This window comes from Calypte anna, chromosome 13 (genome assembly GCF_003957555.1).
Source record: "Calypte anna isolate BGI_N300 chromosome 13, bCalAnn1_v1.p, whole genome shotgun sequence".
NCBI lineage: Eukaryota > Metazoa > Chordata > Aves > Apodiformes > Trochilidae > Calypte > Calypte anna.
In genome coordinates this window covers 16,327,111-16,439,623 of record NC_044259.1, presented here as the reverse complement: position 1 = coordinate 16,439,623, position 112,513 = coordinate 16,327,111, and the positions used below count along the sequence as shown (strand labels likewise).

General features: G+C 49.6%; 3 protein-coding genes and 1 long non-coding RNA gene across 7 annotated transcripts; 1 reads left to right on the top strand and 3 right to left on the bottom strand.

Moving 5' to 3' along the window:
* Positions 1–4,541: 4,541 nt before the first annotated feature.
* Positions 4,542–26,425, bottom strand: SLC22A5 (solute carrier family 22 member 5). 2 transcript variants are annotated; one of them, XM_030458771.1, is made up of 10 exons: positions 25,781–26,425; positions 19,183–19,286; positions 17,828–17,982; positions 17,121–17,292; positions 16,138–16,264; positions 12,733–12,833; positions 9,822–10,036; positions 8,210–8,392; positions 7,639–7,774; positions 4,542–7,061 (listed from the first exon to the last, which is right to left on the bottom strand). In XM_030458771.1, exons 1-10 carry the CDS (start codon positions 26,171–26,173, stop codon positions 6,974–6,976), a joined length of 1,674 nt encoding a protein of 557 aa, XP_030314631.1. In that variant the 5' UTR covers positions 26,174–26,425; the 3' UTR covers positions 4,542–6,973. The 2 variants fall into 2 exon arrangements, with proteins under 2 accessions (XP_030314631.1, XP_030314632.1); XM_030458772.1 differs by lacking the exons at positions 4,542–7,061; positions 7,639–7,774 and having other exon boundaries at positions 8,216–8,392; positions 9,812–10,036; positions 25,781–26,305.
* LOC115599040 lies at positions 26,317–28,578 on the top strand. Its single transcript, XR_003988101.1, has 3 exons — positions 26,317–26,800; positions 27,122–27,210; positions 28,426–28,578. It is a non-coding gene; the product is annotated as an uncharacterized LOC115599040 (long non-coding RNA).
* A 493-nt stretch (positions 28,579–29,071) lies between these two features.
* SLC22A4 (solute carrier family 22 member 4) lies at positions 29,072–47,354 on the bottom strand. 3 transcript variants are annotated; one of them, XM_030458773.1, is made up of 10 exons: positions 46,884–47,354; positions 41,132–41,235; positions 39,567–39,721; positions 38,133–38,304; positions 35,775–35,901; positions 33,935–34,035; positions 32,743–32,957; positions 31,987–32,169; positions 30,862–30,997; positions 29,072–29,838 (listed from the first exon to the last, which is right to left on the bottom strand). In XM_030458773.1, the coding sequence occupies exons 1-10, from the start codon at positions 47,274–47,276 to the stop codon at positions 29,763–29,765; spliced, it is 1,662 nt and encodes a 553-aa protein (XP_030314633.1). In that variant the 5' UTR covers positions 47,277–47,354; the 3' UTR covers positions 29,072–29,762. The 3 variants fall into 3 exon arrangements, with proteins under 3 accessions (XP_030314633.1, XP_030314634.1, XP_030314635.1); XM_030458774.1 differs by having other exon boundaries at positions 38,133–38,256; positions 46,884–47,353; XM_030458775.1 differs by lacking the exon at positions 31,987–32,169.
* Positions 47,355–53,024: 5,670 nt separating this feature from the next.
* On the bottom strand, positions 53,025–84,558 carry PDLIM4 (PDZ and LIM domain 4). The gene is given in 8 exon segments (XM_030459398.1): positions 53,025–53,376; positions 55,165–55,288; positions 57,824–57,981; positions 60,720–60,880; positions 66,619–66,703; positions 74,080–74,113; positions 74,116–74,230; positions 84,362–84,558. Coding segments are annotated over 8 exon segments (975 nt in total). The 5' UTR covers positions 84,455–84,558; the 3' UTR covers positions 53,025–53,171.
* Positions 84,559–112,513: the final 27,955 nt, after the last annotated feature.

The window sequence follows — 112,513 nt, the reverse complement described above, 5'->3', positions numbered from 1 at the left end:
GGGTTATTCCACCCAAATTTTCCCCTGCCCTGCCCTGAGCAGCCAGGAAGGGAAAACGGGGCAGCACCCCCTTTTCCCCCCCATTCCCTCTCCGTACCTATAGATCCAGCTGTGCTGTCTCCCAACGGGCTCTGACCCCCACCGCAGCCCCTTCCCCGGCACTCCGACCCCCCCACAGCCCCGGACCCCCCAGGGATGTCCCCCCTACCCTGGGCTCCCCCCTTCATTTGAACCCGCGGGGGGTGCGGTGCTCACCTCCCGCTGCCGCCCGGCCGGGATGCTCCAAAGGGATGCTCCAAAGGGATGCTCCGGGGGGATGCTCTGAGGGGATGCTCTGAGGGGATGCTCCGAGGGAGGGGGGATGCTCCGGGGGATGCTCCGTGGGAAAGGTGATGCTCCAAGGGGATGTTCCGGAGGGATGCGGGATGCTCTATGGGGAGGCTCCGAGGGATGCGGGATGCTCCAAGGGGATGCTCCGGGGGTACGCAGGGTGCCGACTCCGCGGGTGTCGCCCCCATCCCAGCCGCGGCCCCGCTCCGCGGTGACTCCGTAGTGACTCCGCGGTGACTCCGCGCTGCAGCTTTCGCTTTCCCTTTCCCCGCGGAGAAGGGGGCGGCCCCGGCTGCCGGGCGCCCTCCGGGGAAGGGGCTGAGGAAGGAGGGGAGCAGGGAGGGGACCTGACCCCGAGGACCCACAGATGGGTGGGGGGTGAAAGCAACTCCTCGCTCACCTGTTCCACCTGGGTGTAATTCTAAACCAGCTGCACCGAGGGACCTCGGTTCCTTGCCCCAGACCCCGGAGATGGGACAGAACAGACCCCTGCCCTCCCCCTGAGGGTGCTGAGCCCCTGGGTGCCCAGAGGAGCTGTGGCTGCCCCATCCCTCTCCCATCCCAGGCTGGAGGGGGCTTGGAGCACCCTGGGAGGTGTCTCTGCCCATGGCAGGGTGGGTGCTTTGTGGTCTTCCAGGTCCCCTCCAACCCAAACCATTCTGGGATTCCCTGATTCCCCATTTAGGACCTGAAGCAGAGGCACCTGGGATGTGGGGATCAGCTTCCAGCAGTCTCCTCCCCACCCTCCCCTCTCTGCAATCAGGAGCTCCATGAACCCTGGGGGCTTGGGACCAGCTGGCAGAGCCATCAGAGTTCTGATTATAAAGGGCAATTCAAGAGGAAATCAAAAAGGAACCAAAAGGTTCATTCCAGGGTCAAGGAATTCTCCAGCTGTCCCCAACGAAGTCACCTTGGGAAAACTCCCTGGCAGGGAAAACTCCTCCTGGCAGGAGGGAAGCAGCTGAGGAAGAGCTTCCCACACCCCATGGCCCAAGGGAGAAGAGCTGGGGGTGTCCTGAGCAAGGAGCACAACAACCAAACCTCCCCAGCTCTTCTCCTCCAGCCCTCCACAGCTCCAGGAGGGAACATCCCGGAGGGAATGACCCCCCCAGAGCTGCTTTTTTCAGGAATTTAAGCACTTACCTGCTGGCCTCCTGCATTTCTTGCTCTTGTTACTGACCTGACCTGGAGGCAAAGCTCAGGCAGCAGCAGCAGGGATGCTGCCAGCTTGTTGGGAGGCAAAGAGGAGGAGGTAAAGTCTAGGAGATCCCTGAAGGGGCTGCAGGAAAACTGGGAAGGGACTTGGGACAAAGGCCTGGAGTGGGGGGAATGGATTTAACCTGGAAGAGGGGAGATTTAGGTTGGGCATTAAGAAGAAATCCTTCACTGTGAGGATTCTGAGCCCCTGGGTGCCCAGAGGAGCTGTGGCTGCTCCATCCCAAGCCTGGGAAGTGTCCCTGCCCATGGCCCAGCTTGGAGCACAATATTCTCTAAGGTTTCTTCCATCCCAAACCATCCTGGGATTCTGGAAGTGTTCCAAGATGTGTGGGGCAGGTGAGGCAGAGCAGCTCCAGCTGTGGGACCCCCAGAACCTGCCCAGGCTCAGCTCAGCTCAGTCTGGTTTGGCTTGGGTTTTTTTCTTTCCTTTCTCAGCAGCCTCATTGCCACCCAGGGATTTGCAGAAAGCTCCTCACAGGCTTCACAAAGAATCCAAACCTCAGAACCATCGCCAGCACCAGGGACTTCACATTCTTAAAGGCTTCTTTTGTTTTGTTTCATTATAGGGTTTTTTTTTTTCCTGTAAGGGAGGGGAACACAAACTTTCCATTCTTAGAAGGCTTTTTAATTTATTTTATTTTTTAATTTAATTTTTTAAAAATTTTTTGTTTTAATTTTTTTGTTGTTTTAAATATTTGTTTTTGCAAGGGAAGGGAAAGCCAAGGGGAGGGCTGAGCCTGATTGCACAAGGGCTGTTGGAAGCCTTGGGGCTGCTGAGCACCCCTGGGGCTGTTGCTGTTGGGATGTACCCAGTAACCTCCTGTAGAAAAGGATCCAGCATCCCAAGAGTCTGAAGAGACACCAGGCTGGTTGTTGAACAGAATAAAGGGTTGGAATAAAGGGTTCTTCTCCCTTTCTGCTGCTCTTGTCTCCACTAAAGGACTAAAATTAGCAATTCAGGGTTTTGGGTGTTTTTTTTTGGTTTTAAGTCAGCCAAGTATTTAGTTCTGCACTGTCTGAAGTCAATTCCTGCTGCCCCATTATCTCAGCTTCAAACTTCCTCACTGCTTTGCTGCATTTATTTCAGAGGAAGTGAGGAGAACACACAGAACACAAGTGGCTCAGGTTCTCAAGAGTTTGGCTGAAGTTAAAGAAGCTTTTTTTCCACCAGACCTCAAGCAGACCTTCAGGTCCAGGGCAGGATGGGCCAGATGTGAAGTACTGAGTAAGAAAACCCAGGCAGGGGTAGGCAGAGCCCCAAATTTCTCAACCCACCCAGACCATCATAGAATGATAGAATCACAGAATGGGCTGGGTTGGAAGGGACCTCAGAGATCATCAAGTCCAACCCTTGATCCACTCCCCCCGTGGTTCCCAGCCCATGGCACTCAGTGCCACATCCAGGCTCTTTGGAAAGATCTCCAGACACGGAGAATCCACTACTTCCCTGGGCAGCCCATTCCAATGCCTGATCACCCTCTCCAGAAAGAAATTCTTTCTCATCTCCAACCTAAACCTCCCCTGGCACAACTTGAGACCCTGCCCTCTTGTCTTGCTGAGAGTTGCCTGGGAAAAGAGCCCAACCCCCCCCTGGCTCCAACCTCCTTTCAGGGAGTTGCAGAGAGTGATGAGGTCTCCCCTGAGCCTCCTCTTCTCCAGCCTCAACACCCCCAGCTCCCTCAGCCCTTCCTCACAGCAATTCTGCTGGATCCCTTCCCAGCCTCCTTGCTCTTCTCTGGACCTGCTCCAGCACCTCAAGCTCCTTCCTGAGCTGAGGGGCCCAGAACTGGACACAGGACTCAAGCTGTGGCCTCCCCAGGGCTGAGCACAGGGGCAGAATCCCTTCCCTGGACCTGCTGGCCACGCTGTTCCTGAGCCAGCCCAGGATGCCATTGGCCTTCTTGGCCACCTGGGCACACTGCTGGCTCCTCTTCAGCTTCCTGGCAATCCAGACTCCCAGGTCCCTTTCTGCCACTCTGTGCCCAGCCTGGAGCTCCCCATGGGGTTGTTGTGGCCAAAGTGCAGGACCCGGCACTTGGAATGTTGAACCTCATCCCATTGGGATCATCCCAACTCTCCAGCCTGTCCAGGTCCCTCTGCAGAGCCCTCCTGCCTTCCAGATGATCCACACTGCCCCCAGCTTGGTGTCATCTGTGAAGCTGACCCTGACGTCTGACTCAGCTGACCTTGTCCCCTGCCACTTCTGCTTCTTTAGGGGCCCAAAACTCAATGGGGAACCCCACAAAACCCCAGAGAGGGTTTGCATGGCTGCTGCTTGTGGTCTGGGTGAAGGCTCCCCCACATCCCAGCTACAGACATTTCAGGAGAACCTTAGAGAAAGTGGGAAAAAAAAGAAAAGAGAGAAAAGAACACTTTGTTTCAAAGATAATTCCAGAGAGATGATTTTATTCTGAGCTTTACAAATACCAAGCATTTTTTCTATAAAAAACCCCCACAACCTAGGGTAAGATTTAGTTCCAGTTAGGAATATTTACATTCTTAGAAGGAATCTCTTTTTCTTTCTATATACAAGGCTGTGGACATCACCAGCTGAAAGTACCCCCAGAGGCATCTGTAATTAAGGCACTGTGGTGCCTGAGCCTTCAGAAACCCATTTCCAAGTGCCAGGATTAAGGTTCTGCTCCTACAAATACTGACCCAGGTATTCCAATGAATCCTAAATTCCACAAGAAGAGTGACCCAGGACTGGTGTCATCATTTCTCCAAAGAAAAGTGCCCTGAACCAACAGTATTCCCACCACAGGCAGTGAAAATATCCCAGAGCTCCTGGCAGGACAGAACTATGAAGGGGTTGTGCAATTAAAAAAGGATTAAGGGTTAAAAAACCCCCAATCCTTGGCTTGATTTTACTGCTGCCCAATTCCCTGGCAGTGCCATCACCACCTCCCTGGTTTTGATTCATCCAAAAAGTGACTTGGGAACAGGGGAGGGGTGTTCAGACTGCTCAACAAAAAATAAAGAGTCAGGAGGTCTTCCCCAGGCTTCCCACTTCTGAAAGATGGAAAAAAAAAAGATTTATTTTGGAAACCCCTTTTAGCTGGATTGTGCCTACCCACTACAGCAAGCTTCTGCTGTTAGAAAGCTGAAAAGAAGGTAAAATAAAAAAAAAAACAAAGCAAAATAACCCAGTAAGCTGCATTAAATACATTCTACATTTGTGACTGGTGTTTTTTGGTTTTCCCAAGATAAGCCTGAACAAAAAATGTATGGTTCTGACCCAGAGAGATGGCCTTTGGGTTCTCTACTTTGCCTGGATTAAAAATAATAATAATATAATAATAAAACAGCCACAAAACAACCCACCAAACTTTAGTAAACATATTTCAACATTCCAGAAGAAAAGCCTCACTGGTGTGGCACAGAGCTGGGTGAAAGAGTGGGGAAGGAAGGACAGGTGAATCAGACATGAACCACTCTGTATTTTAGGGCTCACCTGCATCTCACAGGGCTGGAGATTTCCTGCAAGAGTTTACAGGCAGAGAGTGTTTACACTTGCAAACTGATGCCAAGGAAGCTGCAGATTCCTCTGGTTATCAGATCATTCCCCTCCAACACCCAGAAAAGAAAAATGCTTCCAGACACCAGGTTTCCAAAGAACAAGAGCAGGTTTGAGGGCATCACCTCAGCTTTGCAACAACTCTTTCAAGTCAGCTGGGAAGCCTGACAGATCAGATCATGTTTTTTGGGTGAGGAGGACTGGTTCTTACATGCTCATGGCAAGGCTATTTATGATGGGATAGTATTTATGATGGGATGTGCAGCCAGCCTTGCAAAATCCAGGTTCTCAATTTCTACCCCAGCTTCAAACCACAATCTGACCCCAAGCTGTTCAGCAGGAGTGACCCTGAACCTCCCCAAACCCTGGGGGATTATTTCTTTTCCAAGAAAAACTGATGGGACAACCAAAGTGCTTTCCTTGGTACCATTCTCTGAGCTGGTAACACTGGGCAACATCCAGCTGCAGCCAGGAATTAAACCCCAAAAGGAGGTGGGGAAAGACAGAAGGTTCACAAGAGTGTGGAATCAATGCCATGGATGTATTTCAAGAGAGCAGAAAACCATCAAACTTCCACCAGCAGCTGCTGCAGCAGAGGGAACCCCAACCTTGGCTACAAAGGTTCAGGTTCTGTTTATTAAATTCCCACAAGACAGAACAAAACACAAACAAGTGCTACAAGAGAGGGATCTTTCAGCACTGCCACCTGTGGAAGCACAAGCAGAAGGGCACACAGGAGAGTGTACAGAAATATACTGGATATATTTAAACAAACACAGGTAATGCCAGGGGTGCTTTTGCAACCCACGTGGTAATTTCTTGGCAAGTGATTTGGGGCTTTTGTTTTGTTTTGTTTGTTTTTAAATAACCAAAATTTGAAAACAAATCTGCTGACATGAGCTGAGTGAAATACCAGAGCTCAGAGCCAGCACACAGTTGGCACTTGAGAAATGGAGACCCAGTGGTTAGAAATAGAATCTGAATTTCATTCTCACTCTGTCCCACCACAAGGTCAAAGGAGTGGCAAAGATTATCACCCAAATTTACCTCTAAATACATGAGCTGTGTGCATGTGCCTGGAAAGCACAGAGACAGGAGAGTTGTTTCCATCATCCAAATTGCACAGAAAACATTAAAAACAGTTTAGAAAATTTCCAGGAGGGAAGAACCCCAACCCAACACCACTCTCCCTGCACAGGGATGAAACCTTTTTTGCATCCTTGAAAATAAAATTCAGCCTGGAAGGAGATGTAAACACTTCACCACCCCAGTACAGTAAAAACCAGCACTGGAATTGAGTTTTGTGAGCAAAACTTCAGTGCTCTGAATATTTTGTGCGAGGCAAACCTCCCAAATCTCTCAAGAATTTATGCTCAGAATCTTTCTTTGCACCTTCCTGAATCTGGCAACAAATTCAGCATCTGCAAAATCATTTTGAGGAAGAGCACAGAGAAGCATCATCTCATAACCTTCAGTGTAATAAATAAAGTTTCCTGTCCAGGGGGCAGAAGTCAAGGGATCAAAACCAATTAGCAGCTTTTTCTTTGCAATTTGTACTTCTTGATCTCTGGAGAAGGCTCTCTGAGGAACCCAGGTATCTTGCCAGCCCTCAAATTAATTTTCAAGTATCTTTCAGCTGACCTATCCACCTAAAGTGACAAAGGATTGATCAGATAACTCTGTTCCATGGTACTACTGCACTGAAACACCTCTGGCTGAGCAATCTCACTGAAGGCTTTACAGTATTTCTGGTCATATAAAAAGAGAAGGTAGGGAACACAGTGCTTAAATTAATAAATAAGGTTAAAATTGCAGGAAACAAAGTTACCACTAGCCCTTTCTAGAATGACTCTTAGGTGAAAGGTCCATTCATTTTTTCAGTCCACCAGGAAGCAGAGAGGAATCCCATCAAAAAGCTGTGCTTTTAAAGATCTCTGGGTTTTCTTCCTCCTCCTTGGACTCCCTTGGGCTACCAGATGCAGGCCTGTACTCAAATCTAGGGCAGGAGGGGGGAAAAAAGAAATGAGAAGAAAGGAACTCAAAAAACAGGTAAGAGAACAGGGGGATAAATACCTTTTTGCTACCCTGAGCCCCATTTTGGCATCACAGGCCCCTGATTTTAATATCCTGTTGGACAAGTCCCTGTCTTTCAGCAGGTCTATGCTCATCTGCCACCTTCAATCAGAGCTGGGGCAAAAGGCCAAAAATGCTCTCCATGCCTTTTTAGGTCAGCTGAACTAAACTGGAAGGGTTCAGCCCTTCAGCCATCTCTAGAAGATGGAAGACACTGCTTTAGAAAGCAGCTACAGAGAGCAACACCACTTCTAGTACAGTCCAGATGAGCAATCTGTTTGTGTTCAGAACAAGGCAACACATCTGGAGCCTGGTGTTGTACCCATGAATTTACACACTGGGGAAGAGGGACCTGGTTCCAGCCAAGCCTTTCCCTCTTCAGCAGAGCATGAGCTGCCCAGCCAAAGCCAACCTCCCCCTCTGGCAACACCCAGACAAGTCCTCTCCTCCCCTCAGACCAGAGAGCAGCTGGTGTGTTAGGATCAGAAGGTGGCACTTACCCTTTCACCAACAGCATTTGCTCAATTGTGTCTGGCAGAGGCATCCCATAGCTTTCTGGCAGAAATAAAGTCAGAATTCCTGAGAGCACAGTCAGGCTTCCCATCAGGATGTAAGGCAGGAACCTATCATAGGCACCTGGCAGAATACCCAGACACAAAAAGCCAGCATCAGCTCCAAGGCTCTGATCATGTTTGTACCCAGGTACAGGGCTTCAGCCCTGCAAGACTTACACTTGCAGTAAAAAGCAAGAAACTCAGCACTCTGGGATTGTTATTTTAGTTTAAATGTGTTGTTTTTTTTTTAAAGTGGTTTTAGGAGCTCAGGAATCTGGGAGATAACAGCTCTAAGAGCTGTCCCTGTTGAGCCAGCAGCACCGCTCTTCACCAGAAACACAAGTTCTCTAGGTTATGAGTGGAGCTGCTCAGAGCTGCTGAGATCCCCTTCTTACCTGCAGCTTCACCTGGAAACAAAAAACCCTCAGAAAAACCCAGCAGAGGGGGGCACAGTGCTCTGGGGCAGGAGCATTGCTTCTTCCTGCCCCCCACAACATTCCCCCAGGAGTTCACTCACCTAGGTAAACGAAGTAAGGAGAGAGGATGCTGCCCAGCCTGGAGGCCATGGAGCTTGCTCCCACTCCCATGTTCCTCACCACAGTTGGGTAGAGCTCAGCTGTGTAAACGTAAACCATGGAAAAGGCAGAGGTGATCCCAAATTTCCCTAACATCACCAGGAAGATGGACAGGGCACGGAGATCTGAAAGCAAAAGGCAGGAGGGTTCCAGACCAGCTCTGACTCCCTCATTCCCACTCTTAACTCCCATTTCATTCCAGTATCTGATGTCCAGTTTATTTACTGGTTTATTTTTTAAATTACTAGGGCTCAACATTTTCATTTCCTTGAAAATTCTGCCAAGTGAAAAAAACAAAACAAAACAAAACAAGGAGAAGAGAGGAAGAACTGGGGAGGCCCTGTCAGATTTCAGGGGCCAGCTCTCTGCTCTTGCAGACAATGTTTGCTTCATTAAAAAGTCACTTATGGTCAAGTTAAACATTTGAAAGAAGTTGTTTTGGGTTCCCTGCCTCGGCTTCTCATTAACATTCCTAGCTACAAGTCAGTAATTTAATTAGAGGAAGCTGGGCTGACCTTGACTGGGACAGTGAGCCTGGAAAATGGAAAGAGATCTTATCAGCCTCCCCTTGATTCCAAGGACTGGAGAAGGAGAGTGCAACAGGGAGTACCTGGATCAAAAAGGCACTTCTGGGCAGGCTCTTTTCTTTCTTCTTTACAATGCAAACAAGTGCTAAGCAACAAGACCCCCCCGGTCATACCCAACATGACCAGGAAGGGTTCATAACCCTCTCACTCCAACTGGCCTGAAGATCTCCACAGCCTGATTTGCAATAAATGTCATTTTCTCCTTCTTTCAAGCTGCCAAACATTACTTTGACAATCAACACTCATTCAGCCCAAGCCTTTGCTCAGCAAGAATTCTTCCACAATGTCTTCATTTAATACAGCTGTTTAAAGAAGCCATAAAGAGGCAGTCAACAGTTCCTGCAGCCTCTTGGTAACCTCTGCTTGCCAAGTTCTGGCTGGTCCAGTCCTGGTTTTATACTTGGACCTTCCCAGGGATGTGCTCATAAGGAAAAGCTGGAATACAGAGCTGATCCCAACAGCTCAGAAAGCCAATGAGCCACCTTTAAAACTGCTCTGATCTGACATCTTGTCTGAGCTCCTCTACTACCAGGGATCAGAACACAGAGGGTGGCTGCCAAAAAGATGGAAACTCCCTTTTTCCCAGGAGTCCCATGGAGAAGCCAAGGGGTGATGGGTACAAGCTACTTCTGGGGAGATCCCAACTGGACTCCAGAAGAACATTTTTCACTATGAGAACAATGAGATTTTGGGCTAATCTCCCAAGGGAAGTGGTGGATTAAGGACAGGGTTAAAACCCAGCTTGGCAGGGTGCTGGGCCACCCTATTTTTACCTAGGAAGTTTGGAGCAGGTGATCCTTGGGGGCCCTTCCACCCCAGAATTCTACGATTCCAGGATTCTCGAGGAAGAGGGGCAAAGACAAGGTCTGAGGGGTATTTAATCCCCTCAGGCCACTTTCCCTCCACCCCTAGGGTACAGCACTTCATCTATCATGTGAGTATTTGAGATCAACTGACGATTGCATACGTAAAGGCACCAGCTGAATGAAGAGCAGGACACAGCCTCCCAAGAACAACGCAGCAGCCATCGAGTACCGGCGGGGGAGGTTGCGGAGCAGCAGCCAGGAGATGGTGTAGGCTGGGACTTCAATCACTGCTGAGAGGAAGCAGTTCATGTAGACATCCCCGTGCAAGTTAGGAGTGTCAAGAGAAAGCCCAAAATACCCCACGGAGATGATCATCCTGAAAAGAAGCAGGAGAACAGCATCAGAGAAATTGCTTTGCTCCCTCGAGGTCGCCACGAACCTCTCTCACGGCCCTGTTGGGCACAGAAAGGTTTTGGGGACACTTTCCTGATATTGAGATTTATTTTTTTCAGGGGGGATGTTGACAGTTGGACATGGTGATCTTAAGAGGCCTTTTCCAACTGTGGCAATTCTGTGGAATGATCACATTGGGCAAATTCAGCAGCTGCCAGGTTTGTTCCCCTCTGAAGCAACTCACGCGCCAGCTTCAGAACAATGAAACTGTGCTGCTGCCTTTGATCTTTGGAGCTGCTCTTGAATTCAATGACAGAAAACATTTTTAGAAGAATTAAAATATCCTGTTGAACATAAAAACACAATGAGGTAACTCCAGAGATGTTGCCAGCCTCACTGGGGCACTCGTGGTGAGCCCACCAGTGGTGCTGCAGCTACTCTGCTACTCCTGAGGCTTTGCAGGTTCCAGCCTGCTCTCCCCCAGACCCTGGAGGGAACCTTGGGGTATTTGTCACTTCAGGACATCTCATTTGTCACTGCTGGTCATGCTGATGGAGAGGAGCTGACTAATTCTCACCTCCACCCTTCCATTTCATGTCAGCCCTGGGAGATAAGTGCTAATCACCCCCCGTGCAGGCACCCAGCAGCCTCAGCTTGAAAGTCTGATTACTGCATTTCAGGGCTGCCCAGGCCTAGAGAAGCTTTTCCTTCTGTTTGCCAAGGAGTTCTGAGTGGAGAATGTTGTTTTTTGGTCAGTACCCTCCATGCTTTGTGTCTGCAGTCAGAGAGGAGGAGCACAGCATCCACATTTGGACAGCCCCAGACAATGGGAGCTTTTTCTCTGCCGTGCCCCAGGCTGGCTGGGCAGCATCCAAGTCCCATGGTGGCTGGGAATTTTGCCACCTTCCCAGTGCCCCTGCCAAGGACAGCTGGCTGCCACGTCATCAGGGGCAAGTGGCCTTGGAGACAAAACCTGGCATGCCTTGGGAAATGCTGAGAAAGAGGAGGTTGTGCTTCACCAGCAGCACCAAGGAGACCCCAGTGCTACAACGGTGAGGCCAAGGGCACTCAGCACCTCACCTCCTTCAGCATCCACCTGCCAGAGCAAAACCACTGGCCAAGGACCAGCTCCTCCTCCTCCTCGACCTGGGAAGAAGCTTTTGTGGTCCAATGGTTTCAAATAAATTGCTCAGTGTAGCTGGGAAAGTTTGAAGTCAGCCAGCTGAGGCTGCCCAGCCCTGCCAGCTGAAGTTCTTCTTCTCCAGAGTAGTGATGTGTGCTTTCCACAGTGCTGGGCAACACCTCCAACCCTGGGAGTTATTTTTATATGCAAACAAACTGAGCTTGCTGGAGTTCTCTTTCCTTAGCAGTTTGCCTTAGCTTATCACCTTGGCCAATAAAAAAAAAAAATTCCTAGGAAAACTACAGGGGTATTTACACTGCAAAACTTCCTCCTGCCTAAGGCAAACACCAAGGGATTAGAGTTCTGCTGCTTACTCAAAATTAACAAAACAATGATTTTTTTTTTTGTTTCCTAACAGAGAAGATACCATCAGGATTCTGTGGGTTGGAAAACCCTGCTGTGAGTTACCACAGGATGCTTCACATTTTGGGAAATGAATTAAAAGGAGGTTGGGCAACTGGCACCCAAGGTAAAACTAGTGGAAAAGTTGCCCAAAGCAACAGAAAATTCTTCTGCAAGAAGAGGGAAGATGGGGTAAGTCAGTTGCACATGTCTGACCCTTCCTGCCCATCATAAAATTCCATTTTTCACAGGATAAAAAGCCCCTCAGCACATGGAAGGGATCACATATGGCCACATCTCTCCCTTCAAACAGGTTTTGCATCTGACTTCTACAGCCCCAGAGGCCAAACCAGCTCCTGAAGGACTCCATGCAGATGGTGCTTGTAGCAAGGCAAGGGAATCTGGCTTAAATATTAACCAAGCCATCCTTTGACCCAAAAAGAGCCACATCAGCTTGTAGGCACTGGCAGGTCAGGGGACTGAGCTCCCAGGCTTTGGCTCACTAAAGCAGGGGAATGTTGCTCAGTCAGGCAGCAAACAGAGTTAGTGAACTCTAAAGCTCCTGAGGGACCTTCTTGGGTAGGATGCTGTAGGCAGAGGCATGAATTAAACCTCATTTTTATAGCCCCTGGGTGTAAATTACCCATCTATTTTCCCTCTTTTGAGCAATTACAGCTTCAATGAGGTTCCCAGTCAAAGGAAATGACAACTTGAATCCAAAGGAGCACAAAGTGCAGCTGCAGCCAGGGTAAAAGCAGAGGAGGAGCAGGAAGGTTTAGGGAAATCTCAGATCAGAACTTCAGAGGCAGTTTGATCAAATTAAAAGCCAACCCAAAAGAGCTGAGGAGATCCCTCCCACCCCTCAGCCAGCCCTTGTGTTCAGACCCTGGGCAACACTTCTCCAAGTGGGAGACAACTCATCCCTCTTAAAAACCTCCCAGGCAGATGGAGATTCCCCAGGGGCCAACCCCAGGCAGGTATCACTGCCAGCAACACCAACCCAGAGGTGCTCCTGGACTCTTCCTGAAAGAAAGAACCTCCAGAACCAGAACTCCGATGCTTCAGCCAGCAGGTTGTTGGCTTTCCAGCTGGTTTTTAGAGCATTCAGTGAGCACTTTTTAACTGTTCTGCTGGGTTTGTGCTTCCAGACTTACCAAAGCAGCACTGACATAATTGTGATAGTCAGGATATTCCTGGTTCTCACTAGATCCAGAATGGTGTAGCTCTGTTGCTTCTGGGAATCCAAGTCTTGCAGCTGGAAACAAACACACAGAGCCAGGAGAACATTAACTCAGCAGAATCTGCAGAATTTTCATGAAAATTAACTTCCCCCCAACCTATTTTGGTTTTTTTTTTCTTTTTGCAGAGATCAAACAGGTGCCTCACTTTTAACCAAACCCATGTAAGCTCTGAGAGACAAACAGGCTGTGAAACCAGCTGCTCCTCCCTCATTTCAAGTCACTTCAAATATAGGCTGGAATCAGAAATCATTTTCTCTGCCCAGAGATTCACAAAGCAACTGATTCTTGAGCACTTTCTGCTTGAATGATAAAACCACAGCATCATTTCTGTCTCACTGCTGGCAGAGTTTTGATCTTACTGTGAGCAGAGCACCTTGGGGATGATGCACATCAGCTGCACCCAGAGAAAAAGAGAGCAGCCAGGATCATAAAACATTTGAAAAATGTGGGTTTATTTAGCCTGAGGGCAACTTGAAACACCAAGAATGGCCTTCAAACGCCAGCAAAAATAAAGTTACAAGCTGTCCTCTATGTCCACTGAAGACAGGGCAAGAAATAAGAAGATTAGAAGTGCAACAGAACTGGTTTAGTAAATGTGTCCTCATCCTGACCCTGAGAGTAATGTATTGAAACAGAGAGAAACTGGCTTGTCAGCTGAAGAGTCCCCTAAATCATTATTTAGGGGTTTTGAGATCAGCAAAAAGACTCCACACTTCTCCTTTCCCCGTGAAACTTTCCAGCTCCTTGAAATAAAACCACTTCCAAGTAAACAGTGCAGAGATACTCATCCACAAAGCATGTGAACAAGTTTCATGCTCAATGAGACTGTAAAAAAAAAAAAGGAATTTAAACTTTTTTTTCCTGACTCATCAATTTAATGCTATTTTAACAGTCTCACAGTAAGACCTTTTGCAAGATTTTCATCCTGCAGTCTTGCACAGAGTTTTGTTTTGGGGATTTTTAAGGCCATTTTACATCCAGCAGAACCTCAGAGCCTATCAACAGTTAGAAACCTAAGCCATAAGGAAACAAGTATCCACCTTAGCAGCTCAAAATTACCAAAATTAACAGTGTAGTATTTATAACTCTCACACTTTGGAGCTGTGACCTGCCCAGACACCTCACAACATCTCAGCAAAGACTTCTCCAGCTGCAAGAATGCCTCTTGCCTGACAGGCACCTATTATGTGCAAGCACAATAAACTGTACACAAAGATCACTTCCTTCCTTGGTTTTTTTTTAGGTCAGCATGACCTGAGGAGGTCAAATTAAATTTTAAGATGTTTGAAGAGTGACTGCCTTCTTTTGGCATTGCCTCCTCACTCCTCCACCCTGCATGCAAGGGATGATCAGGTAAAAGTCAAGAATGATTGTCGTGCAACCCCTCACTGCTTAAAACTTCTTCTGCCTGGTCTAACAGACCATCTTCTACTCTGTTTTAGTTGAAATTACAATAATTTTTTCCCTGGAACATCAGAGTGGTCTCCTAGAAGCAGCTGGATGTAATGCAGGACACAACACATCAGTAAAGAGGTAAAACCAACCATTAGTTGAACTCAATTCCTCATCAATCTCTCTTCCATGTTCAGTTAGTGATGTTCCTTTTGGCAAAAAGCCTTTTAAAGTCTTGCCCCTCAACTCCAAATCCACAATATCTTCTCAGTGTCCTCTAACCTGTAGCTGAGCTGATGGGAACAAGAGTTTTAAGCAACCTCTGCAAGCCAGGGAAAAGTCTTTCTGAGGGTTATCTTCTTCTGCAGAGCTGGAGGGTAAAGTAATGGTTGGGTGCTGGTGCAGAGCAAACTTCAGTGGATTATTTGCCTTCATAAACCTGATTTTCTTTACACCTGATGACTTGCACTCTGCCTGAACCATGCCTCCAGCCACACAGCTCTGCAGCTCAGCCCTTTCTCATAAATCACATGCTCTTCTCTGGTTCTGCCACTACTTGTTGCCAAGAAACTAGCAAACAGGAAACAAAAATAAAAAAAAAATTAAAAAAAAAGGGGAGAAAAACCAAACAAACCACAAAACAAAACCAGGGACAGTAATGCTCAGACATTTACAGCTGATGAGAAAAAAGGATCCTGTCTTTTAGGATAGATAGACAACATAATCCTGAGCAGGACAGGCTGGAACAAGAAGCTAAGAGGAAGGCAGGGAGGGTAATAAAAACCTGATTTGTAATTAAACCACTCATCCAAACATTACTATCCCACTTCAGTGGGATAATGCAGCCAAGCAGGCCCTGTTTGTGCTCTGTGACTGGTCACCTGCTGGATCCTAAAGTGCTTTGGAAATCTGCTGTGTGGGTCCCAGGAATCCTCCAACCCTCTGCTTGCTCCTCCATCCACAACTCACCTTCCAGCTGCTGCTCCAGGGCTAAGGACCAGCTGGATTTCTGAGGAAATAAACATGCATCCTAAGCACTCCAGAGGGGCTGGAGCTCTTCAGAAAGGAGACACAAGAACAACATCAACAGACTGCTGGCCAAGAAAAGTTTTGGCACCCCTTTTTTTGGCTAACAGTGTGACTTTTATCTTAAAATGTAAAAAAAGACAGGAGTTTTTGATTTAAATTTAACCTAAATGGTGTCCATTCGTGGAGCTTCCCTTCCTTCCAGTGGCAGGATGTTGATCTGTGTTTTGGGAAGCTGATGTGCAGTGATTTATCTGCAAATAAGCACCACCCTGAGAGCTTCCCCTGGTCCAACATGCTGCAATGGCAATAAGCTCAGGATTTCTTTCTAAGAAGAGGAGATGGAGGATTCCAGGGACCTTAAGCAGATGTTGGAGCCCATTTTCTGGAAGAAATGGATGGGGAGGAAAATCCACTGCTCAGCTACTCTACCCTAAAGGAGCTCATGTTTTGCTCTCCTTAACACAGAAGTTGGAGCTGAATCTGGAATTGAACTAGAATGACACTTTTTCCCCTGCCAGGATTATTCCTGTGTTATGACTTGGATGTGCAGAAGCAAAAAGTCTGCTCAGCACAAGTACTGAGGTCACAACACAAGAGGTACCTCAAATTCATGACTTTTGCCTCAAAACTCCAGCTCAAAAGAAACAGGCAGCTGGGAACTGGGTCAAAAAGAGGTTTGCATGCTGGCATTCCCACCAGAATGGAACAGCAATGGCTCTGCAAATGCTGATGAAACAAAGAAAGCTTATTCTGCTTTTCAGGAAAAAAAAAAATGGCCCTTTACCCACTTGGGACACACAGAGTACACTTCAGGCAGAACTCACTTCATGTGTCTGGAGATTTTTATGTGGTCATGAACAGATCCAGCAAAAAACTGGGGTGCAGAACAGATCTTACCTCACTGGGATCAAGGATGACATCTGGGACTGGAACCCCATTGGTTTTTGCAGCTTTTCGGATGATTTCTTCTGCCTCCTGAAACCTTCCCTGGGAGATCAGCCAACGGGGAGACTCTGGAATGACCCTGCAAAAAAAGGTTTCAGAGTAAGAGCTCTGCATTTCCATGGAAAGCACTGCTGCAGGCTCCAACACACATTGTTCCAGGCAGGAAGAGCTCCAAACTTGCCAGCTCTTGCAGACCCGAGAGCAATGACACCAGAAATCAGTTTTTCAAGAGCAGACTGGAACAAGAAGGGACTAAAAATGCTGCTGTTGGTTTTAGAAATGCTGGAGAAACAAGCAATGACTCAGCAGCAACCAAAACCTTGGGAGTCTGGGAAAGTGGTTTCATGAAAAAACTCAGGAATGTGAAGACAGAAGCAGCCCCCTGTGTGTGCATGAAGGGGCAAAGCCTTAGGGAATGACACATGGAAAATGAGGGATTGGATAAAGTGTCACAAAAAGGCAAGTCAGAAGGTGGGTGTCACCCCAGTCACCCAGCTTTAGCAGGAATTGGGTGGAAGCAGAGACAAACGATTGTGTAAGTGAAGAAACACCACCCCCATGTGGACTATTCCAGCTTTACACGTCCCCTGAAAAGAGCATTTCATGAAGTAAGGAAAAAACCAGCAAAGACACAAAGTGCAAGTCCTGTTTTGCAGCTTGTCAGCTCTGTGTCAGGCCTAGCCTTAAAAACTCCTGCATTTCAGGTGCTGCAGAAGGATGAGTTTGGTGCAGCACTTAATTTTATAGAAGCCCACAGAAAATGAATGACAGATCCCCCAGAAACTGAGGGCTCCCAGCTCAACAGGTGGGAAAAGAAAGACACAGCACCCATCCTTCACCTCCCCATCCCTGAATTCAATCAGCACAAGCCTGAACCTTAAAAATCTGCAGCCAGGACTTTCTACAGACCCAAAATCTTTGAAATTCTTACTCACCACCAGAGTGGGATGAAGAGTAACCCAGGCAGAGTGAGTGCCAGCAGCAGCATCCTCCAGTCTCTGATGAAATAAGCAAAGAGGGGCAGCAACATGTAGCCCAAGGCATAGAATATGCAAACCCCCAGGGTGCAGAACAGCACACGGACTGATTTGCCCAAAATTTCTGTCCCTGTTCAAAAAAAAAAAAAAAACAGAGGGGAGATTAGCATTTGCACTTCAGAGGAACCCCAAAACACCTCTAAGGACTGGTGCTAAAAGGCACTGGGTCTGCACTGCCCCTGGAGATACAGAGCTGCTCATGCAGGACCCTGCATCAACCTTCAAGGGAAGAGAACCAGGCCCTGCTGTATCTCTGGAGCTCAAAGTAGCTAAAATTCCATAAATCTATGCTCCTAGAATCCCATATTTTACTCGAGGAGCTAAAACCACCTGACCTACCACCAAAACATTCTCAATGCTTGATCTCTCTGAGGTCCTCTCATGGCTAGAGATCAGCTTCTGCCAGGAATAATTCAGGGGCTGTGGAAATTCAGTTCCTGCCCTCTGCAATTCAGACTGCAGCTCCATCAACTGGAAACTTCCAGGGAGAGCAGGAGTTTTCCACGTGTGTGTGTGGGGAGGAGACACACTCAGGCAGTACTGGAAAGGGGCAGGGAAAGCCCAAGGCTCAGGAACTCCTCCTGTGCCCAGCAGGACTTGCATACCCAGAACAAATGCTGCCACGTAGTTGGAGATCTGTCCCATGCCAACCAGCACAAAAAAGGCTGAAAACATCTCCCAGTTGGTAGAGAAGATCTGGATGAAGCTGAAGCCAGTCTGCATTGCCAGGGTTGCAAACAGCACCTTCTTCCTGCCAAACCTTCCAGGGATAGATTTAAAGAAAAAACAAAAACAAAACCAACAAAACCCAGATTATTACACTGCAGAATAAATGAAATCTTCAAAGTCAGAAAAATAAGATTACTCACATGCATACTAAGGGAGACACAAAACCTCTGCAAAGAACCAGAGGTTTAGAAAACATGACCCAGGCACAACTATTCTAAATATATTGAAGAAAAGCCCCTGGCCAAGAGAAGATAATATTCCAAAGGCTTCTAGCTCAGCTGCCTTTAAGTTTGTGCTTTAAGTATTTTATGGATAGGATGAGAAGGGAGACAAATCATCAGGAACAAACGATTTAGAATCCCAGAGGACTTGGTGATCCTTTTTCTCTAAGGAACACACAGCTCCTGACTCAGATCAGTATGTTAAAGAAGGTAAAAGAAGGGAAGCTGCTGAGGTGCAATCTTCACTCCACTTGGGAAAAAAACCAATCAAACAAACTATTAAAGGGATATTAGCAATCCTAGTGATGAAAGCATTAAAAAAAAAAAAAAAAGAAATTAAGTTAAACCTGGCCTGGGCAAAGCCCATAGCCTGTCAGCATCACATTATTCATGGTGCCTTCTGTTTTTTCATGTTTGTGCTGATAAATAAGAGAGGCAGCATGCTCTGGGACTAGAAATCCAGAAATAAAAATTAGAAAAAAAAATTAATTCCCCTAACAATCAAAGCCTTGTTTCTCTGAAGTACAGCTGAGGAAACTCCAAGCTTTGCAGCTCCCACAAACACAGGGTGTTGGACTTCAAAGTTGTGTTTGATGATGAGGAAGAGAAGCTGGGGGGGGGGGGGGGGTTAAAAAGGGAGTTTTAAGTTTGACCTGAAAAAAAGGCAACCAAGCCCCAGGGAACTCTCTGAACACAGGCCAAAGTAATCAGAAGAGAATGGCCTTGATCTGATTTTTCCAGATTAAACTTATCTACTACACCTGTTTGCTGGCATAAAACCAGTTTGCTCCACAAGGGGTTTTGCTGCAAAAACAAACAATGGAGATTAACATTCACTAACAATCTTTGGACCATTCTGTCCTACTTTAGGACCCCCTAAAGGGATCCCCTCTGTATTTTCAGATTAGAGAGCTCCAGGAGAAAGCCACTGAGAGGCAACTTCCCCTCCATGAGTTGCTCCCACAGCAGCATGAAGCCAGGAGCCAGCAGCTCTGGGGTTTATACTTTACTTGTCTGAGAGCTGTCCTGATGCAAAGGATCCAATCAGGACACCCACAAAGAAGAGGGAGGTGCTCAGGGGTCCTTTCCAGTCGTTGTCACACACAAGATTCCACTGTGGGGAGAGAAAACAGCAAAAGTTTTTTATTAATAAACAGGATTTCTTTCCAACCATCTTGGCTGAGCCCGGATGCAAACCAAGGGCAGGGAAGAGAATTTATTTCTTTTTTCTCTCCAAAAGAGAAATGAATAATTAGCCCAGAGCATGGATGCAGCTCTGTGCCCCCCAAGGGACACCAGTGGCTTTCCTGACACACCTGATGCCTCTGGTCCTTCCCCTCACACCCAGGACTGACAGCAAGAAATAATTTCATCCTCCCTTCCAGAAGTTCTGCTGGGTTTGGAAGGAGGAAGAAGAGACCCAGGCTTGATTTCCCTACCTACAGTGCAGCTTGTCACTGAAAATTGACATTTCTCATTCAAGATGAATTGAAATACACAAATAAGAGGTTTTTTTCTATTATCTCCCCCTTGGTTACATTTCTGAGAGACTGCAGAAGCTGACTGGGAACCAAACTAACCTCAGTTCTAATCTTTGGAATACAGACTGAAACAGATCCCAAGCAATCCAAGAGCTCCAAAATGAAAACCAAAAGGGAAGAAGAAAACAAGATATTTCTGAAATGAAGGCTGCAATAGTTTCCCATCTCCTCCCATATTTTTTGAAATACCACTGGTGTTATTTTTGTAGCTACCCCAACAACTCTTACTGAAGAAGTCTTCATTTTATTTTGGTTATCTGGGGGGAAAAAAGTACATAAATATTAGAAGAAAGGACAAAACCCAGCAGGGACACCTGGTTCCTCCCCTCCCTGCTATGCTGCAGTTGGAGGACTTCCCAAAGCTTTCCCCATCCTGACACCTTCCCAGGAGCAGGAATTCCTGCAGCCCATGGGAGAGGGATCTGGGGGCAACCACAGCTCCTGGGATGGGGCATTCAAACAGCTCCCCCAGGGCCCAAGCTGAGCTTTTAGGGATGGAAAGTTTTAGGTTTTCACCTCTATTAAAAAAGGTGGAATGAAAAGCTCCAACCTGACCCTTAGGAAGTAATCCCCCTTGCTCCCTAATTACAAGTAATTAAGTGTAGTGTGGGTTGGAGGCTTTTAACTAAAAAACTCCACCACCTACCTTGTCCATGGCCTGGCAGTGTTTCCCTTTGTCCCAATCCCATCTCTTTAGGGCTAAACTTTTGGCTCCAGGGATCTCCCCACCCTCTTTGCTAACACTGCACCCCCAGGGCTGGAGGCAATCACCTTCCCTTCCTCTCCCAAATCCCTGGAGCAGAACCCTGGCCACTTGTCCCATGGAAAAGCAGCTCAGCTTGGAATTCCAACTGGAAGTTTTCCTAGTGATGGGTGATGCTCTTTGGTGTTGGTGGAACCTGTCCTGCCAACCCCTTGGGCTGCCTTAGGAATCCATCTCATTTTATTTTAAGGTCATGGGAACAAACAAATCACAGCTTTTCCTGATTTTTTAAGTCATTTCTTAACTTCTCCTTTGATAAATCTGGTTTTGTGTCTGAAGAACCTCTCCTTTTATCATACTTTACACTTCTCACTGTTATCCTTGCCCTTATTCCCAACCAGCTCCAGGCTCAGGGACCAGTTCTGGTCCAACAAACCCCAGCAGGACCATCCCCCAGGCACCATTCCAGAACTTCATTTCAGAATTATGGCTTTCAATCCAGTCCCAGATGTTTACCCCTCATGGGACTTCCCAAGATCATTTAGATCCGTGACTGTCAGTACTATTTATCATTAAATCTGAATTTATTCAACCAAAGCTGTGCTTCATTACAGATTAAAGAAAAGTGGAGCAATTCTGTGATGACCACAGACCCAGGAATCTTTAATAAAACACAGCTGGCACTTCCAAATATGCAGCAAATGATGGTTAGAAGGTTTATACAGTCCAAAGGTTTTGGTGCTGAGGACTTTTACAAGGAAAATAAATCCCCCTGGCAGGACAAATCCTGCATTACTGAAGACTTGTCCTTCCTTCCCAAGAGAGTGATCTTTGGATCAGCTATTGGAGCCAGAAATCTTCAATAACAGGACTGGAGCCTACCCTGGTGATGTGCAGCCCCCCCATGACAAAGCAGTCATTATTTTCCCAACCTCTGGTTGGGATTGAGTTCCTCTCAGCACCTTTCCCCCTGTCCTTTGGCACCAGGCTGTGCAACCCTTGGCTCTGCAGCCCCTGCCCTGCTCACCAATGTTTTCTTCAGACAGAGATGCTGCTTGGAAAAGTTGATGGTATGAGAATGTTTAGCACTAGTTTGCCAAAAGCTTTTTATTTTTTTTGCCCTGGCAAGTGGAAACACAGCAGCCCTTCAAGTGTGGCAATGCTCACCAGGTTGTTTTTCTGTCTGCTAGCCCAGCCACGCTGCAGATCTTGGACCAGGCACCAAACCAAACTTCACAATAAAATTTCCAAGGGAAAAACTACCTTGGTTGTGCAATCCCAGCTATTTACAGCCTCCACAGACGCAGGAGAATCAGAAGAGAGGGATCTTTAAGGTTGGTTACTTCTTGTCCCAGTAAATAAATGCTGAAGTCTTGGATTTTTTTAATGACTCTCTAACGAGGTCCATCTCCTACACTGCTGGTCAGTGACAGTGGCATCAGTCCCCCAGAACCCTTCTGCCACTCTGTGTGTTGCCCAGGAAGAAGTCACCCAAGGATGACTGTCAGGAGAGTAGCATCCCCAGGAGCAGTTACTGATTGACTCCTGCTGCCCGCGGGGCTCTTTGGACGCGCTTCCCGATGACCCAGTGCTCCAAAACCATGTGTTATTTTCCCTTCTTAGTATCCTCTGAGTTAACCTGCCAGCTCTAATGGCCTTTGCCCTGCTGAAGGAGATAAGGTTCACCTCAGCAAGGTGTCAGGGCACCAAAAAGGAGACAAACATTCCAGCTCTGCTTCAAAGAGCAGCTGCGGGCATTGCGAGCTCCTCGGCGCTGGTACCCGAGGCTCAAAGCCCAGCCCAGAGCATCCTTGTTCCAATTTATCCCAAATTTAGCAGAGGCCATCCCTCTGTTGGAGTTCAAACACCTCCCTCAGAGAGCCTGCAAGATACTTTGGGCTCCAGCTCCTTCCCAAACAATTCAGCACCTTGGGGTGATGGCTTTGTCAGCAGCAGTGATGACTTTGGAACAAGGAATGGCCCAATCTGCAGAGATTTCCCTTTCAAACCCAACACAACAAAAAGGAATTTCTGAGGCTGATCCAACAGACTCTCCTCTCTCCTACCACTTGCTTCTCTCTGCAAGTAGAGGCAGGTTCTTCAAAAACAAATAATAAAACCTTATGACCATGGGTTAGTTAAGACCTATGTCAATATTTTCTGTTAACTTCAGAGCTCTGAGCCTTGTTAAATATCCTTTCCTCCAAGAATAAACTTCCAAAGATTTTGAAGATGTTTCCTTAAAGGTTGTTATCTAAACATAAAGAGAAGTCATCCACAAAATATACATGTTGCTCAAAACAGACATTCTGCTCAATTTCTCCCTTTCTAGTTATTTTCAAGTTTTACAGAGGTAAAACTGGCACAGAAACCCAATGGAAGTGACAAATAGTTTATAAAATAAAAGCTAACTCTGTGCTACCCATCACATTTTAGAGGTGGCTGGGGAAGGAAACAGGGCACAAACATCAGTAGCTGAGAAAAATGAGCTGTGTTTTACACCTGAAGAGAACCCAAATAGTGACTGTGAGACCTCTAAAAGAGAACTGGAATTATTATGCTCTCAAGACTACAATTCTGGGATAAAACTCACCCTGTTTTCTCCTGCAGGGTCAGAAACCTCTCTGCTTTGTCCAGTTCTGCTTTATGTGCTTCTTTAATCACTCCTTGAAAACGTCAGCATTTTAGAAGTAAATCTTTCAGACATTAATTCTTAATTATTAAAAGAAAACCAGATTTTTTTTCCCCTTATTCTGACAAGGATGTGGAGGATGAGTAGCAAAACTCAGTGTCTATTTATGTTTCAGTATCTAAGAATTACTCCCTTCTAGACTAAAATGTTTTGACTGCACTACTTTATTTCCAGATATTCAGTGTATCCCCACAAGAGATATAAAGCCAGAAGAAGTCAGGTTTTCCCCTTAACCACCCCTGGCTTGATTCCTTTTACTACTACCACAGATGAACTTTTTTATTACTGTTACATTCTTTATTTTTATGGGACTGAGGGAGGAATAAAAATGACACAGAGGCCTTCTGGAGCCAAAGCTTTTCTTAGCCCCTGAGCGACAGCATTTTAAAAAATAAAGAAGCCTAAAAGGGATTTTATTGTGGGGGATCTGGTTAAATACCACAGCCAGGCTAATAACACCCTTCTGCTGGTGGTGTCTGTGAAAAAAGGGAACTGAATGTTTGCAGTCTCCCCTGAAAAGCAGAACCATAAACGAGGACTCTGTAGAGACAGGAGAGATTCGGCAAAAACCTTTCTTAAAAGAAAAAATAAATCCCCCTCTGCCCCCTGCCAGAGCCAGCTAGGGAAATGTGGGACAAAGGTCCTCATGATTATTCAACAAGTTGGGAGATATGCAACCAAAGAGAAGATTAGTGAATCATAAAAGCAGCAGCACCAAGCCAAGAAATTCAACAAGTTTACCACTGAAAACCTGCAAGTATGTGAAAGGCCACAGCTCTTGCAAAACGCCCTCAGGAGCCTTCAAATTAAAGAAGGGAGGAAAAAAAAAAAAAATAATAATAATAATACTGCCTCAGTGCATGATGTCTGGGCAGACAAACCTTACCTCCCACAGCCAGCAAACCTCTGCCAAACCAGAGGCACAAAGAGTCAGAGCAAAACTGCAGCAGCTCCTGTTCCTTCCAGATGCTCTGGGAGCTGAAGGGATTTTTAATTTGCACTGAGAAAAAGCTCAGCAAAGAAGGGCCAGAGACAAAAAGCATCTCAGGCAGCAAGGCACTGGGAGCAAACCCCCTGTGCTCACCTGGATGCCAGGAGAAGATGCTGATGGTCTCCCCCTGCCCTAAGAGCACCCCAGGGGCTGGAAAGTGAGAGCAGCAGCTCCCCCAAAGAAGTTCTGTAGAAAGGGTTGAGGCGATGCCTTCTGCCTCCCTTCCTCCCTCTCCTCCTCCTCTGGGCTTAGTTTGTGGTCATTAAGTACCCACACCCATCACACCCCACTCTGCAAAGCAAGGAATAACAGCAAACCATTCTTCCAGGTCTGTCCAACTCCTCCAGAGGATCAGAGATGCTGGGGCTGTACAAACACTTTCTGAAGAGAACTATTTTTCACCTTTCAAAATTCAGTTATTCCCCAAAATCTGTTTCCTAGCATCTTAAATGAGCCAACACCTGTACCAAAAGGCACAACCAGCACAGCTACACCTCCACTTGGTTGTCCTGACCACAGACCTGACTCCAGAGGTGTGTGTGAGCAGACAAGACCCTGCCCTGGCCCTGCAGGGCACTGGGGCATGACCAGAACAGACACACAGCAAAGTCCAGGGATCCTGCATCAAACCAGGGCTTCTCAGCTCCTGAAGCTTGCACAACTCAACAACAGAACCCTAGACTGGTTTGGGTTGGAAGGGACCTTCAGCACCATCTCTGCATGCTCAGGGACACTTTGTACTGGACCAGTTGTTCCAAGCCCCATTCAACCTGGCCTTGAACACTGCCAGGGATGGGGCAGCCACAGCAAAGATGTTCTTCCAAACACCTCATCCCAGATTCCTCTCTCAGGGTGAGTTCAACTCCATTTTTAATTTTTTTTTTAAAGGAAAAAACCCAACTCTTTTGATGCCCTGAGTTGACTGAGACATCACTGGAGCCCTGAGTGAGCTGAGCCCCTTGTCCCAAGCCACCTGCAGACACCCAATGAAGCCCCCTGAGCACATCCCACAGAACCCCAGGATCAGGGCTTGGGCGGGACCCCCATGCCCTGCAGCCAGGACCCTGCTTGGGCAGGAGGATTGGAGGAGATCATCTTCAGAGCTCCCTTCCCACCCCAAACTTTCTGTGACTCTGCAACCTCCAGAGACCATCGAGTCCAGCCCCAAACTGGTTCAGGCCACACTTCAGAACCATGGAATGGTTTGGGTTGGAAGGGACCTCAAGGATCACCCAGTTCCAACCTGGGCCATGGGCAGGGACCCCTCTCCCCCCAGCCCTGGGTGTTCGAACCAACCTGGCCTGGGACAGGGATCATCATGGAATGGTTTGGGTTGGAAGTGACCTTCGGGATCACCCAATTCCAACCTGGGCCATGGTCAGGGACACCTCCCCCAGCCCAGGCTGCTCCAAGCCTCATCCAACCTGGGCTGGGAGAGGGATGGAGCAGCCACAGCTCCTCTGGGAAGCCTGGATCGAGGTCTCAGCATCCTCAAATTAAAGAATTCCTTCCCAATGCCCAAACCTTTCCAATTTGAAACCTTTTCCCCTCATCCCCTCCATGCAAAACCCCTAGCCCAGGGCAAGTGGAAGCCAACAGAAGCTCTCACAAACACCTGGGGCAGCTCGGGGACACCCTCCCCGCTTCAACCCAACCCAACCCAACCGAACCCCCCCTTTACCTCGGTGACGATGGTGGAGCTGTAGACATCCCGGCTGTACTCCCAGCCATCCAGACACGGCTCCTGCTCCAGCGAGCCCAGCTCCACGTCCCAACCCGGCCGCAACCCCAAGGCCGACAAATTGGCGAGGTGGGCCAAGCGGTACCGGCGGCAGCGGCTCGGTACCGGCCGGCCGGCCCGCAGCTCCAGCGGGATGCTGGCGTTCCGCCACTCGCCGCTCAGGTTGGCTCCGCGGGGCACTGCGCAGCGGTGCTCGGGGGTCCCGGCCAGGAAGACGATGGAGAGGCCATTGAAGCCATTGGGGACGATGCTGGCGCTGAGGAGGAAGAAAACCAAGCGCTGGAAGCGTCCCCACTCGCCCAGGAAGGCGGTCACCTCCTCGTAGTCCCGCATGACGCGGACCCAACCTGCGGGGCCCTCTGCAGCCGCCAGGAAACGGCCCGGACCCGACCCGCCGAACGCAGAGCCATGGGCCGGGCCTCGCCGGCGGGGGAGCGGCCGGGGGTGGGGTTTGTAAAGCCCGAGGCCCCTCAGGTGGAGCCCGAACGCTGCTCCTGCTCCCGCTCCCGCTCCCTCAGGAGTTCGGCGGTGCCGGCAAAGGCCCGGCCCGGCCCGGCCGCCTCAGCCCGCTCCCGGCAGCCCCTTCGCCCGGGCGGGACGGCGAGACGCCGGTTCGAATCCCCCGCCCGGGGTTCGCAACCCAACCGGGGTTCGGAACCCAACTGGCGTTCAGAACCCATCCGGTTCCGGCGCTCACATCCCCGCCTGGGTCAGGAGGGAAGAGCCCCGAGCTGGGGTTATGTCCGCCGGCACCTGGAAGCTGGACCGGACCGGGCCCGGTTTGTGTCCCCTGGGACCTGGAAGCCACGTCTGAGCCGGACCGGACCGGGCCCAGTTTGTGTCCCCCGGCACCTTGGACCCGCAGTTGGGCCGGACCGGGTCGGGCTGGGCCGGGTCCGTCCCCCCCGGTACTTGGAAGCTGCGGCTGGGCCGAACCGGAGCTGGACTGGACCGGGCCGGGTTCGTGTCCCCGGCTGAGAGTCCCCGAGAGAAGCCCTCAGAACCCTAATTTTCTCCCCAAAATGTGCGGGCTGAACCCTTTTGGGCCGAACCACCTCGTTATCCCCCGAACCTCAGGGCTCAGGGGCTCGGGCGCTCTCCCCCTCTGAGCTCTCTCCCATCGTTTTGCTCCAAAAACCTGAGGTTTTCTACCAATCCCAAGGGTTAAACTCATCCAGAATCGGCTCCAGGTGACACAAAAAGGTTTTGGAGGTGTTACCTGAGGACACCCGTGCTACCTTTGACCAGTGATCAATGGAATTATTCTTATTTTTTCTTCAGGCCAAAAGATTCCCGGTCCTGGCAGGAAGATTGTGGCTCCCCTGGAGCTTGGTTAAAGAGTTGAGTGATGATCCCTGCTCTCCATAAAGGTAAAAAAATCACATTTCTGAGCCTTTTCTTCACTTAATTAAAGCCAAATCCCTTCTTTCAGGATATTTAAAAGAGCTTTCATCCCATCCTGGAACTGCAGTGAAACCTCCAAGGTTGAAACTGAAGCAGCCAAAACAGAAATTAAACCTCAAAATCAACCTTGAACCTGGCCAGGGTCTTTTCTGGGGCTTTTTCAGACTAAACTGAACCCTCCAAAAATCAGAAAAAACTGTGGAGCTGTCAATCTGCTTTTGGGGAATCTAATCTGAATAATCTTTTTGTTGTGGAGGAGCTTACTTTAATGTTTTAATGTTAAACTTTATCCAGGCTGCATACATTTTAAATTACTTCTTTTATACAAAGGGTTAAAGTTAGGGGGACTTTATTCTTAAATGACAACAACAGCCAATGGGTTATACAACACCAATGCCCATTTTATTACAAGACAGAAGTTAACAAGTGACAATTAATACAGTTTTCTGAAAAACCTGCTGAGGATCAAAGGTTGCACAGAGTAAATGTGACAACAGGTGACACATGGGGCAGCCCCCTGTGTACCTTCCAGAAAAGCATTCCACTCTTGTGAAATATATATATATATTTTAAATCTGCCATTAAATGTGCTAAAATGTGACACTAGTGAACAATCAACAGTATGAGCAAGAAAATGAGACTGATTAAACCCCAGTATTAAAAAAAAAAAACACACCCCATAAACACAACCCTTTCTCTTATTTAAAAAAAGAAAACTGGGTTTCAAGGTACCACAAAGTTTGGGAGTACAAAAATAGTTACCTTTTAGAAATACCCAAGCCTAAAATCACATAAAATAAGTATCAACTTAATATAAAAATCTTAATAAAAATACTGCCACCTCTATTAAACCAAGTCCTCAAACCTGCCCTACACCTATATAAAGGTTTTGTTGTGAAATTTCATTGTGTCTAAATTATTTTCTAGGTTATAATATGTAAAAATAAAAAGATTAAATACTGCTTTTATCAGAGAAATTCCAGCTTGAGAAAGGATGAGAATGTCAGGAGTCACAGGGTCACCTTTGCCTCGTGCCACATCACGTTTATGGCTAAAGCAAAACTGCAGGAAAATGAGTCTGGAAGAGGATTTATGCATCCCAAAGAGCAGCTTGAAATAATTGCACGAGTTCCTTGCATTTCAGTGTTGTAAAGCTTTATATTTGTGCTTCACCTTCCCAGGAGAGCCTCAATCCTGTGCCAAATGCCAGCAGAAACCAACGTGCTGTGAACTCTGAGGTCAGAGATGAGCCAGTGTGCTTCTTACAGAAGATGAATCGTGGCTAATTCTTATTTGGAGAGGTAAAAATAAAAATAAAAATCAGTCCACCAGCTCTGACAGACTTTATGTGGCCAAGAATAAAGAAACCCCAAAGGTATTTTACTGTGTAGTGTTCATAAAGCATTAGTAGCACAACTCTGAACATTTGAGGTTTTATCCTATGATGAACTTGTTAAAAAAACCCCACATCTGCAGGATCTGAAAAACAAAACACTGTTGGCTTATTTTGAAAAAAAAAAATGGTCCCAAATTAGTCCATTTGTGTTTTTTTTAGGAGCTGCAGGTGTACATCTCCAGAACATCAAATCCCTTTTCCATTTCTAAATGGTGCAAAGGGTTTTCAGGGGCTTTTGGAACTGCAGTGAGCTCCCTCTGAAGGTAGGAAACAAAGTGGGATTTATTCAGAGGAGAAATCAAATACTTTGGGAAAATAAAACAACACCAAAAGATTAAAAAAAAAAAACAACCCAAAAAACCTCTTTATGCCAACATATCCTGAAACAAACCTGAAAGCTAAAACTTCATGGTATGTTTGGGGAGGATCCCTGAAAGCAGCCACAGCCCAACAAGGTCAGAAAGCTGCAGCCCTTCCAGTGGTAAAGGCTCAACCCAAGACACAGGATGTTCACACAGCCCAAAGAGTTCAGCAGGCTCGGAATACATGGAAAAAAAATGAGTTTTTCCAGGACCAGGTGGATCAGGAGGGGAGCTCAGGTCCTGGGGAAAGCAAACATCAGATGTTCTGATGCCTTAAAAAAAACCAAACCCAAACCCCTGTCCTTGCAGCCAAGTCTGTGTCTGCTTTGCTACATTCTGACCCCTCAAAGTTCTCCTGGGCTTTGGCCAGGATGTCAAAGAAAGCTGAGATCTCCTAGGGGTGAGATTTTTCCCCTCCATCCCCTTCCAACCCCCCAGCATGACATTTGCCACCTTTTTGCTGACTGAGAATTATTCCTAAGGCTGATTTCTAGCTCAGTCCTCAATCCCATGGTGTTTATTTAGCACAGGCAGGTTTTCTCACCAGGGACTCCACCTGCTGACAAACCCCAGGTAGCAGGACACCAAAAAAAAGAGGAATTTGTAGGACTAAGAGTCCTCCAGGAGCAGACAGCATCTATGTTTTGGGGTAGAGTAGCACAGGGGGGATGGTAACAGCATCATCTGTTGGGTTTTGGGGGTTTTCCTCAGGCATTTGGAGAAAATCTTGTTCTTCTTGCAGCTTCTCTGAGAGCCTTCTTCACAAAGGGGTGACCAGAATTTTAGGGCTCTCCTTTGGGTTCCTCATGCCAGTGGTTTCTTGCCCATTTCTGAAACTGCAAGCCAGGAAAACACTTGAGAAAGGGGAAAGCAGACACTGCCCCCCCTCCTCATCAGCACGGCTGGAATTACCTACTCCTAAAACATCAGAAAAAAATCCAATCCTCCCAAACAACACCTGGAACCTGAATATCATTCAGGGGCTGTAATTCAGCTCCTTCAGCCAACAGGCAAGCAGGGAATCTGGTTTGGCTCTAGGATTCCTAGCTGCAGAGCTGAAAATGCCCTTCCCAGGGAACCCAGCCTGTGGATTCTCCTTATTCTGGAAGAATAACAACAGCTCCTTACACCAGCCAGGGATCACATCCAGGTAATTCCCAGCTTTTTCAAGCTGTTCTTGCTTTTAAGGGCAAACTCTGTAGCAGCACCAATTCCTGGCAGGCTGAATGCAGCTGAACTTGGGATAATTCAGTTTGCCCTCTGTGCTAGCAACTTGCCCACCCTTCAGCAGGGATTTCAGGGGAACCTAAATAGCAGTGGTGGTGGAGCAAGAGGATTGGCACTGCTTCCAGCTCAGCAAAAAAAGAAAACAGGGGAAAAAAAACTGTCCCAGCATGTTTTTAGCTTCCCAAATTCAAGAGGCTGGGATGTTGAAATCCTGTGGTTCATTTGTGGTGGCTTTTAAGAAGCTTAAGCTGAAAAAGGGTTTTTGTAATGCCAGCCTCCTAAAGGAGGAGTTTAAATGCAGTGGGATGGATGCTGAAGAACGCTGGAAAGTGTTGGGAGAGAGGAAGCAAGAGCCTCAAGGTGACGTGAAGGTCAGCCTTGGTTTGGGGGTGCTCTCAGGTGCCAAGAGTCTGGAGAAATGGTGGCATCAATGGCTGGCAAATTAACACCAAAACCCAACCTGAAGGACACTGGTGTTTTGCAGTGGGACCTCTATTGAAAAGGGAGTGTGCAGGAAGAGGTCCAACACTCTGCTGTCACCTCCTTGGGGTGATCCTGCCCTTCCCAGGTCCCTTCCAACCCTGAATATGCCAGGATTCTCTGAAGCCTGGGATGAGCCAGAGCAGCCTTACCATTTCACCTTCAGCATCTGCTCAAAGCTCTCGGGCAGGGTGTTGCCAAAGCTCTCTGGGAGGAAGAGGGTGAGGATCCCAATCAGCAGGGTCAGGCTTCCCATCAGGATGTAGGGCAGGAATCTGTCATAAGCCCCTGGAAAACACAGGAATAAACCCAATACTTAAATGCCCAATCCACTCACCTCTCAGATCTACACCTCAGGCCTGCCTGGAACACAGAATTTATTTGGAATAATGAGTCCAAAAGCTTCAGAAATACCAAGGGTGTCACAGCAAAAGTCTTCCAGTAAAGGAATAATACAGATTAGTATATAAAATACATATATAAATATAAATATATATAATATATAAATAATACAGATTAGTTGGAAGTATTTAAAGCAGAGAAAGAACCACACTGGACTCAGCAGCTTTACTTTTTACTCTGGCTGGAGCAGTGTGCTTTGTAATCTCTGGAATGAAGGAGGATGATGAATTTCTGGATTCCAATATGGAATTAAGTTGGATTCAAGATCCTGGGGATTGCACTGAGAGCCAGAGCCTGGGATTTGATCCCATGAGCTCTGAGGTCCCAGTTTAGCTGTAGAATAACCAGCAGCTGAAGGGTTTCTCCTAAAACCTCCTCAAGTTTGGGAAACTCTTTTTTCTGGGGGACAGATCTGTGTGTTTTCCACAGATCCAGGGGATCTGTTGTTTTCCATGCAGATTCCAGGGGCTGTTGGGATTCCTGCTCCAGCTCAGGATGGATGTGAAGATGCCATCAGTGCAATGAGTTTCCTACCAGCACTGACTTGGAAGATTGCTTCTTGTCACCCATTGCCAAGATGTGGCCAATTTTCATCCCCACCACTCTAATTAGAAATAACATCATTGTCTTGGAGCAGCCTGGACCCACTCTGTAGCTGTCCAAATAGGAAAAAAATAAAAAAATACCCAATTTTTCTGTGAAACCCAAGGAGCTCTTTGTTTTTCTAGTGGGCAACCAGGAACTCAGAGCCAAGGAGAGAGAAGAGACTTAAAAAAAAAGGAAAAAAGCCAAAAAATAAAGCTGAGCTTGCACTGTAAAAGCTCCAAGAACACCTCTGGACAGTCAGGTAGTGGAAGGAAAGCAAAATATCTCACCCAGATAAACAAAGTAAGGAGCAATGATGCTGCCCAGCCTGGAGGCTGTGGAGGTGGCACCCACTGCCATGTTCCTCACCAGCGTGGGGTACAGCTCCACGTTGTAGACATAAAGCATGGAAAAAGCAGCTGTGATGCCAAATTTGCCAAGCATCACCAGCCCAACAGACAGGACGTTAAGGTCTGGAGGAGAAAGAGAATAAAATCCAGGTGAATAAAGAGCATTGCTTGTAGTTCTTCTGCAGCCCAAAGATCCCAACGATGACTTTTTCCTCATGGTTGTGGTTTGGTTTTGGGGTTTTTTTTTCTAATTATACAATGTATTAGCCCCACCCTTAGGTGACTTGGCTTCAAAATTCCCACTGAGCATTTTATTGAGCAGTTTATTTTATTCTTTTCACATTGTGGTGAAACAGCACTCCTGAAACAGAACAAAATTCTGGATTACAGCACAAGAAGCTTAAATCTACCCATTTTTGGCCACAACCTGCAGAGATTTAGAGTGCAACCTAAAAGCCCTGTGGGCTCTTTGCCCAACCAGATATATCCCAGTAGCCTTTTGGCTCTTGTTCTACAAGCTGGACTATTTAAAGCTCAGTAATTTGACACAATAAATGAGAGCCGAGCACGAGTCCGCGTGTAGACCCCATGTAGGAAAAAAAAATAAAAAAACCCCATAAACCCCAAGTCCCAACGTGACCTCACCAGATCCCTTCTGTGATGGCACCATCCAATATTTTCCTGCACATCCCATACCTGCAGGCACCAGCTGGATGAAGAGGACAACACCTCCTCCCAAGAACAGGATCCCAGATAAAGAGTAGCGGCGAGGGAAGGAGCGGAGGAGGAGCCAGGCAATGACATAGGCTGGGACTTCAATGACAGCCGAGAGGAAACAGTTGATGTAGGCATCTCCATGCCAGTTGGGAGTGCTGAGGGACAGCCCAAAATAACCCACGGAGGTGAAGAACCTGAGGGAAGCAAGAGAAGCCCCAGTGATTCCCGGAACACCGCGCTCTCAGCGCCTCCTCCAGTGTTGTTACCAAAAAAATTGGGACCAGTGCAACGTGTGGCCAGGGGCACCCTGGCTTAAAAAAACCAAAACAAAACACAAAAAACCAAAAAAAAACCAACAGAACCAAAACCACCAGATCTCCGTGGCAACCCCACCTTTCTAATTCTGCCATCCCTTCCAGTGACCAGATCCACAGCGGCTTGAAGAGAGCTCAGATTGCTCTGTCCTTCCTAACACCCAGCAAAAGGCTTTGTGGAAGTTGTTCTTTGACTGCAATGGGGCAGAAGAACTCCTGAAAGCTTCCCATGCCAACTAGGTTCCTACTCGGAGCCAACTCCAGTGCCAGGATCTCCACAACCCCTTAATTAATCTTCAGGAGAGAGCTGGATGCTCAGAGGTTTGAAATCTCAAAGAGTGCCTCATCCTGGCAGGGTGCCAGCCAGTTCTTTTCTGCCAGGAGGAACATGTACAGAAAAAGGGTCCTGCCTTTATCTATCTGGCATTATTTATTTGGTCCTCATTCCTTGTGGCTGCCCAGGAAGGGACCAGGAGCTCACTGGGATGGGCACAGCTCAGAAACAGAACCAAGGGGCTGGCCAGGAGTCTGCTCCTTGTGTTACTGAGCTGCCTTTGCTTCAAGAAGGACCTTTCAGAGAGAGGTTACAGAGATGGGAGCTTCTCATGTTAAAAAAAGAAAAAAAAAGCAACAAAATTCAAAATACACAGGTTGTAACATACACTTTCCTAACTACTTTACACCTGAGCATCTTCTGCAGTGAGGGTGCAAGGACACTGGGAGCCACAGGGTGACCAAGGAGCAGGTGTAAGGTGGGCTCCAAGGCTGAAAGCTTCTTATCTAAACCTGTGGCACCTGCCCTCAAAGCAGAAACTGTTCTATTTGCCTGGGTACTTTAGGAATACACATTTCCTTACCACAAAAGTAATGACATAATAGTAATAGTTGCAATGTTTCGGGTTCGAAATAGGTCCAGAAGGATAGCCTTCTGCTGCTGCTGAGCCTTCCCATCCTGCATCTGAAGGAAAAAGGAAAACAAAACCAAAAAAATTCCCACACACCTAAGAGCAAAACAACCTCTGCACCCCCAGGAGGAGTTTGGGGCAGTTCTGATGTTAATGACTCTTATTGGGGAGAAGCAGCCAGCCCAAGGGCCACTGCTGCACCAGGGAAAGTGGTCCTGAGGGAGAGCTTGGCTCTGCACCCAGCTGTACTTGGAGTTTCCAGGTTGGTTTTTCTTTTTTTTAATTAAAAAAAAAAAAAGAAAAAAAGAAAAAAAAAAAAGGAGCACTGAGACCACTGCCCCACGGAGTCTCATTAAAAGGCAGCATCAGCTGCCAGGATGCATCCAACATCTCCTCAAGGATCAAACACAGGAATTCCAGGAGTAACCTCATTGCCCAAGGCATTTTTCTGTGCCCTCTCTGCTCAACCTTCACAAAGGGAAGGGAAAGAAGTGCAGAAAATCAGCCAGGTTTGCTGCCTGGCCAGCTGGGGAGTGGGATGGATCCCAGGGTTACTGGGTTGGTGGCCAGGATGCAGCTGGGGAGCACCCAGCACCCTCAGATCAGAGGCTCCAGTTTGAGGCTTGAATCTTCTGGGTGAAACTTCTGGGAGCCTGCAGAGAGAAAAACCACCAGCACTCCTGGTTTCCCATCTTTCAACCCAAAACCAAGCCCAAAGAGCAAACCCCCCTGGGCCTCCTCCCTCCAGGGCGATTTCCTTGCCTAGGAAGAGAGGTGTTTTCCCAGGAGTTTCTCTCTAGCATCCCTTGGAAAATACACATTATCCTCCAGCTTGGTGGATGGATGGCACAGGAGATTCCCAGGAAGCAGAAGGCTCCTGAGCTGCTGCTCCTTGGGCTCAAAGTTTTTCAGGAGCCACAGAAAGCAAACTCAAGGTCTGGAGCCTAAAAGAGCCACGTCCAGTATGGAAACCACCTGAGGTTGGGAAGTCAGGGAATTGCTTTTCCCTGCTTCCTGCAGGATGGAAGAGTTGGATTTCCAGGATGCCCAAGGCAGGCTTGGGAAAGAGATCTTCAGCCAAAAGCCAGTCCAGAGCTGGGTCCTGCAGAGGGCTTGGGGATCCATCAGGAGGCTCCAAAAGCAGCTGCTAGCCAAGAGCTGAGAAATCACTGCTGGAGGCTTTGGGTGCTCTCTCTGCACCAGAAAAATGTTGCTGGCTCTTCAGCAGGGCAGAACCACTAGAGGGGAGGAGAAGCCCAAAAACCAGCTGTCCCCCTGGCTGCCCTTTCTCCTTTGACCCCATAAATAGCAAACACCAGAGAAAAAAAAATAAAAATAAAACAATCCTGAAGAAGAGGAGCTTGATGTTCTTCATGGCCATCATGGGTTTCAGGTGCCCTAGGAGCATCTCGGGGCTCCACGTAGCCCTGGCACATGTGGGGGACAACTGGGGGTCCCTGCACAGCCCCCCAAGATTAAGGGTTTCAGATTAAGGGTTCCAGATTAATCAGAAAATGGGCATCTCCAGGCCATGGGGACAAACACATCCTCCTTGGGTCTTCTCAAGAAATCTGAAGCAATCTGGGTCACCCTGGCTCTGCAAACCACAACCTCTTTGACTGTTTCAAAAATCCCCAAACAATTAAAAATAACCCCATTTTTCTTCCCCTTGAACACAGCACTCCTGCCAAGAGGCAGCACCAGCCCCTGCTGCTGCTGGAAACCAGTTCCCTGCTGGGCCAAAAGGGGAAATTCCCAGCAGGATAAAAGGAGTGGGAGGCATGGAACGTACCTCTGTGGTGTCAAACAGCACAGCTGGGGCTGCAACACCATTGATCTTGGCAGCTTTTCGGATAATAATTTCTGCCTCCTTGTATCTTCCCTGGGAGATCAGCCACCGAGGGGACTCAGGAATGATCCTGCAAGAAGTGTCAGGAGAAGTGACTCGAAGGTTGTCATCAAAGTTGAGAGAGAAAGAGAGAGAAAGAGAGAGAAAGGGAGAGAAAGGGAGAGAAAGGGAGAGAAAGGGAGAGAAAGGGAGAGAAAGGGAGAGAAAGGGAGAGAAAGGGAGAGAAAGGGAGAGAAAGGGAGAGAAAGGGAGAGAAAGGGAGAGAAAGGGAGAGAAAGGGAGAGAAAGGGAGAGAAAGGGAGAGAAAGGGAGAGAAAGGGAGAGAAAGGGAGAGAAAGGGAGAGAAAGGGAGAGAAAGGGAAAAAGGGAGAGAAAGGGAAAAAGGGAAAAAGGGAAAAAGGGAAAAAGGGAAAAAGGGAAAAAGGGAAAAAGGGAAAAAGGGAAAAAGGGAAAAAGGGAAAAAGGGAAAAAGGGAAAAAGGGAAAGGGAAAAAGGGAAAAAGGGAAAAAGGAAAAAAAGGAAAAAGGAAAAAAGGAAAAAAGGAAAAAGGAAAAAGGAAAAGGAAAAAAGGAAAAAAGGAAAAGAAAAAGAAGAAAAGGAAAAGTTATAAAAATAATACTTGTGCTTTTAATGAGTTGGTCTTGCTGCAGAAGTCAGGACAGAAGCATCTGGGCAATGCAATTCAGGGATTTGTCCCCTTGGGATCAGTGGGAGAACTGGGATCTATGGGATGTGGTTATTTTTATGCTGGAGCAGCTGCTTGGGCTCTTGTCCTGGGTGGGTTTTGTAAAGAACAATTGATGCCCACCAGAAAAAACCCCCAGATGTCACCAGACAGGGAGTGAAGAGGGAGCAGCAGTGCTGGCATGGAGCAAAAATATCCTCAGGAATCTGCACCCACCTTGGAAATGCCTTAAATGTGCAGGGGCTGAGTTTAAAGGCTCTGGGTGGTCGGAATCTTACCTACAAACCTCAGGTTTACCCCAGTTCTGGGGCAGGACAGGGGGCTGGGGAGTTACTGGCATTTTCTAAGCCATTCCAAGCAGGTGTTGAGTGAATTCCCCCCAAACACAGGAGAGATAAATCTCCCCTTCCCATAACTAAATCCTCTGACCTTAAGAGATGCTGCTTCCCTCCCTCTGGGGATTTTTTCCTCTCCTTGGAAGAAAGCCTCTCCTGTTCTGAGGAATTCCCTGCAGGACTGACCCAAAGCCACAGCAATGGGTTGGAGCATCAGGTGATTTACCCCAAATTAGCCAACCCCTAATGTCAAGTCCTGCCTGAGGAGCTCTCTCTGGACAAAGCTGCAGGGCTGATGCTGGGAACCTTCCGTAGGATTTGGGAGAGGAATGAGCAGGAGAGCAAGGATGGCTTGGAGCATTGGGATGTCCAAGACACATCCCTGGTGGAGCAGTGCACCCAAAATCCAGCTCATCCCTTGGGGCAGAGGGAAGTGCTGCTGTGCTGAAGGAGTGGGGAAGGTTTCAAGTGAAATAAATGAAGTGACCCTTAAGCAGAACCCTCTGGAAAATCAGGGGATAGCAGAGCTGGAGCTCAAAACCATTTTAAAGGTTTGGCTTGGGTTTATTTGAAGATTATGGTTCAAGAGCAAAGCAAACCCAAACCAGAACCAAGACTGGGAGCTTCAGGAGGTCTTTGAGACCCTAGAAGAGTGGGTCTGGTCACTTAATTCCTGAGTTAATCCCCTCTTTGTAGATATAAGAGTTTCAAGATCACAGAAGAAATGAGTCCTCCAGGTGATGGAAGGAAGGACCCTGCCCAACCTGACCTTGAATGTTTCCAGGCATGGGGCATCTACCACCTCTAAACCATTAAAAAAATCATAGAATCATAGAATTTTTAGGGTTGGAAGGGACCTTTAAGATCATCCAGTTGCAGCTAGCAGGCACACCTCCTACCAGATCAGGTGGCTTAAAGAACAAATGGCTCAAAGAAAAAAAGGCTTAAAGGAAAAAAGGCTTAAAGAAGAAAAAGGGAGTAAAGTTAGAACAAACCACCCAGGGCACTACAGGGGTGAACCTAGAGGTGGTTAACAGTGTCCAGAGACAACCACACCATTCCCAAGCTGCTCTGGAAGCAGGGGGGGTGAGGTGGCTCCAGGCACAGGGGCTCTGCCCACACCTGAAAAACCCCAAAACCTGCCCAGACAAAAAAACCCCTCAGCTCCCACCTCAAAGCAAACCCTCCTCACATGGCAAACTGGAAAAAAAAGCAAAAAAAACCCAAACCCAACCAAACTAAAGGAGGACTTTAGCTGGGGGGGGGGGGGGGACGACTCACCACCAGAGTGGGATGCAGAACAACCCCGGGACCGTCAGCGCCAGCAGCAGCATCCGCCAGTCTCTGATGAAGTAAGCAAACAGGGGCAGCAACATGTAGCCAATTGCAAAAAATATGCAAATTCCTAACGTAGAGAACAGAATACGAACTGATTTGCCCAGAATTTCTGTGCCTGTTCAAAACAAGGGAGGTTGGATTAGCATCTGGACTCCCGCCGGCCGATCGCGACTGAAAACTTTGCTGCATTTGTACAAATATATAAAAAAAAAGAAAAGAAAAATTAGCTAAGCAATGGTAGAAAAGAGCTGTTTCTCCTAAAGGGCCACCACACCAAAGGGATGATGGTCATCACAGTGGTATTCATCTCAGAGGGAGATTCCTCCAGATGTTTGCTGTGGAGCTGCCACAGAAGCATCGCTGAGCCCGGCACCATTTGGGCTCTTCCAGTGCCCCAGCCCCATGGCAGAGCTGGACACAAAACCATTTAAAATCATTTTCAGTGCTAAACGTAACTGTAAGAGCAACATTTCCACTCTTCCTCTGTCATTACCAGCATTTGCTGCCAGATCTAGCAGAGGATTTGGAGACCCATGGTCCACAGAAGGAGTTTGGTTGGAAAAACCCTTTCAGCTCACCAAACCCAAGCATGAACCCAGCACTGCCAAGTGCTGCAAGTTCTCCTCTAGAAGAAAACCAGCTGCCAAGTGTCCTTTTAATGGAATCTTCTTTTCCACATCTGCCAGGAGTTAAAATGAGCAGGGGACAAAACCTGAAGGCTCCTAGGTCGGAGTGGCAGCAACTTCTCACCCCCCCAGGTTGTGGGTTCCTCACCTTTGGAAGTGTTCAAGGCCAGGTGGGATGGGGCTTGGAGCAACCTGGTCTAGTTTCCCAGGGGGTTTTCCAGCCAGGCCAGTGTCACACCTCCCAGCTTTCCTGCCACCAGCATCCCTCAGTTAGTGGGGCACAGCTTGAATTTAGCCCAGCTTGGGTCACCCCCTGCAAAGCTGAACCAGGGGCACTGCTGCCTTCAAAGCTGACATCAGTGTAGACCTCCAGATCTTAAAAAACAGCACTTGAAATTCCCAGCTCCCTCCAAAAAAATAAATAAAAAAAAATAATCCTGCACCAGTCATCCCAGTAATTCACCCCTGGAATTCTACTCCCTGAAAAGCAGCGGGAGCCTCTGCAGGGCAGGGACTGCAGCTTCTGGCTCTTTCTTGCTGCACTCCCTGGAGAAGGCAAACCAAACCTCAGCTTCTAAAACAAGGGATTTCCTGGCTAACCTCAGCACTGAGACCAGTGCAAAAAACACCCCAAAAACCTCCTGGATTAAAGCAGGAATTGCATCCACGAGGATTTATGATGCAGGTGATGGGGGGGAAATAGCAGCACACGAAGCAAATATTTCATCTCATGCAGGTGTGTTCATCATACCCAGGATGAAGGCCACCACGTAGTTGGAGATCTGTCCCATGCCCACGATGAGGAAGAGCACAGTGAACATCTCCCAGCTGGTGGAGAAGATCTGCAGGAAGCTGAAGCCTGTCTGCACGGCCATCGTCAGGAAAAGGATGTTCTTCCTGCCAAACCTTGAGCAAAAGAGGGAGATCCTGACTGTAACAGCAAGGATTGCTGAGTGAGGGAGCACAAAAATCCAGGCTGGGGTGGTGCAGCTCAGCACAGCAAGGAATTTGGGTGAATGTTTTCCTCAAGTGCTCAAGGAAAAAAAAAAAAAAAATAAATTTCCGATTTGATTGGAAAGCAGAAACTTCAGAGAGGGACTAAGGAGGCAACAGTCTGTGGGAGCCCCGTGGAGGTGGGAAGGAAAGTTAGGAAGTGATGGCTTTTAATCTACACCCTGCAACACCAGAGGGAAGAGAGCTGGGGTAGAGGCTCAGAACCCCTTTCCTGACAACCCCTTTCCCAAATAATGCAGATTTTCCCAGGAGGATTTACTGATTATCCCCTCTCCCTTTCAAACACCAACACCCACTGACTTCTGAACCAGGAGTCAGGGGATTAAACTCCAACCTTCTGGAATTTAAAGCTGGAGCTCGGAAACCCTCCACTGAGCACCCAGGAGGAGCTGAAACCCTTGGGAATTCCCCCCCACCAGCCAGCAATTGAAAGGATATTTCAGCCCCTGCCAGCATGCTATGAAGAAATAAAGCCCAAGGGATGATAAAGAGGGAATTAAGGACTCAGAAAAGGGACATAGTCTGTGTTTGACACTTGTAAGGCCAGGGTTTCAATTCTGCAGAGGTAAGAGTGAGGTTGCTGCTATTTTCCATCTCCTGGGTTAGCTGGGATGCTCTGACTGCTCCCCACTCACAGGGCACCTTTTGTTCTCCCTCTGGGACAAGCTGGCTCCATTTCCAGCATTCCCCTGCTCTGCAGGACAAACTTCTCCCCTGCAAGCTCCAGCAGTGGATTTGCCCTTCATGTGGGAGCAAAGAATGAGAGCTTTGGAAATCCCAGGAGAAAGAAAGAAATGTCCATCTCCATCATCCCTCCAAAGCATCCAAATCCATCATCCCTCCAAAGCATCCAAATCCATCATCCCTCCAAAGCATCCACATCCAAATCCATCTCCATCCAAAGCATCCACATCCAAATCCATCTCCATCCAAATCCATCTCCATCATTCATACAAAGCATCCACATCCATCTCAATCCAAAGCATCCACATCCAAATCCATCCAAAGCATTCACATCCAGATCCATCTCCATCCAAAGCATCCACATCCAAACCCATCTCCATAATCCCTCCAAAGCATCCACACCCAAATCCATCCAAAGCATCCAGACCCATCTCCAGAACACCACCTGGAGACATCAGCTCACAGCCTCCTGAAGCACCCAAAAAGCAGCAACCCTACACCTGGGATTTCTGAAGGAACCAGGGACCTCATTTTCATCCAAACCCCCACCTGACTCCCTACACACCTCTACAGAACACCCCCCTAGCTGGGGCACCCATCCTGCCCACCTCCCCTTACCTGTCTGAGAGCTGCCCCGAGATGAAGGACCCGATCAGGACCCCCACATAGAAGAGGGAGGTGGTCAGTGGGGCTTTCCAGTCATCCTCACACACCAGGTTCCACTACAAGAGAAAAATCCATGCTCAGCATCACCCAGCACCCAGCCCTGGGGGTTCTTGTCTGGAGACACACACAAGAATTCCCCTAAAATCTCCTTCCCCCCCCCCCCAGCACTGCCATGGGCACCAACCCCACAGCTGGGAAGCTCTGGTAAAACATAAATTAGAAAAAAAGAACCCAAGGGAAAGCAGTTTGCACAGCCTGGGGGTGCCCTGGGCCCCCCAAAACCCCAGAGGAACAAAGCAGGGGGGAAATAACCCCAAACCCAGCTCAGGGCAGGTCCCACTTGGCCTCCCCTCTACAACTTCTGCATTGCTCTCCCTTTTGGGGTGGCCCAAACATCCCTGGGAAGATGACCAGAGGAAAAACCCCTTTTTCCCCCCAAGTGGAAGCTTTTCCTGCTGCCTTTCCATGTCCTCAGCCTTCAGGGCTGAGTCACTGCCCATCACTCAGCCACCCCAGGCTTGGCTGGGGCTGCTCAGGACAGGAGCCAGAGTGGAAACTTCCACCTCCAGCTGCTCAGAACCCCAGAAAAAGGTTAAAAAAAAAAAAAAAAAAAAAAAAGAAAGATTATAAAAGCAGCATCATGGCTCTGAGTCCAGCAGGGTTAGAGCTGAAGGTGCCTGTGCCATGGGTTGCTCCCATCCCTCAGGCTCCAGGCACCCCTCCCAGCACCACTGATGGATCAGCTCCAAGCTTGTCTGGCCCAGCTTAGCTAATTCCACCCAAAAGTAAGCTCATTAGCTGAGGGATCAAAGCACGGGGTAATTTTCCTAATGATCAGTGCTCTGAGAGCAAAAAGAGCAAACCTGAGCCACCCTGATGCCACTGACTGCTCAGAATAAAAGCCTCTTGGCCAGCGAGGGGGACCTGGGGAACCTCTGCCCACCTTGCCAAGCTCCTAGGAGACTGAAAAAAGGATTGAAACCCCCAGCCCACACCTCCTCCTGACCACAGACACTCTTTGACCCCAAGATTTGAGGGCTGAAAGGTGCTTCTGACATGGGAACCTGATCCCCAGCACAGGGCAGCCCAGGCCAGGAGGAGTTTCTGTAGAAGAGAATTTCTCATCCCTGCTTGGAAGGGAGAAGTGGGGAGGGGTGGGGAAGGGGGGGTTCTCTGTGTTTAACTGTGCTGTGTTGGGAAAAATCCACACAGGGATCTCTTGGATTGATCAGAGAAAAGAGAAACCAGAGAATCACAGAAGAAAAACCAAGGAAGGGACCCCAGGGATCATCTGCTCCAAGCTTCCTGGGTAAAAGTAACTTTAAAGGAGGTGGCCCTGTCCAGTGTCAGGGAATTGTCCAATGTCAGGGAATCCACCACTTCCCTCAGGAGATTATTCCAATGGCTCATTGTTCTCATGGGGAAAAATGTTCTGGAGTCCAAGTGGGATGTCCCCAGGAGGAGCTTGTGCCCATCACCCCTTGGCTTCTCCATGAGACTCCTGGGAAGAAGGGAGAATCCATCTGTTTGGTAGCCACCCTCTGTGTCCTGATCCCTGGTGGCTTGAGGGCAACTTTGCTTTCTCCTCTCAAGGCTGAACTCAGCTCTCTCAGCCTTTTATGTCACAATTTCCAGAAAAAAAAAAACCCCAAAAAAACCCTCTACAAATACTCCTAAAGTTGCTCAAACCCCAGTGGTTTCACCCAAAGCAAAACTCAGCCTCAAGACCCAGGGCAATAAAAACTCTCCCTGTCCCCTCTCCTGGGAATCTGGGGACAGAATTAGCAGAGTTATCATTAACTCCCTGGGTGCTGAGCACCTTGCTCCAGGGCTGCCAACACCACTCCTGCTCCCAAGGTTAAGGGTCAGGATTTCAAATGCCTTCCCTGTGCCAAAGGCTGCAGAATAAACCCAGCTAAATAATAACTCAGCTGCCTCCTCTCTCTGCTTTTTCCCCCCGTGCCCTTCTGCACAGACAGAAAAAAAAAATAAAAAATAAATCCCTATCCAGGGGCTGGGCTTGAAAACTGTGGGATTTGGTAAAGAGTTTGAGGGGTTGCTGCCATTGGGGACTCCTGAATTTGACCAGAAAACACCCAAACACAAGGAAATCCACCCAACTCCTGGGAAAAAACAAAAAAAAAAAAACCAAAAAACCCCACTCTGCCTCTTTGAGTTCCAATCCCAGATGCAGAAGTGGGACCTGGGTGATGCTCTATAGGGTCCTGCTCTATAGGGACCCCCCCCAAGGCACTCATCCTGACCTTAGTGATGCCCCAGGGCTGAGCATCTCTCAACCAAGGCAAAATTTCACTCCAGCTTGAACTGAGAGGGTTTTGAGGTATCTCTAATAAATATTTATAGGGTTTTCCTGATGCCTCACAAGAATGGGGAAAAAAAAAAAAGAATTTAACTCATTTGGCCTCTTCCCCATCCATCACTGAGCACAGAATGGGTGTGGAGCTCCAGCTCCAAACTTCTGGACTGGAGAAATTATTCATTAACCAGAAAAGAAGTAATTCTGAGCAAAGAGAAGAGCAAAGTTCATGTCAGGCTTCCAAGCAATTGTTTTGAGCACCAGGAAGAACCCCTGGTAACACCAGATGACCCCAGGAAAATCCCTTTATTACTCTCAAATCCCCCCAGTTTTCAGCCAGGAGCTTCCAGCAGGAAAACCATGGATGGGTGAGGTGTGTGGGGAAGTGAACCTGGTGGAGAAAATGCCCTGAGCTGTGTTCTCCATCAGAAATCCCCAATTAACCAGAGAAGGAAACACTGAAGGTGCCAAAAAAAAAAAAATTAATTTAATTTAACAATTAAAAATAAACTCCATCCTCTGTGCTGCAGCCCAGCAAGGAGAAGGTGCAAGAGTGAGGAGCAGGCTGGGTGAGGCTGCTGGAAAAAACCCATCCAGGGGAAGAGAAAAATCCCTCAGATGCCTCCAAACCACAAGTTCCTGCCCCAAAGGGGAACTCACTGGATGCTCCCAAAGAGCCAAAGTGATGCTCAGGCTCCAACCTCTAATTAATGGCAGAGCTGAGCAGCATGAGCAGAAGTAGGTTAATTTCCTGAAAAAAAAAACCCAAAAACCCCCCAAAACCACCACACAAACAAATAAACCAACCACAAAAAAAACCCCAACAAACCAAACCAAAAACCCCACAAACAACACACAACCCCCCCTCAAAAACCCCAATTAAATCCATTTAAATTTAATTCATTTAAATGAATTCCAAGCTCAGGTGGAAGAGCACAGGCTGAGCTTTGGGGGCAGAACCTGCTGGATTGGTTCAAGTCTCCTCCTGGCAGGCAGTGAAGAAAAAACAAAAAACCAGTGGAAAAGTGGGATTTTACCCTGGGAGATGGGGAGAGCAGCTGGGCCAGGGGGTTCTTGCCCCCCAGGAAGCTGCCAGGGGATCCTGCACCCACCTGGGTGCCACCAACCAGACCAGGATTTGCTGCAACTCCAGGGATTTTATTTCAAACCCTGTGCTATCGAGTTTCCCTCCTCAGCTGACTTTTTTTGGGTTTTTTTTTTTGGTTTTTTTTCTCCTGGTGGCATGTCCTGCCTTGCCTTCCCTAAGCCAGAAAAACATTGGGTGGAAAAGAATCAGCCCCAAGGTTACCAAGCTGCCTCTTTTGGGGTTCCAGCAGTGCCTGCTTTCCTTGGGCAAAAAAAAAAAAAAAAATTAAAAATAAACAAACTCTAGATATATATATTTTTTTTTTTTAGTGACAATTTCAAACCAAACCAAACCAAATCTCCTTCTTTTCCATCTGGCTTACAGATGGGGGGAGGGAACCTGGCACTTGGTTCTCGTTTGTTTCAAACCCCTCTGCTCTCTCCCCTTTTGGGGGACAAGCAGCCAGGGCAGCTTGGTTGCTCCTTTTTTGGGGGAAGGAAAAGCCTTTTTTCTCTTTTTTCTCATTCTTTCTCCTTTTGCTCCCCCAGGGCAGCTGCTGACTCCACAGCAATGCTGGATGATCAGGACCATCCCTGGCTGTGTCCCCAGGCAGCATCTGGGGGTGGTGGCTGCTGAGTCACAGGGACTGAAGACAAGAAGGGCCAGGCAGACACCCACTCCTTGTCACACTGTCCCCCCTGGCCACGAACCATCATGGGTGGGTGGGTGGCCCACAGCCCCCCCAGGACACCCACTGCTCAGCAAAACACCAGTGGTGCCCACCAAACCCTCAGCATCCCGACCTCAACCATTTATCCCTTCACCCACCAACCCCTTTTCCCTTTCCCCCCTCCAACACAACCCAGCAGAGCAGCAGAACCTGGTGTTGTTCTTCTTCCTCCTCTTCCTCCACCCCAGCTCCACGCTTCCCATGGGATGGGCAGCACATCCCAGCTGCAGGAAAGCCCAAGGAGAGCTTACATCACCCGTCCCCATGGCCTCCAGGCACCCTGGACAGATGATGCCATGGCACAGCCTCAAAAAACAAGCCAAGAGCTTGGTCCTGGCTCTCAGGGACCCCCCCCAAAGCCCCCTCCCACACACAGCATCCTGGCACCCCACAGACATGGGCAGCTCCCACCCCACCTGCACCCACCTCACCCTGATGGCCACCAAAGGATGCTCATGGCCACCAAAGATACCCAGGGCTACCAAAGGACACCCAGGGCCACCAAAAAAAGAGAGTGGGGTGACTGGCAGCACTGGTGGGGGGCACTGGGGACAATGAGGCCCCAGCACTGCTCTCCTCCCAGACCAGAAAGTGTCCCTGTCCCCATGCCCAGCAGGTCTGGGGGGGGAAGTTCACCTCCAGGCTCAGCCTGCTGGCAAAAAGCAGAGACCCAGGCTTCTATTTTCAGCTCCTGTCTCCCCTCCCCTGCTGAGAAGCCCTCTCCAAGCAAAACAAGCCGAAGATTCAATGGAAAACCCAAAAGGCTCCTGGCCAGGGGCTCTTTGCCCCCTGCACCCATCCCTCTCCTCAGGACCCTTTCCCAGAGGTGCTGGATCTGCTGCTTCCCACTCCCTGTTACCAGGGCAGGACCCCCACCCCTTCCAAAAGCAGAAGGACCCCTCCTCCAAAAGCAGAGGAACCTTCTCCCAAGGCAGAGAGACCCCACGAAGCGTAAAGGGGTCCCAAAAACTAAAGGGCTCCCCTCCAAAGGCAGAGGGACCACCACCCCCCCCGCCTCCTCCCAAGCCGAGAGGACCCCTTCCCAAAGCAGAGTCCCCTTCCCCACAAGGCTACAGGACCCACCCTAAGGATCCTCTCTTCCAAGGCAGGAGGACCCCTCCTCCCTCCAAGGGACAGGAAACGGGAACCCCCCTGAAGGCAAAAGGATCTCTCCTGCCCAGGCAGAGGGAAAAACCCTAAGGCAGAGGGACCCCATTAATACAGAGGGACCCCATTAATACAGAGGGACCCCCCAAGCCCCCAGCACAGCCCGTGGGGACTCAGGCTCTCGGGGCGGGGGGTGTCACAGCCCTCTGTGTGTGTGTGGATGGAGGGGGGGTTATGGGGGGTGTGCGGGGTGTTGCGGGCAGACCCCACTCCCCCCTTTACCTCCTTCCCAATGCCCAAACCTTTCCAGTTTGAAACCTTTTCCTCTCAGCCTCTCCATGCAAAACCCTTAGCCCAGGGCAAGTGGAAGCCAACAGAGGCTCTCACAAACACCTGGGGCAGCTCGGGGACACCCTCCCCGCTTCAACCCAACCCAACCCAACCCAACCGAACCCCCCTTTACCTCGGTGATGATGGTGGAGCTGTAGACATCCCGGCTGTACTCCCAGCCATCCAGACACGGCTCCTGCTCCAGCGAGCCCAGCTCCACGTCCCAACCCGGCCGCAACCCCAAGGCCGACAAATTGGCGAGGTGGGCCAAGCGATACCGGCGGCAGCGGCTCGGTACCGGCCGGCCGGCCCGCAGCTCCAGCGGGATGCTGGCGTTCCGCCACTCGCCGCTCAGGTTGGCTCCGCGGGGCACTGCGCAGCGGTGCTCGGGGGTCCCGGCCAGGAAGACGGCGGACATCCCGTTGAAGCCATTGGGAATGATGCTGGCGCTGAGGAGGAAGAAAACCAAACGCTGGAACCGTCCCCACTCGCCCAGGAAAGCCGTGACCGCATCGTAATCCCGCATGGCCCCCAGCGCACCGCAGCGCAACACGCCGCGGATTCTGCGCGCACCGCGCAAGGGCTCCACCTCCCACCCCCCAAAGCCAAGCCGGTCCGGCCCCCCACGGGGCGGTGCAACCCGGGGGATGAGAGGGGGGGGGAGATGTTGCGGGATCCCCCGGTGTGCACCGCGTCCTCCCCCTCCCCCCCGCAGGTTTTCTTCCCTTTTTTTAATTATTTTTGTGTTTATTTTCCGCATTCTTTCCCAGCTCGATTTCCCGGGCATCAGCTGCTGCCAGCTCCTGGCAACAAGGAGGAAGGGGCTCCCCAGCCCTCCCATCCCCCCCCGTGCCCTCCCCAGAGCTTGGATCCTGTCCCTTAGAGCCCCCCCCCCCCCCAAATCTCCTGCAAGATGCGCGGATGAGAGAGCTGAGAGTCGCGATAGATCGCGACAGATCAGAAACTGAACACCCCCTCCCCACATGGGCTTTGGGGGGTGGGAGGGAGTGTTGGGATCCCGGGAAAAGATGGAAGTTGGGGTGGGGTCTGAGCCCTCTGAGAGCCTGGGAGGGGGGAAAATCCCAAAGATTTGGCCCCCCCAGGAGCTCAGAGCCCCCGGAATGGGGACACAGCCCCAGCCCAGCCTTTTGTTCCCTCCCCAGGAGTCTGGAACCATAAAACCCCAGAACCAACCATCATTTTGGGAAAGGACCTTCAGGATCATCCAGCCCAGCACCAGCATCTCCCCAGGTGCCCCCCCCACACCCCACACCCCCCCAAGGTCAGCCAAGGAGCTGCTGGCAGCTCTGCCCTGGCAGAGGAGCTTTTTTTAATTCCCTTTTCCTCCCCGCTGGCTTTTTCCTGCTCTTCACCCCACTCCTGGCATCGCGGGCAGCTGCTGAAGCTTTTTTTGGAAAGCTGAGCCCTGCTGTCACCTTCTGAAATAACCCCAGGAGTGGTGACAACGCACCCAGGGGGCACGGAGCTCCCTGGATAAGGGGGGGGGGGGCGTAAAGGATGGGGCGAATTCGGCCGTGGGGAAGCATCCCCCCGGGTAGAGATGGTTTTGGGGATAACTTGGGGTGCAACCTGGGGAGCAGGAGGGTTTATCCAGGCCTGGCAGAGCTGGCTGCTCCTGGGGATAAGGGATGGAGGTGGCACCTCCGAGCCAGGTCTCGGCCACCCCCCCCCAGCCAAAGGTGTCCCCAGCGATAAGAGGGGAGCAGGAACCGGGTGATTTGGGGTGATTTGGACATATCGGGGGCTGACAGGCAGGAGCCGGCCCTGCCCTGGGGCTGGGCAAGAAGCAGAGGCAAAAATCCCATCGGGAAAGGGGCCCTGGGAAGCGCTTTGCCTGCAGCAGGGATGCCAAGCCAACCTTAATTAGCCGGCCGGCAGTAATTGTTCTCAGAAGAATAAACCATTAGCAGTGGTCAGGCTGGGAATTCCATTCAGCACCTGGAAAATCAGGCTCAGCCACACCGGGAATGCTCAGGTGGAGCCTCCTTCCCCGGGGGTAAACTTTCTGCATTCGAAGTGAAAAAAACCCACAACACCCCAGGGGTTTGCTCTGAGATTGAGAATGTCCCCAAATCAGCGGCGGGGACACTTGTGCCATCACTGCCCAGCTCCTGGCAGGGCTGGGGGGGATTATCCTGGGGTGGGATGAGTTTCCAGGCGGATCCCTGTGAATGAGATGGAGCCTGGGGCACACGGCTGAGAATGGGATGGAAACCCCCCGGGTGCCTCTGCCCCAGCAGCTTTCCCAGCCCCAGGGATCTTGCTGGAGCAGGGATGGGATGGTTGCTGGCACCCCAGCACCCATGGGGTGGGCTCGCACCCATCACCGTGGCTCCAAACCACCTCTCCCAACCCAGCCTTAGCCGGAGATTCCTTGGGAGCATCGCCCTCGGTTTGGGAAGCACCCCGGCAGGCCGGGAATGCTCCAGGTTCTCCTCCCATCCCGAGGATCCGCTGGATATTTCCATTTCCAGCACTAGATGGGGCAGGAGACAGGCGAAGGACCCGGCGGGGCTGAGCTGCTCGGACCTCAGCCTCAGTCCCCATGTCCCCAGCCACCCCCCAAGTGTCCCCAAGCACCCCAGAACCCCCCAGAGAGACCCCTGCACCCCCTTTTCCATTGTCAACCCTACGGACCCCCCACCCTACATCGGGAACTCCTTTGCAAACCCTGCACAACCCCCCAAAATGTTCAGAATCCCCCCAGGACACTGAGGGGGTAGCTGAGACCCCCGAGGATGGGACAGATACCTCCTGGGGTGGGACATGGGTGTCTGGGGACAGGAGCAGGGACCTGGGGGCCTCCCGAGGTCCCCTTCAGGCAGTTTTTCCTGTGATGATGCTCAGGGTCCCTTGGGAGAGCCCTGGTGTGTTCTCCCCCCTAAAGCAATCAATCAATCAATCAATCAATCAATCAATCAGCTTGGACATGGGCACTGATCACTGCCCCCCAGGTTCCCGTTGAGGTTTGGGAGCAAAGAACTGAAGTGTTGCTTAAAAAAACCCAAAAAAACAAAAACAAAAAAAAAAAAAAAGGAGAAAAAAAAAGAATAAAAAAAAAAAAAAAAAAAAACAAAAAAGGAAAAAAAAAAAAAAAAAGAAAAAAAAAGAGAAAAAAAAGGAAAGAAAAAAAAAAAGCACCCTAATAATTATTTTCACTGCTAAACCAGCAGCACCCTTGCTCAGCCCTTGCCTGAAGGAACCACTTTAGGAACAATCCCAGTAGAACTCCCAACTATTCCAAACCATCCCAGTGCCTCAGTGTCAGAAGCTGCTCCTGGGCTGGGTTTGTCTCCTGCCAGCCTGGGCTTTCCCAGGGAGCCCGAAGCCAAAGAACTTACAGACAAGTGAACTCCCTTACAGTTCTGTGCCTTTTATTAGATGCCTGGGGAAGATTTGAGTTTTTTTCCCTGCAGTAAATTCAAATGGTCTCTTTCATGGATGAGAACAGGAGAGGGAACCCTTCCAAAGAGCCTCTCTCCCTCCCCCTGGCACAAGGATTTTTATGTTGGCCAAATGTGGTCTTTTTCGTTTTGTTTTGTTTTGTTTTCAGATCCCTGGGGCAGCCATCCAATTAAAAAAAAAAAAATTAAAAAAAGCTAAACAGCTCCAAACAAAAGCAGCAGCAGAAGAGGGGGTGGAAATAATTCCCCTGCTGAATGGGAAACTTTAATGATGCTCCATGGAAAAAGTGAAACAATGAGAACTTGACTCATTCTGGCTGGGCTCCCACCTCGGGTTGTTCAGAAACTCTGCCCCGAGTCCTCTCTGATCTTCCCAAAGCAAGGAGGAGGCTCCTGGGCTTGGGATCTCCCAGCAGCAGAGGGGCTGGGTGGGGTCTCAGTATCCAGAAACTCATCCAACCTGTGAAGGGTGAATGGGAAAACCCTTAATTGGAGTCATCAGCAGAGTAATTAATGGAAGAGGGGCAGTGCTGGAGCCCTGCAGACCCCAACTGCAGGGAAAGCTTGGATGCCACCCGGGGTTCCTGGTTTGGTTTGTCTCTGGAATGGATTTCAGGCACATCCAAACAACCATTTCCAGCTGGGGAGACTTCCCACATCCAGCCTTTGGGATTAAGGAGGCACTTCAGGAGCTGACTGAGCTGGGTAAGGTGCTGAAGGACTCGATCTGGGAAGGTCCTTTCCAACCATGATGATTCCATGATTTCTGACTTCCCCCTCCAAGCCCCAAGCAGCCAGAGCCATGGGCTCCATCCCATCCCATCCCATCCCATCCCATCCCATCCCATCCCATCCCATCCCATCCCATCCCACTTGTCCTTCAGCACTGCCAGGGATGGGGCAGCCACAGTTCCTTGGGTTCAGCACCTCCCCTTCTGTCTCCCCTAAACCTCTCCCAGTTTGAAACCAACACCTCTTGTTCTTGGGAAAATTCCAGGGGGACCTCAGAGCAGGGAAGCTCTGAAGCATCACAGGAGGAGCAGGGGCAGAGAAGACACTGGGGGGCCCAGAAGAGCCTCAGGAATCAGAAAATCCAAGGAAAAGCCACAGCCCAAACCTCCCATGGGGCTCCCAGAGCCAGGCAGGGGACTCAGCCCAGGCCAAGCCAAGTCTGGGGAGGCACCAAACCAACCCCCGAGTTTTATTTTGCATTCCATAGAAAATGCTCCCCACCTTTTGCAGAATTAAATCCTGTTCCCTGGGGGAATCACTCAGCTCCAGGCAGCTCCTCCAAAGCCAGGAATCAGCCTGGCCCAGGTGGAGGGATGGTGAGGTGGCTCCAGACTTAGGCTCCAAAGGAGCTGATTGCTCCTAAGAAAGGGTTTCCCAAGACAACCAATGGAAGAACCAACCTGGGGGACTTTTAAAATTTTAATTAAATTTTAAAATTGGTTTTAAAATTAAAGCCTTCTCCTTCTTTGGAGTTGTCCCAAGCATCTCCCTTCAGGTGGCTCAGCCTCCCCAGCAAGGCCATTTCTTGCAGATCCAAGAAAAACCAGGGCTGAGTCCTGGGACAGGAATTGCCACGTGGTTCTTGGACTTGAAAAATTCAAAAGCCTCCTGGGATGCAGCACCTGGAGGAAGAAATCCCACGGATGATGCTCCTGCCCCTCCTCCATCACCCCATGGTTCTGGGCAGGTTACAGGGATTTTTTGGCCATCACCTCATCTTTTGGTTTCCTTTTCCAGGGCAGGATCCAGCACAGATATTTCATTTTCTCCCCTCTCTCAAGTGAGGAGGAGGAAGAGCAGAAAGAACCTCCTGGTACCCAACACGTGGCTCCCACCACTTGGGGGAAACTCAACTTTCTTTCCCCCAAACACCAAGGTGAAGAAACCCAACAGATTTTTCCAGCATCCCCAAAACCTCAACGTTTTTTTTCCCCCCACCAAATGATGGAGTTTGGATAAATCCAACCCTGCTGCTGCTCCAGAGTGCCTGGAGGGATTTTAATTCGACCTCCCCAGGGGCTGAGAAAGGCCAAGAAATATTCCACCCCAAGCTGGGGAAGAGGCAGGAGGATGGGAGGATGAGCCAGGGAGGGGATGCTGCTATTTCAGTGTCCTTTAAAGGTGCTGCTGGGCAAAAAGGTGGCAAAAAATTGGGATAAATGCTGGGAGGGGGCTGAGCTGGGGACCCCCACCCCCATCACTGTGTCCCCAGGGTGGCTTTGTCCCCAGTGAGTTTTTTGTTAAAGTGCTTTCTTCTCTTGGAGCTTTTCAAACATCACCTTTGGTTTGTTTTTTTTTTTTTAACTAGGAGAAAAATAATCATAATATTAAAATAAAAAAAAAAAAAAAAGGGGGAATACTGGTTTTATATGAACCAAAGAAGAGAATTAATATTTACACAGGTTAGAGCTCAGCCTGACAACCCAAAAAGAATAAAGCAGTGTCAAAAAGAAAGGTGAAAAAAAAAAAAAAAAGGTTTGGAAGCAGTGGGAACACCTGGGGAAGCTTTTTTTTGGGTTTTTTTTCCCGTTTTGACCCCAAGTGCCAAATGTTTTCTGTAGGGAAAACCCATTTTCACCTGGGGGCTTGGAAGGTTGGGAAGTGGAGAAAAAAGAAGTTTGGAAGTGGTGGGAACACCTGGGGAAGCTTCCAAACCTTTTTTTTTTTTTTTTTTTTTTTTTTTTTAATTTTTTTTTAATTTTTTTTCCTTTTTTTTTCTTTCTTCTTTTTTTTTTTCTTTATTTTTTCTTTTTTCTTTCTTCTTTTTTTTTTCCTTTTTTTTTTTTTTTTTTTTTTTTCCTTTTTTTTCCCATTTTGACCCCAACTCCCAACATTTTCTCTAGTTAAAAACCCATTTTCACTTGGGGGCTTGGAAGGGGGGAGGAGGTTGAGTGGATTCCAACCCCAGCACTGGAGGAGGAGGAGGAGGGATGGGAAGAGGAGGAAGAGGAGGAGGATCCCGAGGGCTTCTCCAGCGCCAGCTTTTAAACCAGTTCCACTTTGGCGTTTGGATAGACAGCCACCACGTCGTATCCCTCGGGGGGTTTCACCCTCTCCTTGGCGTGTGTCTCGCAGTAGAGCTGCTCCTCGATGAAGAAATAACCCCTCTGCTTGAGGTTCAGCCCGCAGTCAGCGCACATGAAGCACTCGGGGTGGTAAAGTTTGTCCCGGGCTTTGACGATGGTGCCCCTGGAGGAGAGAGGGAGGAAAAGCTGGGAGGAAGGGGGGAAATAGAGAGTGTGGGATATGGAGGGGAAAAATAAAAAAAAGTTGGGGAGGGAAAGGGTTGATAGGGGAGGGAAAAGGTTGGGAAGGAGAAGGATGGGAAGGGAAGGAAAAGGTTGGGGAGGGAAGGAAAAGGATGGGAAGTAGAGAAAAAAGTTGAGAAGTGGAGAAAAAGGGTTGGGGAGGGAAGGAAAAGGATGGGGAGGGAAGGAAAAGGTTGGGAAGGGAAGGAGAAGGTTGGGGAGGGAAGGAAAAGGATGGGGAGGGAAGGAAAAGGATGGGGAGGGAAGGAAAAGGATGGGGAGGGAAGGAAAAGGATGGGGAGGGAAGGAAAAGGTTGGGGAGTGGAGGAAAAGGGTTGGGAAGTGGAGGAAAAGGGTTGGGAAGTGGAGGAAAAGTGTTGAGAAGGGAAGGAAAAGGTTGGGAAAGGAAAGAAAAGGTTGGAGAGGGAAGGAAAAGGTTGGGAAGGGAAGGAAAAGGGTTGGGAAGTGGAGGAAAAGGGTTGGGAAGTGGAGGAAAAGGGTTGGGAATGAAGGAAAGGTTGGGAAGTGGAGGAAAAGGTTGAGAAGGGAAGGAAAAGGTTGGGGAGGGAAGGAAAAGGTTGGGGAGGGAAGGAAAAGGTTGGGGAGGGAAGGAAAAGGTTGGGAGGTGAAGGAAAAGGTTGAGAAGTGAAAGGAAAGGTTGAGAAGGGAAGGAAAAGGATGGGGAGGGAAGGAAAAGGTTGGGGAGGGAAGGAAAAGGTTGGGGAGGGAAGGAAAAGGTTGGGGAGGGAAGGAAAAGGTTGGGGAGGGAAGGAAAAGGTGTTCTCAGCCTGGGGCTTGGTGTGAGACCCTTGGAGCATCCCTTGAGAACCTGGCTGGGGGTGTTGGGAGAGAAATGAGGAGAAAGGAGGAATTGGAAGGAAAAAAAGAAAACCCAACACCCAAACTGCCCCGAATCAGAGGCAAGAGCCAGCTGTGGAGAGGAACTCATAAAAAAAAAAAAAAAAAAAAACAAAGGCCAAAAAACCAAACACACAAAAAATAAAACAAAAAAAACCCAAATAAAAAGAACCCCACAGACCTCTTCAACTTGACCCTGGAGGCAGCAAATCAGTGCCCAAAGAGTCCCCAGGCAGCTCCTGTGACAACCCAGGCAGAACCCACCCATGAGATTCCCTCAAAAGGGCCAATCCCAGGCACACCTCTCAGTTCCAGGTTTACAGATGGATGGATTAGGAAAGCCCAGAAAGGGGCTGCAGGTGTTCTGATTTAAATTCTGAGTCCCAGACCAGTGTGGGGTGGAGGGGAACCTAGAGAACATCAAGTTCTACCCACCCTGCCATGGGTTGGGACACCTCCCCCAGCCCAGGCTGCTCCAAGCCCCATCCAACCTGGGCTGGAACAGGGATGGAGCAGCCACAGCTCCTCTGGGAATCCTGGCACCCTCAAAATAAAGATTTTCTTCCTAATGCCCAACCTAAATCTCCTCTCTTTCATTTTTTAGCCATTCCCCCTTGTCCTACCCCTCAATCCCTTTGTCCCAATTCCTTCCCCAGCTTTCCTGGATCCCCTTTAGTGCTCTGAGGCCTCCCTGGAGCCATTTCCAAGCTGAATACCCCCAACTCCCTCACCCTGGCTCTTCCAGCCTTCCCACCATCTCCACGTCCTTCCTGGGACTTCCCCTGTCAATCCCAAGCCCTGCTGCCTGTCAGGAGCCCTTCCCCAGCCCATCCCCGTGGTGTCAGGGTGCCCAAGCAGCCCTGGGACTCACACGATGCCGTTCCCACAGCGGGTGCACTCGGGGAGCAGCTGCAGCCCAGGGATGGCACTGCCCAACTTGGAGCCTCCAGCTTTGATGTGCCGGGGGTTGCTCAGCCTCTCCAGTTGTTTCTCACCTGCCAAAAAGGTTTGGAGAGACCCAAATTGACAACTTGGCCTCTCAGGGCTCAGGTTCCATCCCTCTGAAGCTCCCCAGCAAGGGAGAGTTGGGGGGTGGAGAGTTGGTTGCTCCAAAGTTGTTCTGCTAATGGAGCTGGGAATTGTGTGGCTGGACCTGGGGTTTGGATGCCAGGGAAAAGTTCTTTGCCATGAGGGGAGTGGAAAAATGGCACAAGTTGCCCAGGGAGGTGGTTGAGGGTCCCTGCTCAGTGCAGGGGGTTGGACTGGGTGACTTCTGGAGGCCCCTTCCAACCCAAATCATTCTGATTCCATCATTCTGGAGAACCTGGGGAGTCCCCTGTGTCTCAGTGCCCTGGTGTTGGCTCTTTTGGGTTGAAGTTGAACATGGAAGAGGCTTGGGGGTTTTATAATGAACCCTTTTATTTCTTGAAATAGACTTCAAGCTCATTAACTCCAGAAAACCTCTTAGAGATGGTGATTAATGGCCCAAGGAGGTGGTTGGACATCCCTGGAGATGTTCAAGGTGAGGCTTGGGGAGGCTCTGAGCACCCTGACCTGGGTGAGGGTCCCTGCTGACTGCAGGGGGTTGGATTGGGGGATTTTTAGGGGTCCTTCCCAACCCAAATCACTCCCTGATTCTGTGCTTTAACTCCACAGCCTGAACCATTCCTGTCCCTGGCTGGAGCTGCAGAGCTCATCCTTCCCACTCCAAGGGCACTGATGGGAGATGGTTCCCAGGGAGGGATTAGATTGGATAACAGGAATTTCTTCCCCCAGGCTGCCCAGGACAGTGGGAAATCCCTGGAGAGGTTTCACAGCTGTGTAGATGAGGGACATGGGGTGGTTGGTGGTGGCCTTGGCAGGGTTGGGTTAATAGTTGGACCTGATGATCTTAGAAGTCTTTTCCAGCCCAAATAATTCCCTGGGGCTGTGGTTTTAGGACTGCTGAGATTCCTCCAGGCTCCAGCATGAAGTGTTGCTCCTCAAGGGTGCAGGATGGGGCTGGCAAGGCTGAAAAAAACCCCATTTCTCCCAGCAGAAACCCTTTCCATATAAACCCAGCCCTTGTCTGGGACACTCAGCTCCTCAGGAGAGGAGATCTTGACTGTAAAAGGACAAGACCCAGCAGGTCCGGGCTAAAAATGTGTTATTTTAGGCTCTGAGCAGCAAGGAGCAGGGGTGGGAGGTGTAAGAGCTGGCAGGAACATTCCTGGGGATCTCATCCCTGCTGAGACCTCCCAGAGGTTCCTGCCAGGAGAGTTCCTTGCACTTCATTTCTCATCCCTGGAGAAATAAACACCCCGGGGGCTGGAAGGACCCAGGCATGAGCAAGAGGGATATAAAAGCCCCTGGCAACACTTTTCTCCCTCCTCTGTCCTCAGCAGAATTCATTTGGATTCCTTTGGATGGAATTGCCTCTTATTTCCCTTTTCCCAACCAGGAGACCCAGGGGTGCAGCTGATGGGGAAGCTGCTTCTTGCTCCCTGGGAAGGACTTGTAGGAACATCTGGAATTTGTCATTTCCAGGGGTTTCTCCTCCCAGCTCCAATATTTACATCCCCTCCCCACTCCCTTTTCCAAGGCTGATCCCACCCCTGCTTTGCAAACACTGCTCAGACAATTCCAGCTGGAGGGAGAAGCTACTTGGGATGCTGCTGCTTGGGAAGCAAGGAGCCATCTCCCCTTCCAGCCTAAAAAGAGGATTTTCCACCTTTTTCTAGGCAGAGGAACTGATGTCACTGGTGTTTCCCATAAAAGCTGAACTCCTGGATTCCCACCCTGGGAAGGGAGCAGAAGGAAAAGCCTTGCCCTGAAGTGAAACCTGAAAGCTGGGACAGGAAAAGCCCCAGTGGGCTGAAGGTGGATGAAAAGCAGCTGAGATGGGGAGTTTGGGGATCCCATTACTGCAGGCTTGGAGTTGGCTCCTGCCCATCCTAATGACCCAAGGCAGGAAGCTGAGAAGTGAGCCAGGAGCTCCTCAGCTTCATCCCTGCCACATCCTTCTGCAAATGCCATTCCCTCCACCAGACCTGAGCTTTTTATCCTCCCCCCCCCCCCTCCTCATTATTAAACCTCTGCATTTCATCATCCACATCAGGACAGCAGCTGGAGCCCTTGGAAAATCCAACTTTCCCACAATGGCTCAAATCAGCCACAACTTTTGTTAAAATCCATTCCCCCCCCTCCCCAGATGCTTGGGCTGGAGCATCCCAAACCCTGATTTGAAAGCTGCCACCTGGGGGGGAGAGGGAGGTCCCAGCATTGAACTGGGAAAATGCCAAGGAGCTGAGGAGCAAACCCATCACATCAGGGGCTCAGAACCTCCAGAACCTTTTGGACCTTCAGCAAGGGAAGGAGGAGGTGCTGAAGCCTACAGCAGCACCTTGGGGGGTTTGGGAAGGGGAAGGAGGAGGTGCTGAAGCCTACAGCAGCACCTTGGGGGGTTTGGGAGGGGGGGTTTAAACCCTGGAGGGGTGTGGAGGAGCAGCCCTGGTGATGGGGAGGTGTCCCCTGGGTGTCCCCATCCTTACCATTCTCCCCAGCCTCCAACATGCCCTGCAGGTACCGGAAGGATCCGGACTGTTTGGGTTCTGAAATGGGTTTTTCATAATCCTGAAGCATCTTGTAGACATCTGACTCCACATCAATCCCATTCCTGTTCCTGGGGAGAGACTTGAAGGGGTCGAGGCTGTTTTGGGAAAAAGAAAAGCAAGAAATTCTGGAGTCCAACAGAACCTGCTGGCCCAGGGAGGGGAGGTTCTGAAACCCACAGGTCCAACCCAACACCTCTCTGTTCCCATGGCTTTGCCTGCCTGGAAGGACATCTCTCCCAGGAACAGCCCTTCCACTTGGGAAGTCAAGCTTGGTCCTTGTTGGGATGAAGCAACCCAGCTGGAGCTGGCCCAGCCACCAGGGAAGAGCCCAGCTGCTCCCAGGCACTGGGAGTTGTTCTGCCACACATGGGATTTATTGGAGAAAATCCTAAATAAATGGGCAAAACAATGTGAATCATTAATTACACTGGGCCAGGGGATCCACCCAGCCCTGCAGAGGCATCTGGAGGGGGAAGAGTGGGTGGGGGTACCAGGTCACCCCCTCCCCACCCACAGAAATCAAGGTTGCTGGAAGGGAAAACATTAAAAAACAATAAAAATAATGGATTTGTCAGACAGAACCAGTCTCTTAAAATGTGAAACCCCCTTAACAGGGCTACTGGGCCCTGGGGACAGGCCAGGGGAACCACTCCTGCACCCTCCACCCAACCCTGGGGCTGCTCCTTGGGCAGCTGAGCAGGACACAACAAAAGAAGTGATTTCCCCCATTATTCCAGCTCATTCCACACCTGAGTCTGGAATCCAAAATATTCTGGGTGCCTCTTTTTAAGTCTCCTGCTGAGGAGAGACAACTCCAGGGGCTCAGCAGAGCTCCAGGGGAAGGTCCCCAAGGTCACTTTAAACCCAACACTGAGAGCCCTGAGCCCCAGCAGACACATTCTGAGCCACTGCCTGACTCCTTTTCTCCACCAGCATCATATTCCTGCCTGCTTAAAAAGAAAGAAAATCCATTTTCCACGCAAAAGCCAAAGCTCTGTTTTCTGGGAATGACCCCCCAGCTTCTCCCATGGCTTCAGCCTCTGGAGAGGAGGGAGAGGGGGTGCTGAGGATCCATCCCTGAGACCCCCAGCTCCACAAATCCAGACATTTCCAGGTTTTGACCAGCCCAGACCCATCAAGCTGAAATTCCAGGAGAACATTCTGACCCAGTTCTGCTCCAACACCCAAGTCAAGCTCCCAGCTCTTGGCTCACCCATGGGCAACATCAGATTTTGCTCTTGAGTTTGTGAGGTTCTCTTTCAGCTGCATCAACATCACTGGGGTTCTCCTCCTTCCCAACACATGAACATCCCTGTGGTTCTCCTCTTTCCAAGAGGATTACCATCCCTGGGGTTCTCTTCTTTCCAACTGGATGAACATCCCTGGGGTTCTCCTCCTATACAACTGCATCAAAATCCCTGTGGGTCTCCTCCTCCCCAACACATGAACATCCCTGTGGTTCTCCTCTTTCCAAGGGGATGACCATCCCTGTGGTTGTCCTCTTTCCAAGAGGATTACCATCCCTGTGGTTCCCCTTTTTCCAGCCCATCCCTGGGGCAGCACAGGGAGCAGCCTGGCTCACAGCACCACTGAAACAGGGACTGGTGGAGGCACAGAGTTGCCCAGCTAATGCTCTTTTTTCTCTCTTTGTGCTCCACACCAGGCTTGATTTTTCTTGCAGAATATTTTGCCAGCCTGGAGGAACATAAATCAGCAGCAGGCAAGGCATGGGAAAGCCTCACAGCCCACAACCTGGCCCCTCTCAAAGCCTGCCTGATCCATCCAAACTCTTCTTGGCTCCACAAAAGCCTTTTCTTTCCTACAGCATTATTTATTTCCCAGCCTCCCAGACAGCTGCAGATTGAGCACATTTGACTTTTATAAACATCCCAAGTTTACTGGGGTTCAGTTTCTCTGCTGGAGATCCCTCCAGTGCTTGCTCTGGGGGTAGCGGGGGTGCAAGCCCAGCTCCAAGAAGGGCAAAACCCCTTCCCTTCCACCCTGCCTTGGATTTTTTTACATTCCTACATATTTGAAAATGCCTCTTTTTTAAAACTAGGGTCCTCATGTCTGTGCCATTCCCTGGCATCAATCCCAGCCTGGGCACTGGCTCTGCTGCCACTCATCTGCCTCCCCTCCTCACCAACTGGAAAGATCTTCTCTGGACCTGGAAAACCAGGACCTCCACCCCCTTCAGGATGAAGGGTTGAACATTGCATCTCCAGCAGCTGAACTTCAGCATCACAAGCTTAAATTCAGCCTTGTGCTGGTTGCATCCATACACATAACCTTTGGTTTTTTTTCTTTTTCCAGAACTCAGCATCTCCAAACCACCTCGGGTTTTGTTGCTGGTTTGTTTGTTGGGTGTTTTTTTTTTTCTTCTCCCGTTTACATTTAACTGGCACGGCAGGAGGAGAATGTCTGGAGCCCTGGGGCTCACCCAGCATCCCTGGACCTCCAGGAACCCACCCAGAATTTATCTCTGGAGCTCCAAGAACCCACCCAGCATCTCTGGAGCTCCAGGAGTTCTGGGACCATCCCAGCACCCCTGGACCTCCAAGAACCCATCCAGAATTTATTTCTGGAGCTCCAAGAACCCACCCAGCATCTCTGGATCTCCAGGAGTTCTGGGACCATCCCAGCATCTCTGGATCTCCAGGACTTCTGGAACCATCCCAGCATCTCTGGATCTCCAGGAGTTCTGGGACCATCCCAGCATCTCTGGATTTCCAGGAGTTCTGGGACGACCCCAGCATCTCCGGAGCTCCAGGAGGATCCCAATCTCAACTCACAGCCCTGAAACTGAGTTTTCAAGACCCCCCTCTGGTCCTACCTGGTGGGGGGAGCAATGTGGAGCCCACTGAGCTGGGCTGGCAGCGCCGACTCGGAACCGCTGGTCCCGTGGAGCCGGGGGGGGTGAGGGTGCTGCATGCTCAGCATCTGCTGCTTGTCCAGGGGGGGCATTGATCTCCGGGCCTGGGCAGGTCCATTGTCCTGGAGGAGAAGGAAAAACAGGAGGAGAAAAACCCCCCATGAGATGCTGGGATCCCGAGGAGGACATGGTGGGAGAGTTGGGATGCGCGGTTTGCAGAGACCACAGTTTATAGAGGGGGAAAAATAAAGGGGGGAAATTAAATTAAAGGGGGAAAATAGGGAAAATGGAGACAGGCAGTAGGAAAAAGGGACACTGAGGCTCAACCTGCAGTTAAATCCTGCTGGGTCTAGGCTGGCCCACCCAAGGAACCTTCCTGCTTCTCCTCTTGGCAGCTGCCAACTTCGCTGCTCTTGCTCTCTCCCATAAAAGCCTCTTTGCTCTTTCTGCCACAGAAGGGCTGGGAATCTGCTGCTCATTTTGTGTCCCAGCCCTCCAGGAGCATCTCTGCCTCCCCTGACATCAGCCCAACCCCTCCTCATCCCCATTCTGAGCAGAACAGGATAAACCCCCAGCTCTGCAGCCCCCCAGCCACGCTGGGCAAGCTCTGTAGCCAAGGGGCCAAGCCAAGGATTTTCATTTACATTCATCCACCAAGATCTGTCTTTTTTTTTTTTTTTTTTTTTGGAGGTTTTCTCTCCAAATAAGTCATGAACAGTGTGAGAAACAACCCCCTTGGTCAAGGCTTTAGCTTGGCCTCCCTATTTTTCTTGCTTTTTAAGACCCTGAGGAGAACCACGGAAATCTTGGTGTGGCCTCAAGTCAGGACTTCATTAAAACAACTTTTCCAGATTATTTTCCCTCTATAAAACATTACCTACGTGTTTTGTTGTTGGTTTTTTTTTTTCCCTAAGGCTTTGTCAAACCCCTGGAGCACACCCATAAATCCAGCAGTACCTCCAGGTCACCGCAGTCAGGCTGGAGACTGATGGGACAAACAGATGCTTGGGGCTGTTTAATCTGATTTAATCTGTTTAATAGGGTGTCACCTGCTTCAGGACAGACCCTCAGCAGCTCCTCAAGCAGCCCAAAACCTCAGGCAAGAACTAAGGAGAAAATTATGTGCCATGAACAACTGGCCAAGTGCAGATTGCAGGGCTCCATCCCCACCCCCCAGGTTTGCTTGGGACTGAAATAATCCAATAAATAATAATTGGAACCAAATGGTGAGCACTGGGGCATGGCAGAAAACCCTCCTGCTCCTTGTGGAAAGGAAAGAAAAAGAGGAATAAAAGAACAGATCCTGCTAGGAAAAGATTCCCCAAGTCCAACCCTCCAGCTCTTCCCGAGGCAAAAGCCCCATTGATAAAACAAGGTCCTCACCAGGAGCTGCCTTGGAGATGTTGGCTGGGTTGGGTTGGGTTTTCTTTTTTTTTTTCCTTTTTTTTTTCCTGCCACCAGCTGAAAATCTGCAGATTTGGGCAAAGTCCCAGCACTTCCCCCATCTCAGCTGCCACCCCTGAGCCCTCTCAGCTCTGCTCCTTCCACACACACGTGGGGAAAAAGCTGCTGCCAACATAAAGGACTTTAAATTCCCTATTAAAAAAAGAAATCCCCCCCCCAGAAGTGGAATTTTGCTGCCAGGAATAGTGTCTTTTGAACTGCTCCCTCATTTATGTTCTTTAAATATTAAAAAAACACAACCAGGTTTCCAGTCCCTACATTTTACATGATTATTATTTCAAGGGAAATAAAGAAAACTTTTCCAACCCTGATACAGTGAGGCCCAGCAACATTTTGGGCTAAAAAAGCCCACGTGAGCCACAGCCATGCTTTTTAAAAAAAAAAAGCCCTAATTCTGCTTAATTTTCTGACTCCAGCTGAAGGAATTTTCTCCATGCAACAAGCAAAGGGATGGAGCTCAAATGCTTTTCACAGGACACGTGGTTTCCAGTTTCAGGAAACATCTCAGGGAGCAGGAACAGAAAATTTGGAGAGAAACAGAAGCTCCTGTGGGGCTCTGCCAAAGCTCCCACTGATGGAGATGAGGGATTTGCAAGGGGGTGATGCTCACCAGCCCCCAGCAAACACCTTCACCCCCCCAGGAGAAGCCAGAGCTCTCCTGGGACTTCAGGAGGGACTCAAACGTCAAAGCCACCACTTCCAGGTCCCTGTAAGGTCCTCCAAAAATCCAGAGCCCTGGAAAAAACTTCCCAAGAAACCCTGACTGAAATGTGTTTCCCATTCTGCCTGCTCCAGCCTGGGGGATGTGTTAATAACATCAGCAGGTCAGGGGGTGGTTACAGAGGACAGAGGAGGGCTTTGTACACATAAAATGGGTTTATTGCTATTTTGCAGACCTCCTGACTTCTCCCAACACCCTGGGGGCAAAGCTCTGCAGATGGGGGATGGGGGAAGGAACCCCAAAAACCCTGAGTTAGGGATGAGCATCTCCAGCTCCCACAGCCCTACAACCACCTCACTCACACCTGAGCAGAGGGAATGTTTTAAAATCCCAGAAGAAATCACATCCTGTGCTTAACTTTCAGCCATCCAGGACAACCCTGATGACCACGAATAGAAATACCAGGGAAACATCAAAAGTTTGGGTTGGAAGGGACCTTCAGGAACATCTCATCCCAACCTGGGCCATGGGCAGGGACACCTTCCCCAGCCGAGGCTGCTCCAAGCCCCATCCAAGCTGGGCTGGAACAGGGATGGAGCAGCCACAGCTCCTCTGGGAATCCTGTTGCCCTCAAATTAAAGAATTTCCTCCTAATATCCCACCTAAACCTCCTCTCTTGCAGTTTGAAGCCATCACCCCTCATCCCATCACTTCACACCCTTGTGAAAAGTCCCCCTTGCCAGCTGAGCACCCAGCCCCAGCCAAGCTCCATGACATTCCAAACCCTAGGATGGATTTTTCTTTCTGTTTCAGTGTCCAGAGTCCCTTTTCCACCTCTGGAGCCCCCAGCTCTGGCACAGGGGAGCATTTCCCAGCTCAGGAACCCAACTGGTGCTTCTGCTGCGTGCATCCCCATGCTGGAAAACATCCTCTACAGCGGGGTGTGGGATGGAAAAACCCCACAGAAATCATCACAACAAATATCCCAGCAGGTCACACCAATGCCCTGCAAAGAGGAATTCATCCAGCAAGGAAAAATGAACCAGGGGGAGTTATTTTTCCCCAGTGGAGAAGAAACCAGCCAGGGACTGGGGAGCTGCCAGACAAACACTGGGTATTTCTGAGCACACAGGCAGGCAGGTTCCTTTCCTGTGGTAACAGAGGCCCCACTGAAACTGATGTTATCAAGTCAAACAACACAGTGTGCATCTGCTTTCACTCTGCAGCCAACAGCATCTCCTGTTTTCTCCTCCATCCACTCCCACTGGTAATACTTCAGCTCCTATTCCATAGGAACAAACCATTCCGAGTCAAGAAAACATCACTTTGAAGTTTCCACTCCCATTTATTTTTTTCCCCCTTGACCCTAAGATGGTTTTTTCCTCTTTCATACACCAGGATTACAGAAGGTCACCTAACAAAGGTGCTGATTTACCCCACAAAGGTGCTGATTTACCCAAGAGCTCCGTAAAGGATTTCACATCCAAGCTCACAGCAGCACCGAGAAAATTCCTGCTCTTTCAAACGACTCAGTATTACAGCACAGGAAAAAAAACCCCACAACAAAAAACCAAACCAAACAAACAAAAAACCAAACAGAACTCGGGTATAATCTTCTCAGCCAGTAAATCAGCTCAGCAGAACTTGGGTGGTGAGCAAATCCCTGATATCTGGGTGTGAAATGCAGCCCGAGCATCCTCGGCGCGAGGCTGATGACAGCGGCCGTCAGGACCTGGCATGTTCCATGTTCCTGCTCTGCAATCAGCCCTAAACCAACAGGCTGGGAGCTCCCCTGGGGCAGGAACGTGGGGCCCCTGCCAGGGAATTAGCTCAGCCTTTGTTTTCCCAAAAGAAAGAGGCAGATGTTGGCCTGGTCCCCCTGCCCCATGCCCGTGCAGGAGGGAGAACCTGGGAAGAGCTCCCAGGAGCAGCCTTGGTTCATCCCAGCCAGGGAATAAAGGAGCTTGGTCACCTTGGGAAAGGAAATTCCACCCCTCCAGCAAGGAGGTTTTGACCCCCAGCTGACAGAATTCAGTGTGGTCTGTGGCACTGGTGGTTTTGCAAGGACATCTCTGGAGGGTTCTTGCACAACACCATCCCCTGAGAACTGGAAAGGAACCCTGGGAGCCAATTGATCTCATGAGGAGTCCTGCACCCTTTAATTAAAAGATGTAATGATCATCTACTGAGGCCAGAAAATAAATATGACAACACATCAGGCATTTTTTAAGCTGCTAGAAATCAGTGCTAAGGGACAAGCTGCCCTTCTCCCCTCCTCCCTGCTCTGCTGGGGGACACCACTGCTGTCCCCAGGTGCCCAGAGTGGGGACACCAGAACCTCAGATCCCCCCCTGAAGCCAAATATGATTTTTTTTCTTTATTTTTTTTTAATAGGAGTAATTCTGATCAGTAGAGTAGCCTGACACTACTCTGAGGCTCTAAGATCAGGGCAGATACAAGAGGAGGGGAGCTCAGAGGATGGATTTTGAGCCAAGCTTTTACTTGACCATGAGTCTGATTCCCCAACTTCTCTCCAGGGAAGGAATGAACCCAGCCCAGGTCCTGGCAGTGTTCCTGGAGGACTCCAGCCACAAGCAGGACCTCTGCTGATGGTCCAAGCCAGAGGACATCTGTGATAAGGCAGAGGATGGGGACAACCAGTTTGGTTCAGGGAAGGAGCAGACTCAACCAGCACAAGGATGCTCCTCTGGTAGCTCCTTCACCTCCTCTCTGAGGAACCCAAAATCCCATTAAGCAAGAGGAGATGGGGATCCAGCCATGAAGAAAGGCAGAAATCCTCTGTTTACCTGCTCAGACACCTCTCAGCCCCCTGCCACAAACACATCTGCTCGACCCACCCAAAACTCAGTCCCAGTGTAGGTCTGAATCCAGGGAAATCCATCCCTACCCCCCCCTCATCCTACTCTCTGTAACTGCCTAATTTTTAAGCAGATTCATACCTAACAGATATTAACAGTCAGATTCAAATCCAATCTGCATTAAGCCTCCAGAAATGTTGTATCTGGCAGGGAGGCTGCTGCACATTTGGTCCTTATTTCATGTTATTCACAGGGGTTTGGGGCACATCAAAGTCTATTAAGGCAAAATACCTGTCAGACCAGATTGCTGTGATTGATGGAGGAACAGACCCAGCCAGGACTCCAAGCTCACACATCCCCCTGCTCCAGAAGGGAAGGAAAGCTGAGAAGCCCCACAAGGACCCTGTCCCCATCATTTGGGGAGGTCCCTGCTGCCAGGGCACCCTCCCCACTTCCCAAAGGGAAAGCAGAGCAACACCCTTCACAGAAGGAGGGAAACCCACTAAAAATAATCACCCAGCACCCCATGAAGTCAGGATGAGGAGGGTGATGGGATCTGGAAGCAGCTGAGATGAGGACCTGTTGGCCAAGGGAGGTGGGAGCAGATCCCAGGGCTTCACCATGAAGAACACTGCCCAAGCCTTACTGCAGGTGTCTTCTGGCTTGCTGGATGGGTTCTGATCCTGGGGGATTCCCCCTGAAAAACTCAACCCCACAGGGGTCTGGATCAGCTCAGGGTTCTGCTTCCCCACAGCAAGAGCTGAGCAGGAAGGTTTAACAAAAGTGATGCCTTCAAACACAGGGACTCCTCCACCTCTGGGAGAAGGGCAGGAAGAGCAGAGGGCTTCCCAGGAGGCAGAGATGGATCTGCTCAGCTCCCAGAACCAGCTGGAGGTCCAGGTTGCTGCTCTCCTACCTGGGGCTCTGGCTCAACGTTGATCCGATACGCCTGAGCTTTCCCATCTTCCAGGAGAGGTGGTGACCAGCTCCTCCCTTCAGCTCTGCAAGGGGAAAAAAAAAAGTCATAAACTCCACTTAAATGGCTTTAAAAATAATAAAATTGCTTTAAAAAAAATTGCTTGGAAAAAAAACCCACAACAAAAAAGCCCCAACCAAATCTGAAACCAAACAAATGGAAAACCAAAGTAAACCCAAACCAACAAAACCCTCAGACATCTTGAAAACAAATAAACCCCCACAAGTACTTTTATATATATATATAGATATATTTCTATAGGCCTGCCAGGGAATGAAGATACACACAAATAAAATGACCCTCAGGACCAACCCTGTGGTCAATAAAGAAGATGCCAGTCCCAAGGTATTAAAACCCTGCAGCCCAAACCCTCTCCTGAAGGACAACTTTGTGTGGGGTTCAGGACTGAAACTGACTTCAGATGAAGAAAGCAGCAGCCAGGCTGGTGGGGGGGTTTGGTTTGGTTTGGTTTACACATTCCTGGCTTTGCCCCTGTTATTCTGAATCCTGGATTTATTGTGATGAATCCTTGGGTGGACTCTGCCCCTGCCACACTCAGCTGGAGTTTCATTATCTGCAGAGGTTGGAAAAAGAAGGGTTTAAGCCCCACCACAGAGGAAAGCAACAAATCTTGGTTGGGACACACAAGGAGCCTCCTTCTTTTCCCCAGGACCTGCAAGGGTCACCCCAAGCCACCCTGCAGGCTACCAACACTCAGGGCTTTGTGTTTAGGCAACAGGAAAAAAACCCAAAAAAACCCCAAATAAACCTCCTCACACTTCTCTAACCTGATGGGTGAGAAATCAGATGTTCCAAGTCATTGAATTTCCAGCTGAAGGATGGGAAAAGTGTTTTCAGCTGGGGGGGAGGGGATTAAAGGAGGGAAATCATTACCCTGCTCTGATTCAGCACCTGCTGGGACAACCCTAAGGAAAACCAATTGACCCCCTTCCTCCCGGGGCTGGGTGGGAACTGAGCCCAACAACAAGATGTGACTACAAATAAAAACTTGCAGACACCTTTTATCCCAGGGTTTATTCCCTAAGAGAAGGCTCAGCCTCACACTCAGCATTCCCTGCACATGATGCTCACGTCTCTTCCCAAAGCTGTTTTTTCACCTGGCAGCAATCTGGGAGTCTCCCTTCTCTCCCCCCATCTGCAGAGCTGCTTTTCAACTTGGAGGGATCATCCCTGGGCCTTATTCAATCCTTTATTTCTCCATCCCCTTCCCCAACCCCCAGTTCAGCACTTGGCACCAGAGCATCCCCAGGACACGGCTGGGGAGGTGACAGCAACACCAGCCTCCCAGAATGACCCCATTGCTGGATTTTCCCCCATAATTTGCACACCATATTTTTGGGGGGGGTTGACTCCAGGATCTGCCCATCTTCTGCACCCAACTCACCCCCCACCATGGAGCACCACAACTGATCTGGTCCCCACGGCCTTTTAGGAGCTAAAGAGAATCCAGAAGCAGCTCCAGGGGATGCTTCCCCTCCTCCTCCTGGACCCTCACCATAAAAAACAAAAAGTGAGGGGGGGTCCATCCCCTGCTGGGGCTTCCACCTCTGGACAAGCTGGGCAAAGCTTTGCTGGAGCTGGGAGGGAACACAGAACCCACAGACCCCACAGAACCCCTGGATCCACAGGGAGAAGCAGCTGCAGGATTTCTCCTCCCTTCATTCCTCTCAGCTGAAACCATGGCTCTGCATCCAGGCTCTGGAATGCTGCCTGGTTTTCCTTTCTACGAGTCCTCCAGGAGCTCCAGAGGGGAAGCTGTGATTCACTTTTTTTTTTTTTTTTGCAGTTCTGTACTTTTCCTGGAAACTTGAGAACATCCCAACCCTGGCATCCATCCCCTCCTCCCCAGCTGCCTCCACGCCTCGTGGCAAACACATCCAGAGCAAAGCAGGGGAGGAACCAGGTAAAACAACAGCTCTGGGAGGTTCTGGGGAATTCTGGGGGGGCTACAAGTCCAGCAGGCTGATTACTGAGTCTTTCTCCCATAGAAATTTCCAGGGAAAAATCTGTCTCTGGGCAGAGAGGGGGGATAAAGAGAAAAATCTTATTCTCCAAGCAGAAATTTATTGTGCAGGGATCCCTGGGGGTTCTCTGCACCCTGGGTGTCCCCCAGGGAACCTGGGGTTGTTGTGTCCCCTCCCCAGGCTGTGGTTAAAGCCTGGTCCTGCCCTTGGCTCTGGTCACTCTGCCTCAAGCAGAGAGGAATAAAATCCTGATGGGAGCTGTGAGTGCTGGAAAAGGGTTGTCCTGGCAATTTGGGTTGTCCCCCCCAGGGACATGTCCCTTCCTTCTTCTCAGCCCCTCATCCCTGCTCTGCCAGGGATGCCCAGAGCAAAGCATCCCCCCAGGGGGTTGTCTGAAACCAGTTCCTACCTCTGGGAACACCTCCCTGGAGAAGCCCTCCAGGCAACATGAATCCCAAATGGAAGGAAAAGAACCTGCTGCCAGGATTTCATGGAGACAGAAGGACCCTGAACCTCTGAGGATGTTCTACTAGGACACCACAGCCAGGAAACAAACCCAAAAATCCACCCTGAGGCTCCTCCTTGGCCAGGAAGATGCCTCCAGTCCAGCCCCAGGTACAACCAGCCCCAGTGTTATTTGTCAAAGCAAAGGCTGTAACTGGTTTGGACTGGGAAGAACAGCATCAGAATTAATTATTATTTAAAACCAAGTCTCCCAGCACATGGGAATTCCTCCCTGCACATCAAAGGAACACTTCACTCCAGGGTGGAGGAGCCAGCAAGCACACATCTTGCCCAATAAGGAATTTCTTCATTCGTGTAACTTAGAGACAACTCCACAGTGAGAGAAAAAAAAAACCAAACAAAAACCCAAGTTTAACCATGTGATCCCCCCCATCCACACATTTACATTATTTAAATCTCTGAAAACCTTGGCTGCCACTCAAACACATCATCTGGTGAGGAAAATCCCAAAGATCTCCACCTCCCTTTTCCCTGAGCAGTAATTGGGCTGCTTCCCACCTGGGATCTTCTCCACCCTCCCTTCCAGGTGCCACCAAAGGAAAAAGCCCCTGGGCCACCTCAGCTTGAGATCCAAGAGCTGGGAAGCAGATGCTGGCCCAGGCTCCCTGGTTTGGGGCCATGGCCCAGCTGATTTCTCATCCTGAATGAAGAGCAGGAACTGCTTGGGGACCTTGGGAGGACAGAGCTGAGAATTTCTGAACAAGAAAAAATAGATTTTAATGCTGTCTGAGAATAAAAGCAGCCACTCAGACACCTCCAGGGAGTCTGGCTGCAGGGGAACCCTGGCCCCAAGGCACTGGGAGCTCCAGCATCCCACATCCAGCAGCTTTCCCAACATGGGCTTGGGGCCAGCTTCTCCAGGAAGGATGCAGCCCAAGCCTCCCCAGTTGGCAGATGACAAAAGGTTCAGGGGACCCTTTTTGGGCTCCCCTTTTCTCTCTGGCACTGATGGGCAGGTCTGGGGGGTGCTGGTGTCCCCAGGAGCAGCACTGGGGGGGTCTCCTCTCCAGGTCCTGAGCTCCTTTGGGAACCCAACCCTCTTCTCAAGAGGTGTTTTCAGCAAAACCCAGCTCCCAGGGCTCCTGTTAGTTGAGGTATGACCCAATCTGAAGACCATCAGGAGGGCTGCAGGACAGCCACGAGGAGATGGGGACATTTAAACAAGTGTTGAGAAGAAATAAGAAGACAAGAGAGACAGAGGTAAGCAAGAAGAGGGCAAGCTGAGCTGCTGAGCTGGTTATCTCTGGACCAGAGAGTCATCACGTGGACTTGCCTGGATGCTGACAGCCTCCCAGGACAAGAAAGGACAAGAAAAAAAGACAAGCACTTGTTCACATGAACATTCAGCAGCTTTGAGCTCCCTGTGCCAGCCCTTCCCCTGCTCGCTGATAATCTGGTGCTGAGTTCCTCACCAGGGAGGGAAACTTGGAGAGAAACCAAATGCTCCTCTTTAATTTCCCAGGAGCTGTCAGACTCCTGTGCCAGACACACTGGGAGTGATGTGGACCCTCAGCACCCCAATTCTCCTGGGGTCCTGGTGCCACTGACACCCCCAGCTCTGCTCCTTTCCAAGTGCTGGGGTTTTACACGCTCCTGGAAATCTATTCCAGCCACAAGAAGTCACTCTCCTGGCTCTGCTTTCCCCACCAGAGTGGTCAAGTGTCTTCAAGAGAAGGAAATTTAATCCAGAGGCTGATCAGCATCTCCTCCCATCACATCCATGGGCTCCCTGCATCCCCAACCCCTCCAGAACCAGTTGGGCCACGTTGGTCTCCAGGCATCCCACAGTAATTCCCTTTTCTTGCCTTTCCCCCTTCCCCTCCCCAAAAAACATTCCAACTTTGCTGCTGAACTTTCTAATGAAAGGGCAAAAAACAAACCCAATATTGTTCTGTATTCAGCCCCATATAATGTCAGGGGGTGATGGAGAAAAGGGCAAGGGATGGAGGAAACCCAGAGGGTTGGAAGCTCTTTGGTGCTGGGCTGGCTCCCCAGCTCCCTGACCTCTCCCAGGACACAGAGCTGGCTGGAAGGACCAGGGACCACCCCTTGGCATCACATCCCATGGAAAGGCAGCATTACCACCTCCACTACACCCAACAAGCTCATTAGTTCAGATATAATTCTGAAAAAACACTGATTAAACCTCCTTGTCTTGACTTTGCAACAAAATCCCCCAACTCCTGCCCTGGGCTCTGGTTCCCTCCCCACCCCCAGGTCACCCCAAGCCTGGGAAGCAGGTCCTGGAGCAGGGATCTGCTCCCACCAAGGAAGGAAAGGCTTCCAGCCATGAGTAATGGCTGGGCAGGATCTTCTGGATCCAACAGGACTGAGCTCCAAGAGCTGTGTCACCCAGCACTTGCCTTGGGCCAAACTAAAAACAGAGCTACTGAAGTGGGACCTGAGCTGCTGTCCTTGTTGGAGAGGAAAAAAAACCTTCAGTTTTTCCTAGGAAGGGAAAGGTCAGTCCCAGGGGCTCCTCCCAGCATGGCTGAGGTGTGTTTGCTCTCCATGGAGCCACCCAACACAACCCAACCCAGCCCAGCCCAGCACAACCCAACCCAGCACAGCACAACCCAGCACAGCCCAACCCAGCACAGCCCAACCCAGCACAGCCCAACCCAGCACAGCCCAACCCAGCACAGCCCAACCCAGCACAGCCCAACCCAGCACAGCCCAACCAGCCACAGCCCAACCACACACAGCCCAACCCAGCACAGCCCAACCCTATGTAGCCCAACCCAGCACAGCCCAACCCAGCACAGCCCAACCCAGCACAGCCCAACCCAGCACAGCCCAACCCAGCACAACCCAACCCAGCACAACCCAACCCAGCACAACCCAGCACACCCCCACCCTGCCCAACACAGCCCAACACAACCCAACACAACCATCTCCTCCCCAAGAGGTGCCACCTCATGCTGAGCAGCTCCTCACTGTCACCATCCCCTGCCTGCTCCTGTCCCCTCCAATCCTCAGCACTTCATTTTGCCTGGCTGTGACACGAGAACCTGGAACATCTGCAATCCTCCTGCCTTGCCCAGCCCAGGCCACCTCACCCAGGAACCCTGCATCACTGCAAGCTTAGGGACCACCACCACCACCAATCTGCTCTGGAGGACCTTCCACCTCCTCTTGTGAGGTCTCACAGTTAAAAGTCTCCACCCTGGGCAAACCCAACCCAAAGCCACAAACCCTCCTGCTGCCAGAAGTCTTCCCCCCAGCAGCTTCCAGCCCCCCAGGAGGTTTGTTAAGGAAACCCAAGAGAGAAATCACCTTTATCCCCCCACAAGGAAAGTGCCCACTCTGGTGGGACACCCCTGCTCACCCCTCCTGCTGGAGCAGAGCTGTACCAGGGTGACACAACCCCTGGGAAGTCACCTCTTAAGAGAGGAGATGCCCTTTGATGGTGGCCACAACCCCCAGGGAGGTCACAGCTACCAGGAGGAAAAAAAAGCTGAGCCATGACCCCCAGACCTCCCATGGAGGAGAGGACTCAAGGGTCTGAGCTCTGCCAGCAAACCAGGGGATACCCAGGGTTAAAATGAGGTGTAAAAGTGGGAATCCAGCCCAGGAAGCCCTCACACACCAGAAGAAATCGCTGCCACATTGCAGGGGAAGTTCCAAGTCCTGATGAAGTTTTTGTGCTGCCAAATGAGCTCAGCAGCTCAACTTTCCATCCCTGCAGGATGGCTCCCACCTCTCCCAAGGAAGGGGGAACCCTTATCCTGTCCCTGTGTGGGACAGAAAAACCACCTAAAACTGCTCCCCATGGAAAGCAGGCATCCTCCTGGGCTGGGGGAGGTTATCCAGGTGATCTCCAGAGCTCCTTTCCAAGCCCTGATGTTCTCCAAGTTCTACCTGGGGAAAGGATTTTCTCGTTTTTGCCTTTTTCTTCTTTTCCTAAAGTCACACTGTCCCTAGGACACCAGGCACAGCTTTGGCCACCACTGTCTGAGGAACAAGGGGGAAGACAAGGAGGGAACCAGGGAGGAAGACAAGGAAGGGAAACAAGGAAGGGAAACAAGGAAGGGAAACAAGGAAGGGAAACAAGGAAGGGAAACAAGGAAGGGAAACAAGGAAGGGAAACAAGGAAGGGAAACAAGGAAGGGAAACAAGGAAGGGAAACAAGGAAGGGAAACAAGGAAGGGAAACAAGGAAGGGAAACAAGGAAGGGAAACAAGGAAGGGAAACAAGGAAGGGAAACAAGGAAGGGAAACAAGGAAGGGAAACAAGGAAGGGAAACAAGGAAGGGAAACAAGGAAGGGAAACAAGGAAGGGAAACAAGGAAGGGAAACAAGGAAGGGAAACAAGGAAGGGAAACAAGGAAGGGAAACAAGGAAGGGAAACAAGGAAGGGAAACAAGGAGGAAAACAAGGAGGAAAACAAGGAGGAAAACAAGGAGGAAAACAAGGAGGAAAACAAGGAGGAACCCAGGAGGCTTTGGTCCATGGTTTCCTAAAGGATGTCAAAACAGTCCAGGGATGTCCCTTTCCAGCAGGAAATTCCTCTTCAATCTGAAGTGGCAAACTGCATAAACGTTTTTTCCTCCACTACAGATCAAGTTTGTTGTGGCTGAGCCTTATAAGGAGCACTTGTTTTGTCTTGGATTTCTGATTTGGATGAGGAACCTTTAGCTACAGAATTCATCCCAATGGAAAGCAAAAAAAAAAAAAAACAACCCAAAAAATAACCCAAACACCTTAGCCTTCATTTTGCTTGGAAATAATTCTAAAAACCAGGGGATTTGGGAGGTCCTCATGCATCTTCATTGGAGAGACATTTAGGAAAATGAGAGGTGGAAGACTCCAAACACAAAGGAGGACCCCAAAAATCAGGGCAGACCCAAACACCAGGGGAGGACCCCAAAAAGCCAGCAGGCAGGACCTACCTGTTGACAGAGAGCAGCAGCTGGTCCATGCAGCTTTGATCTTGTTCTGTGCCTCCAGGTGGGTCATGTTCTCTGTGTGTTCCCCATTAATTGCCAGAATGACATCTCCTGGGCACAGGTTGGCCACAGCAGCTTTACTGCCAGGGTTAATCTGGGTGGGAGGAAAGAAAAGGCTCAGTTTTAGAGGTCCAGGCTCAGTTTTAGAGGTCCCAGTTTCCTTGGGATGAGTGGCAGAGAAGGGACCAGTTCTTGCTGAGGATGCAACAGAGGTTGGGGGTCAGGGCTCTCAGGTCAGTGCTTGGGGACCACACACTACAAAAAAACCTTTAAATCAAAGTATTCCCCTCCCAGCTCATCCCCAAATCCCTGTTGTTTTTTTTTTCTTGCCCAAAATAACCACACCACCCTCTTCTCAGCCTCCTTGAGCCCTCAAGCCCACACCACCCTCCTCCTCTTGGGCTCATGTTGTGGTCAGAAAGATGAGCCCAGCCCTCCAGCAGGGAGGTTCTGCCTGACATCACTTTCCTGCCCTCATCCCAGTGATTTCTCCTCCTCCTGGCCCTGCAGGGAATGTCAGGCAGCTCGTTCAGGCTCCCACAATTCTTCCCTCCTGGTTTTTTTTTTTAATTTTTTAGGCACTGCCAGAACCTTAACACATCTCAGAACTTCTTTCCTGAGGAGCACAGGTACCAGCTCCAGGTAAGGTTTGTGCTCAACCATCAGCCCAACCCCACAGGCCAGAAAATGAGTTTCTTGAGAAATTACCATTCCATTTACTTTTTTTTTTTCTTTTTTTTGAAATAACAAGAAGTGAGGAGAGGCAGAGAGAGGTGAGTGTCTCTGCTGAAACTTTGCTCATCTTCCAAGTTCCTCTCCAGCCTTCCAGAGCATCTCCTGATGCTCCACAACCACCCAGGGGGTTTCTCAAGTGAGAAAGCACAGCTTGGGCTTGCCCAGGTCTCCCAGCCTGATGGGCTTTTGGTTTGGTTTAGTCCTGATTTAGAATTTTCAGGGTTCAAAGGGACCTTTACCTCCCCTCCACCAGCCCAGCTTGCTCCATCCATTAAAAACTTCCAGGGATGGGGCTGCCACCACCTCTCTGGGGCAACCTGGCTGAAGAATTTCTTCCTAAAATCCAATCTAAATCTCCCCTCCTCCAGTTGGAACCCATTCCCCCTGATCCTAAAAAATCCCTTCCCCACCTTCCCAGGTCCCATCCCCATTTTGGGTTCCCTGCTCCCTTACACAAGGAGCAGGACAACCCCTTCCCCATCCCCCTGGAGAAGCTATCAAGCCATGGCCACCACGAGCCACCTGAGGCCAGGAGCCACGTTCACCTCCCCTGGGTTTTTTCCAGGTTCTCTTTTCCTGGGAAAGCTGAGGAATCTCTGCCCATCACACCAAGGTTGGGTCCCTGCCAGGACCAGCCCCATCCCTCCCAGCTCCAGGTGGCTCCTGGCATTCCAGGACCAGAGCAAAAGGGACAATCTTAGGAGAGGAACCACCTGGATCTCCCTCAAGGCTCCAAAGCCACCAAGTGTGTGTGGCAGGGAGAGCCAAACCCCCAGCAAACCCTGAAGGTTAAAGAAACATCAATATTTTCATTACAATCCCCCTTTTCAGGCTTTTTTTTGGGGGGGGATGGAGCAGAGCAGAGGTCCTGCCTCAGCCTGGAAGCTCCCAAAGCCACAAATTACATCCAGCAGAAGATTTCTCCTCCTGGTTTTGAGGCCCCTTTCCCAGGACAGAAAACCCAAGCAGAGGGATGGACACATGGGGTGAAGATGCTGGAGACATCTCAGCCAACCCAGGAGAGGGGACAGAACCTTCTGGGTGCCATCCAGCAGGACTGAACCCTTCTCCAAGAGCAGATCAAAGCAACTTGGAGTTTTGTTGGACCCCTGGGACCAGTGGAAGGATGGGGCTGGCTAGGGGAATACCCCCCAGGGCTCCATCCTCAGCAGGATGGAGCTGTAAGAGGATCAGATCCATGGGAGGACCACTCCGTGTTTCCACAGCTTTTTTTTTCCTGGCCCAAGCAGCATTTTCCTGGGCTCTGCAGGCACAGCAGCTGCTGTGGGAAGGCAGTGTAAACACCTGGTGGGTTTATTGCTCCAACAAAGCCAAAAGAGAACAATGTTCTGCATTTAACCCTTAAAAAAAACCCAAAAACACCACCAAAAAACACAAACCCCACGCAGCTGCTGCTTCATTTCTCTCTCTCAAACCCAGAATTAATTTACAATTGCATTTATAAATGGAAAATAGTGGAAGAACCAAAAAAAAAAAAAACCAACACAACCCTGGATGCTGACCATACTGTAGCAGTGGGACACAGTGGGATTGCAGAGCATGGAATGAACCCCCAGCAAAATCTCCAGGATCCAAAGTGCCCCCAGAGCAGCCTCTTCCTGCTCAAGGATTCACTCCAGACCCAATATGTGGGTTTTTCCTCCCCCTTTTCTAAAAAGCAGATGATCTCAGGACTGGTCTCATCCATCACACACACCTCTGGCCATCCTCTGCATAGCACCAAGCTCCAAAAATACTGCTGGAGGCCCAAGATTGGTGCCTGGTTTGGTCCTTTCATATTTTTCCAGCAGGAAAAGAATTTTAAAGCAAGAGGCACCACTAAGGAGCTCTTCTCCCACTGCCCTCTGCCTCCTCCTCTGCTGCAGGTTGGGTCCCAGCATCCCCCCAGCTCCAAGGAGAAGGATTCCTGATTCCTTTGCCCAACTTGAGCCATCAACATAATTACTAATTTTTTTTTTTTTTTTTTGGTTGGGGGGAATAAAAATAAATTGTTCCAATTCTTTTCCCCCACCACCACCTTCCCCAAAGTGACCAACCTTCACCCCCACCTCTCTCCTGTGCTCCAGGAGCCAAGTGGATGTTCTGGAGCAGGTTGGAAAGCCATGGAACCAGCAGTGCTTATCTTAATCTGGCCCCTGGAGGATTTACTGAGTGCTGGATCTGCTCAGCAAGCCAAGAAAAGAAACGCCAGTAGGGAAGTGCTGCACTCAGCCAGCCTGCTCTTGGAAGCTTGTGCAAATCTCCTTTAATAAGCAGATTATTTTTGCACCCAGAGGACTTGATTCTTGCAGCACCACCCACAGCCTCACACTTCCCCCCCTGCTTTGGAAAGCAAGGAGAAACGTGTCAGGCTTGCAAAAGGTGCCAGGGTTGCACAAGCAGGGAGGGCAAAGCACAAAGTCCCCCCCTGTGTCCTCTGCCTGCATCCCAACACCCAGGGACAGCCCCAAGGGAACAACTCAGCCCCAGAGCTAAAAAAATGCCAAACAGAAGCAATCAGTGCTTTGAGGAAAGGTTAATTTTATTAACCTAATCCTTTTCCCTTTTCCTTTTTCAGCCTTTTCCCTTTTCACTTTTCCTTTTTCCTTTTCAACCTTTCCCCTTTTAACCTTTCCTTTTTCTTTTTTAACCTTTTCCCTTTTCTTTTTCAACTTTTCCTTTTTCAACCTTTTCCCTTTTAAACTTTGCTTTTTTAACCTTTTCTCTTTTTTCTTTCCCCCCCATTTCCTCTGGTCCTATCTTCATTTATTGATAGAATCCACCTCCCCAAAACTTCCTTTCATGGCAGGAGCCGAGGACAAGGGACAGAGCTCCCCCTCACCTGCCCAGCTCTTGGTGGAGAGAAAAACTTGAAGATTTTTTTCCCCCCCAAGTAGTTTTAACTCAAATTAAGCAATGGTACCTCCTCAGACCAACCTCTCTGCCACATCCCTTCCATTTAAAAAAAGAGATGAAGCCAACTTCCCAGATTCTTATGGGTTAAAAGGGGAGGTGCCACCCAAACCACCCTGCCCAACCCTTCCATCAATGGGAGTTTGTTCTGGGACATTTTCTGCTCTGCAGCCTGATCAAAAGGCCCTGATTAAAGGCCTCCTGGAGAGGCTTTTCAAGATAATGTGACAAATTCTCAGCTTTAAAACAAAGGCAGCTTGTTGTACTACCAGGAAGCAGGCAGCAGATGACCTTATGGCAGATGATGACCTTATGGCAGATGATGACCTTATGGCAGATGATGACCTCTCTGGAAACAGGAAAAACCAGGAGTTGAGTAACTAATAGAGATCCCCCCAAAATCAAGCCTTCTTTCCATGATTCTTCTTCTTTCAAAGCATCATGCCTGGAGCTGACCCACATCCCTCCCCGAGCCATTCCCATTTCTCTGGTGGCTTGGAGAGGAATTCCAAGGTGTCAGGAGACACCTCTTGGATCTGCTGTGTGGCCCCTCACCAGGAGCACTGGTTATACAACATTATTATTTATTTATTTTTTTCATTTAGCTGCTGAAGACAAGATGAAACTTCAGAGCTTAAAAGGGAAAGAAGCAGAGGACAAGTGTTATAAAAGGCAAGACACTTAAAACTCCTTTGGAGTCCAAGAACTGATGGATCCAGAGCCAAATTTAGAGCCAGTTTCCTGGGATGGATCCATCACGATCCTCTGATTCTATCTTCCCAAACCTTTAAAATAAAGAAAAGCAAGAAAACCCTTCCTAAATCTCCTTGGGTTCAACTGAATTTTTTGTGCAAGTCCTGAAAGCCCAAACACAACTTTATCACCCAGTTTTGGGGACAAACCCCTGGCATTGAGAGGCTCTGGTGAGACCCATCAGGGTTTGCTCCAGCAGCAAATCAAGCAGAATATTTGCTGTGAACATGTTTGGTTTGGCACTTTTATCGATGCTACCACATCTTGAGAGATCTGCTGTTTTCTTTCACACTCCAGCACCTGTGGTCACAGATGACTTCAAAAATAAAAACATTTTCCCTAAGTGTTTGGGTACCTAAGAACCCTGAGGCATCTGGAGAGCTCAGAGAGCAAACAAGAAATTCAAATTCAGTCAGGAATAGTGGGGTTGAAGAGGCCTTGTGCCTTCTAGGATTTGCCACGGGACTCCTTCAGACTTGTGACAGGAGTTTTCCCCTGAAAATATGAAAAAAAATAAGTTGCCTGCACTAATTCCACAGAATCCATAATGGCAAAGTTGTATAAAAATTAAAGGAGTGATCCATCCCCAGCAGGGACAGAATTCTCCTCATCTCTTGTGCTATACCTCACCAAAGCTTAAGAAAAAGATGATAATTTCATGTACATCCCCCTTGTATGCTTCCTCCACTAAACAGGGGCATTTGGGGAATTCTAGCTAATTTAATTCTCTTTTATCCCTGAATCATCTGTGATACAACCATGTACTTTCCCAAACCAGCTTCCAATTCCTGTCCCAACAGGCAATCTTTCCATCTTCAAGGCATCAGAGAAATGACATCATTTAAAAGAAAAAAAAAAAAAAATCAAAGAAAAGAAATCCACCCAACCTCCCCCAGCCCCAACTCCAAATCCTGTGGTCACACCAAGCCCAATCTGGTTTTGTTCACCCTGGCAAGGGCCTGGAGTGTTTGTTAAGGGTGTGCTGGGTTTATTTTGCTGAATTCCCCCCAGGCTCGTGGTCCTGCATGGACCTCCAGGAATCACTGCTTCCCCACTCAGGATTTTCAGAGGGCTCCATCACAACAGTCAGCAGGAAGGTTTCATACATTTTCCACCAGTGCTGCCTCCTGAACCAGCACAGGGATTTATTCCTCTCTCTCTCTCAGTAATTAAATAAAGCTTCAGGGAGGGAATAACTTGAGGAACAAACAGATTTGTCCTTCCCCGAGTTCTTATCTGCAGTGCAGATTAATTGTTAAACACCACACCAGCTTCCAAGTGTGGCCACCCAGATCCCTCAGCTCCCACTCATCCTGGGAAGAATAATGAGAACCAAAGAGAATGGAAAGCAAAACTATTTCCTTCCACTTCAATGAAATAAATACAAGAAGAATCATTATCCCACTTGGAACTGTTAAACATTAATTAATATGCAACCAGCTCAGGAAGGCTGGGCAGGCACCAAAGGTCAGTGGGAATCAGCTGAGGTCCTGGTTTGAGGATTTATCAAGGCTACTTGAGCTCTGTACAGAAAATTCATCATTTCCATTTCATAAGCCATCAAATCCTTTTTTTTAAATCCATTTTTTATGGCTTTTTAAGCCATTCTTAAAAGAAGGCTCCAGAGAGACCTCCCAGCAGCCTCCCAGCACCTAAAGCGGCCTATGGAAGGGTTTGATAGGGTCTGGAGTGACAGGTTGAGGGACAATGGTTTTAAATCCAAGAAGATTTGGGTTGGATGTTAGGAGAAAGTTCTTTACCATGAGAATAGTTGAGAAATGGAGCAGGTTGCCCAGGTGTTTGCCAGCAGCCCCGAGAGAATCCACCAGAGTTTTGCTGGAATTCCTCCTCCAGCATCCCAACCTTTCACAGGCCAGGTTTTTGAGCAAACACAAAAGCTGCTGAAGTTTAAAAGTCACCCTGAACTCAAACAATACCTGGGTAATGGATGGCAGAGCAATTATTCCTCACCCTTCTTGTCTTACAGCCCCAAGCTGAAAAATGCATTTTTGCTGCTCCGCCGGGCAAAGCGGTGTTGAAGGCAGCAGAGAAAGGGAAACTGGATTAAAAACCTTTTGAAAGAAAAAAAAACCAGACTGGAATCGGTCCATTTGTCAGCTATCTGTTTAGCCAAGTAATTTATCTCTGAGTCTGAGAGCAGCAAGTGCTTGGATTAACATTTCCTCAGCTGGGCTGATGAGGACACCGAGTGCTCCAGGAGCTGGACCAGCAAGTTCAAGTGGTTCAACCCATTCAGCTCCTTTACTTACACTAATGACTGATTAGTTTTTAATCCCAGGCAAGGGGTTGATCAACTGGCATCCCACACAGAGCTGCAGCACTCCCTGGGGTGGTTACAAGCTCAGCAGAGAGCACCTGAGTCACTTATTCCATTTCTATTCCTCAGGTCCAAGGCACCACTGGCCCTGCAGAAAGGTCCCTTGCCCACCAAGGGCAAACAGTGTCCAGTTTTTACCCTGCCACAACCCCAGAAAAGCAGCTGTCAACCTTCCAGAAACTTAATTACAAGCTTAAAAGCACTTTCTATCAAGTCATCACAGCCAACTCCAAGCAGGTGTTTTGGGTTGTTCCCCTACCCCTATACACATCCCCCAGGAGGAGTCACCACCACTTGCAGGATGTATTACACCAGGGTTGTTCTGCTGGAGCTGAGTTTCCCCCCCCAGAACAAACCCTCAAGCTACAATTCCCTTCCCAACCCTGTGCCAACAATGCAGCAGCATCACCTCCTTCACCAGCATCACCCCCTTGGGGGCTGCATGCCCCTAAACCAGTGCTGATGTGCTGGGTCCCCCCAGAAAAGTGAAAGAAGAAATAAGGAGAGAAAAAATAAATAGAAAAAAACCACAACACAACAAAACAAATTGAAAAAAAAAGAAAAAACCCAAAAAAACAGGAAAAAGCACAAGGGATATTTTTATTTTTAATACTGCAGAAGTGACCACTCCAGCTCCAGCCTCTCCAGGGCACTGCTCAGCATCATCAGCTCTTCCCAGTCACTTGGGCAATCAGATCATCACCACTTCAGATGGATCAAAGCCCAGGGAGAAGTGACTTGCTGTCAAACCAAAGACATCATTCCTTGCTCTCAGGAAACACCAAACAGCTGCCAGGGATGGGGACTCAGCACCATGAGCTGCACCAATCCTGTGACCCTGCAGGGGGACTGAAAGCTAAAAGCAAGTCTTGATTTCCCTCTAGCAGTGACACTGGGGGCTCAGGTCCCACAAATGCAACATCCATGAGCTCTGCCTTCACTTATCCTGGAGCTCTGACACCCAAACAAGCTTTGGGGAAGCAGCTGCACCCTTCCTGGGTCCCCCAGCAGACAGCAAAGCCAAAGCATCACTCACTGCAGCAGCAACACTTCCCTACAGCTCCTGAGAGCTCTGGGGAAAATTTGCTTCTTGGAGTAGCTCAGCAAAGAGAAAACCAACCTATTAATGATCAAATCATTTTTTTTTTTCAAACCCTACACAGATTAATCTGTGCTTTTTAAGGAGACAGCCAGCCTCTGGCACCCAGAGCTGAACGTGGGTGGCTCTGGTTGCTCCGAATCCCAAACAGCAGCTTAGAAATTCCCAATGGAACCAGCCCAGGGAGAGCTATAGAGCCCCAACACCTTGTGGCACCTCAATCCCCAGCTCTCCTTTGGCCAGAGGAGGAGGGGGAATCAAACCCACATCCCTCTGGCAGCCCAGCACACCCGGAGCATGTCAACATCTCAGGCTCCCAGCTGGATGCAGGAGTCCCCAAGTCTGGTCCCGCCTCCCAGCAGAAGTTCTGCTTTTCAAAATACCTTCCATAATTTCGTGGCATTTTAATATAAGGCAAATAAACCTTAAAAATAAAAAGAAGGAAAGGAAACGCAAAAAACACAGGCTTGGAAGGGAGCAGAAGGCAGCCCAAAACCTCAACAATCAGAGGCTCCCTCCCTCCTACCCAGGCAAAGGGAGCTTGGGGCTCACCCAACCCCCCTGGCCTGGGTTTCAAGCAGAGATTTACTGCTCAGACAATGCCATAATTAAATAAAAGCAACCATGGCACCTCTCCAGCCACACTCAGCTCTCTGCAAAGAGGCAGAATTGCTCCAACCCAACCCCAAGCAAAGCCCCAGCTCCCCGGGGAGCCCCAAGCAGCCCCTTCCTGCACCCCCCCTGGCCCAGAGCTGCAGCAGAAGGTAATTCGTACCCAATTTTAACATTTTCAAGTATGATTTCCCAGCCTGTGAGGGCTTTTCTTGGGTTAAAAGAGGAGAGCCCGAGCAGAGCACCCTACACCCACATTTCCATTCCCAGCCAGTTGTTTGCCACCCTGCAGAGCAGCAGCTGGGAGCATCACCCCTTCCTCAGCAGGAGCAAAAGAAAAAAAAGTTCTACTTTAAAAAGCTGCCACGCTCAGGGACACCAAACACCACCCTACCACCAGTGTTCGTAACCAAAAAAGCCTGATGAGAATTGTTATTACCCTCACACCTCCCAGGTTTGACAAATCAAAGCAGGACATTTGGCAAAGCCACCTGGCCAGGCCAAAGCAAGCTTTGGTTTTTCTTCTTTAATGCTAAACTAAACTTCTTTTGCCTTTTTTTTGTTTTTTGTTTTTTGTTTTTTTTTCTCTCCCCCTCTTCAAAGGAAGGGGAAAACCAAGCTCCCTCTGCTAAATCCAGACACTCTTCCTCACACCAGGAACATTTCTACTGGAGCCAAGAGGCAATTTTCTGTTTTGTTGCCACACATCCCGTGTTACTGGGGGGAGGAAGAGGACTTCCCCCTACCCAAAAATGCCCCCCTGGCAGCACAGCCACCCCAACAACCTCAGGGCTGTTGCTCCCCAACCTCTTTTCCCTTTTCTCCATCCCTCCCCTCCTACAAATCCCTGTCTGGGAACACTTGGGAAGGGGCAAAGTAAAAAGAGAGAGACCCGAAGCTGTGTGATGAGCAGAGCTGAACCCAAACACAAACCCAGCCCCTTTCCAACATCCCCTTTTCCGTAATTTTTTCTTCAAACTCAGGGTGCCCGTTTTCCCTTCTCTGCTACACGTTTTGCAGAGGAACAACCAGAAGGCCAACAGCCTTACGACAATTATTTTTAAGTTCTAGCTCCTCTGAAAGCCTTTCAATACCCCCCGGACAAAACTAAACAAAAAAACCACCCAAAACCACAACCAACTTACACTTCAGGTGTCCAACCCTTTCCCAGGGCAGCCCAATGGTGATGGGAACACGGGGCACAGCTCCTCATCCATCACACAGCCCAGGGCTGGGCTCCCTCCTCTTTTCACATCTCCCTCCTGTTCACAAAGCCAGTTTTGAGCTAGCCACGGTGGCTTTGCAAAGAAGTTTCCAGAAGACTTCTTTGGGAGGTTAAACACAAGTGTGAGTGCACTTCCACAGTAATTACAACCAGCCCAAAGGGACCCCTATAACACAGCGGAGAAACTTCTTGCTGACTTGACTCGTGAAAAACCCCCAGAGCCTGTGAACTTGGGCCAGGGCATGAGTCCAAGCCCTCTGTAGCTCTGAGCACTAAAAACTTTGAAAGCTGAGCTTTATGAATTAACATTAAAAAAAAAAAAAAGAAAAAAAAAAAGAAAACCTCATGGAGAACGAAAGCTGCTCCGCGTTAAACCAGAGGAGAGAGCAGCTGGAACAGTCCTTACCTGCCTGTAGTCGGGTTCGGATGGAATAATACAGACAAAACCCCATAAACCAGCCCAAACTCTGCTGCCCCGGGTACCAAAGCCCCGGTCTCGCCGCCCATCACCGACCCCCGGTTCCCCCTGGTCCCCCCCGTCCCGGCTCACCCTGGAGATGGTTAACGGGGCGCTGAAGTCTTTGCCGCCTACCAGACGGAACCCCCAGGGCGAAGGACCACGCAGGACCACCGAGTGGGACATGGCAGCAACGCTGGGGCTCTCCCTGCCCGGCTCCGGCTCCCACTCCCGAGCACAGCACTTCGCGCGGCTCCGGATCGCCGGGACGGGTCGATCCCGCCTCCTCAGCCCGCCCCGCAGTGGGGCGTGGCCGGCAGGAGGAGCCGCCCCGTCCCGGTTGTGGTGGAGGAGAGCTTTACCGCGTATTTTCCCCGGGACATCATCACCGGTGGGAGTCGGAGCGACTGCTCGCAGTAGGAGGCTGAAGCGTGTTCATTTGGTGCGGTCAAAGCCTCCACTTACTCAGTGTTCGTGCCCTAGAAGGAAAGGAAAATGATGTAATAGTTGGGTAACTGTGTGCTCCTTGTTTGCAAGCAGTATGTTGGAGGCAAGAAAAAAGGAGAAAATTGCAAGGAAATAATCAGGTCGGGTTTGGGAATCCCTCATGGTTATCGCCTGGCCAAAAGATAAATTTGCAAGGGAATAATCAGGTTGATATTGCTTGGACAAAAGAGAAAATGGCAAGGGAATAATCGGGTTTACAGTAGTTCGGGAATCCCCCACGGTTATCAATTATCCCTTGGCCAAAAGATACATTTCTGAGGAAATAATTTGGTTGGATTTAGTAAAGCAGCTTGGGAATCACTTGGGCAATGCTCCCTAGCATCCCTGTGGCCTTGCAGGGGTCTTGGGGACAGCAGGAGGTAACCCAGAGCATCCTGGTACAGCTGAATCAGCACCCAGGAGCTGAGGTGTTGAACGGGATGCTCTGTAGCCATGTGGCAGGGCCAGGGGGGCCGTGTGGCTGCTCAGCCTTCCCTAAAAACGAAGCAAAACTCAAAATGCTTGGCCTTGGGAAAGCTCCTTCTCTTCCTGGAGAGGGCTGGGCTGGCACATCCCACTTCAAAAAAAAGGCCCTAACAAAGGCTTCATTGTTTGACAAATCCAGTTTCACCAAGCACCTTCTTGCTGCCTTTGATTTAGGTGCCATTTGCTGGGGAGTCTTTTTCCATGGGTCTGGGTGACCTTCTCATCCCATCCCATCCCATCCCATCCTATCCAGGAGGCTTTGGTCCAGCAGAGGGGTGAGAGCTGAAAGGTTTGACCACTCTCCTGAGCTTGAGAAAGCCACAGGAGCCCAGGGAGCTGTGTTACAACCCTCAAACACACCCAAGCTTTGTTTGCTTCAGCAGAAAGGTGCCTGGGGAGGAGCCGTGGGGCTGCAGCTGAGCTCACCCCAGCTTCCACCCATCCTCTTTGTTCCACCCGAGCTCCTGCCTGCCCCGAGAGAGGCTCCAAAAGCTGAGTTGTGTCTGTGCAAGGGCTGATGAATCACAGCTCCTCATTCCTGCGTGATATCACCCAGCAGAAGGCTGGGAGGAGGCTGACCTCAGCTCTCCTTGCTTGTGTTTGAAAATCCACCCCAGCTCAGCCCCAAAATTCTCCTTTGCAGAGAGCTGGGGGGCTCCTTCCTCTCCCCTGCTCTCCCAGCACCTCCTTCCCCCAGGGATGGACCCACACGTGTTTCATCTCTTCCATCTGAGGAGGGAAAATTAAAAAAAAAAAACCCAAATAAATCCTTTCTGTAAAATCAACTGAGTTTGCTGGAAAGCAGCAACAACAACAAAAAAACCCTAAAGAGCAGAGGAAACAAATGGAAACTGCAGCTCTATGGAGTCCAACGTTTGCCACCAGGATTTATTGGGGACTCTAACTTGTGCTCTGGCTGCTGCTATGCAAAACTTCCTGGCCTAGGAAACAGCTGCTGGAAGCACAGAAATCCCCACTACTAAAGCATGAATTTCAAAAGCTGTTGGGAAAGCTGCTGGCTCCCAGGCACCTCCTCATCCAGGCCCTTTGAATGCTCAGCCTTGGTTACCCCTGGTGTATCTTGGAGCTTGCTGAGAACTTAATTCCAGTAAAATGCAATCAGGTTGTGGCTGTGCTGGTCCCCAGAGACATCCAGCAGAGCTCAAGTAGAGCTGGTTTTACTCTGAACAAAAATATCTGCAGTTGAATCACTCCTGATGGAAAGGTTCCAGGTGTAAGCAGCTCAGGACTGCATCAGGAGTTAATCTGTGCACCCCTGGTTTTCCCCAGGATTTGGGGACTGGGAACATGAGCTTCAGAACTCCCCATTCCACAGGTGCCTCCTTTTGCCCCATCTACTCACAGCCCTTTTCACCCCTGCTCCCTGTGAGCAGACCCAACACCATTGGGCACTGCAGAGACTCCCAGTTCAACCACCAGCAGGTTCACAAACTTCTCTTTTCACCTTGGAGAAGCTGAGAATTTTTTAAAATTCTATTCTGAGTCAAAACTGAACGGGAATTCTGCTTCCAGCTGGGAAATCAACAGAGCCAAGAGGAGATGGTTGACCCTGGCTGTGGGACCAAGCCTGAGCACCAGTAACACCACCAGCACACCCCTTCTTCAGCCCCACCAAAGCCCACACATCATGGCAAGGAGAGGTCCACCCTGGTGATGAACCCCATCTCATCACTCCACTCACTTTATCTTTACCCCCCAGTATTTTCCCTGCTGTTTGTCTCCAGGATTTTTCCACCCTGAGGTCTATTATCACCTCTTGGTTGTTTTGGGTTTTTTATTTTTTATTGACTGTTCCATCCTGACTCTCCTTTGCCACCAGTGACACTCTGGGTTTCCTCCCTTTGTTATCACAGCCCCAGTGGGTAAACAACAGACATTCAGCTTTGTGCCTCATTTTGAAGCAGCATTCAGGTTTTTTTTTTCCATTTGCCACCCTCCCAAGGTCTAGCAGAAGGCCTGTGCTTATCTGGGAGCTCTGATAATGACCCCCCAACACTCTTTGGGAGCATCTGCCCACAGGATTTCATAGAATCACAGAATCTTAGAATTTTAGGGCTTGGAAAGGGCCTCTAGAGATCATCTGGGGACCTCTAGAGATCATCTAGCATCATTATGGCTTGATCATTCTCCTCCAAGTCGGATTTTCTCCCTCTGCAGATTGTCACCTTCTGGACTGTGGCTCCTTGAAGTGGTTTCAGGAGGCAGAACTCAGCCAAGAGTCCTCTGTAGGATCAGGCTGGGTCTGGAGGAGGCAGAAATGAGATGCTCTGATTAATTCACATTGTTTTCAGGGTGCTAAGTTGATGTAAGAACATTTTTCCCCCCCTTGGTTTCCTTCTGAGTAGAAGTCAGGCTCTCATAATTTATTTGATAGCCACAAGTGGATTAATAGTCAGTAATAAAGTTGTGTTTTCTCAGCCTGGGTGCTCCTCTCAGTGCTTATGGTTGGGAATGGTCCCTGCAGGTGAGGCTGATGACATAAACCCCAGGTTCTTGTGGGAGTAAAAACTCTGAGAGAGGTTTTGGGGCATTTGTGCCTCCCTGTAGTCAGCATTTCTCAGGGCAGATCCTCTTTTCCTTTCTGCTCTCAGGAGCCCTTGAGAATTTCATTTGGATTTCCATTTGAGCCCTTCCTGGTGCCTCCCTAACCCACTGGGGCTCCTGTTCCTGGATTCTTAAGGATTTCAGTTTATTTCTTTACTTGATAGCTAAAAAAAATCCAAACAGTAGCAAAAAAGAAAATAAAACAAACCAAAACCCCACAACTCAACATCCTGTGAAAAGAGTTAATTTGGAAACTCATTGTTTGGATGAAATCCAGGCAAACCTCAACCCTTTGGCAGGTTGGCCTGCAGGTTTCCCAAGGATTACTTAATTTCTGGGCTTTGAGGGATCTCTCCTGATCTGCTTTATGATTTTGGCTTTCTGAGAGTTCCTTGGCCGGCGCCCAAGCGTCGGGAGCTGCCACTCTGAATTCCAGTTAATTCCTTTGTTTGTCTAAATGATTTTTTTTTTAAAATAAAACAAGTTTATCTCGCCCAATCGAAGCCTCCCACGGAGAAAAATCCAGCTGGGATAGGAAACCATTAGGATAATGAAAGAAACCTCCTTGGCTCCAGAGGATTTCTTCTGGAATGACCTTCAGGTGGAGCAGGCTGCTATTTCCCAAGGATCTGGAGGATTTTGGGGGAGAAAACTTCATGCAAGGAGCTGCTCAGGGCCAGCTCAGCTCCATCCCAGGTTGCAGTCACCACCCTGCAGCAGATTCCCAGCCAGGACCAAGCCCAATCCTTTGTCAGGTATGGGCAGAGGGTAAAAACCAGCCAGGACTGACCCAAAAGTGGAGTTTGTTCCTCTAGGCAGGGGAATTTGAATGAGGCAGCTTTTGTTATTCTAACCCTTGCTCATCAGAGCAGTCAGCTCCCAGGACTTCAGAGGGACAAAGGGCTGTGGGGAAGGACAGGGCAGCTCCTGGAAAGCTCACACAAGGTTCCACCATCGTGTTTACAAACCAACCATGGGCTCCTTAGAGTCTCTCTTCCCATCAGCTGTGCTGGGAAAAAATATCATGGAATCAAAGATTGGTTTGAGTTGGAAACAGACCTTAAAGATCCAACCCCCCACACTTCTTGAGTGGGGACACCTCTCACCAGACCAGGTTGCACAAGGTCTCATCCAACCTGCTCTTCAAGACTTTCCAGGGATGGGGCAACAGCAGCCTCCCTAGGCAACCTGTTCCAGTGCCTTATGGTGAAGAATTTTTTCCTAATATCTAACCTAAATCTCCCTTCTTTCAGTTTAAAACCATTACCCCTTGTCCTCCCACTATCCTTTCTGCTGAAAAGCCCCTCCTCAACTTTCCTGTAGGCCCTTCATGTCCTGGAAGCCACTATAAGGTCTTCCTTTCCCTTTCTCTTTCCCTTTCCCTTTCCCTTTCCCTTCCCCTTTCCCTTCCTTTACTCTACCCTACCCTACCCTACTCTTACTCTACTCTTACTCTACTCTTACCCCACTCTACACACTTCTCCATGGTCTCAGCCCCACTTTCCATCCCAGGAGTTGGAGCAAACACCTGAGCAAGTCCCTGCAAGCTCAGCTCCAGATTTACTCCTGGTTTCCAACCCCCAGGCAGGCAGGGTCAATGCCACCATCAGGGTTGTCCCCTCCTGGCCACCACCACCCCCAGCAGCCACACTGGGGGAGATGCTGGCGTCCTTTTCATCCCCCCCAGAGGGCTGCAAGCCCAGAGGATGCTGAGAAGATGGAAGGAGCTGGTTTGGTTTGGGGGTGACCAAATGGCTTCAGCTGCTGCCCTGGCACTGGGGGGGGATTAAGCTCAGCTTCTCCTCTCCACAAGCTGGAACCTCTGTGCCTGGCAGATGAGCAGCAGTGGAGTAAATAAGAAGAAATCTTGGCAGGACATTTGAAGCAGAAGAGGGGATTAGGAGCAACCTGGTTTTGCTGTGAGGTTGAGTGTTCCCATTATGGGATTAAACTGTCTGAGCTCCCCCCAGGAATGGTGCCTGGAAGAGCAAAGTCAAAACCTCTGGGTCCAGCGTGGGTCCAACCTCAGGGAGCAGCTGAACACTGCCCTTTTGTGTCTGGCTCTCTTGGGTTGGGTTGGGTTTTTTTATCCTGTGAAATCATGACAGATGTCAGCTGTTGGGGCAGTCTGTGAACACACTCAGAGCCTTTGGAGCATCATCATTTCATGGTGCAGGAGCCAAGGGATTGCAGCTCTTCAGCAGAGGAGGGAGGTCCCATCATCCCCCCCGCTTTTCTCTTGACTCCTGTGATGCCCATGCCTCTGTTCTTGGGTGTTGCACAGCTCCAGAATGCAGAGAAGTGGAGAAAATGGAGCTGAGTGTTCCCAGGTCCTGCAGGTCAAGTGAATCCCAACATCATTCCTTGTTGCCACGGGGGAGCTGATGGGAAGATCCCCAGGAATCACAGGGAAGATGCAGAGCGTGGTTTTGGTGCTGTTTCTCCTGGATTTTTAACAATTTTCACTCTCCCAGTTTCCTGAGTCCATGGGAGGAGGAGTTCCAAAACTCTTGTGAAAATTATTTTGCTTGAATTTTGGGGTGAAAAACCATGAGGTGCTCGGGGTGGACAGGAGAACGAATGAGCATCCATCAGCTGTGAGAATTAAACGAAGAAGCTCAGGAAGGGAAAGAGCAAATGAATAAAATCCCTTCTGACATCACTGGGCTGTTTCTCATCCTTCAGTTTTTAGTCACAAGTGGTCTAAAAAAACCTAAAAAAAAAAAAAGCCACGAATGATCTAATCCCTGCTCTCACCACTGTGGTCTGCAAGCCAGAATTTGGTGTCCAAATCCTGCTTTTTCTGGCAGTGAACCTCCTGGGCACCAAGTGAGATCAAAACCAGGCCTAAAACATGCAGATAGAATTTTCAAGATTCCTACAACTATTTTTTTTTTTTTTTGAGGTTGGTCTATTGAGTCACCACCTCTCTTGTCAGTTCTTTCATAATATTCCCTTAAATTCACACAACTGCAGCAGCAGGAACTCAGAAGCCCTGAACTCAGGCAGCGACTTAGAGCAAGTAGGCAAAAAAAAAAAAAAGCAAAAAAAAAAAAAGCAAGCAATTGCCAACTTTTGTATTCTAGCCCAGGAATTCATAAATGCTTGCAGGAATGTAACGTAGCACCCTCCTCAAACAGCCACATCCTGTTGCTTTTGTTTTCCTCTCTGCTTTTGCAGTGACTGTTGCTACAACACCATCCATCACTGCTCCTTTCATCTGTCAGGTCCTCCAGCTGCCCCTGCCAGCTCCATACCTGCCCTTCAGCTCTCTGGATTTCCCTGGGTTTTGGCATTTCAGAGGGTGGGTACCAACCCTTTCCAGCTGGGTGATGGAGTTTTCTCCTCTGGGTCCTCGGGATGCTTGCATGAGGAGTGGGTTTCAAGAGGCTTTGTTGTAGCAAACCATTAGGAGGACCATTAAGATGGGCTGGGAAAGGGGTGGCTGCAGTCAGAGGACAGGAAACATCCACATCCCTCTTCAGAGACAGTAAAAAAAAACATTTATCAGTCAAAAAAACCCTTTCCTTTGGTCTTGACACCTAATTTTGTCATTAATAAGGTCCTTCCCCTGGAGATGCTCCTCTGGCTTCTCCAGCCCATTGATCTTCTGGAGCCCATTTCTTGAAGCAACTCATCCTGCACAACTGGTAATCCCATTTTCCTTTGCTTTCTCCTCATTCCAGGCACGCAGTTCCTGGGGACATGGAAAAGCTGAGCCTGAAGCAAACGTTTCAAGTGTTTTGAAGGCTTTGCCATGAGTCAGAGGAATGGGGCTGACATTTCCACCTCCAAGGAAGTGGAGAGGAAAAAAAAAAAGAAGTGTTACTGAGAAACTGCCTGGGCTGGGCCAAAACTCCACCTTCGGATGCATCTGGGCAACTCATTGAGGTTGAGAGAGCTTCTGGAGTTGAATTTGGAGTTTAAATAAAAATAAAGCCATTTCAGCCCCTGCAAGGCTGTTTGGTGAGAGGGCACAGAAACTCAGAAAACTTTGATCCAATATTCAGCCACTTTGGGAGGAAAGGTCCCAGCAGTGATGGGATCAGTGATCAATGAGAAGCTTGGCTGATATCCCAAGTTTTTGGTGGACATGAGGATAACCAAGATTCCACCTCATAAAGGGACAAATGGTGTTTCATTTTAGCACAACCAGCTCCTTATGTTCCTCAGGGCAGGGTATGACCTGGCTGGGGAGTAAAGACATTTTATGTTGTGAAAAAACAAGAAAAAGAGCATGGAAATGTCAGGGACATGGAAAGTGTTTGTCTGCTTCCAGCACAGCATCACGGGAGGGTAATGAAGCTATAGCTCAACTTTAATTTATTATTAGGAAAAGAACTCCCATCTGCTTCTCTGACCCAGGGATTTATGGGCAAATGGCTCCAAGTTTGTCCTCACGGACAGGATTGAGGAAGTTTGGAACAAGCCCGTGGCATGAAATGGTTAAATAACCAATTCCAAGCCAGCTCCTGCTGGAAATCCTGCCCGGATCCACCTCACCCTCTTGGGAGTTTGAGACAAAGAGGGATGGGTCTGAAAATCCCTTCTGGGGCTGAGGGTCCTCTCCTATCCCCAGGTTTTCCCCGAGGTCCCTCTGGAGAGACCCCCCGTGAGCAGGAGGAGCTGGGGGTATCCCAGGGGGAAAAAAATGAATTTCCAAGGTATCCCACAGAGGAAACTTGTGGGGGTTTGATGGGTGTTTAGGCAGGCGAGGTCTCACAAGGTCAAACAAATCCCAGCAGTGCTGGGGGCTCATAAAATGGGCAGGAAGGATGGATTCTTCAGCCACCTTAATGCCTGGGGGCCTCTTTGAAGACTCCATCAGGTTTTTTTCTCTTGGCTTTAACGATGCTCTAAGGGTGGGGATTTTTTTTCCAAGCAGCAGCAACGTGGATCTGTGGATGGTTGTGCTGAGCATGGGGCTTGGTTCCCTCCCCACAGCCCCGTGGCATCTCCTGTCCTCAGGGAAAGCTCTTTGGGCATCGTTTTCCTTTTGTTCAACCCCTTAATTCCTAAAACCCCTTCTTTTACAGCGAGCAGGGGCAGTGCTGAGGGAGGGGGGACACAAAACACAACACAAAAACTTGGCTGAGGTTGGATATCTGCCCTGTTTTCATGGCCAGGGAGCCAACCCTGCCTGTTGGGAATGTCTGGGGAGAAGGATGAATGCTTTAAACATGTGCTCAAGGAAGCTTCCTCGTTTATGGGTCCCCAGGTACCTTCCCCAGTTGTGCTTTTGTGGAATTTCTTGCATAGGTGTCACGTTGTTCTTCTAGAAGAGGCTGAAAAAGTCATTCTGGGCAGACAGACTTCAGTGAGTGTTTTATTTCTCAAACCTTCCTCACCAGGGGTCAGCGTAACCTTCTGGGGGGGAAATAAAGAACCCCTGGATTTCTGATGTACCAGTGGTGCAATGTTTACAACCCAATCAAGAGGTTACTTTGGGAGTTTTTTCCCCTTTTCTGGGTTTGGGTGGGTTTGGCAGCAGTTTTGCTGATTGCTTTGGGATGTCTCCAGTGGTTGGTGAGAAACGAGGAGCACTGGGGGATGCTCCAGGCTCTGTTTCCTCATCCTGATGGATGCTCACCACCAAGGCTTGGGTAGAGGAGGGTTTCAGAGCTGCAAAGTTCTCTTGCTGAGCTCAGCCCAGGAGTGTGCTGGAGCTGTTGTACACGCTGCAAAGTTTTAGCAAATTCTGGCCAACACCTCGAAGGAAACATCTTGAAGAATCACAGGGCTGGACCAGATCTCCAGAAGTGATGGAGCCAGCTCTGGAGCTCAGTCCCCTTTCTGAGCCTGATGGGGTCTGAGAAGCTGGAAGAGATGGATCTGTGGCCCTCCTGAAATCCCACAGAAACCTCGAGCATCTTGGTGCCTCCTGAACTCAAGCCAGGATGGAGCAGCCACGTGAGGTTTCTCTGCATCTCACTGAGCATCAGCTGCTGATGGGGTCCAGCCATCCCCAGCCCCCTCACTGCACGGGCTGTCAGGCAGGGAGGAAATCCAGCTGACAGCAGGAGATACCAGGGGAGGGATAAAAAAATAAAATAATAATCATAAAACCCAGAAATAGAACATCCCTGGGAGTTTCTGCTCCTGCAAGGGATTTGAGAAAGGAACCAGTGGGAGTCCCCCTGCTGAACTTGGCACAAGGAAAACTCGGACAGTGCTGTCAGGAAAATATTCTTCACTGAATGAGCTGCTGAGGTCGTTGGTTTCTGTGTTGATTTCTGTGCTTCTGGAGGCAGAATTAATGAGCAAGAGGTCGGCAGCAACCGGTGTCCAGCTGAACACTTCCATGCTTAGGGAAGCAGGCTTCTTCTTTCCCCTTTTTTTTTTTTTCTTTTTTGGGCAATCAAACGTAATATTTTTAGTCCTGGACAGAGTTTTCTCCTCTGAGGTCCCTGTTAGCTCATCACATCTGGGTTGCCTGCTGTAAAGAGCTAAAAAGAGCCCAAACTGCTCAGCTGGAGGTGGGGGGAGCCTTTGGGTGGCTGAATTGCAGGCGGGCAGGCAGGATGCAGGAGCCCAAACCAACCCCAAAGCCTGGTGCTGGTTTGAACTGAGCTCTCGTGCATTTATCTCCATTTATGGAGTGATTTTCTGGCAGACAGAATCCTAAGGGCTGCTTCTCAGCTGCTGAGTTTGAGACAAAAGAGGCGATGACCTCAACAAATCCCCAGATCCACAAATTATGCCCAGGTGGCAAATTTATTGGTGGTGTTTTTACATTTGTTTTTTTTTTTTTAAATCTCATCCTTCTCATGGATTAGATCCCTGGATTTCTGGCTGGTGTCAGGCTGTGGATCTGTGTCCAGACATGTTCATCCCCCCTGCTTTATGCCAGCAAATGCTTTTTGCCTCATAGGTTCTTACACTGGGAAAACTCCACTTCTGTTGCAGTGCTGGTATTTTTGGGGGGCAAAAAGCCACAGTGATTGATGTCAGTGGTGAAGAAATATCTTAATTTAGCAGGAGTGTTGGTGTGGGAGAGGGACAGGAGGTTCTGCTGGTTGGAGCTGTCAGGGGGGGGTCGTAGCCTTTGGTGTCCAAGAGCTTTCTGGGTGCAGCAGCTCTGGGGGGAGCTGCCAGCAGAGCTTTCCCTGGGGCTGGAGAGGATCCAAACCCTCACATCTCCCCTTCCCACCCCCCTGCCTGCTTTGGACATGGTTCTCTGGAGCTGGAGGTCCCTCCCAACCCTCCTCACCCCCCCCTGGGTTGTGTAATTCCCCCATAAAACCTTCTCAGCAGAAGGCTGTGTGGGTTTGGCTTTTCTTTTTTTTTTTCTGTCTCCTGTTTTTTTCCTCTGGTAGGCAATGAAACCCCATTCACCTCCAGCTTTGGATGCAAGAAACTCAAGCCATTTCCTTTCAACATTCATCTGAGGCTCGTTAGTTTATAAAGAAATCTGGTGCTGCTCCATCGCCCTTCCCAGGCACTTCCTCCCCACTCCAGGTTTGTGAGGCTGAAGGAAACGCAGGTGCCTCGACCTCTCCTGCTGCTGGCACCCAGCCCTGGGTGGGGAGAACAAAAGTGTGAACCTCTGTGCCTCCAATACCCACCCCAATGATTTCCTAAATCCTCCCAGCATGGAAAATTTGCAGGTCCTGAGAATTCATCAAAAAAAAACCCCACTCCAAACCCAATGGAGTTTTCCTAGAGAATATCTGGGGTTATATGGGGTCAGCTCGTCACACGTAGCCTTGGGGACTTGGTTGCTGTGCCCTGGCCTAGGTGGGGACACTTCCATGGTGATTTGTCCATAATTTGGGGTTTCCTTCTTGTGGTCCCTGAGCCCTGGTAGAAGATTTTTGGAGGATGGATGCAGGGGAGCTCTGGGGTGGTCCCTGGCGCGCAGGGATGCTCAGGAATGGTTTTGGGGTGCAGGAAAAGCCTTTTGTGGGACACTGGAGGTGCCTGAATGGGGAAGTTTCTGAGTCAGGCTGGATTCTACACGGGATTTACTTCTGCTGGAGGCACAGAGGGGCCCCCTGAAGGTTTTGTGTATTGGCTGGGGTCCAGCCCCCCCGAGCCTCCCCGTCAGCGCAGCTTTCCGGAGAGGGCCAGGAGAAGGGATGGATGGACTGCTTGGGAGATTTCCCAGGCATTTGCTTCATACTCACTGAAGGCAAAACCTATTTGGTTCCTAATGAAACGGGGATGTTTTGAAGCAGAATAAAGTCCTTGCCTTTGTTTTGCTGTTTCATAGCCCAGCATTACACGACCTGTAAGTCCCCCCCTCCCATCCCCTTTTTGTTTCCCATTGCCTGGGAATCAACTCCCCTGTAAGGCCACCACCCAGCAGATCCTAGGAACCCATCCCTGCTCCCACTGCCCCATTTCCCGGGCTCAGACACACCCCAGGGCCCATCTTACCTCTCTGCAGAGCATTAGATGGGTGAAGAGCACCAGATGGGTGATGCTGGGTGCAAACCCAGGGTTTCCTGGCACGGTGTAGCCCACACAAGCCCCAGCTCTCTCCTGACCCTGTCACTTGTGTCACAACACATCTTTAGCTTTTTTTTTCCCAGGCAGTTACACCCTGGGCCTCCATCCTGCAGCACAGCTGGAGCAGTCAATGCATTTCATATCCCTGGGCCAGCACAATATGTGCACAAAGCTCAGGCTCTTCCAGAAGCAAACCACCCTCGTGTCATAAAACCTGATTTTTGTGAATAAAACCCCTTGGTGGATGTGAGTAAGGATGGTGGCTTTGGTCTCCCAGTGTAAGAAGTTCCTGAGGTCACAGTTCCTGTTTCATGAGCATCCTCCATCCTCCACGTCCATCATCTGTGGGGCAGAGCTGTGGGGCAGGGTTTTGGCAGCTCTTGGGGCTGGTGGCTTCCCCATCCTCCCTGCTGTGTCCCTTTGAGCTGGCCCTGGCCCTGCCCCATCCTCCTGTCCCCTTTCAGCTGCAGGTGGGGGTAAAACCACCCAGCAAGGGCTGGCTGGGGGTAGGAGATGGCTTCTCCCCCTTCCTGGTGGTGCCAGGGCTATAAGGGATGGAGCCTGGAATTCCTGCTGTGAGGTGAGGAGAAGAAAAGCTGAGACATGGGGTGACCTTGCAGAAACCTTTGGCAGGAAAACCCAGTCCATGTCTCTCAAACTACAGCCCCACCAGTCCATCCAAACCCATCCTCACTGCTCCTCTTGGGATGGCTGTAGGGGGACCATGGTGGGAAGAGCAGAATCCAACTGGGAGCTGGGCTTCCTCTTCCCCTGGCACCTGCTGCTCTCCCAGAAGGATTTTTGGGAAGCAGGTGGGGAATCAAGCATGCTGTGATGGATAAATCCCATGGGAAGTTGGGTTTCCAGGTCTCATGGGCTGCCCTGGGTCTTCATTTCCTTTGGTGTTTGGAAGTGACACCAGGAACACCTCCTCCTCCTCTTCTGGGATGCTAACAACCACACAGTCCTGGATTTCCCCTCCATTTCATGAAGGAATTGCTCCCTAAAAGGCTCAGGGAAAAAATTCCTGTGTTGGTAAAGTTGTGCCAAGGTTCCCAAGGTTCTCTTCACCAATCTTTGCTTCTCCCCCCCAGAGTTAGTAGAAAGTTGCCTTCCAACTTGTTGGGGCCCTCAGCTGAGTTCACTTCAGGCTAACCCTGAGGAAATCTGTTGTTTTCTAAACGTGGAAGGAATCTGATATTCCACTTGCTGGGATTGCCAAGGGAAAAAAAAAAAAAAAAAAAAAAAAAAAAAAAAAGAGAAAAAAGAAAAAAAAAAAAAGATTTTTTTTGCTTTAATGCTCTTGGACAAGTGCTGGTGAGGACCTTTGCTGAGGCCACTGCATGGCTGCTGATTTCCACCAGTGGTGTAATGCTACTTTTAATAACAATGGGACTAGACAAATAATCAGATTCTGCCCAGAAATTCCCTTCCCACGACACTTGTGGGGTTCTGGACTTGAACTCAGCCAACCTTGCTCCATTTGCCTGCTGAAGTGCTCTGCAGAATCTGGGTTTCTAATTAAGGCAAATAAATGTTTCCTTGGATGTGTCAGCTCCTCCTTAGCCACAGAGCTCGGTCAAGCAGAAGAAAAAGCAGCTGAAATTCAAAGTAGATCTCAGTGAGTGCCACAGATCACCTCTCCCTAACAGGAGGTTTTTTTCCAGGATGCTCTCTCTGCAACCAGTTTATAAAGCAGCTCATTTATTAACCAGCTTCTTAGTAATCAGGGCTCAGATCTTTGGATGGGGGACACCTGATGGATGTTGGCCTGAGCATCAGCCAACCCACACATGAGGACACCCAGCTCCAGGCATAAAAACCCCTCTGAAACGTTCTGGGGCCTCTCACCCCAGAATAACCCATGATATTCTGCACTTTAGAAGTTCCAAAACCCACCGTGCTTCAGAGAAGTTTTAAAACTTCTTTAAAACTTAAAAAGTTTAACAATAAATCATATTTTATTTTATGAAACAGGCTCTGAGGTTCTTTCCTTATTCCCTGAAGTTTTGGGGGTTTTTTGGGGCCTTTTTCTAGGTGACAGTGGCCAAAATGGCATCACAAGCCTTGGGCTGCAGCATCCTGTGAGTCAGTGTCTGCTTTTCAGGGTCACCAGGGGGTTGTTTATCTGGCAGTGTTACTGACCTGCTGGAGACACTCCTGGCTTTACATCACCCCCTTGTTATTGGGATGTGCTCATCCTGCTTTCCTTCCAGCTGCTGCCCTCTCCTTCCAGCTCTCAGCAGCTCTGGGGTGAAATCCATGGAGCTGTTTTAGCCAGGAGCTCCAAAATTCCAAAATTCCTTTCTGATGGTTCCAGGTGGGAGTCCTGCCCTGGGAGAGCAACACCAAGAACTGGGGGAGCAGGGGGGGTTGTGCCTGGAGCAAAGGGGGATCCTCATCCTCATCCTCCTTATCCTCAACCTCATCCTCAAACTCATCCTCATCCTTAACCTCATCCTCCTTATCCTCATCCTCAACCTCATTCTCATCCTCCTCCTCATCCTCATCCTTATCCTCATCCTCAACTCATCCTTATCCTTATCCTCAACCTCATCCTCAAACTCATCCTCAAACTCATCCTCATCCTTAACCTCATCCTCCTTATCCTCATCCTCAACCTCATCCTCATCCTCCTTATCCTCAACCTCATCCTCCTCCTCCTCCTCATCCTTATCCTCATCCTCATCCTCAACCTCATCCTTATCCTCATCCTCAACCTCATCCTTATCCTCAACCTCCTCCTTAATCTCATCCTCCTTAACCTCATCCTCCTTATCCTCATCCTCCTTATCCTCAACCTCAACCTCATCCTCATCCTTAACCTCATCCTCATCCTCATCCTCATCCTCATCCTCATCCTCATCCTCATCCTCATCCAGATATCTTTCCTGCCTTGGTAATTCCCAGGGGCTTTCTGCAGGGCTTTTCCTTCCCTCCTTTCCCAAAGTTTTCTTAAATCAAGCCAGGAGGATTTCAGGAGGTTTTCCCTCTGGACTCCACACCACAAAAAATGAGGAGCTCTGGGGCCACATTTCTGGTGGTGAGGAGGAGAGCAGAGGTGAGCAGGGACTCCAAGGAGGAATAATTAATAATAATTGTGTTAGCAAGGGCCAAACTGCTCACTTGATTGGGAAGGAAACAAAATCCCCCTGCCAGAGCATTGCTACAAGTGCTTAAAGACCTGGAAAGAAATCCACTCCCTGTAGCAAAAGGAGCAGAACATCATGGGTGTATTTATTGCCAAGTCTCTTGGCTTTTGGGTTCTTGGACAAAATTTGGCCTCAGCTGCTCTCTGCTGCTTGGCACTGTGTCAGGAGAGCCTGGAGAACAGGGAATCCTGCTCACAGGCTTGAAGAAAGGAGGGGGAAAATTAAAAAAGAAAGGAAAAGCAAGTCGACACAGGGTGGCTTTTATAATAATGTCTCAGTTATGCATCCAGTTTGATGGATTTTCTGTGGGGTTTTTTATTATTATGATTATTTCCTGCCTGCAAAGAGGGGAATTTTTTTTCTTTTGCTGTGGGGGAGGGTGTTCCCAAAGCCTCTCTGCTATTTATCCCTTCGACCTCTGCTTTACCCCAGCTGTGGCTGGGATGACAGATGCACATCCCTGCACAGGGAGGGTAGGGAGGTGAAAAGGAAAAGTGAAACCCCCAGGATAAAACCATCAAATCCCTTGGGAAGGAGCGAGGTGTGAGATCAGCAGCTTGATGTTGGCCTCTTGCTGCTGGAGGAGAAGCAGGAAATCTTTCTGCATAGAGAGGGGAGGAAGCCTTGGGGTGGTCCAGGCTGTGCCACATGTCAGATGGTCCCTTTCAGAGTCCAGACATGAAGTAAATTAAATAACCCTGGGCTTGCTTTTTGTTTTTTTTTTTGGTTTACAATTCCACTTTCTGACACACTGGCTGTGACCTCAGAGTTTCTGTGGCTTGTAACTGGGGTTCAAACTTTTCCCCCTTGGGTTGTAAAAAATGTTTGCCTTTATTTAAGGGACATTCAGAGACCTCTCTGTGTAAATCAGAATTTTACTATCACCTTCCTCCCCCCAAACACCCTCAGGACACCTTCATCCTGTGGGTCACAGTCCTGTGCTGGGCAACAACCCGTCCACAGAAATTCCAGTGGTGGAAGGAGCAGCTCAAACCTTGCAACTATCCCAGGACAGGTCCCTGGGAGGACTTTTGATGCTGCTACTGGACTGGTTGGCAATGAAGATCTAATGGGAGAGCTGAGCACCATCACTTTTATCTGATTTACACCTTTTGCCTTCATTGATTTCACTGCTCTGAGCTGCACTGATGTTTCCCAGCTCTCAGCTGGGGTGTTTTAGGGCTTTGGCATCCACACAGCAAGAACTCTGAGCCTCTCTGCCTCAGCTTGGTGCCTGGACATCCCCATCCCCACCTTGGGTTTGCCTCAAGCTGAGCCTTTAATTTGTTGCCCTGTTTGCTCCAACACTTCCAGAAGTCCTTCCCAGCCCGTGTGCTGGCAGTGCAGGGCTGCTGAGGGGAAACTGCATGATCCTATGGAAAATCCCAATAATGGTGTGGAGTTTTGTTGCCTTGGAAACGGGAGCTCCAAGCAGAAGGGCAGCAGAGCAGAGGCTGGGAGGAGGAGGAGGAGGAGGAGGAGGAGGAGGAGGAGGAGGAGGAGGAGGAGGAGGAGGAGGAGGAGGAGGAGGAGGAGGAGGAGGAGGAGGAGGAGGAGGAGGAGGAGGAGGAGGAGGAGGAGGAGGAGGAGGAGGAGGAGGAGGAGGAGGAGGAGGAGGAGGAGGAGGAGGAGGAGGAGGAGGAGGAGGAGGAGGGGAGGGGGAGGGGGAGGGGAGGAGGAGGAGGAGGAGGAGGAGGAAGAGGGGGAGGGGAGGGGGAGGAGGAGGAGGAGGATGGCCACAGCTCTGCCTTTAGACAATGACATAGCACAAGAATGAGGCACTCAGGGCCAAGAGCTGGCTGCTCCATGGGTTACTTTTCCATTTCTTTTGACCTTTAGCTCTAAATTGTCCCTCTGATGACTGCCCCGTAACACAGCCTTAGGCTGGGTGTGATTTTTCCTGCACTTGCAGTATTAACAGGGCTGTGTTTCCCCTTCTTTCTCTCTTTGTGTGACTTGCTGTAAGTAAATCACATCACTGGAGAAATCAGAGTGGTTGGAAGAGACCTTAAGGATCACTAAGGACACCTCCCTCCAGCCCAGGGTGCACAAGGCCTCTTTGGGCTCTGCACCCAGGTGTGCAGCTGGACTTCCATCCTTCAGTCCCATGCTTTTATTTAGGAATGAGTAGGATTCAGGGAGGAGCTGAACCCTTTTGTGCTGGGTGAGCACATCTGCAGCTCCAGAACCTTCAGGTCCTCCTGGGCTGCCCAGGATGGAGCTCAGCATCACACCCAGCTCCATCCCCAACATCCTCTCCCCAAACCTCTTTCCCACCAGCACCTCCTGGGATCCACCCTGCACGGGTGCAGCATGATGTGATCAGAACCACCCTGGGGGTTTTTGCAGCTTTTCAGTGAAGCCAAGGGAAGGACACAGGAGGGGGAGATGCAGGGTGAAGGGCAGGCACCCACCTGATGAATTTAGTGCCATTTCACTTTGCCTTTCTTCAGAAAGCTGCTCTGGAGCCCACAGCCCTGCTGGATCTCAGCAGATGCAGAGCAGCCAACCTTGGCTTCCTGATTGCCCACTGGTAATTTAAGTGAATTAACTTCAAAAGAGGCTTCTCTGGGGCCACACAGTGTCTGTAGGGCCCTGCAGGGACACAGCCAAAGGGGACCTCGTTCTTTTCCTCCTCGTTTGCTTTGTCTGACCCTCGTGAGATGTGTTGCCTGTAAGTGCAGCCACAACCTGCTGAAAAATGAGAATTGGTGTTTAATTCAATGTGAAGTCTTCTCCAGGTCCTTCTCCAGATGAGATTTTCCCCCTCAGGAACAACAATTGTTTTACCATGGCCATGCAGAGCCAGCACCACCCCTGGGAGGGGAAATGGATTTGTTCTGAGCACCCAGAGAAAGAAAAATGTTGTTTCAACCTCCAGTTTCATCTGTAGATGGGTTTGGGTTGGAAAGGGATGGATGTGGAGCCAGACCAGGCATCCAGACCCTCACCCTGCTCCAGATCTGGTTGATCAGGGATTGGGTTGATCCTGTTTATGCCTGAAGGCTCCTCCTGCTTGCAGAGCAGAAGTTGGCTGCTTGATGTTAAAAATATCGGTTTTTAAAAATAATCATTTCAAGCTTCATCGCTGCTGCTGCAAACTAACCCAGATGTCTTCATCGCTCCCCCAAAAGCCTTGCCCGGGGGGTGTCCTTCAGCCCGAGGCTTTGCCCTCCCCTTTCCCGGTCCTGCTGCTCCCCAAGGGCAGCCCAGAGCCCTCCCTGTGCCCATCACCGTCGGGTCGGACCGGGACGGACCGGGCTCGGCTGCTCCCTCCCGGCTGCTGCGGGAACCGCAGCCCCAGCGCTGCGGGAATCCCAGCCCCGCAGCACCCCCTGGACGGTCCAGGGGAGAGGAGGCTGCGATGGGGACACCTTAGGACATCTTCCAGTGCTCCTGAAAAGAGCTCCAGGAAAGCTGGGGAGGGATTTGGGACAAAAGCATGGAGTGGTAGGACGAGGAGGAAGGGTTTGAAGCTGAAAGAGGGGAGATGGGAGGCAAAATATTGGGAAGAAATTCTTTGGTGTGAGGGTGCTGAGCCCTTGGGCAGGGTTGCACAGGGGAGCTGTGGCTGCCCCATCCCTGTTCCAGCCCAGCTGGGTCCAGTGGGAAGTGTCCAGGTTGGAACTAAGTGGTCTTTAAGGTCCCTTCCAACCCCAAACCCAGCCTGAGATTTGCAGAATCATGGAATGGTTGGGGTTGAACCTTAGAGATTCCACGGAGCATCCTCCCAGCCCTCTCCAGGGCACTGCTCCCCACGGGTGGGTGCTGGCAGGGGTGCTCTGTGGCTCATCTGAGGTCACTGATTCCACCAGAGGACAAAGCTGGCTCGGAATGCAGTGAATTCATCAGAGGAGGTGGCTTGCCAGAGGGGAAAGGGAGGGGAACAGGGAGCAGCAGGAGGCTGGGTGGCTCTGGGGGTGCCTGTAGAGTCCTGCAGCAGCAGGGTGTCTGGGTTGGGGCAACTCTGGTTACAGCAAGAGGGGATGTAAAGAAGGAGAATGTAAAACTCAGCTGCTTGGGGCCCTGGGGGTGAAGGGCAGGGGCAGATTGGAGTGAGGTGAAGTTCAGTGAGGTGCAACTGGTGAGGAGATGGTGAGGGGTTAGGAACTGTGTTTGGTTCTGTGTCCTGGGGAAAGGAAAGGAAAAGGGAAAGGAAAGGAAAGGAAAAAGGAAAGGAAAAGGAAAAGGAAAAGGAAAAGGAAAAGGAAAAGGAAAAGGAAAAGGAAAAGGAAAAGGAAAGGAGTGGTTTTCCTTAATGGGAGGGGGTGGGAGAACAACTGGAACACCCCAATTTCCAAGGGGAAAGGCAGAGGCTCCAACTTCCCAATAGCCCAAGAGTCACCTTGGATTTCCAGCAGAAAACAATCCCTGGAAAGCCATGTGGGAAGGGAAGGTCTTGGCATGCAAGGTCTGGCTGCCCACTGGCTGCACCTGAGTGTCAAACCTGAGCTGAAAAGCTCTGCCACAGTTTCCACCCTTAAAACCCACCACAAACCCAGGGTGAATCATTTAATTTTGGGCTCCTCAGAACTGTTACATTCACAGCAAGTTAGGCCACAATACCAGGGCCTGATCCACAGCTAATTAAAAGCAGCTAATTAAAGAAGAGGCATTCTCCTGCAATTAATTCTGTAATCTATGTTAGCTGAAGGTTTGTCCTCAGGGCCAAAATTCTTTTTCTTGTAATAAATTTCCACTGTCACATCCACCCATGCAATAGGAGGTGGGTTTGGCAGCCTGGAAAGGTGAACCAAGATATTTTATGGTATCTTAATGTCTTCCTTGGGTCAGATATGAGAAGCCTGGATTTTATTTTCTTGTGAATTTCCATCTAAAGAACAGAAAGGAGCCAAGGGACATTTTCTGTGTTGTTGAGACATTGTTACTGAGGCTCTTGATGTATTAATATACATTTTCCATGCATATTATTCTTCTGGAGCTTTAAATCTTCATTAAGCTGAATGCCCCAGCTCAGTAATTGCTAAATAGAGCTGAAGAAAAGACTTCTATAGCAAAGAGCAGGAAATTAAAACACAGTTATATCATCACAGTGATACCAGGAGTTATGAAAATGACCACAAAGAACCCTTGAATCATCTCAAATGTCAGAAATTGTTAAGGGTGGATTTGAATTCAAATAGAATTATATTTCTTGCAGCTGCAGTTTAAACCCTTTGTCTTGCTTTCTTGCTTGCTTTTTTCTTGCTTTCTTGCTTCTTCTTTTTGCTGAGGATTTTAAAACCTAAGTGAGAACACAGCCCAGCCTGATTGAAGCTCTTTGGGTTATTCAGAACATGAGGAGCTGAATGCCAGATGCCAGCAGAAATGAGCTGCTTGGTGTGTCCCATCCCAGGAAGAGCAAGGAAAAAGTGTTTGCTCTGGAGTAACCCCAGCAAGTGCACGGGGGGGAATTCACCCATGGAATTGGAGTGTGGATCTATGTAAAAGATGTGGTGATTTTCCCTTCCAGCAGCTGAAGTGAAAGGAATTCCCAGGCTCATTTAATACCTCTGCATCCATGCCCATGTTGAGGCACCCACTGTTTACTCACAGTGCACACTCTGTGCTTCTCTTGCCTGGGAAGGAATAAAGATCTACTGTTCAAGCCAGCCAAATATTTGTAAAATCAAGTGATGTGCCAGGCAAGGATTTGCTGGAAGTCCAGAAATTAACAGTTCCACCACTGGAACAGATGCTGCTGGCCAGAGGAAGGCTCAGGCTGGTCCTGCTTCCACACTCAAATGGGAATCCCAAAAAGATCCTTTGCAGGAGCAGCTCCAGGTCTGGCACAAAGGGAGAGATCTCTAGGAAAGAGGCTGAGCAGAGCATCTCCTGGCCTAGGAGGCTGCACATGAACCACAGGAGATAAATAGAAATGAAAGGATGTCAGGAAAAGGATGGGAAGCTGAAGGGCTGAGGTGCAGGTGGAGGAAAGACACATTCCCTCCACTTGCTGCAAGTCGTGGGTAAAACTTTAGGAAGGAGGATGTCATCCTCCCTGAGATTTTAATTCTGAGATGTGAATTGCCACAAAGGAGGCCTCTGCATGAGGATTTTTCACCACTTTCCCCTCTAAAGAGTCTGCAAAATCAGATTGCTGTGCAGAAGGGATGTGAGAAGCCAGCACAGACTGAAGCAGGATGAGTAATAACATGGAGGTGATGGTGCTGGAGCTGTCTGGCACCAGCTCCAGAGCCTGCTAGCAGCCTACACACAGGAAAAAAAAAAAAAAAAAAGAAAGAAGAAGAAAGGAAAAAGAAAAAGGAAAAAGGAAAAAGAAAAGAGAAAAAAGAAAAAAGGAGGAAAAGAAAACAAAGAAAAAAGGTGCAGTGACCCTTTCCTGATCTGTGGAACCTCTTCTGGACAAATACATCTCAGTTTGATGTGGAAAACCCACACACACAGAAGGAGCTGTGCCCAGAAGATGATAGGGACTGCAAATTACCCTCTCTCTGGAGGGAAAGGTTTCATACTGAGCCTGCTTCATGATGTGGGCTTTTTTTTTTCAGGTCTGGCTTTTCAGCCACTAATTAGCAGCCTAAATAAAATACAAGTTAACATTTTTGTCGGGTTTTTTTTTCTTTTTTTTCATGGCTTAGTAACGTCTTTTACCCACATGTCTTCACCACATCTTTCCCTAAACCCAAAAGGAATAATGTGACCGTCTGTCCTCTCCTATTTCTGGATTTGATTTGTGCTGGGGGATGACTCACAGAGCCTGATTCCCCTTGGCCTTGCTCATCTTGCACCAAATCTGCCTTAAACCCAGGGCATGGAAGGAAGGAGACAGGATTGCTCTGATCCCATGACCCCTTCCACCCTCCTTCCCTCTCGGATTTTCTTTAACGTGTTTTTCCTCCCCAAACCCCTCTGTTAAACCTGGAAACCCCCGCAGGTTGCTTCCTACCCTCCAGCCAGGCTGCTCCGGCTGCCTTCCTTCAAAAGCTTTTGTTTCTTTCAGCTGTCAGCTGGGAAAATTCCTGCTGGGAATGATGATGAAGGGGGAGGACAATTGGACAGAGTCCAGCCCGGGGTGCGGTGACACGGGGAGGTGGCACCGTGTCCCTCTGCCACAGCTGGGCTGCACCTAAGAGAAAAAAATAAATATATATATATATATATATAAAATAAATACTTGCAGGATATTGTCAACTGGGAAAATTCCTGCTGGGAATGATGATGAAGGGGGAGGACAATCGGGAAGAGCTGAGCAGGGTGCTGGTGACACCGGGGAGGTGGCACCGTGTCCCTCTGCCACAGCTGGGCTGCACCTAAGAGAAAAAAAAATAAATATATATATATAAAAAATAAATACTTGCAAGATTTTGTCAATGGGGAAAATTCCTGCTGGGAATGATGATGAAGGGGGAGGACAATGGGGCAGAGTCCAGCCCAGGGTGCGGTGACATGGGAGGTGGCAACGTGTCCCTCTGCCACAGCTGGGGCTGAGCTTCGCTGCACCTATGAGAAAAAAAAAAAATAAAAAAAATATACATAAAATAAATACTTGCAAGATATTTTCAACTGGGAAAATTCCTGCTGGGAATGACAATGAAGGGGAGGACAATCGGGCAGAGCTGAGCAGGGTGCTGGTGACACCAGGGAGGTGGCACCGTGTCCCTCTGCCACAGCTGGGCTGCACCTAAGAGAAAAAAATAAATAAATAAATATATATATATATATAAAAAATAAATACTTGCAAGATTTTGTCAATGGGGAAAATTCCTGCTGGGAATGATGAAGGGGGAGGACAATGGGGCAGAGTCCAGCCCGGGGTGAGGTGACACGGGGAGGTGGCACCGTGTCCCTCTGCCACAGCTGGGGCTGAGCTTCGCTGCACCTGGGAGAAAAAAAAATAAATATATATATATAAAATAAATACTTGCAAGATATTGTCAACTGGGAAAATTCCTGCTGGGAATGGTGATGAAGGGAGAGGACAATCGGGCAGAGCTGAGCAGGGTGCTGGTGACATGGAAGGTGGCACCCTGTCCCTCTGCCACAGCTGAGCTGCACCTACAAGAAAAAAAAATATAAAAAAAAGAAATACTTGCAGGATTTTTCCCTCGGTTCAACCAAGGAGCACGGGGATGATTCATCGCTCCTGCCTGCCAAGCTCTTTACAAAAGAGCTCACTAATTTGCTGAGGAGGGAGGGGGGGGTGTCAGCCTTTGATTAAAACAGCGTAAAATGTGGATAAGATTGGGGAAAAAAAATAAATAAATGTTTCAGCCCGGACAAAGCTTCCTGTGCATGCAAACCAGCAGGGGTTTTGCAGAGTGATGAATTTCAGAGCAGAATGTCAGAGAGTCCTTTAGAAAAGCTTTTTTCTCCCTCTCTGGAAGGCTCAGGCAGGATGCAGTTTGCATCCCTCCATCCCCTGGTGCTTTTGGGGCATTCTTTGGGCAAATTGGGAAAACTCCTTCCAATGGAGGCAGTGTCGTTTTAAAGAAGAAGAGGAGAACCTGTGTCTTTTCCCTTCCCTGTGGTCAGGCACCTCTCACTCCGGATGGGTGCACACAGGGGGTTGGGATGAAGGCAGCCAGGCGATTTCTGGTTAGTTCTGTGTTTGCTGAAGTTTCAGTGACCTCGGGAACGTGGGGCTGGGCAGGGCTCAGGGCTCTGCACCATAATTACATTCAGCAGGAACCGAGCCGTCGGATTCCTCCCCGGGTTCTTTTCTCTTCTCTTCTCTTCTCTTCTCTTCTCTTCTCTTCTCTTCTCTTCTCTTCTCTTCTCTTCTCTTCTCTTCTCTTCCTCTTCTCTTCTCTTCTCTTCTCTTCTCTTCTCTTCTCTTCTCTTCTCTTCTCTTTCTCTTCTCTTCTCTTCTCTTCTCTTCTCTTCTCTTCTCTTCTCTTCTCTTCTCTTCTCTTCTCTTCTCTTCTCTTCTCTTCTCTTCTCTTCTCTTCTCTTCTCTTCTCTTCTCTTCTCTTCTCTTCTCTTCTCTTCTCTTCTCTTCTCTTCTCTTCTCTTCTCTTCTCTTCTCTTCCCTTCCTTCCCTTCCCTTCCCTTCCTTCCCTTCCCTTCCCTTCCCTTCCTTCCCTTCCCTTCCCTTCCCTTCCCTTCCCTTCCCTTTCCCTTCCCTTCCCTTCCCTTCCCTTCCCTTCCCTTCCCCTTCCCTTCCCTTCCCTTCCCTTCCCTTCCCTTCCCTTCCCTTCCCTTCCCTTCCCTTCCCTTCCCTTCCCTTCCCTTCCCTTCCCTTCCCTTCCCTTCCCTTCCCTTTCCTCTTTCCTTTCCTTTTTCCTTTTTTTTTTCCTTTCTTTTTCTTTTTGTGCCTTTCTTTTTTTTCCCCTCTTCCCAGCAAATCCAGCTTTGGTTTCCCAAACCCAGGACAGCCGGATTTCCCTCCCCAGCCCTTTCCCGGCTGTCGGAGCTGATGCTAAGGCTGCTCTGTCCGCTTGCAGAATTTTAAGGATTAAATCCCCTCCTTTCTCCTCTCTTCCTTGCACTTTGGTGTCCTCAAGGGGTGCGAGCTTGAATAACACTGCTGCCCGCAGCCTCCCTGCCCCACACCGACACCGACGGGGCTCAGGACCCCCCAAACCTGTGCAGAAAGAACCCCCCGGAGCCTGGTTCCAAGAGGAATCCTAACCCAAGGTGGGGGCTGTTTGGCCACGTTGCCTTTTTCTCCTTTTTCTCAACCTTGCAGCTTACTCACAGCTTTTTCTGGTGCTGGACCCCGCATGCTTAGGGCTTCTGATTCTTGGCAAATGCTCAGGAATTTAGGGACTGGTGGATTCTCCATGATTTAGCTGGGTGCCAGGCAGTGTCTGGCTAATACCTGGGGCAGGAGACTCATCCAGGTCCTGCAGCCACCTTCTGCCTCACTTCCAAAGTCTCCCTGTTCCTCCACAAGGGATGCACCAAATCCTCAGCCTGCAGGATCCAGCTGCACACACACCAAAGGATGATAAGGAACTGGGTGATATTTCAGCAGACATCACTTCCCTGCTGCAGCACGATCAGACAGTGCCAAGAAACCCAAAGGAAGAGCAACAGACACAGAGCTAAATTTAGAATTAATCATGCCCAGGGTATTTTTACAGCCACTTTTTAGCTGCAGCTTCAGGGAGAAACCTGAGCTGTGCTGAGGTCAGGGGGAATTCTGTTCTCCAGACGTATCCCTGCCTCCTCACTCTCCATCCATTGTTTTATGGGAAACACCAGACTGCCCTCTGGAATTCTCCTAGATATCTTTAATATTTCCTTTGCTGAGGGCTTGGACAAGAGCCTTGTAACACGAGAGACAAGGGGGCATCCAAAAATACTCCTGTGTACATCTGGCAGCCAAGCAGAGGGATTTTGATTCCACTTTTCAGGAAGGCAGAGGGTTAGAAACCCTCACAGGCTGCTTGATTCTCCTGGTTTTAAGCCAGATCCCCAGGTGCCAGCTGGGGTCAGGTAGAATCCTAGCTGGAACACAGATCACTTGTTAAAAAAACACATCCACCCATTGCCCCCTTCCTCTCCCTGGGCTGTGCTTAGTGCCTCCTTCTTCTCTTCTACCAGAAAACTCTCACCTGTGTGCCAGGAGGAGAAGCAAAGGAGCTGCTTTTAACCTGAGACATATTCCTGGTGCCAGCCAGGGCCACTCTGCATGCCCAGGAGCTTCATGGAGAAGAATTGCCAGGAAGCTGAACATGAGCCAGCAGTGTGCCCAGGTGGCCAAGAAGGCCAATTGCATCCTGGGCTGGCTCAGGAACAGCGTGGCCAGTAGGTCCAGGGAAGGGATTCTGCCCCTGTGCTCAGCCCTGGGGAGGCCACAGCTTGAGTCCTGTGTCCAGTTCTGGGCCCCTCAGCTCAGGAAGGAGCTTGAGGTGCTGGAGCAGGTCCAGAGAAGAGCAAGGAGGCTGTGAAGGGATCCAGCAGAATTCCTGTGAGGAAGGGCTGAGGGAGCTGGGGGTGTTGAGGCTGGAGAAGAGGAGGCTCAGGGGAGACCTCATCACTCTCTGCAACTCCCTGAAAGGAGGTTGGAGCCAGGGGGGGGGTCGGGGAGGTATCAGTGGGGTAAGAGGGCACGGACTAAAGAATTCTTCCCTAATATCCAACCTAAACCTCCCCTGGCAGAGCTGAAGCTCTGCCAGGGGAGGTTTAGGTTGGATATTAGGGAAGGATTCTTTGCAGAGAGGGTGATCAGGCATTGGAATGGGCTGCCCAGGGAAGTAGTGGATTCTCCGTGTCTGGAGATCTTTCCAAAGAGCCTGGATGTGGCACTGAGTGCCATGGGCTGGGAACCACGGGGGGAGTGGATCAAGGGTTGGACTTGATGATCTCTAAGGTCCCTTCCAACCCAGCCCATTCTATGATTCTGTGAATTTCCGGGCTGATGGAGCTAAAGAAAATTGGTATTTTATAAGGATAACACTTAATATTGTATTTAGGAACATTACCTAGTGGAGGCACTGTGTTTAGGACTACACCATATGGTCTGGATACAGAGTCCAAAGGACTGGGCAGCTGGGTATCCACAAGACAGGTTCTTGTGTTCCCTCTTCAAACACACTTTCAGTCCTTTCCACTAAAACAGAGGGAAAAAAATCCCCCTAGCAGAGGAGCAAACAGCCCCCCATAAAAACAGGATAAAAAAGAAGCACCAGAATGGAGCTAGAGCTGGCTCTGAACCACGTTATGGGCTCTGAAGGGTTTTTACAGCCTCTGGGATGTACTCATGTCTTTGGTGCCATCCCAGGCTTGCAGATTGCTGCTGGCACTGACAGTAATTCAATCTTTTCTGAGGAAATGGTGGAAATTAACTTCATCCAAATAAATGTCAGTGCACGAGGCACATTTATGGGCAACATATGGAGCTCTGCTGGGATGTTCTGGTGACAGGATGGACCCTTTTATGATGCCTTAGGATATTAGCAGCTGCTAAAAGCCTCAGTGAGATTGCACCCTTATGTTAGCTATCTATGTTAGATATTTCCTTCCCATTTTCCACTTCCTTTATGGATTCTCACACGTGGAGTCATCTCCCAAAAAGCCACAGGGCTTTTTCAGCCCCATTTCACTTGATTCTCTGTTCAGTGCATCTGGAAAGCAAGAGGTTCCTTGGTGTCTCGTAGGGTCTGATTCAGTTCCTGATTCTCTTGAATGTTGAAAGGATGTTAATTTTGGCTAAATGGTTGTCAGGATGCTTGGTAAAGATCATAGAATTGGCTGGGTTGGAAGGGACCTCAGAGATCATCAAGTCCAACCCTTAAGGATGAAGATCATACTGCCCTGGTACAGCTACTGCCTTGTGGTGGGGGAATAAAATAAATTCGATGTTCTGGTGAGCTGGGGAAGTGATGCTTTCTAGTTTAGCTTCAGCTGTGTCTATACCTGGCTTCCTGAGTCTGTTTTTGCCCAGAGGGACCCCAAACCCCACAGCTCAGCCTTCAGCTGCAGGGCCCGTGCCACCCCCCAGGCCCTGGTGGATCGTGGATCTTCCTCCTGAGGGACTCCCTGCAGCTCTTGGTCACATCCCAGTACAGAGATCACCTTCTCCTTTCCCTTTGGAACATCCCTTCCCTTCTCCTTACAGGGTGCCCACAGGGTCACGGAGCTGGCAGGAGATCAGCTCGGGATCCTCAGGACTCAGCGATCCCTCATGGGAAGCTTCCAGAGCCGGGAGGACAGTTGGAATAAATCCTGCATTTTTTACAACATTTCTCTGCGGAATCTGCTTTTAACAGTGGAACAACCCCCCGGCCTCCTGGCCTGTCCTCTCCTGCCCTGTCCTGCCCTGCTCTGCTGTGCCCTGTCCTGCCCTGCCCTGTCCTCTCCTGCCTTGCCTTGTCTTGCCCCACCCTGCCCCACCCTCTCCTGCCCTGCCCCGCCCTCTCCGGTCCTGTCCTCTCCTGCCCTGCCTTCCCCACCCTGCCCCGCCTTCTCCTGCCCCACCCTGCCCTGCCCTGCCCCACCCTCTCCTGTCCTGTCCCATCCTGCCCTCTCCTCTCCTCTCCTCTCCTCTCCTCTCCTCTCCTCTCCTCTCCTCTCCTCTCCTCTCCTCTCCTCTCCTCTCCTCTCCTCTCCTCTCCTCTCCTCTCCTCTCCTCTCCTCTCCTCTCCTCTCCTGCCCTGCCACGCCCTGTCCTGCCACGCCCTCTTCTGTCCTGTCC

What these genes read in the sequence shown, in the direction of transcription:
- SLC22A5 (XM_030458771.1), bottom strand. Translation starts at nt 26,173, where the DNA reads ATGCGGGACTACGAGGAGGTGACCGCCTTCCTGGGCGAGTGGGGACGC. An exon ending in ATTATGTCAGTGCTGCTTTG is followed by an intron (nt 10,037 to 12,732) that starts GTAAGTCTGGAA and finishes GCTTCTTTTCAG; the next exon opens with GATGATCATCTCCGTGGGGT. An exon ending in CAAATGCTGTTGGTGAAAGG is followed by an intron (nt 7,062 to 7,638) that starts GTAAGTGCCACC and finishes CTCCTGCCCTAG; the next exon opens with ATTTGAGTACAGGCCTGCAT.
- SLC22A4 (XM_030458773.1), bottom strand. Translation starts at nt 47,276, where the DNA reads ATGCGGGATTACGATGCGGTCACGGCTTTCCTGGGCGAGTGGGGACGG. An exon ending in GCTCCACCATCATCACCGAG is followed by an intron (nt 41,236 to 46,883) that starts GTAAAGGGGGGT and finishes TTTCTCTTGTAG; the next exon opens with TGGAACCTGGTGTGTGAGGA. An exon ending in CATCCAGCTGGTGCCTGCAG is followed by an intron (nt 32,170 to 32,742) that starts GTATGGGATGTG and finishes TTTCTCCTCCAG; the next exon opens with ACCTTAACGTCCTGTCTGTT.